The sequence below is a fragment of the Sciurus carolinensis genome, chromosome X, assembly GCF_902686445.1.
Source record: "Sciurus carolinensis chromosome X, mSciCar1.2, whole genome shotgun sequence".
Lineage (NCBI taxonomy): Eukaryota > Metazoa > Chordata > Mammalia > Rodentia > Sciuridae > Sciurus > Sciurus carolinensis.
Genome location: NC_062232.1, coordinates 33,562,471 through 33,684,366, shown reverse-complemented (window position 1 = coordinate 33,684,366; position 121,896 = coordinate 33,562,471). Strand labels below are relative to the sequence as shown.

General features: G+C 44.9%; 3 protein-coding genes and 2 non-coding genes across 6 annotated transcripts; 2 read left to right on the top strand and 3 right to left on the bottom strand.

Moving 5' to 3' along the window:
* The first annotated feature begins 236 nt into the window (after nucleotides 1–236).
* Nucleotides 237–17,947, top strand: CXHXorf38 (chromosome X CXorf38 homolog). 2 transcript variants are annotated; one of them, XM_047537139.1, is made up of 7 exons: nucleotides 237–463; nucleotides 623–757; nucleotides 5,248–5,367; nucleotides 7,202–7,351; nucleotides 7,990–8,169; nucleotides 14,731–14,887; nucleotides 15,333–17,947. In XM_047537139.1, the coding sequence occupies exons 1-6, from the start codon at nucleotides 248–250 to the stop codon at nucleotides 14,884–14,886; spliced, it is 957 nt and encodes a 318-aa protein (XP_047393095.1). In that variant the 5' UTR covers nucleotides 237–247; the 3' UTR covers nucleotide 14,887; nucleotides 15,333–17,947. The 2 variants fall into 2 exon arrangements, with proteins under 2 accessions (XP_047393095.1, XP_047393096.1); XM_047537140.1 differs by lacking the exon at nucleotides 7,202–7,351.
* A 3,677-nt stretch (nucleotides 17,948–21,624) lies between these two features.
* Mpc1l (mitochondrial pyruvate carrier 1 like) lies at nucleotides 21,625–22,020 on the bottom strand. Its single transcript, XM_047535211.1, has one exon. The coding sequence runs from the start codon at nucleotides 22,018–22,020 to the stop codon at nucleotides 21,625–21,627; it is 396 nt and encodes a 131-aa protein (XP_047391167.1).
* A 20,422-nt stretch (nucleotides 22,021–42,442) lies between these two features.
* Atp6ap2 (ATPase H+ transporting accessory protein 2) lies at nucleotides 42,443–68,414 on the bottom strand. The gene is made up of 9 exons (XM_047536932.1): nucleotides 68,245–68,414; nucleotides 61,368–61,498; nucleotides 59,685–59,816; nucleotides 52,797–52,892; nucleotides 52,498–52,635; nucleotides 50,591–50,644; nucleotides 49,112–49,261; nucleotides 47,395–47,514; nucleotides 42,443–43,501 (listed from the first exon to the last, which is right to left on the bottom strand). The coding sequence occupies exons 1-9, from the start codon at nucleotides 68,282–68,284 to the stop codon at nucleotides 43,310–43,312; spliced, it is 1,053 nt and encodes a 350-aa protein (XP_047392888.1). The 5' UTR covers nucleotides 68,285–68,414; the 3' UTR covers nucleotides 42,443–43,309.
* Trnaa-cgc (transfer RNA alanine (anticodon CGC)) lies at nucleotides 44,126–44,199 on the bottom strand. Its single transcript has one exon. It is a non-coding gene; the product is annotated as a tRNA-Ala (tRNA).
* Trnat-agu (transfer RNA threonine (anticodon AGU)) lies at nucleotides 61,823–61,894 on the top strand. The gene has a single exon. It is a non-coding gene; the product is annotated as a tRNA-Thr (tRNA).
* Nucleotides 68,415–121,896: the final 53,482 nt, after the last annotated feature.

Sequence of the window (121,896 nt, the reverse complement as noted above, 5' to 3'; positions counted from 1 at the left end):
CCGAGGACAGAGAAGAGGAACTAAAGGGTTTCAGGCAGAGGCTACATCAGCGAGCACCAAGCATTTAAACAGCGGTCACCTGACGTGTCCCGGAAGCAAAATCGCTCCGCCCCCCCGGGGTCGGTGACGCAGCGCTGCGCTCTACCACTCTGCGCATGCGGCGACTTCTGGGCGGGGCCGCGCCTGCGCCTGAGGCGCCTCCCAGGCGCCCGCGCCTGCGCACTGCGGTCCGCCCCGCCTGTGGGAAATGGTGCTCTCGGAACTGGCTGCGCGCCTCAATTGCGCGGAGTACAAGAACTGGGTGAAAGCAGGACACTGCCTGCTGCTGCTGCGCAGCTGCCTTCAGGGCTTCGTCGGCCGTGAGGTGCTCTCCTTCCACCGCGGCCTGCTCGCCGCGGCTCCGGGCCTGGGTCCCAGCGCCACCTGCCGCGGCGGTTCACGGTGCAGCCCGCGTGCCCGTCAGGTGAGCATGTGGCCCGGGGCCTTCACCAGAGCTCCCCACCCATTTCCATTCATACTCCTGTCCCGGTCCCGGAGCGCAGTGTTCCGTTCCCTGCGCGTGGCTCCAAGTCCCCGATGCCATCCCTCTCTCGCGGGCTCTCCTCAGCGCCGCCCCCTGTAGTTTCAGCCGCAGTGTCAGGTGTGCGCGGAGTGGAAACGGGAGATTTTGAGACATCACATCAACCGAAACGGAGACGTGCACTGGGGAAACTGCCGGCCGGGCCGCTGGCCCGTGGACGCTTGGGAGGTAGCCAAGGTAAGCGCCTTCGCCCCGGGCGTCTAGTGGGTCCGTGTTGAAGCCCAGGCCTCGGGAACAGAGGTGCAGTGAGATTGGTTATCTGGGTCTAGTGTCTAGGCAGTTTGGGACTATTAGGATGAACCCAAAGCAGCTTAGTGAAGTGGAAACTTTCTTCTGTCTGCTTTCTGGGAAGCCCATGAAGCCCGACTCAGCTGCTGGTGTGACCTTGGGCCAGCTTTTACTTCCTAACCTTTAGAAAGGAGGGAATTGGACTGTGCCCATGACCCCGAGACTTGGAGACCAGTAAACTTATCACACTTACACCCTCCTCCCCATTTTGTTCCTTGACACCATGGAGTTACCAACGTCTTTTACCTAGAAAAGAGAAAAAAACTTAAGGTAACAGTACTCTACCCTTGATGGTGACTGTGCCTCACTTGTTTAGTCTTTGTTGCCGTTTTCATAGTCTTGAATCCCCTTGAAGCCACTCTTTCATCCTCTTTGTTGCTGGTCACCTGCAGACCTAGTCCATGCCTGTGTTTATATTCCTTCTCCCACCCCATCCTCTTAGTTCCTGGGAGACCAGCGTGATGGCACACACCTGTAATTCCTGCTACTCAGGAGGCTGAGGCAGGAGGATCACAAGTTTCAGGCCAGCCTTAGCAACTCACCAAGACCCTGTCTCAAAAAGGGCTGGGGAGTGGGACTCAGTGGTAGAGCACCCCTGGGTTAAATCCCCAGTACCCCCAAACAAAAGACCTGTTAGTTCCTGGGCTCCCTATTCTGGCATCCTTGTTCCACTCAATTTCACCCTCCCTTTTACATCCTCACACCTGGACTCTGTTGGCACAGGAATGCTCAGTATGATAACGTCCTGCGTGCCTTTGGCACACTTTTTCAAACACTGCCACCCCCACCCCTTGTCCTCATACTACCACGCCTTTGAGGCTCCCATTACTTTCACAGTATCCAGCAACCTTGACCCTCCTGCCTACCTTTGTCTCTTCCCTTTCCATCATCCATCATTAGTCCCTTGCAGCCCAACTCTAGCCCTAATGACACCATTATCTGCTTCTACTTGGCGAGGGGGCTCACAAGAGAGCTGATCGGGTTTTTGATCAGGACCCCAGTGGTCTGGCTGCTCCTCTCCCTGGATACTACTCTTTCTACCTTTCCTCACTAAGTTTCCACTCTGGTTCCTCCACTCTCGCTCCCAGCCACTAACCCTGTTCACATGTCACGGAGTAGACAGATGTCCCCAAACACAGACTTCCTCATCTTCCCCAAGTCTACCAGGTATATCCCTTACTTCCTTTTATTACGTAGGAGGGTATCTCCTATCTCCTCCTACTACTTGTGTATTGGATCTTATCCCCTCCCACCTGCCCAGGCACTATGAGTCTGGCTTTGTCCACTCTTCCTTCCCCTTAACTTAGTCCCATCACCATACAAATAGTTTGAATATCACCTTGGTTTATTTAATTTTTTTCTTTTAAAAAGAAAGGATCAGAAAATTGCTGTATGACCTAGCAGTTCTACCCTTCAGTGCACACCCAAGAGTAATGAAAACGTACGTTCCCACAGAAACATGTACACAGGTGTTCATAACAGCACTGTTTGCAGTAGGTGAAAACAACGCAGATGCCCGCCAGATGATGAATGGGTGAGCAGAAGCCATACAATGGAATGTTGTCTTGCCCTAAAGAGTCATGAAGTACTGACACATGTCACAACATGGATGAATCCTGAAAACAATGCTAAGTGAAGTCATACTATAAGATTCCATTTATATGAAAAGCTGAGATTAGGCACATCTATAGAGGCAGAAGTACGTCCATTTTTGTCAGGGCCTGTGGGATATGGATATAATAGTTAATGGATATGGGGTTTCTCTTGTCATGAAAATATTCTAAAGTTTACTGTGGTGATAGATGCATAACTGAATATTATAGAAACCACTGAATTGTATACTTGGAGGCATTTTATCTCAATAAAGCTATTTTTAAAAATCACTTGAGTAAATACTTAGCAAATAAAATTTAGAAAAAATGAAAGTCTTCCCTTGATCTGTTCTTTCCAGCTATATCCCCATTCCTCTGCCTGCCAACCACAGGCATTCTCAAAAACAGTGTTGTCTGTTCTCTTTCCCTCAGCTCCCATGAACTCAGCTCACTCCACCCTGACTTCTCTGCCTGCTACTCCAGAGCATCTGTGACCTTCAGCTTGTCTTTCTTACCTCTCAGGCATGCAATGCTACTGGACTACTGGCCGCTCTTTTTTTTTGGTACTGGGGATTGAACTCAGAGCATTTAACCACTGAGCCACACCCACAACCCTTCTTTTTATTTTTTATTTTGAGACAGGGTCTCGCTGAGTTGCTTAGGGCCTCCTTAAATTGCTCAGGCTGGTTTCAAACTCATGATCCTCCTGCCTCAATCTCCCAAGCTGTTGGGATTACAAGCGTGTGCCACCACACCCAGCCTAGCCACTCTTCTTGAAACACTCCAGGCTTTATGACGTCTTTCTTTCCTGCCTTTCTTCCTGCCTCCCTGGCGCCTCTTCTGCCTCCTTCTCTGATGATATCACCAGGCCTGTGGAGTTGAAGGTCGCCTTCATGCTGAAGGCTCCCAGGTTTTTGTCTGTAGCTTTTCTGTCTCAGAATTCTGAGTTGCAGGGGCACAGATCCAGCTGTTCACCTGCCTCCTCCACTTCAATGCCTTCTCATCACCATATTTAGTTCTAAAGACCCCACCCCCATCCCATTCACCAGCAACTTCCTGGAATCGCTTAGTTTGTCTCTTTCCCTCTCAATGTCCTTGTTTGTACTGCAAAATACTTTTGGATCCCTCTTCCTCTCCATCTCCACATCACAGCTCATACCTGTCTCTTACCTGAACTCTGACTGAGGCCTCCCACCCAGGCTTCTCTGCTTCTCTTGGCACCTCTGGGTGGGCCATCTTCAAATGGAATTCGATCGTCCCATGCCCTGGCCTAAAACCCTTGGTTGACTGACAGTCCTAAAACACACCCCACACTTCTACCCAGACCCAGTGAGCCCCAGCATAATCTGGCCCTGCCGATTTCTCCTTCTCAGCAAAGTGACTGCAGAGCAGGGAGAGAGGCTTCTAGTTTGATAATTACTAAATAAAATGGTAATGTGGAAGAGACTGGTTTGTATCAGTGAGAGAGTGCCAGACAGGACCTACCTTACAATGGAAAAGAAAAGGTAGGCCTGGTTTGGAGGCAGCTAAAGCCCCACTACCTTCACGTTTTCCTTTCAGCAAAGCGGAATTAAGCAAAGTTTCTTCTCTCCCATCTCGTTGTTTTAGTTTGCTGACCTTTGTAGCATCTGTGTAGGCTTCTTTGAGTTGTTGGCATGTTGGTGGCCATGGAGACAAAGAAATATAATGATGGTACTGGCAACTGTGCCTTTTGTAGGGGGCATTCAGTGTACACAAAAATTCTGAATTAAAATTTTCAGCGCCCCTTCCAGCAGGAGCATAGCCCTGACTCTCCTCGACATTTTCGGAGTACAATTACAAGCCACACTAGAAGGCATCCTAGTTACTTGCTTATTGAAATGTGTTTGCCTTCAATGGAGATCTCTTTTATTTAGAGCTCTTGTTGAGAGTAGTTTTTTCATGTATCATCTGTTCTAGTCCCTTGGCAGGAATGTACCCTTGAGAGTCCTCGCCTGGGAAAGTTGTTGCATCCAGATGTAAGCTTGGCAACATTTCAGTAAAGTTTGCCCAAGTTTTGTGGTCCATGCCACAAAATCCTACTGAAGGCAAGGTTGTGCTAAAACAAGGCCTGCTGGTGTGTGCAGTGCCTCAAATCCTAGGGTTTCCTCTGCAACTCCCCTGCAGGTCCTGCTGAACCTCACACCATCGACGTAATAATTGCCAGTACTTGGCCGGGCCAGCACTGCACGCATCCTCTGCTTGTGCTCTCTCGGTTCTCATCATCTTTCACGGTGGATGAGGACAGGTATCCTCCATTTGCTGATGAGGAATTTGAGGATAAGTAGTTTATCCAAGGTCACACAGCCAGCGAGTGACAGCTGGCATTTAAACCAGCTTCATCACTCTCCAAAGCCCATACTCAATGCAACTGTACTGAACTTTTTCAAGTCACTTAAAAAGCGTCCACTTTGGAGTAACTATCATTTTCAAACCCTTTTTGACAACTTGGGCACTGAAATTCAGTAAGGAAAAGAAAAAAGGCACCGTCTACCATCCTTTTCTGCTCATGCACCATTTAGACAGGTCAGAACCCAGTCATGTCAGGTGGATCTAATACAGAGGGACAGTGCAGCCCTTCAGTTATTGCCCTTGGCCAAGGCTTAGCTGTGACAGCTTTCTCACTTGTTGAATTCATGTGTCTCTAACTTGAAACTTCGAGTGTAGGAGAATTTCAGTCATTGCTTGGGAAATAGGCAGGTGACTTTGCCTCTCCAGCTCCTAGGGTTGGAGGAGACTCAGAGGCCACTTGCCCTCCCCCTACTACAGGCCTTCATGCCCCGAGGACTAACAGACAAACGAGGACCCGAGGAATGTGATGCAGTTGCTCTTTTAAGTCTCATCAACTCCTGCGATCACTTTGTGGTTGATCGAAAGAAAGTCACAGAGGTAAGAGCTGTTATATTCAAAACCATACCCTGAGTCAGTTGGGTGGGGACTGCCAAGGCCAGCTGTGAGGCACACCCTGTGACTCTAAGGCACCCATATGGGCACAGCACAGTAGTTCCCCAGAGCAAGTGGTGTGCAAAGAAAGTTAAACTTCGGTCCAAAGTTGGCATCACTAGGCTGGTTCGTGGACTCATTTGATGTGTGATGTCCAAGAACCTTCCTGCAAATGCAATCAAGAACTGACCCTTTAGTTCTCACCTGGCAACTTGTTACTGTGATGTTTGCTTTTCAAACGGACACAGCTCAGATTTCTCCACCCTGTTTTGCCATAAACAGAAGCAAAGTAATTCTCTCTTTTGGGAAAAAGTTAAAATCTAAGGGTGTAGTTCAGTGGTAGAACAGTTGCCTAGTACGCACAAGGCCCTGGTTTCCATCCCCAGCACTGTATTTAAAAAAACGCAGGGAGGGGCTGGGAATATAGCTCAGTTGGTAGAGTGCTTGGATAAACAGTGTCAGATCACTCTGCTTGTCAGATATCCTCTGGAAGATTTAGCTTTTTCACGAGTTCACCAAGCAGATAACAACGCTTGAACATTTTTTATTCTGAGGGGTCACTGAAAAGAGCAGATAGCTTTGCTGGATTATTTATGATATGTAGAGAAAATGCTGAATGTTTTGTCAGTGCGGCAGCAACTGAAAGGATTAAGAATTCTTTACGACCTTTCGAAGACCTATCACAATGGTTAGGCCCCTTTGTTATCTTTTAACCAAGACTGCGGAAGACTTTCTGTGAATTATATGTTAACATGTATGATAGCACCGGTTTTCTTAAAATACAGGCAAAAGTTGATTTTCTTTTCATCATGGTTTGCATATCAGAACACTCCCTTGACCCAACTCCCTGGCACTCCAGCAGTATTAAAAGATTTTTGCATTGTCTGCTTCGGCCTGTGGTTATACCCAGAACCGATAAGCTTGCCCTCTGGCAGGTCGTTTTTAGTTAAGAGATTTGGAGAAATGTGAAATACCCAGCCAGACACAAGATCGCAAAGGCTGAGGATATTTGTAGGCTCTTTCTGTTCCTTTCTCTGGTTAGTTTATTATTCGCGTGGCAGGGGGTTGAACATCCCCTCAAGACTTGACAGGACATCCAGGCACCTACAGTGCAGATCAAGAACTTTGGGATTGCTTGGGGATCTGCTCCAGAGCCTTGGGGAGAAGACGCAACCACTGCAGTCCTGCGGTCACCTCTTTATTCCTGGAGTCCTGCGGCCGAACCCTGGTTTGCAGTCAGGTTTTATTTGTCCTGCCTCATTGTTATTTATTTTTTTTAGATTATAATTAATCGTCATAAAAATATTAATTTCCAGCTTCTCTTGAAAAAATCAGAAGGCCTGGTGACACCAGCCTCATAGCTCCCATAGCAAAAAGCCATGAGTTGAGTAGAGGCTTCTCTTAAGGTGGGATATCCACGCTCCAATTTGTCTTTGGTCCCTTCCGGTCTCCCTACTATTATATGTGGCCAGCTTTATTCAGGTTATCTGAATGAATACCTTGATGGCATTTCAACTTGTGAAGTGACTTCTTGATGTGTGCTCTCTGGGCAAGAAGTAATTAAATATAGATCTGACTTGGGGACTAGAGTTCTGCATACCCACTATGCTGATAAGACATTATGCATATGGTTCCAAGAAAGCTCTGCCCACCCCCCACCCCCCACCAACTGAGACCACACTCGTTGATTTTGTAATTAATAAAGCCTTTCTGCGGTTTTTCTTTGGAGCCATGGGATCTCAGATTTTTGAAGCTATTTATTTTTTTTATCTTTTTGTAGGTGATTAAGTGTCGCAATGAGATCATGCACTCTTCAGAGATGAAAGTATCATCTACGTGGCTCCGAGACTTTCAGATAAAGATCCAAAATTTTCTGAATGAATTCAAGAATATCCCAGAGATAGTGGCAGTATACTCCAGAATAGAGCAGGTAAAAATCAGTTCTGAGCTAGGTGTGGTGGTGCACGCCTATTCCAGTGGCTCCAGAGGTTGAGGCAGGAGGATTTCGAGTTCAAAGCTAAATTTTATCTTTTTGTAGATCTGGGGATCAAACTCAGGGCCTTATGCGTGCTAGGTAAGTGCTCTCAGCTACATTCCCAGCCCCAAACTAAATTTTAGAATTGATAGAGGAAATAGTACCAAAGGAAATCTGAAATTAAACAGTGTATTGTTAAAATAGATCCAGTTAATGGTGTTCAATTACACATTCTTTGAGTAATCCAATGGAATATCTTTTCCATCAAATCCCTTCACTGAGGGTGTAGGGTGTAGGTCAGTGACAGAGCACTTGCCTAGCATGCACGAGACCCTGCGTTCCGTTCCTGTCACTGCAAAAAAGCAACAACAACAACAACAAAAACAATGAATTTTAAGAATAAATAAATAGGGGCTGGGGTTGTGACTCAGTGCTAGAGCGCTTTCCTAGCATGCGTGAGGCACCGGGTTCCATCCTCAGCACCACATATGAATAAATGAATAAAAAAATAAAGGTCTATCATCATCTAAAAAAATATTTAAAAAAAAACGAATAAATAAACCAGTTCATATATTTGTGCTGTTGTCCCACAGTTGTTGACATCTGACTGGGCTGTTCACGTCCCTGAGGAAGACCAGCGAGATGGGTATGAATGTGATACAGGAAGTTACCTGAGTGCAAGCCAAGTAAATGAAATCGAAGTGGAATTACTGAAAGAAAAACTTCAAGAGATGTATCTTCAAGCAGAAGAACAAGAGGTGTTGCCCGAAGAGGTAAAGGAAAGACTTATGTGCTCTGTGTGAGTAAAGAAAGAAGGGTGCCCGGGAGGAGGAGCAGATAGTTTTGATAGAGTAATTATGAGACAAGTAATTCCCAGAAGTGAATATTCTTTTGGCACAGGTCAATATTACATTTTAAAAATATTTTTATTAGTTGTGGATGAATCTTTATTTGTGTGCGGTGCTGAGAATCAAACCCTGTGCCTCACACATGCTAGGCAAGTGCTCTACCGCTGAGCCACAATTCCAGCCAATATTGCATTTTAACAAATATTTTCACTTGAATCTGATTTCGTGCGTGGGGCCTAATGTGCGTAGGGGCTGCAACAAAATTCTGAACAAGATGCTGGGGGTGTGGTTCTCTGTTAGGCAAGGGAAAACGTCTTCACCGAGAAGGTGCGGTTGAGCTGGAAGTCACAGATTGAACAAGATTTCTGCAAATCAGCAAAGAAAAAAGTATGTTCTTAGTGGAAGGAAAAGCACCTGGAAAGGCACAAGAGACTGCGCTGGGCCTGGGTGATGCCCAGGTAGCACAGGAAGTGTGGTCAGCTAGGAGCATGGGACAACGGGCCACGGCCTTGTTTTGGAAGGTTTTCTGTGCCACACCAAGGGGCTTGTGCCTTACTCCCGAAAAGCCATGGGGAGCTGGCGTGTTTGTAAGCAACAAAGAGCAGCAATGATAGAATCAGATGTGACTTTTCGAAAATGAACTCTGGGGCTGGGGTTGTGGCTCAGCGGCAGATTGCTCGCCTAGCACGTGTGAGGCACTGGGTTCCATCCTCAGCACCACATAAATAAGATAAAGGTTAAAAAAAAAAAAGTGAACTTGGATGAGTTGCCAGAGACTGTCCTGTCATGTGAGGGTTTGAGAACAAGGACACAAGCTAGAGACTGGAGGAGGAGCCCAATTCTGGAGGCTTTGCTCAGCGAGCTGGTCTTAGTGCCCAGGTACATTACTTGGGAGAAGGCATGAGGCTAGACAAGTAGGAGAGAAGGGGTAAAGGATCATGGAGGTTTCTAGCTCATGACCTGCATGCAGGTTAGCCATGGTCTGGATGGTCTCCAGCCCTACTGGGGAGCCCAGGAGGCAGGAATCTCCTTTGTTATGTACAAGGTCTAAAAGAAAGCAACAGCCACAGGACTGTATTCAGGTAAGGTTCAGAAATATTCCAGTCCTGGTTGGATTCAAATTCTAGATCACCAAGAGATCTGGGACACACCCTTTCACCAAACTGCATTCCTCCTTGGCCAAGGAAAGTGGTTTTGCTGGGTTGCCTTATTAAACACAGGGTGAGTATTTACTTAATGCAGGCGGTGTTCCTTCCCAGTAAATGTGCCAGTATTCACCATTTGGGCTTTGATCCAGATGTGTAGTCAGTGTGGGGAGCTCTGTTAACCCAAAGACCAGTACCACTGGTGTGTGGGTGTGCCTGCCAGGGGTTGTTAAATGATAACTTAGAACACTGAGTCTTCTCTTCTAAATCCTGTTGCATCTGACTTTATTTTAAAATGTCATTAGAACCAGCCCTGCTTTTCTTCCTGCTGCTGCTTTTGGAAGCAGAATAGGGCAAGAGAAAACAACCAGGAGTCCAGACTCCCTGCTGAGTCCCCAGTGCTTCTCTCCTCTCTTGGGGGAGCTGCAGTTCTTTTCCTGCTGGTGTAGCAAAGAGCAAAGTGTATGTGTGGCAATACGCTAGAGCCAGGAGTCTGTCACCGAGAGCTGGAAGGGAACCTGGCAGTTGTCTGGCCATCTCCCCTGCCACACAGATGGCAAGGGCTCCAAGAAGCTGGCGCTGGGGCGCGAGGGCTGCCCAGAGCGCCTGTGGCTTTCCACACGCTGTGCTGAGAGCTGGCGGCCCTGATGCTCTGGCAACTGAATTTCAAACCTTCCTTCTCTCTCTTAAGAGGAAATAAGGGTTAATTGGCCTGTCCTCTGGGTTACAAGGTCTCTCTGTAGGGTTGATAAATTCTCCTTTTTTTCTGATTTCTGCTCTGCTGACCATGGTATTTGCCCTCACATTTCAGTTATCAGAATGGAAATTGGGATTGATTGGCACGTTATCTCAAAGAAGTTGAAGGTCGGCTTTCGGCGTGTGCGAAACTTGACCTTTTCTGAAAGTTCAGTACTGCATAGGTGATCCATGTTCTTTAGGGTTAAGTCTCCAAAGTCAAGATCCAATAAGACCATATTTCCGTCAGTCTACAATGCCAACAATTGTAAGACACACCATTATTTCAGTCACTTCGAAGAAAGAAAAAAATGCTGCCAGTTGACTGTAAGACTCTATCACTGGTGAGATGATAAGGTGGCAGGAAAAAACATGTCCAGGAGTCGAGAAATAGTGATAATGTTATGACCACAGAACTTTTTTTGTGATTGTTGATCGAGGCCTTTTTCTGGGTTTGGTTAAAACAGTAGCAGTAGGTTTGGAAAGCCCATGGAGAGAAATGGTTGGTAGTAGCTCCTTAGCGTGCTGGTGCTTGCCGGCCACCACGCCGTGGAGAGCTCAGCCTCTCCACTCTTTTCTGTTAGTTTGATGAGCCCTAATGCTATGTAATATTAAAAGGGGGACCTCACATTTAAATGCACTGTACATACGGAGTTGTAGTCATAAGATGCTTCCTGCTTTGGAGCCAAATGGGAGCAGCAACTGCTCAGGCCCCAGAATTCCACTGCTGCCAAGTTTCCCCCATGTAGTCCTGCCAACCCTCAGTGAGAGGACATTGGTCACAATGAATGGCTGAAAAATGTGAGGAATTTGCACATACTTGGACATCATTTTAGGTTACTTAAACCCTAACGAGGGAACCACCTTCACAGAGATCCATGGGGAAGCCTAGGGAGAATGGATGGCGACCCTGTATACTCAAGGACAGGATAGAAAATGGCGCCTCGTTTATTTTATTCCAGAGTACTTACTGAGCACCTACTACATGCCAGGCACAGCCCTAGAAATTTGGTCCGCATCAGTGAACCAAACAAAGATCCCCTAGAACGAGATGGACAGTAAAGAGGAAGCATAACAGGTAAATGACGTGGGGCAGAATGCGTAGAGCAGAGCCTGGCGAGGTCAGGAGTGGCCCTGTGGGGACAAGTGTCAGGGTGGTCAGAATGGCCTCATCGAGGCCAGATTTAGCACTGCCTCAAAGGAGGCGAGGATTAGTCATGCACACACCTGGAGGAAAAACACAGGCAGAGGAAGTGAAGTTGAGCCACGTGGCCGAGTTGAGGGAGGAGAAATATAACCAGGAGATGAGAAGTGAAGGCAGACGAGGCAGGTCATGGGCCTCGAAGGAGCCAGGCTCTTGACCTTGTGGTAATGATGACGAAAGGAGCCAGCTCTTGTTGAGGCTGCCCTGTGGTGGCAGAGGAGAGGGGCAGAGGTCGCAGCAGGGAGACCTAGAAGGAAGCGACTGCCGATGTCCCAGTAAGAGGACGGTGATGGGGGTGGGCAGAGGGGGCGAGGTGGGCAGGCGTGCCCTGTGAGAGGCTCAAAGATGACGCAAGTTCAGCTCAGGTGACTGAAGAAACGAGTTGCCAGCCTCCTTTATCAGAACAGTAGACCGGCGCGTGGGACTTTGTCTCTCAATAAGTCAAACATTTGTTTGATGAGGTGGGAAGGAAGGGCTGTGGCAGACCGAACGCTGGCAGGTGCTCTTAGTAGAGCCCTTCTGATTCCCAGCAAGAATCCTAAGTGCTGTTGGGTTATTGTCTTCATTTTGCATACATAGAAGTTAGCTTGGAGAGGTCAAATGTCTTAAATATCTTGCCCGAAGTCACACAGCTAGCTAATTAAGTGACAAAGCTGGCCTTCAGTGTCCAAGCCTGTATGACCACACTAATGATTTTTCTAGTACTTGCAGTTTCCCGTCTCTGCTTCCCCCCACCTCTGTACGTATAAAAGTATGCAAGCCTCGCTCACTCTTTCTTTTTTTTTTTTTTTGCGGTGCTGGGGATCGAACCCAGGGCCTTGTGCATGCAAGGCAAGCACTCTACCAACTGAGCTATCTCCCCAGCCCCTTAACTCCTTAAATTTCTAAAAAAGAATTTTGCAGTCCTGGGGATTGAGCCAGGGGTGCTCTCCCACTGAACCTTTTTATTTTGAGACGGGATCTTGCTTCGTTGCCCAGGCCAGCTTCCTGAGTCACTGGGATTACAGGTGTACATCACTGCACACAGTGCCTCACTCATTCTTAATAATTTTTAATATTTTTATTTTGTGGGCCTGGAGATGGAACCCAGGGCCTCATGCATGTTAGGCAAGTGCCCTGCCACTGAGCTACATCCCCAGCCCCAGTAACTTTTTTTTAAGCCTTCTTTTGACTGCCTCATTCCTAAGCTAAAATAATCACCCTGGCCATGAACATTTCTTAAACACGTTTATTGCATTCATTGCTTTACATAAAGGGAAAAACTGAAATTCCAAGAAATGTCAATTCTGAGGCACTCGTGTTGGAAAGCATGTGAAAGAAAGGCAACTTGGAATGGAAAAGAAAACTAAAGCAGATGGTGGAGGAAGCACAGAGGTTTCTTCATACAGCCCTTGAGCAAAGAAAAAGAAACTGAGAATAGAGCCATCCAGTTCTGAGGGCCGACAGAGAGGGTCAGGAGGCGACAGCACAAGCATCTCAGCTCCACAGTTACCAAGGTCTCAGAGAGCGGAGGACGCAGTGAGGATCAGAAGTCCTTCTGGAAACGTTCTTGTGGCACAGAGCTGCCATGCGCAGTCCTGGGCGCTGGATGACATCAGGCGTGGTCCATAAGAGCTAGCAGTTCAACGCATGCCATGAATAATGTCATTGGCGTGGTCTTCCTTTCGCTTTTTCAGTGTGTGTGCATGTAGTAGTGCTGGGGATGGAAGCCCGGGCCTCGTGGATGCTAGGCAAGCGCTACCACTGAGCTATCCCCCAGCCCTTTTTATTTTGAGGCAAGACTGAGTTGCTGAGGCTGGCCTCACACTTGGGATCCTCCTGCCTCAGCCTCCTGAATAACTGTCCGTTCACATTTTGATGGTTTCCAGGTTTGTTATTGAGAGTGCAGGCATCTTGCCGAAGCTCTGGACTGGCTGCCAGTCCTGTAATTAACAGCTCCACCTGAAGGGCACAGCCCCAGTCTGCTTCCCAACCAATCTGAAAACTGTCAGTTTCAGCTGCTCGCTGATCATCCTGGCCACAGCCTTAGCCATTCTTCCCCCTGACTTTTGGTTGCTTGTGTCACAGTAATCAGAGTGTGTGCTGGGGTCCCGCCCTAGACTTACTCTATCAAGGTCACTTATATCCACTCTAAAGTGCAAGAGCTACCGCTCCACTAGGGTAGGTACTGCACTCCCCCCACCAATTAGATTTTAGGTAGCCTTGACTTAGCTTAGAATTGGGGTCCCCCATCTAAAAACATTTCAGCACACCTCAAAATATGAATAACTCACCTTTGTCATCAGCACAGTGACCAGTGAGAGACAAGCCCGGCAAAAATGCCGCATAGAACTGCTCTCATGACTCATATTAGCTCCAACGTTGAGAAGCATGTCGCTGGGAGCAGTTTCAAATTGGCATAACCTTTATACGTGGCAGTGTTGGCAAAATCTATTAAAGTAGGAGACTCAAACTGCATCCCATTTCTAAAAACAGATCCCACAAGCAGATGTGCCACTTGTGCAAAATAACACATGTACCAGGTTAATTGCTGCAGCATTATTTGAACAGAAGGTCTGAAATGTGTTCAAATATGAAGCAGCCATAATTGGAATACTATTCACCCATTAAAAAATAACGAAGGTGCTCTTGGTAATCTGGAAGAGGCCAGTTGAAGGACAGTGGCTAGTACCCTGCCCGTTGTGTTTTCAAAAGTGCCCACAGACACGCTTCCACGGAAATGCATGGAATGTCTCAGGAAGAAACGAAACAGATGGTTCATTATGGCCACTTCTAGAGAGAGGAGCTGGGTAACTAGGGACAGGGTTTGGAAGAGGGCTGGGCTGGCTTTTTACCTTTTACCTTGTAGATTTTGAATTTTATACCTGTATATTTATATAAATTATGTTTGTTTATTTAACAGCAATAAAGTAGGTACAAAATTCCAAACAAAAGGGCTTCATTTTATGTATGCGTATATCCATCTATATAGATGAATACACACATACACATGTGTGATGAAGCTCTCATATAAATGTAGGAAGTTTTAAAGCAAAAATAAAAATGCTTTTTTAGTAGATAAACAAACACCCCCCTTGCATGGTGTGAAAACCAGCTATCCTGGGTTGTGTTTTGTGTGAGTGGAGGGTACCTTGTTTTAAAGGGTTTGTTTCGTTTTTGTTTTTCAAACTGTAACCCATTTATGGACAGATACCTGTAGGCAAGATTTCCGTTTCTTCGAGGCCACTTGAGCAGGAGCCAGTCTTTCGGTCAGGGCTGGCGGGATGTTGGGGATGGAACCTAAGGCCTTGAACTTGGACGTGCCCTTGGAGCCTGGCTTGTAGCTAGGAGGTTTTTCATTTGAATTGTAAGTCTGCCAGAAGAATTACCCTAAGCTATGCTTTTTATGGTTTCTTCTTGCAGATCGCAGATCGACTGGAAGTGGTGAAGGAATTTCTGAGAAACAATGAAGATCTTAGAAATGGTCTTAGAGAAGACATGCAGAGGCTAGACAGCCTCCATCCACAAAAAAGAGATTCAAAGGAACCAGGGAGACAGGCACCGGAAAGGAAGGACTGAGGTGAGTGGACCTAGGATGTGAAATACGGAGAGGGTCGTCTCGCTTCTTTGATGTCTGTTCTCTGGTGTGAGTCGACGACGAGCACAGCAACCTCCCGGGCTTCACTATGTCCTTATTATTTCAAAGGAAGGATGCTGAGCTTTGCGCTCTTTTTCTAATGAATGGCTCTCACGTCTGGGAGGAAGTTCAACATCATCTGCCTGGCAGCTTTGTTTAGCCATATACACCTGAAGTCACTGATCTGGTCTTTGGTGAATCAACGTCATAGCATAATCCAAGACTATTTCTGCCCCCCAGGGAGACACCCAGCTCTTACTATGGCACTAATAGCAAGTGACTAGTTTTCTTTCTATAAGGAAAACTGGTTAACATTACTTACCATCTTTGGCATTTAACTTTTTTCTCCTCAAACAAAGTAAATGAAAAACATTCTCTTTCATCCTAGGTTGGCCTTTGACAAAAATCACGCATGTCCTGTGAAAGTCAGCATGGCTTCCAGCTCAGGCATCCTTTTCTGTACAAAAGGAAGGAGTTTCCAGAGTACTGTACCCTCGACAAAAAGGAGGTTTTGTTGTCCTGTACTTTCCTCTGACTCTTTGGAAGTGTGTGTGTGTGTGTGTGTGTGTGTTTTTCCATATTCACAAATTTGGGGTTGATGTGTGTGTGTGTGTTTTTCCATATCCACAAATTTGGGGTTGATTAATGTATACCAATCCAAACAGATACTCTGCCATAGCTGTTAACAGCCAGGGACTTTTTGTGGGGAGCCGGGGTACTGGGGATGGAACCCAGGGGCACTCAACCACTAAGCCACATCCCCAGCCCTGGTTTGTATTTTATTTAGTGACAGGATCTCACTGAGTTGCTTAGCACCTCCCTTTTGCTGAGGTTGACTTTGAACTGGTGATCCTCCTGCCTCAGCCTCCCGAGCTGCTGGGATTACAGGCTGGTGCCACCGCGCTTGGCTAGCCAGGGACTTTTTCCTGTTTCAGAGGTGAGATTCTTTTCTGGTTCTGGCCTGTAGCTGCTTATCATGGTAAAGGCCAGGCCTGTGTCAAGGGCTCACACAGAGGAGGATAGGATGTGTCCTGTCCCCCTGCCTGCTCCCTGACAGTGTCACTCATGCAAATAGTCAGGGGTGGGTTGGAACATAAATGTTGCAATGGAACCCTTCCATTTTGGAAGAAGACAAGAGGAAAACCTGCCTGGAAGGCTGTTCTCTAGCCAACTTAATACAGACCTGTTACTAACAGGTTTGAATAGACTGTAGCTGTCGGCCAGGGGACAGCATGGTGGTCGGTGCAGGCCTGGAGAACAGTGAGTGACCTGGCTGACCAATGCAGGGGACGGGCCCAGGCCCACATCCTATCAGGGACATCAAGGGGAAAGCTCAGTTGGCAGCTTGTTTACAATGTACTTATGGGAAGTAAACTCTGTGGCAACCGTGGCTGTTTCTGCCGGGGGCAGGGCCTGGTCCTCTGGCCCAGTGAGTATTCATCCAGCTGCATGTTCATCTGCGGGCCTTTGAGTAGTTGGAGGTATAAATGTCAACTGCTAACTAAGCCTGGTCCTTCATTGTGAAATTTCAACATTCTGGTAAAACTAAGACAGCATTTCCTTTCAACAGATTGACAAATTCATTCCTACTTCCTCTATTCCTTTTACCCCCCAAAATCTTGCACTCGTGACCTCGGCCCGCTTGTTCCTGAATCGCACAGGCACTGTGCCATCATAGGCAGTGGTCTGTGGGGCCGGCCTCACTTTCACCTTAGCCTCCATCTGATCATGTGCAAGGCCAGTGCTACTAAACTGGGTCAGGCCACCTCTGAACCTTCAGGGGCAGAATTGCCACGTTCCCAGAGCTTTGCCCGGAAGAAGTGCACCATGCCAAGCCTGAGCGAAGGTGACCTGCTCCTTTGCCTACTCAGCTTCCCGTCAGGGTTGTTATTTGTAGAGAGTGGGCGGAGGGAGGAGGCATATTCGGCATACACATTTACCCTAAAATGCATTTAATAGAATCTGTAAGCCCTGGGCCTACAACTTTGCGCTTCAGTCTTGCCAGTCTCTGTGCGGTGTTTGGTCTTATGTTTTCTTTCCCTCTTCATTTCATGGAGCTCTTTGAGAAGACTTCAGTGGTGAACGAATTTTCATCCATCTTGCAACTTTCCCAAACTAAGAAACTTTAATGAAATGTTCCCTAGCTTCTAGCTCTGAGATACAAAATGTGGAATCAGAGGGAATCTCATTGAGTCACTAAGCAGTTTAAGACCTGGTTCCTAACTCTAGGAACTCTGGGATGTGAACTGTTCCATTTTATACCTGTGTCTGGTTAACTTTTCCCTATGTATCCAAAAAGCACTTATTGAATGTCCACCACATTAGAGACACTGAAAGAGACGTGCGTATAAGGATTTATAAAGTATGAATAATGATGAGGGACAAGCTGTCATCTCATTGGATGTGTGTGCTCTGAAAAATCAAAGGTATTGTTCAAAAACTTCATATCAATAACTTTTAAACAGAAAGGAAGCCATGCCCAGAGAGGCTCTAAAGCAAATGTAGCATGGACACGGACATCAACCTGTGGACGCTCTTCAGCAGGGAGGGGCCCGGGGTGTGCACACAAGAGTCGCGTTGGTAAGCCACCGTCAACAGAGGACCAGTTAAAGGAAGTCTGGCGCGTCCGTCCTGCAGGCACTGCAGGATGATCTGAGACGTGGGGTAGAAAGCGGGGCTCTCACCCGGCCCGTGAGGCCCTGGGTTCCCTCCCCAGCACCACCGGCAAAAGTAGATAAATAGAAACTCAAAATGTTTAACAGCACGTATTGCGCCATATGACTATTTTATGTTATAATAACATGTCTGGAAAGTTGCGTGTTTTTCCCAACCTTTTTTGCTGTGCTATGTCTATAAAGGAATTGGGGCCACAGGGTACTTACAGGTTATTTGTTTTTTCTGTTTTGTATATTCCTGTATGAAATTTTTACAACAAACATGTATTTTGAATTTTCTTAATTTTTTAAATTTCAAAATAATAAAGAGTATAAATTCAAATTGCAAGACATCTGTGTCACATATCCCAGAATTTGTTGTAGCCTCAATTTCATGACTCCACCTCCAGGGGCCACGGCAGGACGGCCAGGAAGTGTATTCCTTTCTGCCTGGAGCTGTCTTGGTTCACTGTAGGGTGCCTCGTCCTGGCCTCCATCCCCAGTACCAGAAAAAGGAGAAACTTTTTTTTTGCAAACTTTTAAACTTATATTGCAAAGATAAGGCAGTTCTTGGCTTTAGCTTGTTCTTCACCAGGGATCTCCAAGAACTCGGGGAGGAAGATGTGACATTAAACTCAATAAAAACACCTGAATTCTGGGAAATGATTCATGTGCTGGTGACCAAAACTTCTGGAAAACTAGCTCTGCCAACTCAGAAAATGTTATTACTGACTTCATAAAATAGTGGTAGAGATCTGTAGACAGTTTTAAATTGCCAAGGTCACAGTGTTTGAGAGTTTGAGGGGGTTATGAAATTGTTACCCTAATGATCCGAAGAGGTTCATTTTTTATTAAAGTGTTAATGACTTCTGTTGCTTTAAACACTAATAGCCTAGGCAACAAAGGCACGTCTTAGTTGGGTGGTCGTGTTCCAAATTAGATGTGGTAAGTGTGCACCGTGGCATTAGCGTAGAGGTGCTATAGTCTTGGGGACTCTGGGCATTTTGACCTCTAAATCATAAATGTAGAGTGATAGGAAATTATCAGCAGAGATTACCTCCTTTTTCCTTACAGGTTAATTAGTAAACCTACCTGCACTGAAATGTGTTTGGTAGACAATGACCATTTATTGGAATATATTCAAATGAGAAAATGTTTTTTGTTTTGTTTTGTTTTTTGGTACCAGGAATTGAACCCAAGGGCGCGCAAACACTGAGCCACATCCCCAGCCCTTTTTAAAATATTTTATTTAGAGACAGGGTCTCACTGAGCTGCTTCGAGCCTCGCTAAGTTGCTGAGGCTGGCTTTGAACTCAAATCCTCCTGCCTCAGCCTCCCAAGCTGCTGGGATTACAGGTATGCACCACCGTACTGGGCTACACAATATGTTTTGTAAGACATACCTAAAAATATAATTTCTACTCTGAAAAAACCTTTTATGTTTTAATAAAAATCTTGATATATTATGATTCATAACTCAAAGAACTGGGTTTTATGGCTACATTGTAGTCTGGATTATTTAAAATATTAAGAGCTGCTCTTCCAAAAACTTCTCAAATCCATGCTCTGATATGTATGCACAGTAGTAATTGATCACACAACTGTAAACTAAGCTTCTTGTGACATCTCTTTGGAAAGATGGGCAATGACCTAACATACTTTATACTGAGTATGGGAAACATGACAATTTTTATTAGAACCACGTGGTAGCCAGCTTCTACAATGACCCCCGATGAGCCTCAGCTCCTGGTAACCTACCCTCACATCGTCCTCCCAGTGTCTACGGTTGGTCTGTGTGAACGTAGCACAAGTGATCGTGTGTCACTGCAATTAAGGTTTAAGACTAGGATTCCATCTTGGGCTCTCTTGGAACACCACTAGAGGAAGCTGTGTCACCTCACTAGCAGCCCTAGTGACATGACATGGAACTGAAACTCCGAAGTGCATCTTCCAGCTCAGTGAAGATACTCAGAGCCTGCAGCCCAGATTTCTGACCCTTAGAAATTCTGTGATAGGATTCGTTTTTTAAGCTGTTATATTGTGGGGTGATTGGTTACACAGCAATAGATAATACAGTATACTGTCCCATACTCTGTGCCCCACCCCTTCTGCCATATGCAGAATGTGAAAGACTGTCCCCAAAGAGGTCTAACGCTTAGATGCTGGAAGGTGAGGAATCTTCCAGAGTTCTACTAATGTAACTGAGCCAAAAGCTGTTGTCTTCAGAACCTTTCAGTTTCCTTTCCAATTTCTTTGCATTTGAAATCTTAAAAGTAGTTTAAACTGTGCACAATGAGGCATGCCTGTAATCCCAGTGACTTAGGAGGCTGAGGCAGGAGGATCACAAGTTGGAGGCCAGCGTCAATAATTTAGCAAAACCCCATCCCCAAATAAAAACAAAGGATTGAGGATGTAGCTCAGTGGTAGAGCACCCCTGGGTTCAATCTCCAGTACCAAAACAAATAAAACCATAGTTTAAGCACTTTCAAATATACATTGAGTTCCCCAGTAACCAATCTGGATCCTCCTGCATCCTCCAGAGGCAAGGGCAGGGGGAAATTTAGGGTCGAATGCTCGAGGGCAGCCTCTGCCCTGGAGGTAATGGTCCCACAGCCCCCACCCTTCCCTTTTCCCTCTTCTGCTCCCTGGTTTAAGTCTATAGCACCCACAGGATCTCTAGGGGAATATTCTGGGTTATACTGCTTTGATCACTTACCCTCACATCCCAACCCTAGCTAGCATTCAACGTGGTTGATAGCCAGTTTTACAAACGGCCATCTCCATTTTTTAAGGATAAGGAGGAAAGAATTATGGCCTTGTTTTGACTTTGTATTGACCTAGAACCCACAGCGACCGTCCTCAATAGCAACCGTCCTCAGTGTTGTTATCCCGTCTCCATGGCAGATTCTATAATTGATTCTATATTCTCTAGGCCTTAAACGTTTATACTGGATTTCACATTCATGTTTAAACCCACTTTGAAACATTTCATTCAATAGAATAGCTCCCCAAACTATTTTGGTATAGACTTGTGACTGTATTTGACCCAGCTATCCCACTCCTGGGTTTATACCCACAGGACTTAAAATCAGCACACTGCAGTGACACAGCCACATCAATGTTTATAGCAGCTCAGTTCACAATAGCTAGATTGTGGAACCAACCTAGATGCCCTTCAACAGATGAATGGATAAAGAAACTGTGATATATATATATATATATATATATATATATATATATATATATAATGGAATATTAGCCATAAAGAATAAAATTATGGCATTTGCAGGTAAATGGATGGAGTTGGAGAATATCATGCTAAGTGAAATAAGCCAAACCCCAAAAAAACCAAAGGCTGAATGTTTTCTGATATGTGGATACTAATTCACAGTAGGGGGACACTAGGGAAGAATAGAGGTACTTTAGGTAGAGGGGAGGGGATATGGGGATAGGACGGATAATAGAATGAAACAGACATTATTACCTTATGTACACATTTGCACGACTGATGTGATTCAACATGTACAACCAGAAAATGGAGAAACTACCCTTTATGTGTATCAAAGTGAATAAATGTATTCTACTGACATATAGAACTAATCAGAACCAATTTTTAATATTTTTTAAAAAGTCAGGTGTGATACTAAGCACCCTGACTTGCCCTGGGCACCCAAAACAAGTATCGAGAACATGTTCCCCAGAGAGCTAAACCACAAGGTGCAGAAAACAAAAAACTATGAGCTAGTGGGAGATGTTAAACGTTTTCCAAAGCCTTCCTGCCCCCTCTAGCCCCCAGTGTGCAGATCCTGGAAGCCAAACTACCCTCCACTAAAAAACGACTTCCAGTTCACAAAACAGGCAACGATCAACGGCTTCAATTTGATGCTGTTTATTAACCAAACTGCAGTTTTCAATCAGCTTCTCACTGTTGAGAGTCAAAACCAATTTTGATGGGTCTTCAGAAGGAAATGTGGTTCATCGCCTGCACGCTGCAAAGATCTGATGGAGTCCGCAGACAGCAAGAAGCTTATTTTGGGGGCTGGACACCGGAGCTGGCTGCTGGAGGGCCGCAGGTCTTGTGGGGGGTGGCCCGCTGGGCGCCACCACGATAGTGGTAGTTTATGTAGCGGCCTGCCTGCACACTCTGTGCCACCACGTTGGTGAAATGGCACGCCATCAACAGCCTGTTTCGAGGCTGTACACGGTAGGCGAAGCGCATGAAGGTCATCGAGTACAAGATGAGCGCTGTGGTCATGCGGCCACTGATTATGTCCGGCGACGCCTTCATGTCCTTAAAGGCGGCCAGTGGGAGGCCCCAGTTGGCCACAGGACCCCAGAAGTGGGTGGAGGTTACGTAATCCCGGAACTCCTTCGTCTTCACGTAGTCCTTCGTCTGCTTCAACCACGCTGCCACGACTCCCATGGTCGCCTGGCAGTGGGGCCGCCAACGGCTGAACTGGCAGCCCTCAATGACGTGGAGCGCACGCAGTTGCCCCCGACGTGGCGTCCTCCAGCGGCCTCGCGCCTCCGCGCGATTGCCGTAAAGTGTGTCTGACCGCACGTGCCGCTATCGTGTGGGGGCGTGGCTTCGCCTTCGCGCCTTTGCGTGTCTGCCGTAAAGTGCGTCAGGGCGCACGTCCCACCGTTGTGTGCCGGCTATTGGGGTGGGCACGCGTGGCTTCGCCCTCGTGTACAGTGAGCCGAACGTCGCCTGAGTGTGCCAGTGTTTAGGTCCCTGTGACAGAGGTGAAACCGTGGCTTCGCTCTCCCTTCCCCACTCTGCTGTGGACACACTCAGGACTCCACGTGCAACCCAGGGAGCTGAGGGTCCACCTCTCTGCATCCGGTAACAGGAAACTGCTTGTTTTGTCCATGCTGCCGATGGCGTGCACCTTCGCCAGCCTGGTGGCGCAGAGTATGCAGGCTGTCTGCTGCCTTGTGCCACCACTGTGACCTGAAATCCTCCAACTACCAGCTTCTGCAAGGAGGCTGTCGATGCAAAAGTCCTCAACCGGGTGTAGAATTCTAGTCCTTACACAGTTGACCCGAGTGTTACTTGGAGGCATAGAATTTTTTTCTTTTTTCCTTTTTTTTTTTTTGTACCGGGGATTGAACCCAGGTGTGTTTAGCCACTGAGCCACATCCCCAGCCCTTTTTGGTATTTAATTTAGAGACAGGGTCTCACTAAGTCGCTTAGGGTCTTAAGTTGCTGAGGCTGGCTTTGAACTCAGGATTTTCCTGCCTCAGCTTCCCAATCTGCTGGGATCATAGGCGTGAGCCACCGCATCCAGCTCATAGCAACATTTCACCCGTAAATATTTTAGCATCTGTCTCTTAAGAATGAGGAGTTTCGCCTACTTAACCACAACACAATAATCCACTCAGATAATTAACATTTAGTACAGCACTGTTATCTAATATGCAGTGCATATTTAAATCTTACAGCTTTATGTTTTGTTTTGTTTTTTTTCTTGTCGGAGGTGGGGAAGATTCAAGATCTAATCAAAGTTCACATTTCCTTAACTCTTTGGGCTAAATCTCCTTTCATTTTAAGAGAGCTCCCAACTTGTTTTGCCTTTTGCACCATTGACATTTTTGAAGAGTCCAAGTCAGTGGTGTTTAGGAATGTCCCTAGGCTACCTCTCATATTTCTCTCTCTCTTTCTCTCTTTGTATTTCTTTCTCTCTTTTTATTTCTTTCTCTTTCTCTCCATTCCTCTCTCTCTCTCCCTTTGCTTTTGCTTTGCTGGGTTTTTTTTGCACACCCCCCTTCAGTGGGGGTGCAGGGTGGGACTATGTTGATATGACCTTGTCCTTCTCCTTCCTTCCTTCCTTTCTCTCTCTCTTTCTTCTTCCTGTTGTCTAAAGCTCAGTCCTTGTCCCCAGTGCCAATCCAATAAAAAGGACACAGTTTTGAGAAAAAGGAAAAAGGTTTATTGCTTTGCTACCAAAGGAGAGACACAGGGAACTCCTGCCCAAAAGGTGTGATTCTGTTCATCAGCAGGAACAAGGGGCTTTTAAAGAGGTGACTCAAAGGCTACATTCCACATGTTCTCTGTCTGGATCACTTGTTAATTTGGAAGACAGTCATTTCTGAGATCTTCTGGCACCATCCCCAAAGTCTGGACTATTTCATTCCTCTGGTGGGTGAGTGCTCAGGGACAGAGAACTCTGCCTAGGTTGGGGAAGAAAGGTAATCCTGTCTCCCCTGAGATTAGGAATGGGGAGAGATTAAGGAGGAGCAGAGAGAGGAAGAGAAAGAAACGTCCATTTCAAAACTCAATTGCAGTGGCGAGCAGCAAGTGCCACGTTCAAAGCTTAAAGTGGACCACTGTTACATTCTTTTTTTCCTTTCTATTTTTTTTCTTTTGTACTGGGGATTGAGTCCAAGGGTGCCTGACCACTGAGTTGCATCCCAGCCCTCTTATTTATTTATTTATTGGTATTGGGGATTGAACTCAGAGGGACTTACCCACTGAGCACCTCCCCAGCCCTTTTTATATTTTAGAGACAGGGTTTTGACAAGTTGCTGAGGCTGGCTTTGAACTTGTGATCCTCCTGCCTCAGCCTCCAATAGTTGCTGGCATTACAGGCGTGCGCCACCACATCCGGCTTTTTATTTATTTTGACGCAAAGTGTTTCTGAATTGCTGATGCTGGCATCGAACTTGTGATCCTCCTGTCTCGGCCTGGGATTACAGGACGTTCAGCTCTTCTTTCTTCTTCAAACAGTGGTGGCATGACATGATATGTGACCAGGTTGGAGAATTGGAACCTTTTTCTCCTGGACGGCTGTCCATCTGTCTGTCCCACAGTGGAGGCTCTCTAAAGAATCTTCAAGGAAAAGACAGAATAGAAGGAGTGAGTCCCACAGACTCTTCCCATGGGATCAAACCTCTCTTTATACCACTCTTTTCTTCTGGGAAATGAAAAACTAAAGTTTAAATAAATAATAACAAACAATAGAAACAAATTTGGAAAAAAAAACAAACAAACAAACAAAAAAAGAATGTCCCCAGGCTGAGCACCATGGCTCACCCCTGTAATCCCAGGGACTCAGGAGGATCACAAGTTCAAGGCCAGCCTCAGCAAATTAGCAGTGAGGCCCTAAGTGACTCAGCGAGACCCTGTCTCTAAATAAAATTTAAAAAGGTCTGGCGATGTGGCTCAGTGGATGAGTGCCCCTGGATTCAATTCCTGATACCAAAAGAAAAAAAAAAGTCCTTAATTTGGATTTGTTTATTTTGTCACACATTGAGGCTAAGCATTTTTTTGGCAAAATAACTACACAGGGAATGTGTCTTTGGTGCACCACAGTGGGAGGCGCCTGGTACCATGTTGTTTCATCATCGATGGCAAATCTGATACGTGGTTGAATTGTCCGACTTTTTTCTCCATGGTAAAGGAAACTTATCCCCTCAGTAATCAACAGATGATGCAAGGAGGGGGCTGCTTTGAGAGAGTACGGATATTATATTCTCCAAATCTTTTACCTGGTAGTTTTAATATCTGTTGATGAAAATTCTTTAATGAAAAAATTAGAGATCATTTTCCCAGTGTTTTCTTTTTCCCATAAAAATAGCAACTGTTGCAAAGTAATTGAATATGCACTGAAATATTAATACTTTAGTGATTACAAACAAGTCTTTTGTATCTTTCAAAATTACTATTCATTTTGTGTTCATTTACATTCCAAATATTTTACAAATGCTGCTTAAAATATATAATATAGCCATTGCTCAAAAGAAAAGTGGCATAATTTTTAGATAACCCTTTTAAAATGTTAGGCTTCCAGATATGGATGACATATTCTGGCCTAAATCAGTTCAGTATAAGTTTAAGTTAATAAATCAGTAAGCCTAAGCCAGGTGAAGTGGCACACACCTGTACCAGCAACTCAGGAGGCCGAGGCAGGAGGATTGCAAGTTTGAGGCCAGCCTCAGCAACTTAGCAAGATCCCGTCTCAAAATAAAAAATAAAAAGGGCTGGAGATATTGCTCAGTGGTTAACCACCCTTGGGCTCAATCCCAAATACCCCCCCCAAAATAAAAAATCCAATCTGTATTGAATGATTTTTTTTTGATACTGGGGATTGAACCCAGGGGTGCCACTGAGCTACACTCCAGTTCTTTTTATTTTGAGACAGGGTCTTGCTAAGTTGCTGAGGCTGGCCTTGAACTTGCGATCCTCCTGCCTCAGCCTCTGGAGTTGCTGGGTTTACAGGCATGCACCATTGTGCCCAACTTTGAATGACATTTTAGGCCTATACTAAATCATCATGTCAGATGATTCAATATCCTAAAAAAGTATAAGCTATTATTCCTTGTACAAGCAGCTTCTGGTACTTGTAGGTCATGTCACATAGGTTGTTACTTGATTTTGATTGTCTACGGTTAAGGAAACAAATCCCCCCAAAACTTAGTGGATGAGAACCACAAGAATCCTTTATTTGGCAATAAATTTGCAATTTGAGCAGGACTTAATGGGGACAGCTCATCTACTCCATGCACCACTAGCAGCATGGTTCATCTTGGGGACTAGAGGATCCACTTTCAAAATGGCTCACTCAGCTGGTGTGGCAGTGCATGCCTGTAATCCCAGTGGCTGGGGAGGCTGAGGCAGGAGGATTGCAAATTCAAAGCCAGCCTCAGCAACTTAGCGAGGCCCTAAGCAACTTAGCAAGATGCTATCTCAAAGTAAAATACAAAAAATGGCTGGGGCTGTTACTCAGTGGTTAAGCACCCCTGGGTTTAATCCTCAGTACCAGAAAAAGAAAAAAAGGCTCACTCACACGGCTGGCAAGTTGATGCTGGTTGTTGGCTGGGAGCTCAGCTGGGGCTGCTACAGGTTCCACATGGGCTACTCCACAGACTGCTTGGACTTCCTTACAGCATGGTGGTTGACCTTTAAGAGCAAACATAAAAGAATCAAGTATAGCTGGGAATGTAGCTCAGTGGTATAGTGAGGCCATGCACAAGACCTTGGGCTCAATTCCCAGTACTGCAAAAAAGAAAAATAAGAATGAACAGAAGTTATGTGGTAGGCAGGATTCTAAGATGACCCCAGTGATCCTCATTCTTGTATAATCTCCCCTTGCGTGTGAATGGAACCTATGCTTATCATTAACTGTTACTCCATGATTATATTTTGTAGATGTAGCTGAGATTTCACCTTGGTTGACCTTAACACAGGGAGATTGTCCAAGGGGGACCTGACCTGCTCGCCTGAGCTGTTTAAATCAGGGTTGTTTTAGTCAGCTTCTTCACTGCTGGGACTAAAAGACCTGACGAGAGCAATTTTAAAGGAGGAAAAGTTTATTTGGGGGCTCACAGTTTTAGAGGTCTCAGTCCATAGACAGCCAGCTCCATTCCTTGGGGCTCGAGGTGAGACTGAACAATATGGCGGAAGAGTGTGGTGGAGGGAAGCAACTCGTGATGATCAGAAAGCAGAGAGACTCCACTTGCCCCAAAGGCACTCCCCCAATAACCCACCTCCTCCAGCCACATTCTATTCACCTTCAGTCACCACTGAATTAATCCCATCAGGGGATTAACTCACTGATTGGGTTAAGGCTCTCGTAACCCAATCATTTCTCCTTTAAAACTTGTCTTACACCTGAGCTTTTGGGGGACACCTAATATCTAAACTATAACAAGGGTCTAGAGATCAGAGACAGGAAGTCAGAGATTCGAAGCATGGAGGATTTGATGTGAGAGAGGTTCTTCCGTAGCTGACATTGGAGGTGGAGGTAGCCCCCGGCTGACAGCCAGCAGAGAGCTCAGTCCTAGGACCATAACAAACTGAATTCTGCTAACCGCGCAAATGAACTTGGAAGCAGATTTTCCCCTGACCCGCCAAGAACTCAGTCTAGCCAATACCTTCATTTCAGCCTTTTGAGACCCTGAGCAGAGAACCCAGCTCTGCTTTGTCCATTATTCTGACCCACGGAACCATGAGCTAATAAGTGGGGGTTGTTTGAAGCCACTAGGTTTGTAGTAATTGGTTGTGCAGCAACAGAAAACTGATATAAGCCACATGAGTTTTTATGGCCCTAGCCTGAGAAGTCACGCAGTCTCGCTTTCTCTGTAGTCACAAATGCAGCCAAATTCAACAGGAGGGGACAGAGACTCACCTCTCAAAGGCAGCAGGAGTAGCCAAGTCACAGTCAAAGAAGAGTGTATGAGGTGGGAAATATTGTGGTAGCCACTTTTGGAAAAATACAGTCTACCTCCACATTACTTGAAATCACATAATTATAGAACTGGAGTCGAAAGTATCTCACAGGTTATCTGTAAAGGGAGCGTGACGTGGCCCCCACCTCGGTGGTGTTGTGATGTTTCAGCGTGTTAATCCACGGTGATGGCTTGGTGTAGGCTGGGCATGTACTAAGTGCTCAGTGAATTTGCCCTGTTACTATTTTTTAAAGAATTTAACCTTGATTTTCTCTTTACTTTTTTTTTTAATGTGGTACTAAGGATTGAACCCAGTGCCTCACGCGTGCTAGGCAAGCGCTCTACCACTGAGCCACGACCCCAACCCTTGACTTGTTATTATTATCATCCAATCCACTCTCTCATTTTACGAAGAAGGCCTGAGGCCTTAAGAGATCATGTCATTTGCCATGGCGACACAGCAAATGTATGAGAAAACAGGATTAAGCTTTCCTATTTCTTGTATCTTCTGCACAGATCACTGTAACTTCTGATGAGTTTTTGTCATTCTAACTATGTCATAAGTTCCTTTAGGCCGGGGAAAGAATCACCAAATGAATTATTTCTTAAGGGTTGGGTACCGAGGCATACACCCTGCAATCCCAGCTAATCGAGAGATGAAAGCAAGTGAAGGGCAGCCTGGGCAACTTAGCACGATCCTGTATCAAAATGAAATACAAGGGCTAGGGACGCAGCTTAGTAGTAGAGTACCCCTGGTTCAATCCCCAGTACTTAAAAAAAATACACACACACACACACACACACACATCTGTGTCCCCATCCTCTCCTTCCAGTTGAAGTCACTGTCTTCTGTTAGCTTAAGGGGAGAGCTGAGAGGATTCTGAGTATAACTCAGTGGTAGGGTGTGTACTTGGCATGTGTGAGGCCCTCACTTTAATCCTTGGTACCCGACCCCCTGCCAAAAAAATGAAATATTTCTTCTCCGCTCAAGCCTTTCTAATGCGTTGACTAAATGTGGCCCTTGTTGACCATAACAAGGTTCGCCTTTTTTTTTTCTTTTGGGGTGCTGGGGATTAGAACCCAGGGCCTTGTGCTTGCAAGGCAAGCACTCGACCAGCTGAGCTCCAGCCCCAGCCCCTGAGGGCTGCCCATTCCAAAGGGCAATTTGGAGCTGGAGAAATGGAAGCGTAGCCTCAAAGGAGCTTTGCTGGTGGATGCCGGTCATGTGTGGCTGGCCCCATAGCCAGGGGCTTTGTGTCCATGCATTCAACCAACCAAGGGTTGAAGACAGTTGCAGAAAAATGTCATCCGTACAGAACACAAGAATTTTTCTTGTGATTATTCCCTAAACAAATAACATAGAACGACTATTTGTATACCATTTGCATTTTATTAAGTATTTTTCATTCTTTTTCTTGGTTTGTTTTGGTTATATATAACAGTAGAATCCATTTTGACATTGTTTTAGTCAGCATTTTTGCCACTGTGACTAAAAGGCCTGACTAGCACAATTTTAGGGGAGGAAGAGTTTATCTGCTGGCTCGCAGTTTCAGAGGTGTCAGTCCATAGACAGCAGACTCCATTCCTCAGGGCTTACGTTGAGGCAGGACATCATGATGGGGGAGTGTGGCAGAGGGAAGCCGCTCACAAGGTGATCAGGAAACAGAGAGAGACTCCACCCTCCAGATGCAAATATACACCCCATGGCCACGCCCCCAATGTCCACCTTCCCCAGACACGCCCACCTGCCTCCAGTTACCACTCAGCCAATCCCATCAGGGATTCATTCACTGATTGGGTCAAGACTCTTACAACCCAATCATTTCTCCTCTGAACCCTCTTGCATTGTCTCACACGTGAGCTTTTGGGGGACACCTCACATCCAAGCCATTACAGACATAATTATACAAGCATGGGATATATCTTATTCTAATTCAGACCCCAGCACCTCTCCTTCCCCTTCCCTTACCCCTCCCCCTGCTGTCTTCCTGCTATTGATCTTTTTACCATTTACCTATAGTTATTATTTTTAAAATTAATTTCTTATGGCCAGGTGCAGTGGCGCACGCCTGTAATCCCAGTAGCTAGGGAGGCTGAGGCAGAAGGATCACAAGTTCAAAGCCAGCCTCAGCAAAAGTGAGGTGCTAAGCAACTTGGTGAGACCCTGTCTCTAAATACAGTGCAAAATAGGGCTGGGGATGTGGCTCAGTGGTCGAGTGCCCCTGAGTTCAATCCCTGGAAACGCCCCCCACCAAATTAATTTCTTATGGATGTACGTGATGGCGAGATTCACTGTGGTGTGTTCATATATGTACATAGGAAAGTTAGGTCAGATTCATTCCACTGTCTTTCCTTTTCCCATCCCCCTCCCTTCTCTTCATTCCCCTTTGTCTATTCCTATTCTTCCCCTCCCCCTGCCTTATTGTGTGTTAGCATCCACATATCAGAGAAAACATTTGACCTTTGGTTGAGAGTGGTTTATTTCACTTAGCATGATATTCTCCAGATTCATCCATTTACTGGCAAATGTCATAATTTTATTCTTCTTTATGGCTGAGTAATACTCCATTGTGTATATATACCACATTTTTTTTTAATCCATTCCTCTGGTGAAGGGCACCTAGGTTGGCTTCATAGCTTAGCTATTGTGAATTGTGCTGCTGTAAACATTGAGGTGGCTGTGTCACTGTGGTGTATGAGGTATTATGTCATCTAGAAATGATTTACAGTATAGGGAATGAGCCAGGCCCAGTGGCACACACCTGTAATCTCAGCAACTTGGGAGACCGGGGCAAGAGGATCACAAATTTGAGGCTAGCCTCAGCAACTTAGAGAGCCCCTGTCCCAATTTTTTTTTTTTTAATTTAAAAAGTATAGGGATGATATGTGTGTAGGTTCTATGCAAACACTATGCCATTTTATATAAGGGCCTTGCGCATACACAGGGTTTGATATCCATGGGAGGTTCTGGAACCAAGCCTACAGATACCAGGGTGCAACTGTAATGCCTTTGTGTGAAGTTGGTGCCTTGCGATGTTTTTTACCGGTTACAGTTATAATGAATGGCCAGACTTCCTCTAGGAATGGAAGGTAAAACATAATGGAACTTGGCTAGCAGTCGAAGGAAGCAGAAGCAATAGTTTCCAAGGTAGATTGAAAAAGGTACAAAGGTAGGAATGAACGGAACTATAGAAAACTTCCCTGTCTGAAGTAAAGGTAGTGAGTGACAAATTGGTTGAGACTTAGAGGACAGTGGTAACGCCATCCTGACGATCCTGCCCCACAGATGGAGTAGTCTGCTGCGTTATTTTCCAGTGCTTTAGTAGATGAGACTGAACAGCTACCGATTTATCATTATTTTCTTTTTCTGTCTTTCTGTTTTTTGTCTGGGCCAGGGATTGAACTCAGGGGCACTCCACCCCTGAGCCACATTCCCAACCCTGTTTTGTATTTTATTTAGAGACAGGGTCTCACTGAGTTGTTTAGCTCCTCACTTTTGCTGAGGCTGACTTTGAACTCACAATCCTCCTGCCTCAGCCTCCCAAGCTGCTGGGATTGCAGGCATGTGCCACCACGCCCAGCCTCATTATTTTCAATAATATTCCTTTACCATTAATATTATCGGAAATGGCATTTTTCCTCTTTGTGCTGCCTTTTAAACGTGAAGCCCACTGTGGGACTCAACTAAGAGACACTAACATGAACATCGCTGTCAAGTTCATTATCATCCTTCAAAGGAAAAAGATGGGAGAAGACAAGCAAATACAAAGATGAATTCAGACCTCTTCCCAGTCTTGAAAATGTATCGTCACATATTTTCTTCCTGCTTGTCATGAATAACCCTGGGCCTACATGATTCTCCCGTGAGTTCCAGTGCAGTGCACCCAAGAGGGTACATTTTTGTTTGTTGGTTTGTTTTGTTGTGGTACTGGGGATTGAACCCACGGGCCTTGCATATGCTAGGCAAGCTCTCTACCATTAAACTACACCCCCAGTTCCAAGAGATTGCATTTTGATTTTTCTTTTAAACTTTTTTATTGTGAAATAATGTCAGACTGGGGGAGCAGTTGGAATAGCCTGAAACAAAGCAAGAAATGACCTCCAAAACCCCGTATATACCCTTCACCTGGGTTCACCAGCCATTCACATTCATACATTCTCTTTGGTTCTCCTCCACCTCTAAGGATATTTCTTTAAAAATTCAGCATGTACTTCCTAAGAACATAGACATTCACAGATTTCCTTTTATATTACCACAATACGCCCATCAGAATTAAGATATTTAATGTTGATGTAATAGTATAATCTTCAATGCACAAATGTTGCCAATTGACCCAATACTGTCCACCACGCCCAGCCTCATTCTTTTCAATAATAATGAGCCTAATTATTTTCAGTATTTACAACAATATTGGTTTTCTACTTCAGGATCCAGACCAGGATCACACATGACCTTGTAATGTCTCTTCAGTCTCCTTTAATCTAGAAGAGTTCCTCTTCCTTTCTTTGATCTGTGACCTTGGCATATTAAAAAAGTTCAAGCCTGCAGTTTGCTAGAATGTCCCTCAACTTGAGATCATTTGGTGTTTCCTCAGGCCTACTTTATCATCTCAGTGTGTCTGTGTCCCCCCCAAAACTTCATATTTGGGAACCTACTCCCCAAGGTGACAGTATTAAGTCATAGGCCCTTGGGAAAGTGACTCAGTCATGAGTGACTCAGCCTTGTGAATGTGATTAGGGCCATTATGGGAGAGGTTGAGGGAGCGCTCTAGCCCCCTTTCCGGCCTCTGCCATGTGACCACACAGCTGGAGGGCGCCATCTTGGAAGCAGAGACCCCTCACCAGACACCAGATTTGACAGTGCCTGGATCTTGGACTTCTCAGCCTCCAGAACTACGAGAAATACATTTCTGTGGCTTATAAATTGCTAAGTTTAAGTATTTTATTGTAGCATCCCAAGCTGACTAAGACAGCTACCTTTGGGGTGTTCACTTTTGGCAGCCACACCATGGAAGTGAGGTGTCTCCCCAGGGCGGCACATTAGGGAGCACGTGATGTCTGTTTGCTTATTAGAGATGTTAAAGTAGCGTTTGCCAGGTTTGTCCACGGTAAAGTCAGTGTTTTCCCCTTTGCAGTTAATCAGCACTTTGTGGGGAGAAAACTCTGAGACTATTTAAATGTCTATTTTCTCATCAAATATTTGACCCACTGGTTGTAAACTCTATTGATGATTCTTGTCTGAATCAAGTTCTTACTCTAATGATCGCAGCTTTTCACTTTTTCTTGAAATGATTTTCGGTCTTGTAGTTTAAGACAATAAAAAGCAGAAATGTATTTCCGTGGTTTTCTCGGGCATGCTGGCCGACCCTTACGAAAACGTGAGCCTGAATTACGGCTGTGAAAACAGAACGCGAAGGAATTGAGTATTTTATGAAACTTTCATTTTTTGCCACATCCCGTGCTGATTTCCTTGATTGCTCTTCAGTTCGACCAAAGCGGATGAAATAGCATGGTGCCTCCGACAAGCTGGATGAATAAAACAATAGGCGGATATATTGGCTTTGCTATTTTCAGACACTGCCGAAAGGAATTTCAGAGCCATCTGTGGCCCTGATTCGACTCCTTTGTGTTCTTGGCTGTTGTGCGCCTGCGAGTCGTGGCTGAAGGCCGGGTGCTGCTCCAGCATCTTCCAGAAACCATCAGGACGAAGCCGTGCGTTCCGGGCCTTGGACCTCAGTGTCTCTAACTATAAAATGCCCCTTTGTCTTGTCCTCTTCCGGTCCGGGTTCCTCTGTGCAATGAAGAGGCAGAAGGGAGTCGGTTGCTTCCAGCCCCCAGGGAGCTGCTGCTGCTGCTTCCTGTCCATCTTTTGATCTTTCCCTTTCTCTCTCTGCCCCATTCAAGTGTCCACAGTCGCCTGACCCCGCAGGTCAAGGGCAAAATGAGCGGAGAAGGTTGCCATCTCCTTCTGCTCACTCTCCTGCCAGGCTCTCCTTTGGAGGATCCTGTTGTAGGGAAGGCAGAACTTTACCTCTCCCCTCTTAGGGTCCCGGCTGGGCCCGAGACTTCAGTTGACACAAGCTAGATTAACCAGGAAAGCATACAAATTCAGTAGAAGGTTTACTTGACATCGGCGCCCTCGCAAGGCAACGAAGACCCCAAAGAACAGGCAAGACCCGCGTGCTTTGGGACTAGGTTGAACAGAAAGAGACAATTGGAGAAAAGTAAATTTAAGTGTGGAGGCTAAAGGAAGATAAGAATTATTTTAACAAGGTCTGCTTGGACAGAAGTTGCTATGACTTCAAAAAGTGTCTCCTGGTACAGGCGGGGTGTCTTTCACATGGGGTTTTAAACTTATTTATTTATCAATTATTTTGTACCAGGGATTGAACCCAGAGGGGCTTAACCTCTGAGCCGCATCCCCACCCCTTTTTATTTTTTATTTAGAGACAGGGTCTCACTGAGTTGCTTAGAACCTCGCTAAGTTGCTGAGGCTGGCCTCAAACTTGGGATCCTCCTGCCTCAGCCTCCCAAGCTCCAGGGATTACAGGCCTGTGCCCCACCCTGCCTGGCTCACATTTGGGTTTTTAATCTCCTGCTCTGGGGGGACAAAGGGGGAAGATTACAAGGCCCTTTTTGCACCTGCTATTCATCAGGTGCTTTTAGCTTAAAGTAATCCCTATGTTGAAGTGACACATTTTGAAGTGGCATATTCTGCCACCCTGTCATAGGAAATAGGTTAGCGCTTACTTCTTATACCTAGTCTTTGTACCAGAAGTAAGAACTTTTTTACCTTTTAGTGAGAAGCTCATCCAATATTTTAAATCTCAGAAAGATATATAAAAACATAGGATTTTGCCTTTGAAAGACTTTGGGGGGGGGTTGCTAGGAATTTTGGAACCCAGGGTCTCATGTATTGCTCGGCAAGTGCCCTACACCCCCAGTTCTGAAACTTTTATCTTGTAAGGATAATACAGAGGACTCCCACAGACCCTTTCTGGGATACCTGCGTCACCAGGAAGGTAGAGCGCTGAGTTCCAGGTGTGGCGGGAAATGAGGGTCAGGACACTGAGATTTGGAAGTAGCACTTTGTTAGTGGTGCCACAGCCCAGCGGATAATTCCCGAAGTCTGAGCCCCGAGCACATAAGCAAGTTTGGGGTACATCGAGGCAAGGGAGTTGGTGCAATTCTATTGGAGGGTGCATTCTATATTCCTTAGGTGGGTGCGAGTTCGTCAACCACCTGGGGACTTCCAGCTCATACAGCTTAGGGACTTTTATTGCGCTAAGCCTAAAGGGGGTTTGTTCTGTCCCATGACATTGTTTCCTGCTTCTGCTACTGCGGTTACCTTTTCCAGGTACCCATCAGCCACTGTGAACCTTTATGGTGAAATGTCAGCAAGCACAGCTGCTGTGTGTCAGCGGGCACGACCACAGCCTGTCAGATCCTAAACTGCTGAAGTTCCTTGTTGCTCTGCTGCACAGGGACTGGGACAGTGTGGAGGAAGGAGCTGGGAGGTGATGTGTCTGAAAGGTGATGTGTCCCCCCCACTACCCCTTCTCCTTCCTCTACTAGACTTCCCTTTCACTCCTGTAACCATTTACATTTGATGGGTTCTTTATGATATCCTATTCTTCCCTCCCCCTTTCCTTTATTTTACTCTAGCTTCCACATATGGGAAAAAACAAAAAACATTCGACCTTTGAGTTTCTGAGTTTGGGTTAATTTCACTTAGCATAATAGTCTCCAGTTCCAACCATTTACCGGAAAATGCCATAATTCCATTCTTTTTCATGGCTGAGTAGAACTCCATTGTGTAGATATACCACAGTTTCTTAATCCATTCACCGACTGATGGGCATCTGGGTTGATTCCAAAATTTAGCTATTGTGAATTGTGTTGCTGTAAACATTGATGTGGCTGTATAGCTGGAGTGTGCTGATTTTAGGGCTTTTGGGAAAATATCAAGGAATGGGATAGCTGGGTCCCAGGTGGCTCCTCCCTAGTTTCTTGAGGAATCTCCACACTGCTTTCCGGAGTGGCTGTTCTAGTCAGTGTGCAGAACTCGCCGGCATTTATTGTTGTTTGTGTTCTTGATAATTGCCATTCTGACTGGAGTGAGTTGTAGTTTTGATTTGCATGTCCCTGATTGCTAGAGATTTTGAACATCTTTTCATATATTCGATGACCATTTGTATTGAGAAATTTCTGTTTTGTTCTTTTGCCCATTTAATGATTGGGCTATTTGGTGTTTTTGGTATTAATTTTTTTGAGTTCTTTGTATATTCTGGATATTAATCCCTTACTGGAGGAGTAGTTGGCCAAGACTTTCTCCCATTCTGTGGGCTCTCCTCATGCCCTTAATCGTTTCCTTTGCAGTTTAGAAACTTTTTCGTTTGAGAGCCACTTCTTACTTGGAACCATACAGATAGAGGATTCTGGGAAACATGGCTCCCACTCAACTAAGCTGACACAGAACAAACCATGACAACTACATATAAACATTGTCATGTTTGATTCTCTTTATCGATGTGTGTGTGTGTGTGTGTGTGTGTGTGTGTTCCAAACACTTTACTATTTATCTGAACCTGAAAGTAGGTTGCAAACATCTTTCTGCTTTACTCCTTAATACTTCAGCATGCATTTCCTAAGAACAAAGATCTCCTCTGATGTGACCACAATAGTTATCCAGTTCAGGAAGTGTAACACTAATATAAAACTTTAATTGTAGTCCATATTCCAGTTTTGTCAATTGTCCCAATAATGTCCTTTATGGCATTTTTTTTCTTCAGTACAAGATCCATTGGGGCGTTTAGTAGTCCCCTTTAATCTGGAACGGTCCCTCAGCCTTTCTTAGTTTTTCACGACATTGATACTTTTGAAGAGTACAGGCCAGTTTTTTTATAGACTATTTCTCAGTTGGGGTTTGCCTGATGTTTCCTCACCATTACATTCAGGTTATAGGATCTCAGCCAAAATATTGTTAGTCTTTAAAAAATTCAATTTTTTCAAATTTTTCATTGTTTAGGCAAACATGACAGTAGAGTGTATTTTGACATATCACACCCACGTGGAGTGCGACTTCCCCTTCTTGCGGTTGTACGCCATGTGGAGTTCCTCTGTGGTGTACTCACGTGTGAACACAGGAAAGCTACTCATTGCGCCGTCTCCACCCCTTCCCCTCCCTTCCCTTCATTCCCCTTGGTCTGGCCACGGTACTTATCTGTCTCCCCGCTCTCCAGTTGTGAGTTAGCATCCACACGCCAGAGAGAACATTCGGCCTTAGTTTTGGGGGACTGGCTTATTTCACTTATCATGATAGCTTCCAGTTCCATTCTTTTACCAGCAAGTGCCATAATTTCACTCGTCTGTATGTCAGCCAAAATACTGTAAAAGAGATCTGCAGCCTCCTCAGAAGCACACGACCCCGACTCATCTGGAATGTGCGTTTTGCCCAGCCGAGGCAACGTCCGGTTTCTGCACTGCTGCAGAAACAACCCTTGGCACCTAATAAGCCATTGGCACGTGGCTCCTTGAAGTCTTTAAACAGTCTGCTGCTTGTCGGGCTTCCTCTGCCATCGAGTTAGCACTCGTCACTGATTCTAAATCGATATTGTTACAGCTTGGACGTGAGGGGTCCCTCAGAAGCCCCTGTGTTAATGCAGGAATGTTTGGAGGGGAAGCGATCACCTCGTGAGAGCTGGAAGCTAATGGGTCCATCGGAGTTGAAGGAACTGAGCGGGCGGTTCCGGTGGGCAGGTGGGCGTGGCTGGAGGGGCGGGTCACTGGGGGCCTGCCCTGGAAGGGTGCATCTGCTCTGCGCCCTTTTGCTTGGCGCTCTCTCCCTCCGCTTCCCAGCTACCAAGTCCTGAGAAGCTCCCCTCTGCCACGTCCTTCCTCCATGATGTTCTGCCTCACCTTGGGCCCAGAGCAATGGACTCTGCCCACCGTGGCCTGAATCTCTGAAACCATGAAGCAAAATAGAGCCTCCCTCCTCTGAGTGTGCTGGTCGGGTATTCTGGTCGCAGCAACACAAAGCTGACAGATTTACTGTGATGGATTGGAAGTTACGGCTTTCCGTCTCCACCAGCTCTTTCACCACCGTGAACGAGGCCCTCCCTTCTTGCCCTTTCAGTCCCTACCCATTTATCAATCTGGTTCCACGGGTTCCTAGCTTATTCACGGGGTGACAATCGTTGCCTCTCCCTTTCACTTTGATGCTCAACTTTGGACACTGTGAGCCTCCCGAGGCTGTTTTCTCTGACCTTTAGCATTAAACGGCACAGAACAGTTCACTCGGCACACTCCCTCCCTTATTTATTCCATCCCATCTCCCCTCCTACCTTAGAGGAACTAACTTCATTTTGTCTGGTTTTTACTTCCTGCATTTTTAAAAAAATATTTTTAGTTGTAGATGGATACCTTCTATTTACAGGCGGGGCTGAGGCTGGAACCCAGGCCTCACACGTGCTAGTAAGCGCTCTGCCGCTGAGCCACGACCCAGCCCACTTGCTGCATTTTTTTCTCACACAGAATAAGGCTATATGTGCGAGTTTCCTTATTTCCCCTTCCTTACGCAGAGGTTAACAATATACTTTTTTCACTTAATGTATCCTTTTTCTTTTCTCCTTTCTTCCTCCCTCCCTCCTTCCTTCCTTTTGGTGCAGCTACACAGTATTTGGTGGGTGGATGTACTCTAGCTTATTTAACCCGTATCCTCTTAGCATTCTACAAGCATGTGGAACGCTTAACATCCTTATACATAGGTATTTTCTTGTTGTTATAGGCATGTTTTAAAAATAAAATCCTAAAAGTGATATTCTGGGGTCAAAGAATAAGTATATTTGGTTTTGTTAGATACTGGCAAATTTGCTATTTTTAGTGCCACAAACAGTGTACAAGAGTGTTACCTCACAGCTTCTCAACAGAATATATTGTCAGGCTGTAAAATGGTTGCTAATTAGATGGATGAGAAATGGTATCTTACTGGTTTATCTATTTTTTTTTTTTTTTTTTGGTATATAAACACAATGGAGTTTTTTTCTTTTTTAATATTTTTTTAGATGTTGATAGACCTTTATTTTACTCATTTATTTATATGTGGTGCTGAGAATCGAACCCAGTGCCTCACACATGCTAAGCATGTGCTCTAACACTGAGCCACAGCCTCAGCCCAACACAATGGAGTTTTGTTCAGCTATAAAGAATAACAACGTTATGTCATCTGCCAGAAAATAGATGGAACTTGAGAGCATTATTTTAAGCAAAATAAGCCAAACAGAAAGTCAAGAGTCATATGTTTTTCTTATATGTGGAAGCTAGAAGGAAAATGGAAAAGAAAGTTGGGGGTAATCTCATGTGGCTTGTCTATTAATGCAACAGCACCACAATTTATTTTTTTTTATTTTTTTATTTTTTATTTTGCCATGCTGGGGATTGAACCCAGGCACAATTTTTTATTTATTTATTTATTTTTATTGTAAACAAATGGGATTCATGTTGTTCACAATTTTTTAAAAAATTTTTTTTAGTTGTAGATGACACAATACCTTTATATTATTTATTTGTTTTTATGTGGTGCTGAGGATGGAACCCAGTGCCTCACACATGCTAGGCAAGCGCTCTGCCACTGAGCCACAACCCCAGCCCCAGCACTGACTTAACCCATTAAATCCCAAGTTTATAATTCTGCAAATATTTCAATGCAGCCGACAGATGCATTAAAATAGATTGGAAATCTCATAATCTAGAGTTTATATATCCTTTTGTATTTTCATTTATCTGTGAAATATATGTATATATATTTTCAAATGCCCTAGTCATTCACCTATTTTCTCATAAGAATTGACCTCTAAGACATAATTATTTCAAAGTTATCAAGTTGCTTTTTTTTTTCTTAATAGTGCTCCACATCCGGGTAAAGGGGACAGAACGGGTTAATCATGGAGTTTTTCCAGCATGCTTGCTAGCGTCTTACCTGATAGAGCTAGTTTACCCTTGTAACTTTTCCTTTCCAGTGTTTACTGTTTTTCATACAAACTTTAGGATCAACTTGTCTGGTCCCATAAAACTGTTTTTGTTATTTCCATTGGAATTAACCTTGTTTGTCAATAACTTGGGGAGAACTGATACATTTATGGCCTATTTGCGGGAAAAAAATAGTAAAGTTGTACTCCCCACCTCCACATAACCTTATTGGAGAATCGGGTGTCACATAATTAGTGAAGATGAGGTCGCACTGCAGCGCAGCGGGCCCTGGGCCCTTCCTCCGAGGACTGGTGTCTTAAATTATTTTTCAGTGCTGGGGATGGAACCCACGGTCTTCCCCGGGCGAGGCAAGTGCTCTACCACTGAGCTACCCCACCCATGGTGGGACGGTTATATTTTTAAGGAATTCGCCTCAAGACTGTCACAGAAATGCTGCCTGGGACTCCAGCTTCTTGACCTGCCTTATCACGTGTACTAATTCCTTCAAACAAATGTGTGTGTGTGCACGTGTGCCGATGCATTCTCTGGAGACTCCTTTACAGATATTGTATTCTCCCATCCCCAAAGATAGGGCGTGATCTCTTTTCATTTGTCGTCTAATTTTGTGTCTTTCAAGAGTATTTTCGAGTTGAAAGTTTTCTGTATGTGTGCACGACTGTTTCTTTTTTTGCAGTGCAGTGCAGGGGATGGAACCCTGGGCCTCACACGACAGGAATCACTGTTACTGAGCCGCATCCCAGCCCTATAACATGATTCTCATTTATTTTTGGTCCTGGGGGGGATTGAACCCAGGGGCGCTTAACCACTGAACCACATCCCCAACCCTGTTTTGTATTTTATTTAGAGACTGGGTCTCGCTGAGTTGCTTAGGGCCTCACTAAGTTACTGAGGCTGGCCTTCAGCTCACGATCCTCCCGCCTCAGCCTCCCGAGCCACTGGGATTACAGGTGTGCGCCCAGTTCATACTTTCTTAAGATCAATTGTATATTATTCCTAGTAGAATCAGGCCCTAAGCAATTTCTACCCCATGCAGAATCTCAAATGTCTTAGAAAGCTAGAATATTACACCAGTATGATGGGAAAGATTAGGTTTTCTCTTTTCAATGTCACTAGAACAATCTGCCATGAGTCTGCCTTTCCTGCCTCTCACACGAGTCTTGACACTGTGATTTATGTTCCTGAACAAATTAGACTTAATTTAAGAGCAAATCATCAGCAACAGGTATAATAATCTTGGCAGAACATTTATTTTAATTAATTGCTTTCTGCCTAACATAGATAGAAGGATGCTGATACCATTTACCCTATAAGGATTAGTGCTGTCATGCAATTAATTTTTTTTCTTCCCCTAGAACTTAAAGTCTCATCAGTTTTAAATTACAAAGGCATTGGTTTACTTCATATTTAATCATAACAATCCAACTTCTATGGCAATGTTTACATAAGATACTTGTGAAAGAAAAATGGATTCTAACTACCCTGCAGCATGACTCATTCCTGTTTCCGAACACAGTCCCTGTTGGGTTCCAGAAAAGCACTCATCCCCATCAACCCAGGAGAGGGTAGGGTAAGAACGCTTGATTGATTTTTAGAACAATGTAGACCTTTCTATCATTTGTACTTCAATGAGAGGCAAAAGGAAAAAGTTCCCTCCACTGTAGAGTTTTAGCAAGTCATTCTCAAAAGCATCTCCCAATCAATGGTAGGAAACAACTAAATAGGCCCATCTTGTCAAACCTGCCAAACTCAATGTTATTTAGGAATGATCTAGTATTTCCAAAGAAGAGACAGAAACAGCCAATACTTAACACAAGGAGAGTTCACAGGGGAAGGGCTGCAGCATTCGCAAAATATAATAATTTTGCTCCATAAACGTGAATTTAGCTGGGCGCGATGGTGCACGCCGGTAATCCCAGCAGCTCAGGAGGCTGAGGCAGGAGGATTGTGAGTTCAAAGCCAGCCTCGGCAACTTAGGCCCTAAGCAACTCAGCAAGACTCTTACCTCGAAATAAAAAAGGGCTGGGAATGGGGCTCATTGGTTAAGTACCCTTGGGTTCACTCCCCATACCCAAAAATAAATAAATGTGAATTTAAAATTCTGTGCGTCTTTTAGGCAATAAAAGCATAATTGGAGGCATTTACCTTAGAGAGTCCTTCATATTCTAACCAATTCACTGCTTATTCATCTTAAAAAATTCTGCACGAAAGCCTATATGGTGGTGCACGCCTGTAATCCCAGTGACTCAGGAGGCTGAGGCAGGAGGATTGCAAGTTCCAGGCCAGCCTCAGCAACTCAGCAAGGTCCACGAGACCCTGTCTCAAAATAAAAAATAAAAAGGGCTGGGGATGAAGCTCAGTGGTTAAGTACCCTTAGGTTCAATCCCTGGTACCAAAACCACCAACAAAAACCCCAAAAATGCTATAGCCAGGTTTAAGCCTTTCCAACATAGTTCAAGTGTGAATTTTATCATGTATTCTACATAAGTTCAATAACAAGAATGATAATTAAATTAAAATGCCTTCCTTATATTGGTAGGGAGTCTCAGGAGGCAGTAAGAAAAAAATAAATGTTAAAAAAAAATAGCCTGAAACCATCTGTATAACAAACAGCCAACACTGACAGAAAAAAAAGAAGGCCTATTTAGTTAGGTTTTTACTATGTAGATTTCATATTGAAATGACACAAATTTGGAATCATTAACTTTATTTGTCACTCTTTATAGACATTGGTCCACTTCCACATGAAAGTAGAAATCATCCACTTCACTTAATATCCTGCAGAATGAAGTTGTACCACAAACCATAGTAGACTCACAGGGGGAGAGTTGCTGAAATAAAAATATGTTCTATTCATGCCTCAAGATGTCCCCCAAAGATCTGTTTTTGAGTATGTAATTCCAAGCATCTGTACTCCACGTGTCTCTTCTTGAAGCAATGTAGTATTTTTAATACCCCTACAAGACCATGCGGATCGCCAGACTTGCAGAACAGGTTAAACAAACAGCTACCCCGTCCATCAGTTCCAAAACTGAGCGATTGTATAAGCACATCCAATATTTTAGGGCTGCTTTAAGTTAAAAACCTTTGCTCTTGTTCAGAGATATTTACATCAAATGAAGACATTTACAAATGGTTCATAGTATATAAGAGCCCAAGTGTAATTTTCATCTATCCTACGCAAGGAAGTTAAGCATTCGTAAGTTGTTCTAATAAGATTCAGTGCATTTTTTCCAACATAAATAACACAAGCTATTCTAAGTGTTTTACATGTCTCTCAGTGCATATTTCCAAATTTATTAAATGGAATGAAATTAATTATTAAATGGTTATATCATAATATTCAAGCATATTATGGAATCTATTACATCATCTGATTCACATCAACACTATAAGTCACTCTAAAAGAACATCACAGGCACACACGAAATAGAACAAAGTTTGCTGTTTTTCCTTTTTAATAAAGTATACTATCTACTTTAAACCACACTAAAAGATATATTTTAATAAAATGACTAACTTCCAAACCCCTTGCCTAAGTCTGGAGAAAGGAAAGCTCAGTCCATTCGTATCTTCTGGTTTGTCATCCTATAAATGATGCTATCATATCCGGGATCCATGTTCCAAATGTTGTAAGAGGTGATAATCACAGCCAAGGCCAAGGCGATCATTATCCAAAGTACCATGTTGAAAACCACCGAATACTCAAAATTATATTTATATGCAAGGTTATAGGGAGTTGTTGATTTCTACAATGAAGAAAAGAAGGAAACAGAAAATCAAGAGTTTTAAGATAAAATGATCGTAATGCAGTGTCTGTGATTCACCGTCTGGCAAGCACTTATTCCCTGTGGTATAAGAGCTACTTATACTCAGAGGAAGCAGGAAGGGGAGCCGTCAAGAACGCTTGCACAGCTGCTGGAAGTAAAAACTGGCCCAACTGCTTGAGAAAATTTGGCGATAGCCAATGTAGTGTAAGGCACGCGTAGCCTGTGATCCGCTGAGTCCACGTGTGTACCAGGAATATCAACCACAGACTGGGTAACGGTGGCCATGTCTGTACAGTGGACTACACAGCAGAAAAGTGACTCGATTACAACTCCATTCATAAGTCTGTGACTTTAATGAGGCAAGATTCCACTTGTACAAAATTTAAATACAGGCAAAACCAAACACTGTTTTAAGGATAAAGACATATGCAGTCAAAGAAAAGCAAGGAAATGGTTAACGTTTTCAGGACTGCAATTACCCTGGGTGGGGGAGGGTGGAGGGATAAGATGGTAGACCTGCAGAGGAACAAGCATTTTTATTCTTCAAATAATATTGAATATGTTACATACTTATGTACATGAGCTCCTTAAATTTATTTTTTTTTGCAGTGCTGGGGATCGAACCCAGGGCCTTGTGCTTGCGAGGCAAGCACTCTACCGACTGAGCTACATCCCCAGTCCCCCTTAATTTTTTTAAAAGAGAGAAACACGTGATTTTCAACTACATCTTCAATCTGCCAGGCCTTGGGAGGTGGCGCGGGAAGGTGGGCTTGGTTCCGGGCCCAGGCGAAGGCGTGGTCTGGGAAACCTCACTCATTCTGGCTGAAGAATACCAAAAGGAGGCCAGGCTGGGGACGCGGCTCAGTGGTAGAGTGCTCTCCTGTCGGGCGCCAGCCCTGGGTCTCACCCCCAGCACTCGCAAATAAAATAAGTATAAAAAATAAAAAGTAGCACAACAGCAAGAGATGAAGCCGGAAGCAGGGAAGCTTACGGCACATCGGGACTTGCGCCTGTGGGCAGTGAGAAGCCACCGACAAGGCTCAGGCAGGAAGGACTCACATGACCAGGTTTTTCTTTAGAAAAGATGGCCTGGACGAGGCTGTGTAGAGGTGGATTTGGGAAGGGCCAGCCGAAAAGCAGGGAGACGAACTGCAGCCTGGCAGCACAGTGAGGGGACAGGAGGAGGGCAGGGCACCCGGCAGAGGATGGGGAAGGGGGTGTCACCGAGTTCTGCTTGTTCCTATGACCCCAGCCCCTGGCACATGTGGGCACTTGGTGAACAATCCCCTGAATGCTTAGCTGTCCCCTTCAGCTAGCAGAAGATGGGACTTCAGCTGGAGGGCGATGGGGCCACGAGCGTGTGTTTAGCTGCGGGAGCTCAGTCGAGGCAAAGGACCTCCCACCCGAGGCCTCTCTGATTTACACTGGATGGAACGGCTCCACGCCCATTCTGAGGGTCCACTGCAATGGTCAGGACACACAGCTGCAGTCTTGGCTGCAACCTACCGTCACACCAGCTCCGCCATCGCCCTAGCAAGCAAGCCCAGGTCAGGCCTCTCTCTGTGAAGTAGGCCAGATGCTGGCTGCAGGGGAGAGGAACAGGACGACAGGCAGGAGCCAGATGAAACGATACTCCCAGGGATGTCCCAGACCACTGCCCATGGCAAAGAGTTCCTTCGGGTCTCTTAGAGTTCAAACCCGAAGGCTTTAGCCTGCTTGCATAAAGTGCTAACTCAGCCTTGTAGGCAAAGCCAACCTGCCGTCACCTCATTCTTGCCCCTAATGACACAGACGGTAATTTGAGAGGCTACTTGCCCCCAAAACCCAAGTCACGCATTAAAGGAGCTGATTCATAAATGCAACCCAGCACGTCAGAGGAGACAAATGATTCAGCTCTTCACGAGTGACTGGTCCAACTCCAGAAACCAACTGGGGCCTACTTCAAGATGGCTTCTCTCTGCCATCACTTCGGGTAAAATCAGCAGGCCTAAGGTGGCAGTGCTGGAAGACTCTACTACTTGAGAGTTTTCCCATTCAATTCAAACCTGTGTTGAAATAAAGGCTGCGCTTTCCGGTTCAGCTCCCATTTCCGTTTGAACCTATCCTGTGGCTTATCCTCATGTGCTATTATCTGAAGTCCTTGGGGTCTGTTTGGCTACTTGCTCCTGTGCTCATGGTACATCAGCTCTGCCCATGGATTACGACTTTCTGAGTCCCCTGTGGGGTCGCTACCTGCGAAGGTTCCCCTCCACTGTGCCCTGCACAGGGTAGCTGCGTGTCCTGCCAGAGGTTTGCCGTTGACTTCAGCTGGGTGCGGTGGAGGCTTCACCAGCTGGGACCGGGTTTTCTGTTCGGTTCTCGGCCGGGGCTTCCCACAGCTGCAGCTAATACAAATTTGAGCCCCAGACTCGGAGGAGGGGGGCCCTGTTGTCCTGAGCATCCCTACTCCCAGCACACGCACTGACCCAGAGCTCAGGGGCCTTTGCAGGTAGGCAGCACGTCCACTAGTCTCCCCTCAGGAGGGCCCAGCTCTTTCAAGGTCCCCAGTCGCATGGGGAGGTCAGTGCTCAACCCCTCCCCAGGAGGGTCCCCACCTGGCAAAGTTCCTTAGTTCGGCCTGCTTCTTTGCTTACCTGTAAACATTTCCTTTACCTTTTGAGAGCTGAGCTACACACTTAAAAAAAGGCTTTTTATTTTTTATCCAGTGTGGGGGTGCCAGGCTAGCTCAGGTGCAGGTAAGGGCCGCAGAGTCAAGACCCAGACTCCGGGAGGTGGGTGGAAGCAGGCCTGTGGAGAGCAGCTGCAAACTCGTTTATTGCGGGAACAGCTATACATTTTCTAGGTTTCCTGCCCAATCACAATGTGCCACGGGGGTCAGACCACCGGGTTCCTATACAGGTTCCCTTGGTAACACTAGGTCAACTTGGGGCAGTTTACTTTCCTAGGTGGCCAGAGCAGAATGCTCCTCCCTGCAAGTTTGTACACTTGAGACATTAACTGCTGCCAGCCAAGAACTAGGATTTCTCCCAACAATCCAGTGCCTGTGGAGGCTTTAGAGTAGAAAGCGGTGGCGGCGGGTATCTGTCTAGCCTGCTGTGCTGTCTTAAACAGAGGGCTTTCCATCCCAATTCCATTTGGAAGGAGAACAATCTGAAGCCGGGCTCTCCGCGCTGTCTCTAGCAGGCATCAGCTTCAGCCTTCTTCCTCCAGGTCCCACGCTGCCATCGTCACAACTGAGTGAGTGGGTCTGAAGGGGAGTGTGTAGAAGTGACTGGGGATCTGACTGCAGTAAGTGGCGAGCCGACTGTAAACGATGTTCTTGGCTCCATGATGTTCTAGACTATCTACACCAACTCTTTCCCACCCCTGAATTTCCTGAACCTGTATATACGTCCAAGACAGATACACACACACGTTTCACCACAGCAACCTGGCCTCTGACTCTCTAAATGCTTAAAATCCAAGCTAGATCCATGCCAAATAACTGGCAGGAAATCAAAATTATAAAGACTTATACACAGAGGATTCCAGAAATAAGAGACCATACTGGGAAGACAGTGTTCTTCCTAAAAAAGCAGTTCATCAGCTGAGAGCGCCACACCATTTCCTCACGGTAACTCCTGATGTCTCCTTGTACATACCAACGTTCAAACTCTCCTACTGGCTTTGACAGATTTACTTTTATCCCCAACTCAAATCCTTACGTTATCTGATGGCAACCCCAAAGAACTGAGCTAACTGGCTAACTCACATACCTTTGTGAACAGTAAACCTATGTCGTAACTGAAATTATTTTTCACATTTACGGACTGCTCATTTATGTTACCTATCGGTGATAGAGGATTTAATTTTTTAAAAGAAAACGTGCTCACCTCTTCTTTTGCCTCAAGGATGGTTCTTGTCTTCCTCATAAGGGATGTGTCAAATGATTTGACAGTCACTAACTCGACTACTGCGTTCCCACCATAAAGATTGTACATATCGTCTGCAAACTGAAAGGAAGTTGTTAACGTTATTATGAATCTCAAATACTTTTGGTCTTCATTTTTATTTAAGTGACAAAAATTGTTGTCACTTAAATGACACAGTTGTCCCTTGGCATCCATGGGGGACTGGTTCCAGGATCCCCCTTGGATGCCCAGATCTGCAGCTCCTCAAGTCCCTTACATAAAATGGTGCAGTATTCGCATAGAACCTACGCACATCCTCCCGGTACTTTCTTTTTGTCCTGGGGATTGAATCCCGGGGCACTTAACCACTGAGCCACATCCAGCCCTTTTTATGTTTTGAGACAGGGCCTCGCTAAGTTGCTGAGGCTGGCTTTGAACCCGTGATCCGCCTGCCTCAGCCTCCCGAGCTGCTGGGATTAGAGACGTAAATCACTTTTAGGTTATTTACAATCCCTCACGCGGTGTCAGTGGTATGTCGATACTTATTAGAGTGTGTCATTCAGGAGTAATGACAAGGGAAAAGTCTGTACCATTCAGCACAGATGCACTTGTTCCCCCCTAAATAGTTCCGATCTTGGTTGAATCTCCAGATGTGGAGCCCATGGGTAGATACTGATCATGTGCCACAGTTGTTTTAAAATATATATCCAGCCACGTGTGGTGGTACATGCCTCTAATCCCAGCGACTCGGGAGGCTGAGGTAGGAGGACTGCAAGTTGGAGGCCAGCCTTAGCAACTGAGGGAGACCTTGTCTCAAAAAGGGTTTGGGATTTTTGTGACAAGTCAAATACATACTTATTTAAATGAACTGTAAAGCTTCTGTTCTTCCACATCATATTCTTACCTATTAGATCATGATATATGCTGTGTCTTAAAATAGGCAAGACTGAAGATTTTGATTATGTTGAAATATTCAGAGAAGTGTTGAGCTTTAATATATATTCAAATGCTCCAAATAAAATTACTTTAAGAGACTGAACTTGTTGGCATATCAACTGGGGGAAGGGAAGTAGGAAAGGGAAATGAAGAAATGTTCCTAAGTAGTCTATGATTAATCACAAACGTCTACAAAGATTTACATAGGAAGCCTCACCAAAGAGTTACAGGTGAGTAACTTGGAGGGCAGAAGAGAAGTGGCATTTATTATGCATTTACTACACGTCAGCTACTGTGCTAGGTGCTCTAGTTCATTATCTCATAGTGTTTAATGGTCACAAAGTTTCAGACGGCAAAGATGAAAAGGTTTTACGAGAGGTGGTCGTGGCTGCAGAACACGTGAATGTATCTAATGCTACTGAAGTGTACATACACTTGAACACAGTTACAATCGTTACATTTTAAGTTATATATATTTCAGCAGAATAAAAAATATGTATCATGCTGTAGGTATCAATCATTTCCTAATACTGCCCCTGTCACCATCTACCTTGGACACTACTTCGTTCTTGGCCACTATAGTTAGAAGGCCCTCCAAGTGGTCCAGGAAGACTTCCATCAACAGCATCTCACATGGATCCCTAGCATCACAAACCCCACAAACAGCGCCCCCCAAAAGTGCTCTCGCAAAGCAGACCTTTTCCATTAAGAGGCAAAGAGTGAAATGTCGCATTCCAACCTCTCATACCACACTGACGTTTACCTTCTGCAGAGCATCAACAAGGATTCTGGAAGCATCTCTGAACTGTTCGGAGTCTTCCCCATAGTGTTTCCCGATTTCATCCAAACCTGCCAGCTCCAGCGAATATAAGTCAGGAGAATGATCCTTGGCTAGATGCTTATGACGAGACAGCTTAGGAGACACACAAAAAGAGGTGACAGATAAAGTAAGGTGGAAACCAGCCAATTCAAGTTTCATGCCTAAACAGACTCGGCTACCACAGTACCACACGCGTGCCATAGCACACAATCTACAATGGTAGTAGTGGGGAACTGGTTTAAATGGGAGTTTCTGATAAATCCCACACAGGTCTCATTTTGGGGAACAGTTACTGAACTCCTTGAATATTTGATAAAAGCTCTTAACAAAACTGCTTAGTTTTCCACTGGGTGCAGTGGCACATGCCTATAACCCAGCTCCAGGAGAGGCTGAGGCAGGAGGATTGCGAGTTTGAGGTCAGCCTGGGAAACTTCATGAGACCTGGTCTCAAAGAAAAAATAGAAAAGGGTTGAGGATACAGCTCGGTGGCAGAGCACTTGCCTAGCACCCGTAAGACGCCGGGGTCAATCCCAGCACTGCGCACAAACTTCTTTTTTAAACATAACTGCTTAGTTTACAAAACTCAGTTATGGGGAAGCACATGACAGAACACCTTGTTGGACCAGTCTGACCCCAGGAATTCATAAGCCACCAGCGTCTGCTTCCTGCACACCCTCCCACACCACCTTCCCGGGTCCCTAGCACTGAACTTCCAGACTTCTCAACCCAGCGCTGGCTGACAAAAACGTTTAAGAAACAACTTCCGAAGCTACCAAACAGGCCAGAATTTCTACTTCAGTCACAAGGATGCGTTTTTAGAACTTGTTCCCCGAAAAAGCACCTTTCAGACAGATTTATTCCTTCTCAACTTGGTTGACAGTATTATTAGTCCAAATGGTTACTTCTTGTTTTCAACACAAAGCTACAGAAGTACGAATTATGTCTTAATGGCTGACAGGAAATCAATGCCCAAGTTAGACCGAAAGCCAGGGTGTTCTTACGCCTAGGCCTGTGTTCCTGGAAGATAAACTGTCTCCCCTAAAAGGAGAAATGCAAAATAATCTGATGCCAGCATGAGATGGGTTTAGAATTCCCAGCGCCATTACTATTTTCTCAATTTTCATGGGCTCTTGGATCCAGGACACACCTTTCCTTTACTTTGCAGTACTGGGGATTGAATCCAAAGCTGCACACCTGTTAGGCAAGCGTACCGGTACTGAGCTACACCACTGGTCCTTTTTAGTTTTTGAGACAGGATCTTACTAAGTTGCCCAGGCCGGCCTAGAACTTGAGATTCCCGGGGAGCTGGAGCTGCAGCTGTGCACCGCCATGCCTGCTTTAGGGCACAGGTAATCAAGCTTTTCAACGGATTTTATGGAAGCCAGAATACATGGAAGTGAAAACTTCAAGCAGCCTACTCACCAAACTGGAGATATCGTGTAGCACTTGCAGTTCAGAGAGAAACAGCAGGTCAACCTTCCGAGACCAAACAAAAACCCCACAATGAACATTATTTTAAATACACATTAGAGCTACATTTACCATTTATCAAGTAAAATACAGGCTAGGACAAATATCAATCACGTAAGTAAAAGGATATAAGCTCCCTCCCTTTGGTAGGCTCACTGCCGCTGAAAATGCGCCCAGGGCTGAGGTGTAGCTCCAGGCAGACGCTTACCCAGCATGCCTAAGGCCCCGCTCCACCAGAGTGCCAGGGGACACTGCGCGCAGAGCCTGCTTCCTAACACAAAGGCGGTGGCCGCCCCGTGACACAGCGAGCCACTCGACAGCTACGGTTCTGACAGAACCATGACGTGGCATCGAAATGCCACTGTGGACCTTCCCCAGGGCATCAGGATACCTGCCCCGACCAGTCTGCTCACTTCCCTTGAACACGCTCCACCCTGGAGAAGGAAAGACGGTGGTTCTGGTCATCCAAAGTACATAAATGGAGAGGCTGTCCCAAAGGTGGCCCGCTACAGGGTGACAAGGGCATGTGAGCAGGTGGTGAAGCTGTGGGACAGGAGCCAAAGGCAGGGGTGCTCCCGCCACCGTAGTGTCCAGAATGAATGAGAAAAATGTGGCAGCACGTCAGCAGTAGCCACGAACGACGGCTCCCACGTCACCAGGTCTATGCAGCTCCACTTGCCACAGGAGCTACTGTGATTTCTGGCTTGTCTGGATTAACAGGGGAAAACCCTGGTACTAGAATATAACACTTACTACAGCTCAACTCACAGAAAGTGTGACGGGATGACAGATCTGGCTCCATGAGAATGTTACAGGCCAGACTCTAAGGGAAATGACTAAACAGACTCCATTTTGCTCTGAGACTCCATGTTATGTAGGAAATAAGCTTCTCCCATGGGAACACCCTACCTCTGTACCCATCAACAATTGCTTAGCTTCTCCCATGGGAACACCCCGCCTCTGTGCCCATCATCAGTTACTTAGCTTCTCCCATGGGAACACCCCGTCTCTGTGCCCATCATCAGTTATTTGGTGTGACAAGTTTAATAATATACAATGGCAACTCCTATGTAGTAAAGAATTGCTCTCTTTTGATTCCTATTGCTCCTAAACAATGTACCATGTGAACGGTGATTATGTGGATGTTAGCAACCATTCTTTAGTTTGTACCTAGGTAAGGGTCAGTTTGACCCACTTCCCCCTCTGTCGATGATCTCATGATGTTACTGTGTAATTTGAATCATAGAAACAGACACTTATGATTGATGGGATTTTTGGTATAAGAACCCCTACAACCCTGTGGTCAGGGCTGTTCTCCCAATAGCCATTTTGTGGGGGCATTGTGTGCGACAGTCAGCCGGCCGGCTTAATAAACACTCTCAAATTTGGACTTCTCAGTGGTGATCAGTCTGTTCTTAAGTTGCGCCCCATAACAAAAGGATCGGTTTACTCATGAGATTATTAAGAGAGTTACGCCAACGAGCCAGCTGTGGAGGTGCATGCCTGTAATCTTGGCAACTTGGGAGGCTGAGGCAAGAGGATTGCCAGTACGAGGCCAGCCTCAGCAACTTAGCGCGGCCCTAAACAACTCAGTGAGACACTGTCTCTAGATAAAATACAAAAAAGGGTTGGGGATGTGGCTCAGTGGTAAGCACCTCTGGGTTCACGCCCCAGGATCCCACCCCGCCCCCGCTAAAAAAAAAAAAAAAAGAATATTACACCAATAGAAAAAAAAAGTTTACTCCAGCAGTAAAGCTGCACAATTTTTTGTTTTCTAAAATTTCTAACATTTCAGATAATGTAAGGAACGGGAAGTTAATAGTGACTTTATTTCTTCGTTCAGCAAGTGCACTACTTACTTCATTGTTCCTACTCAGAGAATTGAGGGGAAGTGAACTGAGAACGGAATTTTCTTGAAACAGGCGATTTCGGAGCTGCCGCAACGTGACCGAGAGGTCTTCAAACACCGAGTTTGCCTTCCCCACCATGTACACTCTCTGCAAGAAGAATCCCAGACTGGAAGTCACTCACGGCCTACCAGTGCATCCCAACATAGGGAGGTCTGACGGTATTTTTCATAACATTATTTTTAAATTTTCATTAAGTTATAGAAAGCTTTTTTTTTTTAAGCATCTTAAATAAAAACTTCAGCACTTACTTCCTCACTAGGAGCCAACTGCAAAACTACAGGAGTTTCTTCAGAAAATAAGGAGTGAATGGAATTAGCAACGCTGTCAAGATTGAAAGGAACTGCCTGCAATTTAAGAATAAGACCACAGTTATTTTCTGAACGAAAGTGGGAAGAAAAGTCATTCAGATGGTATTAAGAAAGAAGCCTTAAGGGGCGGGGACACACCGTTTTGTTTTTGTTTTGGTACCAGGGATTAAAACCAGGAGCACTGTACCACTGAGCTATATCCCCAGTCCTTTTTAATTTTTCTTTTGCAGCAGGGTCTCGCTAAGTTGCTGAGTTTGGTCTCTAACTTGTGATCCTCCTGCCTCGGCCTCCTGAATTGCTGGGATTAGACATGTGCCACCAAGCCTGGGTGGCACCAGTATTTTTTATGGAAATTTGAAAGACAAACACAAAGCGTCCTTTTGAGGCTGTAGATGATTAAACTGCCCCCTAGGGAGTTGTTTATTTCCCAATGTGACTAGATGAGATACAGCTCAAACATAAAGGACAGGACACTGTGTAGCACAAACCATTTTCTGGTGGTCTTTCACATATTCTAAGCAGCAAGACATTTGGTTTCATATGGATTAAACATGCTATAATGAATGTGCATTCCACTATAAAGTATTCACTTGCATGTAAGAAGTTTGAGGAATCAGAGGTACTGAATTTAGTTGAAAGAATTAGACCTCATTTTTCATTTAGAAATTTGAAAAATGGTTAATAAGATTTAGGGTTCAGGGGCTGGGGTTGTGGCTCAGTGGTAGCATGCTTGCCTAGCACATGTGGGGTCCTGAGTTCCACCCTCAGCACCACATAAAAATCAAATAAAGGTATTGTGTCCACCTATAACTAAAAATATGTATATATTTAAAAAAAAAGAACCAGAGTTCATCTTCAGATAGACTGAAGATTCTCAGATGAAGTATAAAGTATACTCTAAGAATTTTAAGGCTTTTATCTTAGGAATATATGATGATTTTAGTAGATGGAAACAACCAGTTCTGGTAAGACCTACTTGTTTACTGAAATTTTTATTAAAATATAACATGCAATCTACCCTCCTTGTTGCTTTTATTAGGAAAGTCTGAGTTAATGTTGGAGACATTTCATCCTGATCCACAGAATTTTAGTGATTATTTTTTGTTGCTTTCTTCACTCTGTAATCTGGTATAAAAATATAGATAACAATATGTTGTCACTTTTAATATTAGTAAGACTATGTTAATAATCATGAAGGTGATTTTAAGTGTAAATATTTTTAATTTTTATATTTGCTAACGTTAATAATAAAAACTATGTGCACGTTACATTTTCAAAAAATATATATTTGTAACATGCAAACGATATAGTGCACAAATCCTGGGGTAGCAGCTCAATAATGGTTTATACAAATGTCTGCCTTTATGTGACCCACACAGATCAGGATGTGGAACATCATCTGTGCCCTGGAAGCACCCACCTCCACCCTCAGAGGTAACCAAACTCCTATCTCCCTAAGTTTGTTTTGTTCTACATTGTTTTAAAAAATAAATTGCAGTAATTTCCCCCTCAAAAAATTATGTTATTCCCGATATTTATTACAATAAGCAGTACAGCAGTGTTTTTGTTTTAAGGGAGGTTTTTTAGTGATTTTTTTTTTCCTCCAGTAGTTCCCTTTATGACTTACAAGTTCATGTTTATAAGGATCAAATTAATGCTAATGTGGTACAGGCAGGCAGAAATCAATGTGATTATATAAATCTCACTGATGAAATCCCAGCATCAAAATTAAGCTTATCAATTTTATGCTTCTGTGAAATGAAATCAATTTTTCTCTTACTCAAGATGCATACTAACTCGTCCCCAAATTCTCTTAAGATGAGTCCATGAGTAACTGCAGCGGGGGAAGAGCGTTCACACTTGCAAAAGCACACTGTGACCAGCCCGGAGTCACCACAAATGCTGTCCTTCTGGGATGACACAGTTACCTCCGCAGGTTTTGCAGGGAATATGGAAGCAAGGGACCAACTTCCCAGCCTCATTTCCCTTAGTGAAATGGCACTCGGGTCAGGGAAATTGAAGGTTAACGCTAACATGTCCCTAGCAATCACACGGAAGAAGCGAATGCATCAGATGACTGCCAGACTGTGACGGAAAAGAAATAATTATGTAGACAACTAAGCTCACCAAGCGGAAAGCCCAGCTACTGAAAATAGGCTGTTTCCTGCCACTGCATTCTAAGGAAAGGTGCGTTTGTCCAGGAATTTCTGGATCCGTAGGACTCGCAATTCTAATGACAACAGCTAGCTCATCGAGTGGAAGCTTCATTAAGTGGAGTTCTAAGACATTCTACTTTTAAGATTTTGTGGGGTTTGCCATCTGAGCCTTCTGTTTCTTTCGCTCCCCATCTTCTGCCGGGAAAAGTATTACGAGCAGCGAATCAGGGTCAAGCACGAAAATGAGCTCTTTTTCACAGCTTCTCACGTAAAGTGAGACTAGTCTCTTTTAAAATGTTTAGTTTTGGATTATATGCTAATAAAAATCTTGCAATGGCATTTTGATTTTTCATATATTTATTTTAAAGGAACTCTATGATGACTTTCACAGAAATCACATAATAAACTTCACTAAGACTCCTGGTAAAAATGTTCTGCCTTTTGATCTTTATTGTTTGCTTCCTTCCACTTTACTTGCGTTTACTATGAAACTTTTTGGTTTCTTTAGCTTATTCATTCCCAATCTTAGATAACTTAAATTGTGTAGTATGTGCATCTTAGGCTATAAATTTCCCTTTTATTGCTGGGCATGATGGTGTACACCTGTAATCCCAGAGGCTTGGGAGGCTGAGGCAGGAGGATCGCAAGTTTGAAGCCAGCTTCAGCAACTTAGCAAGGCCCTCAGCAACTTAGCAAGACCCTGTCTCAAAATAAAAAATTAAAAAAGGGCTGGGGATGTAGCTCAGTGGTAAAGCACCCCTGGTTCAATCTGAAGTACAAAAAAAATAAAAATTCCTTACCACTTCAGCTATTCAGCTGAAGCCCACAATTTTTAAATATAAGGAACATTATTATTCAGTTCTAAATAATTTGGAAACTTCTACAGTGATTTCCTCTTTAACCCATGAATTATTTGGGAGTGCATCTATTCCAGCTGTCTTTCTTGTTGACTTTTTGAAGTAAATTAATTTTCAAGAGTTAAATATGCGTGGGGTTGAAAGAGACAAATAGTTCTACAAGATTTTATGAAAAATAAGTCTGCCTCAGCCCTCATTTCCCATTCCTCTGAGGCACTCGCTCGCTTTCAAATCCTTTTGTTTAAACCACCTTCTTGAAATAAGATGCTCATACAACGACATCTTGATTTTTCAAGTGCAGACATTATCTGTTTACTGTCCATGCTAGAAAACAAGGATGTAGCTCTCCCACGTCACCAAACGGAACCTTGTCCTCCTTCCATCTTTCAGCGGTGGCAACAGAATTTTCCCTGGCTCCGTGGGGTTTCGTTCCTGTGACACTCTCCCTAATATTCTCGGCCCAGCCCCGTGCTAAGAAAGCACTGTTTCTCCTCTCTTGCTCTTCCGGCCCACAGGGGCAATGGTGAGAAAGCTGCTCTCATTCTACTCTCGCTCCTTGGTAATGACAATGTCTTTTCTCTCTGGTAGCTTGTAAGACTTCCCACTTCCTTGACGATTCTTCGGTTTCACTACACCTAGGTGCTGTTTTGGCTTTGGCCTCTGGATGTTCTGTGTGCTTTAAGTCTGCGGTGTCCCATCTTTCGCTTGTTTTTATCGTTTCCAAATACTTATTTTATTCTTCATTGATAAATAATAATTGTATATAATTATGGGGAATAAGGTGATATTTTGAAGTATGTTTACAAGGTGGAATGGTTTACTTAGGCTACTTAACACGCCCATCACCTCATACATTTTTTGTGTGTATGTGTGTGTGGTGAAAACATTTAAGACCTACTCTTTTAGCAATTTGAAAATACACAATGCAGCCAGGCGCGGTGGCACACGCCTGTAATTTCAGCTGCTTGGGAGGCTGAGGCAGGAAGATTGTAAGTTTGAGGTCAGCCTGGACAACTGAGTAAGAGCCCCTCTCAAAATAAACAAGAAAAGGGACTGGGGATGTAGCTCAGTGGCAGAACATCTCTGGGTTCAATCCGTAGTGCCTCTCCCCCCACAAAAACCCACAATGCATTATTATTTATTACAGTCTCTACTCTGTGCATCCGACCACTGAAGCATGAGCCAGCAATTCTATTTCTGGCCGTATATCCCAGGAAGTCGAAATCAGCATGCCGAAGAGATTCCTACACTCCACGTTCATTGTAGTATTAGTCTCCATAGCTATGATATGAAAGCAGCCTGGGTACCCAGAGTCAGAAAACGGAAAAAGAAATTGGGGTAGGGCTGGGGTGTCGCTCAATGGTAGACCACTTGCCTAGTATGCAAGGGACCTTGCGTTTGATCCCCAGCACTGGAAAAAAAAACGTGGCCTATACATACAGAGCAATACTATTCAACCTTCAAAAGCAGGAGCATCCTGTTATTTGTGACGTGGAAGAACCTTGAGCACACTATGTTAAATGAAATAAGCCTGGCACAGAAGAAAACATACGGCATGATCTCACTTATATGTGAAATCGAAATAAAGGTGAACTCAGAGAAGTAGAAAGTAGAAGGGTAGTTACTACCAAAGGTTGGGGAGGAGAGATGGTAGATGGAATAGGGGCAAGTTGATCCAAGTACATTTTTAAGGTATTCTTTTCAAATTTAACTGCATTGTGGTCAGAGAGGGTGGTCAATATGATCCTGAGTCTTTGCTGTTTGCTCAGATTTGCCTTGTGGTCTGGTACGTGCTTTTTTTTTGTAAGCAAGTCACACGTGCTTGGAAAGAGGCCACGGAAAAGTCCGAAATACAAATTCCCAGAAAATCAGCATCGCACAGACCACTGTCTTACAGTGTGGTGGCATTTTTAAAATTAGATATTATTAAAAAAGAACGCACACATTTGGAAATGAAGAACATTTCTAAATAACTCATCCCAATGGAATATTTAGAATATCAACAAACATACCACAGATCAAAAATGTCTGATGGGCTGGGGCTGTAGCTCAGTTGGTAGAGTGCTTGCCTTGCAAGCGCAAGGCTCTGGGTTCAATCCCCAGCACCACAAAAGAAAAAAAAATGTCTTACAACTGCCTCGTATGTCTTACAGTTTCTATTCCTTCCTTCAACTCTTGCACAATTTTAACAGACACATTTGCAAATGTCGTGCAGGCTGATCTAGGAAGATGAGCTGCTGTTCCCCTGCTGCCTTTCTCCTGGCATTTGTCTTTTCCTTCCGGTACCTTGTGACTTACCTTCAACTGTTTATCCTCCCCATGCTGGGGAGGGAACGCAAGGCCTCGCACACGCTACGTCCACCCCACGTTCACACCTTCCATTTTTTACCAAAGGAGCCCGGGCTGTGGAGGTGTCCCTACAGGGCAGGTCATGTGAATTCCGAAGGAACCTCTCTACCCCTGTCATCCTGATTTCTCTCAGGGGAATCCTTGGGTCCCATAGCCCAGGGCAGTAAGCTAGCTCTTCTGCAGCACCCCAGGGCAGCTGGGGTTTTCTTAGTCTCCTTTTCTCAGAACGAGTGGCCAGCTTTTTTTTTTTTTTGGGGTGCTGGGGATCGAACCCAGGGCCTTGTGCTTACAAGGCAAGCACTCTACCGACTGAGCTATCTCCCCAGCCCCAGTGGCCAGCATTTTAAGGTTCCTCGCCTCCTGCAGGAAACACCCTTTCGGCGTCGGCTCCTGCTCATCCCTGGGGCCTCAGAGTTTCTACTCCTGTCCGGCCCTGTGTGCGCCCCTTTCTTTTCTTTTTTTTTTTTTTGTGGTGCTGGGGATCGAACCCAGGGCCTTGTGCTTGCAAGACAAGCACTCTACCGACTGAGCTATCTCCCCAGCCCCCTTTCTTGCTTTCCAGGGAAGTTATGCTCGTGAAGAGGTTCTGTGACATTTTACCCAGCACCTCTGTGTGCCTGCAGTGGAAGGAGGGCCTTTCTCATCAGCTCGGCTCACCAACATGGCCTGAAAGGCCAGTGAAGGAATAAGTGAGCCAGCAACAGGCTTGGTCTCACCCCGAGGGAAAGTTCTGAAGGCAAGGTGACAAGACAATGCCCAAGAGGATGCCGGAATGACACACCCTCAAGTGGCTCTCTTTTAGTGGCACTTCTTTTCAAGCCTCTGGCCATCCTGAGCAGGGCAACTTCTCGATCTCGTATTCTCATCCACGGAGAATGGCCAAGTTTCAATAAATTTACAACTACCATGTATCTTTTTAAAGAAACTGTGCTCTCAAAAGAATTCCAAAAGAGATTGTGTTTTAATGAAATTGTACATCAAAGAAAGATGAAAAAAGTGTGTTCAGAATTTAATTCATAACCGTAATCTATAGGCGTTGCAGGGTGCGCTCACTTCTTGGGACTCTAGAACATTACCCATGGCCACCTTCTCCCTCCTGGGAGAAGCCTGTTTTAATACTTTTAAATAAAACCTGCTTAATATGAAAAAAAAAAAAAAAAAAAGAAAGAAAGAAAGAAAGAAAAGAAAAGAATTTAATTCATAATGTTCGCAAGCAAGGGAAAATTAAAAGTGTATTCTGGGCTGGGGAGATAGCTCAGGTGGTAGAGCGCTTGCCTTGCAAGCACAAGGCCCTGGGTCCGATCCCCAGCACCAAAAAAAAAAGTGTATTCCTTTGGGTTGGGGAGTAGCTTGGCCACAGAGCACTTGTCTAGCATGCATGAGGTCCTGGGTTCCATCCCCAGCACTGCCCCCACCACGCCCCACAAAAAAGTGCGCCTCTTCATTGTAGGATAAGAAGCACTCACATTCTCCAGAGGGTAGGAAATGACGCTGGCTGGAGGCAGGGCCAGCGTGTCCACTCCCTTCACCATCACCATAATGGTAGCCCTGGGCCGATGGAACAGGTTACCCACGGCAAGTCCCGGCCAAGAGAGATCCTAAACGGCGAAAAGCATACAACAGCGCTTAATCAGCAACTCGTGACACCATCTCCCACGATATCGACTAAGCAGAGCGAAGGGGTTCTGATGACCCTGGCCAGGAAAATTCACGGGGACAGTAACCATCTTATTTAAGGCAGCAGTTGCAATCTCCGAATCAAGGATGCTGCTCTCTACCTTCTTCATTTTGTTCAAAGTCTAGATTTGAAACAAAGACTGGTAGTAAATCATCTCACACGTGCTATGGAAAAAAAGCTGGCAAGTAAACGCAACACAGGTACTTTTTAAATTCCAGACTGTGCAATCTTCTCCTCTTCACTAGCCACGACAGCGTCGTCCCTACAGCATTCTGGGCTCTTGCGTACTGTGTCGCTTTTCTCTCTCAGTCATACAGCGAGACTGTCATTACAAAATGCTCTTCAGACTACATACAAACAAAACTCCTTCTGAAAGTAACTCGTGTTAGTTTACTAACAATTATTTCTAAAGGTAGTTTTAACAGCCATTTGGAGTCACCTTAAGGTTGCAGGGTTGGCTCAGCATGTGTGAAGCCGTCCCCAGCATCACAAGAAAACAATGAATCGAGGTTGTAAAGAACTTAGGTACCAATCTCATCCTTCGACACACAATTGTGTTCACTCTGGTTGCCCAGAGACTACGAAGAGCTGGCAGCTCCACGCTTCCCATGCAGAGCTCCTGGTTTCAAGTACACTCAGGATCTAGAAGGTGACTGAAGTTATCTGGGGACCACGTCAAAATCACCAAATGCATAAAGGGGGAGGAGACAATAAGAGAGCAAAACACGTCTCTTTCCTTCTAAGCCCCGAGCTTCAGATTTCCCGAACTTACTGGATACAGACCCTCTGCTATATCATGTAAGTAGCCAGTTACTACAACAGACAACACTTTCAGACCAAGAGACCATGGTCCCAGGCTGCTGTAGGACTTCATGATCACCACATTATTTTCCTAGCCTCAGACAACATGCATATCTATTTTATCACTCATAGCAAATCGATCACCTACACACAAAAAAATGATATGACCTGTTAATAGTAGAATACCTACATTTATTTACTATGTGTCAATCAAAAATAAAGACGTATTGGGGTTGGGGTGGTGGCTCAGTGCTGCAGCACTTGCCTAGCATGCGTGAGGCACTGGGTTTGATTCTCAGCTCCACATAAAACCAAATAAATAAAATAAAGGTATTGTGTCTACTTAAAACTAAAAAAAAAAAAATAAAAATAAAGATGTATTTAAAAAAACTTTTAAAGCTAAAAAAACAGGACAAATGTATTCTCTCGTATACAAAGAATTTTTAAATGATGGCTAAATAATTACATGGTTAATGATTTATGATTTGGTTTTAGAAATTAAGCTTGAAGCACTTATTGAAAATCTCCCCAACTACGAATGAGTTTTTAAAAACTTTAGTAATCTGTAGCAAATGTATTTGTGTTTGTTTGTTACCTTATTGGTCTCCTAAAAGAAATCAAGAAATATGTTTTTAGAAGCAATTCCAAGCATTTAAAAATATATACATACTTCTTTCACAGAGAAGCCCATGGACAAGGCAGCCACATCTGGGATTCTTTCTCCTGGTATAGGCCAATTTCCATTTCGGAAGACAACAGACCCTGGTGATCTTAATATACTGAACTCGTTCCCCAAAACCCCTGGGGAAAAAAAAAAAAGATTAAATGAATCATCAGCACTGTAAATCTTTTGTACCCTCCTTGAAAATTGTTAAATATAATACATGTTTCTCCACTGTCCACCAACTTGGAATACTAAATTACAAATTAAAAAATGCTGAATCTTAAACATCAACAAATTCTTTTTCAAAGTGTCCCTTTAAGAATATAAGTTCCGCTACATGCATATGCCTGTAAATCTCAGCAAGTAGGGAGACCAGGGCAGGAGGATTGCAAGTTTAAGGCCAGCCTGGGTAACTTAGTGAGATCCTGTCTCAAAACACAAAAAAGAAAGGAGGGGTGGCTGGGGATACAGCTCAGGGGTAGAGCGTTTGCCTAGTGTGCACAAGGCCCTGGGTTCAATCCCCAGTACCCCCCACCACACACACACACACACACCCACAAGAATTTAAGTTCACATACTCTGCTGGAACAAAAGTACAACCATAAAGCAGGATTTTCCTGATGATCTAGACGCTTCCCTACAGACAGCCCCTAACAGGCACATGGGGCTATTTGGCAAAGATTAGCAGTCAGTGGCATTCATTTCTCCAGAATTTAACAACAACAACAACAACAACAACAAGAAGCAAATCCCTGGCACAGACTGTAAAGGAAGAAACTTGAAATCTCTAAATTATTTCTACCATCAACCCTCTCTACAAAGCGCAAATGCCTCAAGTTTCTAGTGTGGCACTGTAAGACTTTAACAGGTTCCTATCTCTTAGATCACGTGCCCTAAGGCAACCCTAGTGGAATGACACTGTCGATCAGAGGGTGCCTGTGACCAGTCACAAAATAAAACAACCCAGACTTCAGAAACAGAGTCCAGGAAATGGAATTTTCAGCCTACATATCTGGAGGATGCGAAAAGGTATTCTGTAATGATCATGTCAACTAGTCCCAGGGTATGGTGTCTGGGATTTAAAGACAAAGGCTAAGAATAAGGGGATCATTGTTTATAAGCCCTCCAAGGCCCGGGATAAGGTTTTTGGCTTCTTCACCCATTATGTATCAGCCCAGCGATGTCTAGTTTATACAGGGACAGGTGGTTAGTGGAAACTTTTAGGTTCTTATGAAAAGATTAGCTCCAAGTCCAAAACAAATCTTGGCCTCATGTAGGAAAATGAGAGTTTACTAAAGCATTGGTGTTCTTCCCTGGACTTAAGGAAAGTACCATTTACAGGGCAGAGGAATAAAGCTGGAAGCAACAGTAAATGTTTAGGGGTTGCGGTATTGACAGTAAATAAAGGGCCTCAGGATGGTGCTGATACAACACCAAGATTTAAATTTCAGTTCAGCACAGCAGCCAGGGCAGGGATTTCCAAATCGTTCTAGCCAGAGGCGGCTCAAAAACTAGCAGAATGGAATGGTCACCTGTAACCAACAGACACCTTGGTTTGCTAAACTCTAAGGAAAATGGGGCAGCCAAAACCTACACTTTCCAAGTACCATTCGCTTTTAAGGAACCGTATTTTGACCTGGAGTACCTGTGTTTGCAGATGTGGCCCTACTCACCCAACTCCAGAGAAGCCCTACTACTGAACTCTGCGTCACCTTTGTAGCTAGAGTAACGTCCGTGGAAACCTCAGACACAGGCTCCTATACAGAGAAAGGCCACCTTGTCCAAACAGCTGCTCAGTGCAGGTGTCACATCTCTGGGACGTCTGGCAGAAAGCCACCTGCACTCTACCTGAACATCGCCAGTGCTGAGGACCCCACCTCAATTTACAGACACTGTGTTTGCCAGAAGTCACGTGCACTGTCCCAACATTCCGGTCCTTTGAAAAGTTCCTCCTTGGACTGAACTGAAACGCGTTTCCTAACTTTCAATTTCTTGGGCTATCACGCAGCCTCACCAGGTACCCTTGTCCCCAGTCTCACAGAAAGGCTGGGGGAATCCCTCTCCTCACCACCAATTTATCTGCTCGAGCCCCGACCTGTACGTCCTCTCCCTCCAGACCCGAGGGCAGGGATGGCCCTCAGTCTGACACAGGCCGTGTTCGGCCTTCTTAAGGACGTTCACTCCTTCGCCTACACAATTATTCACTCCCTATTTATTGAGCCACTACTCTGAGACAGACCACATACCAGGAGATAGGCGACTACATGGTGGTAGGCATAAAAAGATGTCCCTGAAGAAAATAAGGTCCCTGAAGGAGGGACTTGTGTCTTGTTCACATGGTATCCCCAGGGCTGAGACAAACTGGTCCTCAATAAATACTTGCTGAGTTAATTAATGACTGAATGAAGTCACACCTCAAATTACCAAGGTTCCCCTCTCGAAAACATGCCCAGGGTGCTCCCATTCGAAAATAAAATGACAAACGACAACAACTCCAAAACCTTCCTTTGGGCCTACCAGTCTACCAGCCTCTGCCTCCCTTCAAAGGAAGAATCCTAGAACTACAGTCGTCCATGACCTGCTTTCTACTTCATCTCGTGTACACTCCCACCCAGCCACCGCTTCTGAGCCCACCAACCACTGAAGCAGTTCGCCGAATCCCAAAGACAATGTTCAGCCCTTAACTTATTGAACTTTCTGAAGCATCTGAAATTAGCAACACCCTCCTTGAAAATCCCCTTCCTTGAACTTCATGAAGACAGGGGCCCTGGTTTTCCATATCCACCTCTCTTGGTTGCTTCTCCTATTTCTCTTCTCATCCTTTCAAGCAGCGATGGCCAAACTTTTTAGCACAAAGATGGAAAGAAGGGCTGGGGATATAGCTCAGCTGGTTGAGTGCTTGCCTCGCAAGCACAAGGCCCTGGGTTCAATCCCCAGCACCACAAAAAAAAAAAAAAAAAAAAAAAGAACTGCATATATGTGGATGCATGTGGATACTGTACACTATACCCAAATAACAGGTTACAGGGCTGGGGACAGAGCTCAGTGGTAGAGCACTTGCCTAGAATGCTTGAGGCCATTGGGTTTAATCCTCAGAACCGTAATAATAATAATAATAATAATAATAATAATAGGTTTTATCTTTGCAGTACATTACAAAGCACACAGAAATGAAAAAATGTTAACGAGATTGAGATACCTGTATTCTTCCCAATCTAATCATGAGAAAACATCAGACAGACTCAAATTGAGGGACACTCTATAACGGTGACCATTACTGTTTACAAAAAGATGAGTCTTTTTTTTTTTTAAGTTCTAGTACATTCTCCTAACATCTAAATGGGTCCCCAAGCATATTCCACTTTGGAGATTTGAGGGCTCCATTCTTTTTTTTTTTTTTTTTTTTTTTGCGTTGCTGGGGATCGAACCCAGGGCCTTGTGCTTGCAAGGCAAGCGCTCTACCAACTGAGCTATCTCCCCAGCCTGAGGGCTCCATTCTTGACCCTCTGCCTTCCTATTCTCCGTAGCTCTCCCTGCTGAGCCCAACTACTCCTAAGGCTGCAAACACCAAAAATGCATTGACGGCTCCCATTATTTCCAGCCTAGATCTCCCTTCGGTTTAAGACCTACATATTCAGCAGTCTGTTGACATTTCCGACTAAGTCCCACCTGCCCTTCAAACTCAACAGGTTCAAAACTGAATCTACCATCTTTCCACGTGCTTCTCCTGCATCCTTTAGCTCCAAGAAGGATGCCACCTTCCGCTCAGTTGCTTGAATCGGTTGTTTTTAAATCCCTTATTTTTTAAATTAGAAAAAAATTTGGTATCAGGGATCAAACCCAGGTGTGCTTAACCACTGAACCTCATCCCCCCAGCCCTTTTTGTTTTTTCACTAAGTTGCTTAGGGTCTCCCTAAGCTGCTGAAGCTGGCCTCGAACTTGTGATCCTCTTGCCTCAGCCTCCTGAGTCGCTGGGACAACAGGCATGAGCCACCACGGCTGGAACCTTTAAATGCTTCTGCAGCACCATGACTAATTTAACCACCAAGTTCTATCGCCTGCTTTTGCTGATCATCTCCCAAATCCTTTTCGCTCAGTGTCCCTCACCAGGCCTGCTAGAACTGGTTGCCTCTAAGCCCTTGAGGCGCCACTCTCTGACCCAATTTTCTCATCACTTTTAAAAATACAAATCTGTTTGTTCAACCCTCTGCTTAACTGCGCAGAGCCTCTGAGGCAAATCCAAAACATACTACCCCAGGGGCGTCTCCAACCTTACTTCTGGGATCTCCCCAATTTAACCCCATTCTGGTCTCAGCAAACTATTTGCTCTTTTCCTTTCACAAATCCATGCTAAAATGCCTAATCTGTCTGAAATGTCTTTTCTTTACTTTCTGTGTATGTGTGTTGCTGGGGATGGAACCCAGGGCCTTATGCATGCTAGACAAGTGCTCACCACTGAGCTGTAATCCCAGCCCTTAAAATGTCCTTTCTTTTCACCCCAACTTTTCCTATATTTGCCCTGTGAGGCACTTCCCCTGCAGAAGTTTCCCTCGGCCTCCCCAATCTGGGTGAGAGGTTCCGTGTCCTTCCCTTAAGAACCCCACCATACCCTGCTATGATTGCCTATGAATGGATGGAATCCATGGACAACAAAAAAGGGTCTTTCTTTTTGTCCTCCTGGTTATCAGCGACCACATCAACTCCATCTTCACTCTTGGTCTTTCCTCTCAAGATTAAATATCTGAATTTTTTTTCAAATACTCCTCAGGACATATTTATAACCCTAGTTCCTTAGTTGTCTCTCTAGTTCTGTAACAGTGTTTTAAAGGATTTCTATTTTTTTCTCAAATAGAGAAGTTGGAGCTCTTGAAGATGTTTTCCATTAAATTACACTTAGTCATTGTGGAAAATAATAATTCAACCTCATCTGACAAGACCCAGCAATGCAGAAGTTCAGAATCTTGGTTTGTATAAACTAGATCATTCTAGTAAGGGAAGCATGTTCAAACCATGTACAGAAACAATTATTTTATCTCAGACTCATAACCAAACCAGAAAATCTACACCTCACTGAATCAAAACAATGTCATTAAAACAGGGAATTTCAATAGATGTTTTGTTTAAAGCACAGTATTAAAGGAAAGATTTTTTTTTTTAATTTCAAAAACTGAATTAAAATTAAAAATTCACCCAAAGTATCTTCTTTGTGCATGTGTGTGTGTGGGGGGGTGTACTGGGGATTGAACCTAGAGGCACTCTATCTCTGAGCTATATCCCCAGCCCTGTTTATTTATTTTTTATTTTCAGACAGGGTTTCACTCGTCACTAAGACTAGCCTTGAGTTTGGCAATCCTCCTCCTCAGCCTCCAGAGTTCCTGGGATTAGAGGCCTGAGCCACCATGTATCTTAATGGACAGATCAAAAGGACCTTTCCAAAGCCAGCAACAGAAAAGAAACAAAGAGTTGGGTGTGGTGGCACACACCTGTAGTCCCAGACTCAGGAGGCTGAAGCACGAGGACCACCAAGTTCAAGGCCAGCCTCAGCAATTTAGCAAGACTGTCTCAAAATAAAAAGTAAAAAGGGCTAGGGGCACAGCTCAGTGGTACAACGCTCCTGTGTTCAATTCCTGGTATCACAAAAAAATTCAAAAGGGAAACGAAGACTCCTAAAACTTTGAAGGCATGAAAATAAATGTAACTATTATCAACACACATCCCTGAGCATCTCTGGAAATGGAGGAGAGCTATAGATTTCAAGAACATCACTGGTCTAGACATCCCACAGAATTAAATGCACTCCAAAAGCAGGACCTCCCAGCACCTCCCACAGCACAGGCACAGAACCCCCACTGGTTTTAAAGGGACACAGTGGGGCCCAGAGCACCAGTTCCTCCAAGTTGTTCTCAACTTGGACTCTTGTTGCCTGCTATCTGCATGCCCAGCTCTGCCCCCATCACGCCCACATTCTCACCTGTGCCACAACACATTAGGGAAAAGGCCCGTGCTTTGGAGCCAGCTGATCTGGGTTCAAATCCAGCTTTGCTACTTACTTCCTGTGTGGTGCTAAATAATTTAGATTTGATCACTCTGCAAAATGAGGACGATAGATACCCTTTTCTAAGGATTGCCGTCAAATGAAATGCATCACCACATGATACACAAGTGAGAGGCCAAATATTGGCTGACTTCCACTCCTCTTGCTCAATCCTAGGGAACCCAGGTTCCACTCGGAAAGCTACCATTTATTTGACATGTGACCCTAAGAACGTGACTCCCATCCCAGTTTCCAAATCCTTAAAACTGGCAACGGTGACAAACTGAAGAACAACGACACAACCTCAATTTTTGCATCCTGAAATATATCTGAGGAAGAGCTTTCACCATTATTGGTGACAAGCACTACAACGAAGGCACTATACGAATGCAAACAACAACAACAACAATAATAATAATAAAGGCAGCAGCCGATGGCAGCTAAGCAATCGGCCTTTCCTTCTTCGCAGAGGGCTGCGGTTCAACAGTTCATTGAGAAATGCACCCGTTCTCCGAAGGGCCTCCCGAGTCGGAAGAGGAGGCCGGGCTGATTGGAGGTCGGCGGCACCGCGGGAGGACGCGCCTTCCTCAAAAAAGGCGGAGGGTGGAGGCCGGCTCAGGGTCCCCCACGGAGCCCGGCCCTGGTCCTGGCGACCCATAAGGCCGCACCGCCACGAACGGATCGCGGGGAAGAGCCCAGAGAGAGAGGCGGCTGAGGCGAGGCTGCTCCTGGCTGCCCGCACTGCGGCAGCCGCCGGGCAGCCGCCCACCCGCGGCCGCCCGGGACCCCCGAGTCCCGCGGCGCAGGGCTTCCCGGAGCTCGTCCGGCCCGCCCGCCCCGACTCCTCACCCGCCACCAACAAGGACAGGAGCACGGCAAGCACAGCCATGGTGCCGCGGCGGCTGCAGCAGCGCAAGGCGACACTGAAAGAGCCGGCGGGACACGAGCGACCACCGCAGCTCGAGGGGGTGACGCGCTCGATCTCGTTCCGACTCCCCGAACCCGCCCCTTCGTTGCGCCGGGACGGCTGCCGCCTTCTCAACCAATTGGCAGCTACGCCGCGAGCTACGGGAGAGACGTAGCCGGGGAAACGCCAGCCTTTTGGGCGGGGCATAAAGTGATGGATGGAAAGCTCTGCCAATGGTAGCCAACGATTGAAGAGCTGGGCAGTCCCGACCTCCGGCCCGTGATGACTGGTCATAAGATGAAGGGTAAGGCAGGTGGTCCCGAGGGGCTACGGAGCCGGTCGGTGGGTCTCGAGAGCCCATCGGGTGAGGCCGCCTCTTGACTGCGGACTCTTCGTCCAGTCTCCGGTGACGATCTCCAACCGGAGTGTCTGTCTTTCCGGGTCGTGCGCCTCCACCCTGCGACGAATGCCAACTGTGGAAGCTACAAGGCAGGTTCGGGTTTCGCTCCAACAAGTACCCAGATGTCCAGCACCTGCAGGAAGAAAGCTAGGCGCCTCTGGGAACCCCTGTCCCCAAGTAGGGGTGTTAGATAAAATACAGGACTCCCAGATTTGAATGTCAGATAAACAACAAATGCGGGCTGGGGAGATAACGCCGTTGGTAGAGTGTTTGCCTCGCAAGCACAAGGCCCTGGGTTCGATCCCCAGTACCGCAAAAAAAAAAAAAAAAAAAAAAGCTTCTTAGTCTGTCTCGAATATTTTATGGGACATACTTATACTAAAGTTAAGTATTCATTTTTTATCTGAAAATCAAATATAACTGAGCATCCTTATTTTGATTAGCTAAATCTGGCAACCCTGCCTCCGAACACTTTACGAGAGTGGTGGGACAGAACATTAATCAATTACTTCATCCATTCCTCAGTTTCCAGACTGGGCAAGGTGTTCTGTGAGGATGTAGGAGGGCTAGACACAGCCATTGGACCAGGATCTTCCCTTTCCAGAGCTGATGGCAGGAAGTGACACTGTGGAGCATCTGTGATTAGAAAATGATCCTCCTGCTGATGACCTTGAAAGATGGATATGATTTCAATATGCAAGGGGAGGAGGTAGGGAGTTCTTCCAGGTAGGGAAAACTCTAAAGTATGGCAGGGAGAAAGGCTCCTCTGGTTGACCATTAACTGTTTAGCTTGACAGAAGAAGAGATTGTGTGGAGGAGGGGCACACAAAGCTAAAACTTTAAGTTAGGGACATATTTATTAAGGATCTTGAACTGTACACGACAAAGAACTACACTTCGTAGGAAATGGGGAGCCACTAAAGGTGGCTGAGCACTGTTCAGTGCACAAATATATGACAGACTTGTTAGGGGCAGAAGGCCTCTGTTTTCCTAGTTCCCAGTCTGTTTTCTTCTTAGATTTAACTGAAGGAGAAAAAAAAGGAGAGTGGTTTGAAAACAGTGACCCCAGGAGTTTCCCAGGCAGCAGAACCACCCAAGGAAAAACTTGCCCAACTGAAAATTAGAATCAGAACATTCCTCAAATACTCAGTTTGAGTTTTCTAGAACCCACTATGCTTACCAAAGCCACTCCCAATTTAGAAAATGGAGTCTGAATTTCACCCTCAACCTCAGGAAACTCAACTCCCAAATTCGTATTTTTCCAGCAGAGAATTTTCACAAATGTGACTTCAATCTGAAAGGGACAGAGATATTTTTGTCCATTAGAAATGTGAAATTATGAGAACCAAAAATGTCTAAAGCAGCTCATTTCCAAAACATCAACTGTACCATGACTAGCTTGAAAGAAAAAAATAATCATTTTTTAAAATCATTTTTAGGCATGATGAATTCAATTCTGTGCACACCAATGAAAAATTCATTCTTGCTGCATATTCTAGAACAGTTTTGAACCAGAGACCTTTCTAGAACTTATCTAAATTAACCTTATTTAGAGGGATAATCAGCTAAAAGTGGACCAGACCTTCTGCAGTTTCATCTAGCCTAAAGACACAGGGAAAGGAGTTCCCTTTCCCTTGAAAAGAGAACTTGAAAGAGTTCTAGGAACCAGGTGCAGTGCGCACGCCTGTAATCCCAGTAGCTCGGGAGGCTGAGGCAGGAGGATCGTGAGTTCAAAGCCAGCCTCAGTAACTTAGTAAGGCCCTAAGCAACTCAGTGAGACCCTGTCTCTAAATAAAATTTAAAAAATAAGGCTGGGGATGTGGCTCAGTGGTCGAGTGCCCCTGCGTTCAATCCCCGGTAACCGCCCTCCCAAAAAAAAAGTGTTCTAGGACATTCTTATTTCTTTTAATTTGAGGAATAGCAAAAATATTGTAAATAGACTGGAATATAAAACATCCCCCCCCCCAAGAAAACCTCATAATCTCACCATCTTTCATACTCCAGGTCTTGAGAAATAACAGTGTTTTGGGCTAAGGGCTAATAGCTTATCCTTACATCTAAGGTCCCCTTCCAGCTTTCTCAAAGGACATAGCTGCTTCTTGGAGCCGCGGAATTTAGCAAGATGAACACTGCAGGAAGCCGCCTCCTCGGTGCACAGATTGAGAGACTGAAACCTAGGGACGTGCATATGTTGTCGAGATCACACTGTGAGTGGTCAGCAATTCTGCTTTGTGAGTCAATCTTTTATTTATTTATTCTGGTATCAGGGATTAAACCAGGAGGCACTTAACCACTGAGCCACCTCCCCAGCCCTTTCTTATATTTGATTTAGAGACAGGGTCTCCCCGAGTTGCTTAGGGCCTCACTGAGTTGCTGAGGCTGGCTTTGAACTCGCGATCCTCCTGCCTGGGCTTCCCAGGCTGCTGGGACTACAACTGTGTGCCACCATGCCCAGCTCTGGGGAACTACATTGACCAAATTATACTGTGTGAGTGTACAAATATGTAACAACAAATCCCACCATTATGTATAATTATAATGCACCAAGAAAAATATGGTAAAAGGATTTCTGTTCTTCAAAAGACCTCAGATGCAGTACAGAAAGGTGGGGAAGGGAGAGGAGAGTAGCTTTACGATACAGAAACCTGATAAGCACGACCTGAGCACAGGTGGTCAAGGTCAACATCAGCAGTGTCACCAAAGATAAGGAAAGTCTGAGAAACTGTCACAGCCAAGAGGAGCCTCAGGAGAAATGACAAGATGTTAATGAGGTGTCCTGCATGGGGTACTGTAACAGAAAAAAGGAAATCTGAATCAAATATGAGTTTTAGTTAATAATAATAATGCAGGCTGGGGAGATAGCTCAGCTGATAGAGTGCTTGCCTTGCAAGCTCAAGGCCCTGGGTTCGATCCCCAGCACTGCAAAAAAAAAAAAAAAAAAAAAAAAGAAAGTAATAATAATACATCAGTGTTGGTTCATTAATCGTGACAAATGGACCATACTAATGCTAATAATAGGGAAAACTGGGTGTGAGGTATGTGGGAAATATCTGCACTGTCTTCTCAATTTTTCGGTAAATGTCAAACTGTTCTAAAAAAACACCATAAAGTAAGTGAAAATATGAGCCAGAAAATGGGAAGAGAGAAGTTGTATCCAGAATATATGAATCACCCCATGACTCAATGGGAAAAAGACAACCTGATAGAAAAGCAGGCCAGAAACTTGCACGTGGACTTTACCAAAGAGGAAATCAAAGGCCAGTAAACAGAAAAAAAGAAAAAAGATGCTCAACTTTATTATTAGTTGGGGAAATGCAAATCCGAAACCACAAGATAGCACAACACACCACCAGATTGGCAAAAGCTAGATGCCTGGTCGTGCCAAGCGTAGGCAAGGATTGTGAATCAACTGAAACTCGTATCGTGCTAGTAGGAGTATAAATTGGTGCAATGATATCCAAGAATATTGCCTAATCTATTAAAGTTGAAGTTATTCATAGCCTATGACTCAGCTGTTCAGTTGGAATAAATACTACACTAAAATGCATTTACATATCACAGAATACATGTATAAGAATGTCCCTAACAGCACTGTTCATAATAGCCCCAAACTAGAAGCGGTTTAAATGTCCATTAACAATAGAATGGCTGGTTGTGGTGGTGCACACCTGTAATCCCAGTGACTTGGGAGGCTGAGGCAGGAGGATCACAAGTGGGAGGCCAGCCTCTGCAACTTGGTGAGACCCCGTCTCAAAATAAATAAGGACTAGGGAGGTGGCTGAGTGTCAAACACCCCTGGGTGTGATCCCCACTACTACAAATAAACAACGATAGAATGGATAATTAAATGTGGTATATTTCACATAATGGTCGCTATACTACAATGAAAGTAAATAAACAAATATTATACATAAAACAATATTAACAAGGAACAAAAAGTACAATTCCATTTATATAGAGTTCAAAAACAGAAAATGTAACCGTATGAAGGATGCACAAATGTGGCAGAAGTCCGAGGAAAAGCAAACAAGGGCTGGGCTGTGGCTCAGTGGCAGAGCGCTTCCCTAGCATGTGCAAGACTTGGGTTCCATCCCCAGCCTGGCAAAACTTTTTTAAAAAAAGCGAGGAAATAAGTTGAGTGTGGTGGTGCAACACCTGTAATCCCAACGGCTGGGGAGGCTGAGGCAGGAGGATTGAGAGTTCGAGGCCAGCCTCAGCAACTCAGCAAGGCCCTAAGCAACTCAGCGAGACCCCGTCTCTACATGAAATACAAAATAGGGCTGGGGATGTGTCTCAGTGGTTAAGTGTCCCTGAGTTCAATCCCCGGTAAAGACCCTGTTCTCCGATTTGTTGGGTATATACTCAAAAGTGGGGTTGCCGGATCTTAAAATTCTATTTTAATTTTTGAGAAACTACCATAGTGTTTTCCACAGAGGACGTAGCATCGTGCAGTTCCACCAACAGTGCACAAGGGCTCCAGCATCTTCACATCCCTGGCGACACTTGTTATTTTGTTTTTGTTTTCTTTTCTTATTTTGATAGCACTCATCCTAATGGATTTAAGACCAATCTCTTTTGCATCAGCTGAATTGATTGGGTGTCTGGGGCTTGTGACCAACAACCCTGACTAAAATGAACATGTTTTAGGGCTGGGGTGTGACTCAGTGGTGTCCCTGGGTTCCATCCCCAACACATGCACACAAAAGTGTGTTCTTCCCTGTACACTGTACCCCTATTTCTTTTGGGCTCCTTATAACAGGCTTCTGATAAATTTCCCACTGATTCCTCCTTTTTTTGAGGTCTACTTATACTTTTTAATTTATTTGCTTTCATTTGTTCTTTGTAGATAGACATGACAGTAGAGTATATTTTGACAAATCATACATACACGGAGTATAAGTTCCCATTCTTTTTTTTTAAGTATTCTTTTAGTTGTTGATGGACCTTTATTTATTTATCTGTGGTGCTGAGAATCGAACCCAGTGCCTCTCACATGCTAGGCGAGTGCTCTACCACTGAGCCACCACCCCAGCCCTAAATTCCCAATCTTGTGGTTGAACTTGATGTGGAGTTTCACGGGTCCTGTATTCAGATATGAGCGTAGCAAAGTTCTGTCCCATTCATTCCACTGTCTTTCCCATTCCCATCCCCCTCCCTTCCCTAATTTTTTTTTTTTTTTTTTTTGCAATGCTGGGGATTGAACTTGTGCTTGCAAGGCGAGCACTCTACCAACTGAGCTCCCCAGCCCCCTAATATTTTTAACCACAGCAAAATCAGGATGGCTCAGAAACCAGTGTCCTAGAGGGGAGTGTAGCTACCTTCTCTAAGACCTGTCATGTACCTAGATGAACGCTTAGAAGGTATGTGCCTGAAACTCGGTATCCATCTTCACCCCCCACTGTATTACCCAGACTCTCTTGCACTAGAATTTTCCAGACATGATTTGGATTTCACTGACGAGACGCACTTGTGCCTTAGTTTTGGAAAGCGGAAGTAAGACGGAAGCCATTTTTCTTCTGCTGGGAACTGGTAACCAGGATCAGAACCATCTGACTTTATGTCTCAGGTGTGTCTCGGGTTGGCAATTCCAGTAGCAAAATGGCAGCTTCTTCATCGGGTTGCAGCTAAAGTCATGTGATTTTTGAAACCAATAGCCCAAGGACAGTCCCTCCACTTCTGCTCTTCAAGCCCTTCCAAGGATTTTGTAAGCCCATTAAATTCTCAGTATAGAATCTTTCTGTTTGAAATTTTCTTTTTTCCTGATTAAACCCTGGCTGAGTCAGAGGGCAATCTTATTTCCAAGTTTTAATGGGAACTTCACCTAATTAAGTCACTGGATACTTACTTTGGTGACTTGGGGATAGTTGTTCCCCACCCCCCTGAAAAAACCTAATTAAAAACATTGTGTCCTTTGACTCTATGATGATAGAAGTCAAAATATTTCTTATCTTTATGGGTGAGAAAGGCAGACTGGGAAGGAGCACAGGTGAACTTTGTGGGGTACTAGAAACGCTTTGTATCTTGATCTGGGTGGTAGTTACATGGAAGATAAACACAGGTGAAAATAAAACAACCCAGCATTTGTAGGAGACATCGTAAGAATGCATAACATTTGATGAATAAATAAATGAATTATTTAATAAATGATGAATTTATTATTTATATATATGGAGTATGAAATGGAGGAAATCTAATGGTGAAGTATTTTGGTTTCTGTTGCTATAACAAAATACATGAGACCTAGTATGTATGAAGAAAAGAGGTTTATTTAGCTCACAGTTTTGGAGGCTGGAAGTGCAAGACTGAGTAGCCCATCAGTTTAGCTTCTGGCAAGGGCTTCATGGAAAATGGCATCACAAGGGCAGGAGATCATATAGAGGAAGTCACATGGCAAAATAGGAAACCAAAGAGATTCAGAGGCCAGGCTTGCCTCCCCTCCCTCTCGTAGAACCCAGAGCCTCACGCATGCCAGGCAAGTGCTCTACCCCAGCCCGAGGATTATCTCTTCAAGGTTCCACACATCGACACCACCACACTAGGGGTCAAGCTTCTGGCACATGAACCTTTGGAGGACAAATCATGTCCAAACCATAGCACGAAGGTACCAGTAAGTTCAATTTCCAGATAATCACAAAGGCAAGGACAGCAAGTCTCCCCAGCAAGTCTTTGCATGGCAGTCTCTGGTCCTGTTTCCCCCGGCCATTCCCCTTCTCTTCCGCCTTCCGCATTCTGCATTAAACCCAGGGACTCCCTCTCCCTCCTTCTCCCTCCCCCCCTTTGGCACCAGGGATTGAACCCAGGGGCACTTGACCACTGAGCCACACCCCCAGCCCTTTTGTATTTTTTATTTAGAGACAGGGTCTCACTAAGTTGACCTTGAGCCCAGGATTGTGGGGCCTAGGAGAGGCGACCTCAGGAACACCACAAGGGAATGGGAATTGAGACAGGGAGGGGCGTGGCTGACAGAGAATGCAATACTGAGCAGGTGACTTGCCAATGGGACCAACAGGACCTCATTCCTGCTGGTGACCTTCTGGAATCCAGTGCAGCACACCCTCAGGACTGTCCCAGTGCGGGATGAGGTAGTGGGACTGTTTATCTACCAGGGCCATCCAGGGGTATTCTGGGAAACCAGCCTTTTTTTTTTTTTTTTTTTTTTTTGGTACCAGGGTTGAACCCAGGGCTTTCAACCACTGAGCCACATCCCCAGCCCTTTTTATATTTTATTTAGAGACAAGGTCTCGCTGAGTTGCTTAGGGCCTCACTGAGTTGCTGAGGCTGACCTTGAACTCATGATCCTCTTGCCTCAGCCTCCTGAGCCGCTGGGATTACAGGCGTGCACCACAGCGCCAAGCTCACCGTTTCTCTTAACCACAGTCTTCCCTTTGCTCTCGGGTCTTCTGTCGGCCTGTGGCCGCCTGCCTTCCCTTCCTATACCAGGCCGCTGCCACCCGCTGTAGCAGTCCCCCTGCCCCTGGGATTGGCTCTCAGCAGCGCGCTGCCTAGCCACCCTTTCTCCTGCCCTGCTTACTTCTTCCTACCTCCCACCCCCGTTCTGCAGCACAATGGAATATCATTCAGCCATAAAAAAGGATGACTTTTGCAGGTAAATGGATGGATCTGGAGACTCTCATGCTAAGTGAAATAAGTCCATCCTCCAAAATCAAAGACCAAATGTTCTCTCTGATATGTGGATGCTAACTCACAATAAGGGTGTGTGTGTCTACACTGCAGGTCAGGTCGTGTGAGGATTCAATTGAGGTGACATGGGTAGAGTATTTAAAATAGTGCTTGGCCAGTGAGCACTGCATCATCCTTAGCTCCAGTGATGAGGAGGAGGATGATAAGGGTATCTCAAGAAGAAGAAAGGGGCAGAAATGCATGGAGAACAGGACCGAAGCCCGGCGCGGTGGTGCACGCCGGTAATCCCAGCAGCTCAGGAGGCTGAGGCAGGAGGATCGCAAGTTCAAAGCCAGCCTCAGCAACTTAGTGAGGCCCTCAGCAACTCAGCGAGACGCTCTCAAATAAAAATACAAAAAAGGGCTGGGGAGTTGGTTCAGTGGTTAAGCACCCCTGGGTTCAATCCCTGGTACCAGAAAAAGAAAAGAAAACCTGTTTCTGTCTCCCATTTCTGGAGGCTGATAAGCCCAAGAGCATGGTACCAGCAACTGGCAAGAGCCTTGTGCTGCGTCGTAACGTAGCAGAAGGTTAAGCGCACGTGTGTGAGACAGAGTCAGACCAAACGCATCCTTTCATCAGAAGTCCTCTCCTGCAGTAAGGGACCCGCTCGCTCCATGCAGCCTTAATCTGTTCCCAAGCATGGCACCCTCATGACCTCTTCACGTCTTTCTTTCTTTTTTTCTTTCTTTTTTTTTTTTTTTTTTTTTTTTTTTTTTTTGGTACCAGGGATTGAACCCAGGGGCACTTAACCACTGAGCCACATCCCCAGTCCTTTTTAAGAATTTTGTGACAGGGTCTCGCTAGGTTGCTTAGGGCCTCGCTAAGTTGCTGAGGCTGGCTTTGAACTCACGATCCTCCTGCCTCAGCCTCCCAAGCTGCTGGGATTTCAGGCGTGCTCCATGGCCCCTGGCCTCCTAAATACTCTTATAGTGGCAATTACATTTCAATTTGAGTTCTGGAAGAAATGTTCAAACCATAGCAGGAGGAAACATAGATCCCCCCATCTCTTAATGGAGGCCTGTTAAAGCCAAAGTCACATCGTAAGAAGAGCCTGTAGGTTGGGTTATATGTCAGAAGAGCTGTCTGGAAAATATAAGCTGCCACAGGACATTTGCATATAGATGAGAAATTAATGGTTGTCATAGATAATATATTACTATTTAATTGTAAAACTATTTTGCCTATATTTGTAAACATCTCACCACGTTCTTTTATAACATCATTTAACTCTTGTTCTATTTTGCAGTGCTGGGCCTGCAACCCAGGGCCTTTGCACATACCAGGTAAGTGCTCTACCACTAAGCTACACCCCGAGTCCTCAAAAGGTCAAGTTTTAAAATTCATGTGACCAAAGTAATACATACTTGTAAAAAAAAATTCAAAATACAGACATGCATAAAGAAAAAGTGGTCCTGTCTCTTCCTTTCGTTACAGGTAACAACGGTTCTGTATCTGTCTAGACTTTCTTCTATACGTATTCAAACATATATGATTTTATCGTTAGTAAAATAAAGTCATGTTATATATTCCTGCTTTTTTTTTTTTTTAACTTAAAAAATCTCACCCACTACCAGGACCCTCCTCAGTTCTGTGCACTTGCTAACATTTCAGCTAATGTGGGAATTTAAACATCTTCAACACTCATCAGGGACTGGACACTACTACTGCTACATCGTGGAACACAGGCTGAGCAGGACATAAAAAAAAAATCTCAGTTACTTTTCCAAGGCAGGAAGTAGAGCTGTATCATATTTTTTTCCAGTGTAGTGTTCAGCTTCAACACATGGCATCTGTTTGCCATTTAATAACATCATTACCAAGTTGATTGTATCTTATTCTTCTTTATGGCTGCATAGTATTCCAGGTTCTGGTTTCTGTAGGCTATTTGTTGCAGGTTAACCAATTTATTTATTTATTTATCTTTTTGGACCCCTGAAGTGCAGTTTATTGTCTTCCTGGGGCAGTTGAAGAAGAGAAAGAGGTGGGCAGGGAGGAGGGGCTTAGGAGCTGGGGCACTTGACCACTGAGACCCAAATCCATCTGCCCAAAAGGAGCAGGGTGGGGACAGAGGACTGGAGATGCAGAGATCCTGTGTCCCTGCACAGGGCCATCCCACCACATGACTGCCATGGCTGGGAGGGGAGCAGTGCCACCCTACCTGTTTAAAGGACAAGAAGGAATGACCTCTCAGGTGTGGAGATGAGGTTGAACTTGGTACGTCACTGATCCGTTGGATTTCAATTCTGAAGTTCTCCAGCATACAGACGAGGAGAGTGATCTCCGGCTCTGCCATCCACCAGCCCACACAATGCCGGACACTCCAGCCAAAGCCCAGGGACCGGAAGTGGGTTTTCTTCTCATCTTTGCTTAGCCATTGGGTAGGATGGAAATCACCAGGGTTGGAGGAGAAGCTGGATTCTTGGCCCATGGTATGGTTGGCCACCTGCATCAATGTCCTGGCAGAAATCATGTAACCACAAAGCATCGAGTCATTCCCAAGACATCTCTGCATAGCGGGGTGGAGTCTGTGGGAAGAGGGCACTCAGAAGCTGACGGGCCACAAAGCCTGGACACAGGCCCCGCCCCCCACCCCGCCCCCCACACCGACATAGCGTCCCAGGCCCTGCTGCGCTCCCCAGGGCGTCTGAGGTAAACGAATTTTAATAGAACCAAGGATTAGATAATAAAACTTTATACGCATTCACTGAAACACCTTGCAACCTTTCTGGGAATTGTAAAAAGCAAGCAGTAGAGAACACAACCTTGCGGAACTAATTGGAACTAGAAGATAGGGTTTTGGTTTTTTGTTTATTTGTTTGTTTTTTGGTGCCAGGGATTCAACTCAGGGGCACTCATCCACTGAGCTGCATCCCCAACCCTTTTTATATTTTATTTAGAGACAGGGTCTCATTGAGTTGCTTAGGGCCTTGCTAAGTTGCTGAGGCTGGCCTCCAACTTGAGATCCTCCTGCCTCAGCCTCCTGAGCTGCTGAAATTACAGGTGTGTGCCACTGCATCCAGCTACAGTGTTTTGGTCTTTCCACTTCAGTATTATCAGCGTCCATCTTCCTCTTCTCTGTGATGGAATTAATCTTGCATTGACCATCAAGCCCTGCCTTGTCACTGTTTTCCTTGAAGTGCCCAGTTTTCTGCTCTCCAGACATTTTGTTTGTTTTTGGTACCAGGGATTGACCCACTGAGCCACATCCCCAGCCCTTTCTTATACTTTATTTAAAGACAGGGTCTCACCAAGTTGCTGAGGGCCTTGCTAATTTGCTGAGGCTGGCCTCCTACCTCAGCCTCCCCAGCTGCTGGAATTACAGGTGTGCACCCCACGCTTGGCTCTCCAGACATCATGACAGTATACTGGGGTACAGCTTTGGACAAAACCTCTTTGTTGTTTATGTGCTCGTTTTATTCTTCCAGGATATTAAAGCCCCACAGACCGAGCAAGTTTTCATGAATGACTCTGATGAGCTCCTGGGTGGACCCAGGTCCTCTGTCCACACCCATCATCCCCCTTCAGCTTCGCAAAGCTGTGCCCTGGCTGTGCCTTTTCTTTTCCTCCCCTCTCGTGGTCTCCGACTCGCTCCCATTCTTGCTCCTGGTCTCTCTGCCTATCAAGTTCCCATTCCCAGTATCCCTGTGGCTTGGTCACGGAAGGCACATAATCTCCAATGTTCAGTTGGTTTCTGGAAGTTTCTTCTCTCCCAGCTTCCCTTCATCCAAATTCTTCGTGAGCTTGCTGTGGGTACCCTGCCTCAGGTACAAGTGGATTGCTTGAGCTTGCTGATGACAATGTCATTTGCGGCCAGTGTAGTCTGGTCCCCCTGGTGGGTCACTCTCCCTCGTTGAGGGTAGGATGGCAGGCACGTCCGTTAGCATCCGTGGTTCAGGGTGCTCCCAGAGGCCGTGCTACCTGGCAGGAGCAGCTCATTGCGCGAGCGTGCTCTGTTCTGGAACAGTATTTGGTAACCGTCGCTGGTCAGAAGTGTTTGGCATTTCCTCTGCTTTCCAGGATCTGCCTGATTCTCGGTTTCCTCGCAAGCCTTTTCCGTCAGTTCCCTGTCTCTCTTTGCTGCCAATCAAGCCCCGACTTCTTGAAGCAGAGCAACATCCAAGGCTGGGTGTGTTCCATGTCACCACCCAAGAATCTGGACTCCCAAATTGTGAGGGCCGGTCAAGGCGGCTGGATGGGGCAGGGCACCGAGCAGCCTGCCCAGGGGCAGAGGAACAGCATAGCCTGCGCATGCCCGAAGGAGCAACCAATCAGGCGCTGACAGAAGACCCCAGCCAATCCCAGGAGGGCAGGGAGTCCTCCAGCTTCCCCTCCCCCACCCTGGGTTGTAAAAATGCCGCCCCATTGGGCCACGTGCGACTTCTCCGCCCAGCATTCTGTGTGACTTGGGAACCTGAGGAGAGCCATCCCAATAAAGGTTTTCTTTTGGATTCACATCTGGCCTGTCTGTTCTGCATCTCTGATCAGGTGACCCCAGCCCGATCTTACGCGCACGAAGTGCGTTCTTGTCTGCCGCTGATTCCTGGGCTCTGTGGCGGGGCCCACGCAGTGAGCTGTGCTGCTGGCAGCTGGGTTTCTTCATTTGCTCACACCATCTCGCTTCCTTGGCCTCGCCCACTACTTCTCAGCTCACCGTCTCTCTCTCTCTCCATTTCTTGTTGGCATAGCTTGGCATCATGATTTGTCCTTTTCACCCTCTGTACAGCTGGGTCTTCATCCTCATTGCCTTGCCTTGGCATCTCATGGCGACATGACTTACAGGGTGGTATAGAGGTGGGTACCGCTCTTGGGATCAAGAGAAGTTTCCTGAAAACTTCATTGGCGAGTTTTGATTGGTGGAGGGAGTGAGGAGCACCTACATTGAGGTCATCTGGGGCCAAAGGGTTGGAAAACATTTTTCAGTCTTGCTTTGAAGGATGTGGAGAGCTGTGACTGAGAATTGGGGTCTCTGATGCCTCATGGCTGTGGCACCTGCCTGGTGCCTCGGAATGTTTCCATGCAAGGGCACAGGCTGCCTAGCTGCTGTGGTAAAGCCCTGCATGAGGAGGCTCTGGGCAAGAGTCCTAGCAGCTCTGACCTTGATCTCAGGCACGCAGCTCCTGGGAATGGAGGAATTCTGCTCACAACCACAATGTTTCACCAGCTCCCCTTCCCAGGTTCCTGCCTGCTTAACAGTAACTTTAAACAATGGACCTTCTTGAGAGCTACACAAAGCTCCAATCGCACTTTGCAACTGTGGAAAAGCTACAGAGATGTTTCTAAGTTTCTGTAAATTTCTGAGCACAAAGAATAACGCCTGCATAGTCTTTAACCTGATAATGAGACATATGTAAATAAAGATTGCTGGTGTAATTCTTCTCCATCAGAGAGCAGCACTCCACCTGATCCCAGCTATGTATCTTCAAAATCTGCTTATGTGAGTCTGTATTTTCTAATCCCTATCACCCCTCCCCAGAACCGTGAGTTTGGCTGTGCTAGTTGCAGCACCCCAGGTCTTTCATTGTCAGCAAGGACCAAGCAGCTAATAATACCACAACTACAAGTTTTTTTCCAACAACACAACACACCTCACAAACAACCCACAGCCAGGTTCAGGTGTCACACGCCTGTAATCCCAGCGGGAGGCTGAGGCAGGAGGATCAAAAGTTTGAGGTCAGCCTCAGCAACTCAGCGAGGCCCTAAGCAACTCAGTGAGACCCTGTATCTAAATAAAATACAAAATAGAGCTGGGGATGTGGCTCAGTGGTTGAGGGTCCCTGAGTTCAATCCCCATACCCAAAAAATAAAATTAAATTAAAAATAAATAAATAAGGGTAGGGGATGTGGCTCAGTGATTAAGCACCCCTGGGTTGAATCCCTGGCACAAAAAAAAAAAAAAAAAAAAAAAAAAAAAGAAAGAAAGAAAAAAGAAACAGCCCACAGTGCTTTGTGCTTGCAACCTTTCTGCGTGCACCTCATGTCAATCATACTACAGAGTGCGCAGAGAACCAGAAGTGTAATTTGCTTTAAATATAGACAGCGTGCTGTAAAGCTGTGCACTCTGTACTTAAGCAACCCTCCTGGTGCAGTTCATTGCTCTTTACAGGAAGGTACACCCCAGGAGTGGTCAGCTAGTCGGAATCAGAAGAGTCAACCTCTATGTGTTTCATCTACAGCACTTTGTCTCCCGTCCACCCCAAACGTTTTGCTAATGAGAATAATTAGTGTTCAAGTAAGTCTGTACAATGGCTATTAGAAAAGGGCTCTGTGGGAAGCCGTCCTTATTTAGCAGAATCGGACTAGGTTGTGTTAGGGTGGTTCAAGGCGGCTGGATGGGGGCGGGGCATCAAGCAGCCTACGCATGCGCAGAGAAACAACGTAGCCAGCACCTGCCCAAAGAGCAACCAATCAGGCGCTGACAAACGACCCCCTAATGGTGCCCCCCAATCACCTGATGCTCCCAGCCAATCCCAGGAGGACGCGAGTCCTCAAGCTTCCTCTCCCCCACCCGGGTTATAAAAACCCTGCCCCAGCTGGGTCACCTGCCACTTCTCTGGCCTCCATTCTCTCGGACCAGCGAACCTCCCCAGGAGTGCGGGCCCAATAAAGTTTTTCTTTTTGACTTATATGTGGCCTGCCTGTTCTCCAGTGACCATAGTCTGATCAGGTGACCCCAGCCTGGTCTTACAGGTTGAGCCATGGGATACAGAGGCCTGGCTTCTAGGAACTGCCAGGAGGTATGTGGCGCTGTGTGGGAGTGGTTTCCTGTCTCCTTCTGGAATTTTCCCCCTAAGGGGATGGCTCCCCTAATTCCACCCTATCCTGTCTAGCACAGAAGCTCCTCCCAGCCCTGTATGTTATAAAAAAAGGAGAGTTGGGCGAGTTGTTGTAAGAGGCCAGAGCTGGCATGGCCCGACCATCATGCGCCCCCCCCCCCAATAAAAAGAGTATTGGCTCTTGTGTGTCATTGAGTAAAGTTTTTTGGGTAACAGGTAGAAAATCTTCCTCTGGCAGTTATCCCTTTCCTCCTCCACGTGGGACGTGACAGAGAGGACCCCCACAGGGCTCTTATTGAGTTGGGGGTGTAGCTCAGTGGTACAGCTCTTTCCTAGCATGTACAAGACCCGAGTTCCATCCCCAGCACCAAAAAACAAACCAACCCACGAAAACCCCCCAAACAGCAGCCACCAAAAACATAAAACAAAACAAAAACAACAAAAAGAAAAGAAAAGGCTCTTTTTGTTGAACTTGAGAACTATTTAAGGCATATGGTTTGGCTGAACTATTTGAGGTTATCACTCATCCTTGCACGAATGGGGGGTGCAAGACAGCCACGTGGCCTGTGCTCAGTGGCACTTAAGGCTAAATCTCTACTGGGTCCTTTGGGAAGCCATGAATTTGGACACTGGTTTCCTGATGCTGCCTGCAAAGCTAACACTATCCTGCTTCCAGAACACTGAGATACTTTGTCTCTAAAGAAATTTGCATGCAGGGACTGAGAACTGGAATTCCTCTGAGCTCATTGAAAGGGTTACCATTGTTGTTCTGTCTGCTTATTTATATATATGTGACTGATTTGGGTCACAGAGCTGCTTTTTTTTTTTTTTTGGCGGTGCTGGGGATCGAACCCAGGGCCTTGCGTTTGCAAGGCAAGCACTCTACCAACTGGGCTATCTCCCCAGTCCCAGAGCTGCTTTCTTTATAACTTGGGAGCAAGGTGAGGAATAATTAGGCGTCACCTACCTGGGATTAATGGTGGCTAAAAGGGAGCTTCATGTTTGCCTTACCAAATTGGCCTAGGTCAGTTCACGAAATGATGAATACATTATAATTTTTTTTCCTTTTTGCTGTATCAGGGATTGGATCCAGGGGTGCTCTCCCACTGAGCTACATCCTTAGCGCCTTTATGAAAATTTTATTTTGAAACAGGGTCTCACTAAGTTGCTGAGGTTGACCTCAAAATTACAATCCGCCTGCCTCAGCCTCCTGAGTTTCTGGAATTCCAGGCATGCACCACTCTGCCCAGCTTCACAATTTATTTTTCCAAACTTATTTCAACAGACATTTAAAATGCTTCCATTCATCTGTTGAAGGACACCTAGGTTGGTTCCATAGCTTAGTTATTGTGAATTGAGCTGCTGTAAACATTGATGTGGCTGCGTCACTGTGGTATGCTGATTTTAAGTCCTTTATAGTAGAATGAATCAAACTTGCCTATGTGCATATCTGGTTACACGACCAGTGTGACTCCACATCATATACAACCAGAAGAATGAGAAGTTATACTCCATATATGTATAATATGTCAAAATACACTCACTATCGTGTAACTAATAAGAACAAAAAAAAATTTTTTTAATTAAATGCTTCCAGTATTTTGCCTTTATGTGAAATGCTGCAGTACCACCCATATCACAAAATATCTATATAAATCTTTTTAGCCATTGCAGAATATTTTCATCTCTTAGATTTTTACAGAATCTAGATTTGAACCTAGGTTTGATGCCAAAGCCCAGTCCTTCCCAATATTTCTGGATAGAATTTTCTGGAAGGTTGAATTTGAGAGTGAAAGTTCCAGGAGCTAATAGTGGATGGTGCTATTTTCCCAGTTTGTTTTCGGGATTCTATCCCAGACCTCAACTGACCTTTAACCCCTCTGGGTTCACTTTACAATAACTCTCCATTTGTTGCTGGGAACAAATACGGGAGAATCCTGTCATTCTAAGTGAATTTTCAAACCTAGGAAGTTGCAAAGCTAAGATTGTCGGGATATGGAGTTAAATATAACCTCACACACTGAGCAATATATTTAACATCATAATTAATAATTTGGAGCATCAAGTGTGGTGTGGAAAGATGTCATGTCTGCACTCCCTATTCGTGGGAAGATTTGCTATCTTAACTGCATTATACTCACCTTCTATCCACCAACTGAAAAGCAAACCAGCAACATTTGCCAGGAAGTGGCAAACATATATTAATGACAAAGGGCAGAAACAGTATTATTCTAATTTACCTGTGGAGTGCCCCTAAATAGAAGGGAATTTTTTTTTTTTTTTTTTTTTTGGTACCAAAGATTGAACCTAGGGGCGCTTAACCACTGAGCCACATCCCCAGCCCTTTTTTATATTTTATTTAAAGACAGGGTCTCACTGAGTTGCTCAGGGCCTCACTAAGGTGCTGAGGCTGACCTTGAACTTGCAATCCTCCTGCCTCAGCCTCCTGAGCTGCTGGAATTACAGGCATGCGCCACTGTGCCAGGTTCTACTCGTTTTTACAACCAGCCTAGGGCTGGGGAGATAGCTCAGTTGGTAGAGTGCTTGCCTTGCAAGCACAAGTCCCTGGGTTCGATCCCCAGCACCCACAAAAAAAAAAAAAAAAAGAAACCAGCCTAAAGGGTTCCAAGTACCAGCCTATCTTCCATGTTGAGAACCACATCGGATACCATTATATCCATCAATCTCTTTCCAATTGACACAATATTGTTTCTAAAAGCCACACCTCCTCTGGGTAAACTGATAACCCCAAATTTGGGGCCTCCAGAGCTAACCTACTCCGGTGATTCCAAGTAAGGAACAGTTCCTGAGAGGTTAAACTTTTCTTTAGCTGCAACAGTTAGACCAAGACTAAAAAACTGTAGGCAGAAAGGATGTGATCCCTTTCCTCATAACTGTCATAAGGGTTATGGCTGACGCTCCTATCACAAACGACAGGCGGGTGAAAGAAAAGCACAGTACATTTATGTAATCAAGCTTACTTGACACGGGAACCCTCAGAAATGAAGACCCCAAGACCCAGGGAGATTGTCCGTATTTAAGCTTAGATGTAGTGGGGAATGAATGAGTCAGTGGAGAAGTGGAGCCCTGCACAGGGAGGCCAACAGACAGAAAGGGTGTGCGTGATGGAAACAGACGGAGAGAGGAAACCCGGTAAAACTTGTCGGTTTGGATCCTTCTGGATCCCTCGGTGTAACATTCTTTCCTCCCTGGTACAGGAAGGGACCCCTTTGAGGAAAGTTAGTGGAATAGTTCTAGGTTTTATGGGGGGCTTTGGGACAAAGGGTTCTAGTTTCTCTAACCTGCCTTGGAGGAACAAGGGGATCAGGAGAAAGAAGTGCAGGAAAAGGTTGGAGAAATCTTGCTTCTGAGATCCTTTCCTTCATTTCCAATACTCAGCAGGCCAAGGCACCAATCTTTTGGGTATCATTTTCTGAGCTCCCCACAAAAGCTTATGTTTATAAAAGGATTTTCACCACCAGGTGCGGTGGTGCATGCCTGTAATCCCAGCATCTTGGAAGGCTGAGACAGAAAGATCACAAGTTCAAAGCCAGCCTCAGCAACTTAGCGAGGCCCTATGCAACTCAGCGAGACCCTGTCTCTAATAAAATACAAAAGGAAAAAAGACTGGAGATGTGGCTCGCTCAGTGGCTAAGCACCCTTGGGTTCAATCCCTGGTACCAAAAAACAAACAAATGAAAAAGAATCAGCTGTTGTAGTTGTGTGGGTTTGTCTTTGTGTCTTCTATTCTATTCCACTAGTCTATGTATCTGTATTTATGCCAGTACCAGGCTGTTTTTGCTACTATGGCTTGTAGTATAATTTGAAATTGGGTATTGCGATGCCTCCCCCAGTAGTCTTTTTGATCAGTGTTAATTTGGCTATTCTGGGTCTTCTACTCTTCCATATGAATTTTAGGATTGCTTTTTCTAGATCTGAGAAGAATATGCATGATATTTTGATGGGGATCACATTGACTCTGTAGATCATTTTCTGTAGCATAGCCATTTTAACAATATTAATTCTGCCTATCCATGAACATGGGAGGTCTTTCCATCTTCTGGTATCTTCTTCAATTTCTTTCATCAGCGTTCCATGATTTTCCTAAAGTGGGATCTTAACTGAATTTTTTTTTTTAATGAACAAACCATAAGAGAAAGATATACCTCCATTTTATGTTTAAGGAACATCTAATCTTCCCAAAATAAATTAGCCAAAAGTAAAAAGAAAAATCCATATTTCTCATTAGGGAATTCTCGAAGTTTGAAAGTACTGAATGCCAAAAAGTAAGCACTTAATAATAAGTTTTTAAAATCAGTTCTTTTGGACCACAATTATTATGGCAAATAAGACCCAAAATGAAATATAAGTTAAGTCATTTTTTAAAAGACAGCAAGTTTTAATTAGTTTCAGGGTCTTCTTTGAAAACTGAAGATGTGAAAAATATTGAATAGCTTTAAAAAATGAGTCAATATAAATATTATAAATTTTGTAATAATACTGTCTCTCACACACCTTTATGCATTCACGCATTCGTTCAATAAATACTCTTTGAATGCCTAATACTAACAATAATAAACATTTCTGAGCCTTTTATATGTGAAGCACTATGTTATAAGCTTTATAAATCATCCAATCCTTATAAGCATTTGAGATATATTGTTTTCTTTATTCCAGTTGCACAGGTGAGGAAACTGAGGCATAAAGGAGCTGAGAGAGCTGGGGTGTAGCTCAGTTGAGAGTACTTGCCTTGCATGCACAAGGCCCTGGGTTCAATCCCCAGCACGGCAAAAGAAAAAAGCAGCAGCAGCAGCAGCTGAGGAACTTTCCACTTACTGAGTGGCCACGCCCAGTTTTGAGCAGGTAGCACATGTCCAAGACTGTCACCCCTCCATTGCCTGCATCTGCCCAGCCACAAGAAGAAAGATGTTTGGGATACGTTCCCCACGTCAGGGAGTTGACCTAGAGTTGGAAATAGAACGGACATCAATCAACCCCAGGAACAGATAGCACAGAAGCATACTTGTTAGGCCAGGTTTTACCAGTTTGGGCTTACATAAGTTTATATGACTTTTGTTTTGTCAACATTAAAAAAAAAAATTTAAGTTTTCTTTTTTTGGGGGGTGCTGGGATCGAACCCAGGGCCTTGTGCTTACAAGGCAAGCACTCTACAACTGAGCTACCTCCCCAGCCCCAACATTTAAGATTTTTAAGTTTATAGGAAAGTAGAGGGAGGGAGGGAGGGAGAAAGAGAGACAGACAGACAGACAAATATGCCCATGTACCCATCACCCGGAGTAACTACCATCATACTATCAATTTATGCCCAATCTGGTGTCATCTATGTCTCCTCTGCTTCTTCTTTCCCCCACCTCCTCCCTTCTGGGTGTTTTGAAGCAAATCCCAAACATGATATTATTTCATCCATAAACTCTTCAGTATATATCACTTAAAGAGAAGGAATCCCTGTAGACATAGCCACAATACCAATATCACCCCCCAAATAACTATCAATACCTTAATATCATTCAGTTTACTATATTCAATTTGAGGACCCACATGCCCAGGTTAATAGAAAGCCCATTTTGTCTCTTGGGGCTCTTTCTCTGATGAATTGTCCAAGTTGTCAGTCTGCTTCCAACCCAATTCCTGGAGGAGAAAAACCAGAGAATCTGAGCAGTCCTCAAAAGGTACCTTCTTTTCTTGCTGCCACTGCTGTCCCTGAATTTTGCTGATGGAAGCCAGTAGGTCTTTTCCATTCTACCATCTTAATTCACAGCTGGGACCTCATGACCTGCCAAGGAACTTCAGCCCTCCCCCTGGGGAGCCCTGGGGTCAGCATGGAGAGCTGGGATCCCAAGTGTGTGGCTCTTTGCTTTTCTTTAAAATACTCAGCTCTGTTTCCACAACACAAGGCCTCGCCAGCCCGGAGCCACCACCCCACCACGACAAGAAGCTGCCTTTTCCATCAACAGTCTATAGCGCCATATTGACCTTAGTCCAGCTTCTTCCTTCTTGGTGAATTTCCCAAGAGTTCCCACGTCCCCTGCCTGGGTGCCGACCCCCACCTGGACCCTCCTCAAGCCACTAGAGAAGGGAGATTCTTTAAAAGTGGAGGGCTGAGGCCCAGATCCCTCTTTGACTTCCACACTGGCCCTGGGACAGGTTCTGCATACCGAGGGCCACTGGGAGGGGCAGGTCCTATCCAGCCACTAGGAAGGCCTTGTTATGCTCCTCCTGGAGAACAGCCACCCATAATATTTTTATAGGTAAGAAGGGTGGACCAAGTTCTGCTCCAAGGTGACCTGCTAACTATTCCTGGACACCCTGGATTGTTTTGTTTGCTATTTAATATCAATCTTGTTCTTTTTCTGAGTGGGTAATACATTCCCATGGTTCAAAATTCAAGAATATATATATAATCAGTTCTTCATATCCATGGGTTCTGCCTCTGTGGATTCAACCAACCATGGATGGAAGATATTCCCCCCAAAACGTGTCTGTATTGAGCATGCACAGACTTTTTTTCTTGTCATTATTCTCTAAACAGGGGATCCTGGGACCAATTCTGCACAGATATTGAAGGATGCTCTAGTTCTAGATATTCAACTGAAAGTCTTTTTTGTTTTGTTTTGTTACTACTGGGGATTCAACTCAAGGGCATTTAACCACTGAGCCACATCTCCAGTCCTTCTTTTTTTTTTTTTTTGTTTTGGATTTTATTTAGAGACAGGTTCTCACTGAGTTGCTTAGGGCCTCGCTAAGTTGCTGAGGCTGGCTTTGAACTCACGATCCTCCTGCCTCACCCCCACTCTACTCTGAGCCGCTGGGATTACAGGCCTGTACCACTGCAACCAACCCAACTAAATATCTTCTACTGGTGGACTTTTGGGTTGTTTGCAATCCAATTACTAATAATGCTGTACGGAATAAACTTACAAGACCTAGACAGCTTTTAATGAGCAACTTTTCTTCAAAGAAAGTGCACACCCAAGAACCACTGAAAGGCAGAAAGTGCCCATAAACCCTTCCAACTCCTGAGCCACCCAGCCCACACCCTTGGCCCGCGCCCTTGATCCATGCCCCTGTCTGCACAAGTGTAGGGAAAACTGGGGTGAAACTGGGTAGCTCCGCCCAGGCTCCACCTGCAATCCAGCCCCTAGCAACCATCCCGGGTCACCCCGCACCAAGGGTTCGTGCCTCTCCCTCTGGACAGCCGCATTCTTCCTTGAATGCAACTTCCTTGCTGAACCCCAAGGGTGCCTGTCTAGATGGCCCCCATCTCCCCTCCGTATGTCCCCACTGCCCTAAACCAACCTCTGTCTGTGCCTCTCACTGGTTCCTGTTCACATTGTTTTCCACCACGTCTGCCAGGAACCCCCGAGTGGCGTTTCTCCTTCTCTCCGAGGACTCCTTGGACCCTTCTTTGGCGACATCTTTTCTTCTCTGCCACGACACATTGAACAGACACACATAGACTGTTTGATATGGGGAGGTGGGTGGTTACTTCAATTCCAAAACACACATATACATAACTCAAAACACTCAACGCCAAAAAAACCTAATAACCCCCTCCACAAATGGGCAAAAGAGCTAAACAGACATTTCTCAAAAGAAGACATACAAATGGCTAATGAAAACATGAAGAAAATACATCCTTAGCAATTAGGGAAATGTAATCAAAACTCCACTGAGATTTCATCTCAGCCCAGTTAGAACAGCGATCATCAAGAACGTGAATAATGATAATGGCTAGTAAGGTGGTGGGGGAGCGCGCGCCTATGCTGTTGGTAGGACGGCAAATTAGTATGAGCACTTTGGAACGGAGAATGGAGATTCCTCCAGGTTAGGAATGGAAATACCATATGACCAGCTGTCCCACTCCTTGGTACTTATGCAAAGGAGCTAAAACAGGCTAGGGTGATACATGCGTCCGCTTACAGCACTACAAGTCACAATAGCCAAGTTATGGAACCAGCGGAGGTACCCATCAACAAATGGATGGATAAGGGAATCATGGTGTACATACACAATGGAGTTTTGCTCAGCCTTAAAGAAGGTTGAAATTATACCATTTTCTTGAAACGGGAGAACATCATGCTAAGTTCAATAAGCCAGACTCAGAAGTCAAGGGGCAAATGGTTTCTCTCTTATGCGGAAGTTAGAAAAAAGGAATAAAAAGGGGGGATAGCTCAGCTGGTAGAGTGCTTGCCTTGCAAGCACAAGGCCCTGAGTTCGATCCCCAGTACCGCAAAAAAAAAAAAAAAAAAAAAAGGGGGGGGGGGGTCTCATGAAAATAGAAAGGAGATCAGTAGAGGAGGGGCAGGTGACGAAAGGGGAGGGAGAAGGGAGGGAAAAGGGAAGAACTGGGGATTAAATTGGAGAAAACTATGTTCTGTGCATCTGTGAAAATGTCCAGAGTTTGACACTAGAAAATAGAATTACTCTATTATGTGTAACTGTCATGCACTAATAAAAACATTTTTTAAAAAATGTTCTCCAGAGCTGGGCGTGGTGGCGCATGCCTGTCATCCCAGCAGCTCGGGAGGCTGAGGCAGGAGGATCACGAGTTCAAAGCCAGCCTCAGCAACTTAGCGAGGCCCTAAGCAACTCAGTGAGACCCTGTCTCTAAATAAAATTTAAAAAATAAGGCTGGGGATGTGGCTCAGTGGTTAAGTACTCCTGGGTTCAATCCCCTGTACCAAAAAAAAAAAAAAAAAAAAAAAAAAAAAAAAAAAAAAAAAAAAAGAAAAAAAAAGAAAAGAAAAGAAAAGAAAAAGAAAGAAAAAAAGAAGTGATGCTGTGTGATTTTTGAGGCTACATCACAAAAGGCAGTATGATTTCTGCCTGGCACTATCCCTTTTGGAACATGAGTCTTCGAGCTCAGAGCCCATAGATGATATCCAGTTACCTGAAGCTACTGTGGGGAGAGACCCCATAGGGATAGGATGACACAGAGGCCCCCAGCCCAGGCACCAGACATATAGGGGACTGAACTTTTGAGATGATCCCAGCTGTGGTATTTCATAGAAATATATAAAACATTGTATCCAACAGAGAATACATATTCTATTCAAACAATTGTGGAAAATTCATAAAAATTAGCCAAGATTTAGCCTTCGAGAAAATCGGAACACATACCTTAAAAAAGGTATCATGTACGTCATATGATCTGACCATAAGACAATAAAATCGGAAAGTAACAAGAAAGATTAGCCAAGCCAGGTGCAGTGACACACGCCTGAAATCCCAGTGGCGGGGTGACTGAGGCAGGAGGCTCGTGAATTCAAAGTCAGCCTCAGCAACTTAGTGAGACCCTGACTCAAAATAAAAAGGGCTGGGGATGTGACTCAGTGGTTAAGCATCCTTGGGTTCAATCCCTGGTACCAAAACAAACAAACAAATAAATAAATAAATAAAAGGAAGATGAGCCAAAATAATTCTTGTTTTGGAGATTTGAAACTATCCTTACCCTGACATAAATCAACAAGAATAAGCAAATATTTTATCTAGGAAGGAGTGGATGCAAAATTAATTTTATAATACCCAAAGGGAAATCTTAAAATAGGGAAAAAGTACTAAGACATGGACTTTATGAAAATTAGGGAAAAAATGAAGCAAATATACTATTGAAAATACTCTATGATGATTGGTTACTTTAGAGGCTCAGTAATCCAGCTTCTTTCTGTAGTTCTACCATGCCATTCTGTGTTGTTAGCACCTGTCTCTTGCTCACAAGATGGCTGGGTCACTTCCAGCCATTACATCTTTATTAGTCAGGTTTTCCATTGCTACGAGAAAAATATCAAATGCTGGGTACTTTGTAAAGACAAGAGTTTAGCTCAGAGTGGGTTCTGTTGTTATTGTTGCTTTTGTTTAATTTTGTTACTGCCAATTGAACCCAGGGGTACTTACCACTGCGCCACATCCCCAGCCCTTTTTATGTTTTATATTGAGACAGGGTCTCGCTAAGTTGCGGAGGCTGGCTTTGAACTCTGGATCCTCCTGTCTCAGCCTCCCAGGCTGCTGGGATGATAGGTGTGTGTCACCATGCCTGGCTCTGCTTCTGCTTCTTCTTCTTAATCATTAGTAAAAACTGCATCAATAGCGGGGCACAATGGCACACCCTGGTAATCCCAAGATATTCAGGAGGCTGAGGCAGGAGGCTCACAGATTTCAGGCCAGGCTCAGCAATTTAGGAAGATCCTGTCTCAAAAAAAAAAATAATAATAATAATAAATAAATAGTAAATAAATAAATAAAATATAATAAAGATAAAATAAATAAAATAAAATATAAATAAATAAACAAAATAAAATAATAAAATAAAAATAAAAAAGGATAGGGATATAGCTCAGTGGTAGAGCATTCCTGGGTTCCATTCCCAGTACCAGAAACACACAAACACACACACACACACACACACACACACACACACACAAACCCAACAAACAACTCGCATAATACTCCTGAACCAGTCACTGGTGATGGTCAGAAAATCATGGTGGTAGCCTTTGAGTCTTCAAGATCATAAATAAATAAATAAGAATAAATAAATAATTGATTCTTCAAGATCCACTCTCAACTCCACTCCCACCCTGAAGGGGGGCCGAGCTTTTTCCTGAAGCACGAGGCCCCTCCCCCATAATTGAACAAAATCTGGACTTGTTTTGGGGCGAGGGCTGGCAGCCTGGCACGAAGAGAAGCCAATACCTTGGCACCTGGTTTTTGCAAAAATAAAAAGCTTTATCGCACAGCGACCAGCGCGAACGTCAGGAGCTCTAATAAGCCAACTGCCTCCGGGTAGGTTGGCAGTGGGAGAGGTTTGCAGGAAGGAAGGGGGAGGGGTTGCTTGATGACCAGAAGCCACACCTCTTGGCGGGGGCGGGGCACTGGTTCTGTTCTGTGCAGGGGATGTCAAGCTTGTGACATCGATGTCCAGCTGAGCGGGATGCTTTTTCCTATTCTTTTTTTGCTTTGGTTCTGGGGATTGAACCCAGGGCTGCTTAACCACTGAGCCACATCCCCAGCCCTTTTTTATATTTTATTTAGAGACAGGGTCCCACTGAGTTGCTGAGGGCCTCGCTAAGTTGCTGAGGCTGGCTTTGAACTTGCCATCCTCCTGCTTCAGCCTCCTGAGCCGCTGGGATGACAGGCATGCGCCACTGTGCCCCGGGTCAGGTTCATTCTTGAAAAGCCGGTTCTAAACGTAAGAATCATTAGTGAAAGGCTTGGAGGCTTTTCCTGGAAAACAATTTAAGGAATTTATTTCCGGGTGTGTCCAGGTCTTGGCTCACTTCGGGTTACAAGGAGGGGGAAGCAAGAGACCAGGAACATCGAGACATTCAGAGGCTCAGTTACTTGCATCAAAATTTAATATTTTTCTTTTCTTTGTAAAATACTTCACCTGTCTGAATGAACAAAACTGTCTCAAATATTAAATAACATTGATATAACAAATTAAACTTTTGAGTCCACTGAACTTAAAAGTTCTCTCGAGGGCTGGGGAAATAGCTCAGTTGGTAGAGTGCTTGCCTAGCAAGCACAAGGCCCTGGGTTCCATCCCTAGCACCGCAGGAAAAAAAAAAAAAAAAAAAAAGTTCTCCCGAATATTCCAATACTATACACAAATAGCACAAATTCAACTTAAAATCCTAAGTCGACATCATTTACATGTTTTAAATGTAGTTTCACATGGCTGTTACTTGAATAGGCTAAGTCCTCTCTCTAGAGATTAACCCCAGGGACGCTTAACCACTGAGTCACATCCTCAATCACCCACCTTTTTATAAAAGAGGGTCTTGTTAAATTGCTTAGTGCCTCATTAAATTGCTGAGGCTGGCCTTGAACTTTTGATCCTCCTTTCTCAGCCTCCTGAGTCACTGGGATTACAGGCGTGTACCAGTTTAGGCTAAATTCTCTTAAACATTACAAGTACATAAAATGTTGGATATTTTATAAGAAAATGTGGGCCACTCTTAAACATTCCTAAATTTGATTAGAAATCTTCCCTGGGCCGCTGGGCATGGTAGTGCATACCTGTAAATCCCAGCTATTGGAAAGGCTAAAGGGGCAGGATCACAAGTTTAAGGCCAGCTTGGCAATTTAGCGAGACTCTCAAAATAAAAAGGGCGGGGGGTATGGCTCGGTGGTAAAGCGCCCTTGGGTCCAACTCCCCAGCACACACAAAACTTCCGTGGGTCAAAAGCTGTAACCCACTAAGGAATGCTGTCATTGAGATAGAAATTTGGAAATAAAGGGAGAGATACTGAGTCTCAAAGGAAGAAACCGTTGAAGTGCAGGAAATAACCATGAACCACTGAAATGCAAAAAGCACCCTTGAACAATTATGCTCTTTACCCATGCCCTTGTAAAATGAGGGTACCGGGCGAGCCCAGGGAAACCTGACTTGGCTCCGCCCTGGCTCCACCTCTAGACCGGCCCCTAACCACCAACCCTCTATAAACGGGAACACCCCGCCCAATGGGGTTGCTGTCTGTCCCTCCTTGAATGTGTATTACTTGCTTAGCCCCAAAGGTCGGGCTCTCTCTCTCTCTCTCTCTTTTTCTGGTACTAGGAATTGAACCCAGGGGTGCTTAACCACGAAGCCACATCCCCAGCCCTTTTAATATTTCAGAGACAAGGTCTCACTGAGTTGCTTAGGGCCTCACTAAGTTGCTGAGGTTGGCTTCGAACCTGCCAGCCTCCTGCCTCAGCCTCCAGAGCCGCTGGGATTACAGGTGTGCACCACCACACCTGGCTCATAGGTCAAAGGTCTCTCACTTTCTCTTTCTTTCTCTCTCCTGCCCCCTTTCTCCCTTGAATATGTGTCTACTTCCCTGAATAAACCTCTATGTCTCTGACCGGTACAAGCTGAAATTCTTTTCCATCATGTTGGGAAGAACTCTGCCGGTCCTGCTGAGTGGAGTTCCCCTTCAGAACCTTCCAGAACTTTCTTTAGAGAATCTCTTCTCCCATGACAGTTATTATCCTAGTGAGATGAACTTCTTTTTTTCTTTTTCCTTTCCTTTTTCTTGAGGTGCTGGGAATGAAACCCAGGGCCTCGTGCATCCTAGGCAAGTGTTCGATCACTGAGCTATACCTCCAGCCCCCTTTTTTAAATTTAATTTTATTTTGAGACAGGGTCTCATGATGTTGTGCAAGCTGGCTTCAAACTTGCACCTCTCCTGCTTCAGCCTCTTCAGTAGCTGAGACGTAGTGTGTGTCCCTGCACCTGACATGAGCTGACTTTTGACCAGAAATTCTGTCTGCACATGAACTCTGAAGCTGCAGCGAACCCAGGCAATGTTTCTTGTGCCCACTAAGGATACATTCTACCACTTTCACCACACGCTCGAGGTTGCAGAACCCCTCCTGGTCTGACATTTTAAGTGACCAAGTCAATGATTCTAGAACTCCAAGGGGTGGTCAAAGACAGCACCACCTTTTCTCACTTAAATGTACAAGCTCCACCTAGGCTGAGCACTTCAACAGACTCTGCATTTCTTTCACTCTTAAAAATTATGCAGGGCTGGGGATGTAGCTCAGTTGGTAGGGGGCTTGCCTTGCATGCACAGGGCCTTGGGTTCACTCCCCAGCACCACCAAACAAAAAAATTATGCACATAAGTGATAAAAAACCAATCCTCCCAAAACAAAGGCCAAACACTCTCCCTGATACGTGGATGCTAACACACAATAAGGGGGCAAGGAGAAATAGAGGTTCACTGGATTAGACAAAGGGGAGTGGAGGGAAGGGAGTGGGATGGGAATGGGAAAGACAGTGGAATGAATGGGACATCACTTTCCTATGTTCATATATAAATGCACGGCTGTGAAACTCCACATCATGTACAACAAGAATGGGAAGTTAAGGGCTGGGGAGATAGCTCAGTTGGTAGAGTGCTTGCCTCACAAGCACAAAGCCCTGGGTTCGATCCCCAGCACCAAAAAAAAAAAAAAAAAGAATGGGAAGTTATACTCCATGTATGTAGAATATATCAAAATACACTCTACTGCCTTGTATATCTAAAAAGAACAAAGTAAAAGGAACAAAAATTATGCACAGATCTTTCTGCCTAGAGCTAAAGAACTTTATAGGAATCCTTCAAACTTTCATGGTGGTCTTGGGACCACTCAATACATACAGATATTAAAATGACAGCTAAACTGGATTCTGGAAGTCTCGCATGGATTTGTCTGATTTATGATCACAATACATAAGGTCCCTTCAACTGAAGTTCAACACCACTGGATTTTATGGAAAATATCTTGGAGAGTTGATTGAATCTTTTTAAAATCAATTACCATAGATTTAGTACTGTGTTAAAAATAACTAAGAAACAGGAAAGAAGTAAGAGAATGGGAAGGGCAGGAGGAAGGAAGGATGGGGGAGAGACAGGGACAGAGTTGGTCTGGTCACCCAGAAGGGGAAATGGGACATGATTCCTTCCTTCCTTCCTTCCTTCCTTCCTTCCTTCCTTCCTTCCTTCCTTCCTTCCTTCCTTCCTTCCTTCCTTCCTTCCTCTGTCTCTCTCTTTCTCTCTCTCTCTCTCTCTCTACCTCAGCTTAACCACTGAACCACATCCCCAGCCCTTCTTGTTTTTTATTTTGAAATGGGTCTCGCTGAGTTGCTTAGGGCCTCACTAAGTTGCCGAGGCTGGCCTTGAACTCTCCATCCTCCTGCCTCAGCCTCCCAAGCTGCTGGGATTACAAGCATGCACCACCGTGCCCGGGTTGGGACATGATTTCTAAGCATACTCGGAGGAAGGAGAGGTGCCTCGTTCTCCTGCCATCTCCTTACAAGTAACTGCTTAGCCCTTGTCGGGGATGCTTATTCAGGTGGCAGGCCACCCACCACCCACCTCTGATTGTGGGCTTTTGGTTGGTCGGGTCTCTTGCCTCCCAGGAGACCAGCCTCAGCAGGCCATCTTGTGATCCCTCTGCGCGCCAGCCAGGGGCGCTCCACTTTCCTCTTATCCCAGGAATTCGTGAAGCCAGGGAGTCTGCCCTTTGCCACAGGCGACATTGCTCTGGGGCTGACTGAGTAGCTAGTTTCAGGGTGCTGCAGCTGCTAAGGTGGCGGCTTACTTTTTTTTTTGGTACTGGGGATTGAACCCAGGGGCGCTAGACCACTGAGCCACATCCCCAGCCCCCTTTATTTATTTTGAGACAGCGTCGTGCTCCATTGCTAAGGCTGGCCTTGAACTTGATATCCTCTTGCCTCAGACCCCCCAAGTCACTGGGATTACAGCAGGCGCCACCATGCCCAGCTGTGAGTGGCTTTTTTTTTTTTTTTAGCTCAGTAGCCTAATGCTGCTGCTGAAATGTTCTTTCTTGCGTCTCAGATTTTCCCTCCTTTTCCCAGAAACTCGTCCCTCAAGGAGCACTTTAAGTGAGGATTAGTGGCTGGTAAAATCTCAGCTGACAATGAAAATTGTCACTGTTTTCACCCTTGTTCTTGAAATACAGTTTATCTCAGCATAAAATGCAATGCATGCTTATTTTATCTCAGCACCTTAAAGACAGCATTTGGTGCCAAGAAGATTCAATGGGGAAAGAACCGTCTTTTCAACAAATGGCGCTGGGCAAGGCATGGTGGCCGAATGAATGACTCTGGAGGCTGAGGCAGGAGGATTGCAATTTTAAGGCTAGCCTAGACAAATCAGGGAGACCCTGTCTCAGCATAAAAATTATAAAGGGCTGGGCATGCAGCTCAGCAATAGAGCACCCCCGGGGTCCGTTCCCAGTACCAGAAAAAAAAAAAAAAAAAAAAAAAAAAAAAGGTCTGTATTCTGGTTTCTCCTGCTGCCGTCGGGAATAAGGCTCACATTCCAAATACCATTCTTTTATAGATAATTATTCCCCAAGGTCGCTTTTACAATCTTCAATAGCTGTAACCAAATATGAAAAAACTGGGAAATTTATAAAGAAAAGAAATTTCGTTTTTACACTTCTGGTGGCTGGAAAGTTCAAGGTTGAGAAGCGACCTCTAGTGAGAACCTGGTTGCTGGTGGAAACTGCAGAATCCCAAGGTGATGCAGGTCATCGCATGGCGAGACAGCAGGTGCATGGCTCCGGTCTCTCTCCCTCTTCTTATAAAGTCACCAATGCCATCATAGGCCTAGTCTACCCCGATGACCTCCCAAAGGCCCGGCCTCCACTACCATTAGCATATGACTTTGGGGATTAAGTTTCCCATACACGAAATCTGGGGAACACGTGTGAAGCATAGTATTTTGTTTTCTCGCTTCTACAACATGACTGTGATGTTTTCCAGAATGGATTTCTTTTTATCCTATTTGAATTTGTTGGGCTCCCTGGATGTGAGGATTCACGTATTTCATTAATTTTGGAAAATTTGCTGCTTTTCCTTCCTTTATTTGGTTCTTTCTGAGACTCCAGTCAACACTTACTAGACTATTCTATCTTCCATATCTGTGAATCCCTCCTTTTTGTCTCTTTTTCTTTGCTGCATCTGGGTAACCTTTTGGAACTTTATATTAAGATGGTCAAGGCCAGGTGTGGTGGCCCATGCCTGTAATCCCAGTGGCTCAGGAGGCTGAAGCAGGAGGATCTGAGTTCAAAGCCAGCCTCAGCAACTTAGAGAGGCCCTGAGCAACTCAGTGAGACCCTGTCTCTAAATAAAATACAAAAAAGGGCTGGGGATGTGGCTCAGTGGTTAAGCACCCCTGGGTTCAATCCCTGGTACCAAAAAAGAAAAAAAAAAGATATTCAAAAGTACTTGTGCATCTAAAAAGATCTCACATAAAACACACCCAAGACTAGACTCCTTCCTCCCCCAGCTTTTCCTGTCTGAATCCATTTTTCCAGTTACTCAGGCCCTAACCCTGGTGTTATCCTCACCTTTGCTCTTTCCTTCACAACCTACATTTAATCTGTCAGCTCTACTCTTAAAATATACCATGCGCGCGCGTATGTGTGTGTGTGCGCTTGTGTGTGGCTCCGCTGAGCTACATCCCCATTCCTTTGAATGTATTTTGTTTTGAGATAGGGTCTCCTCAAGTTGTCCAGCTGGTCTTGAACCTGCCATCCTCCTGCCTCAGCCTCCAGAGTCTTTGAGATTACAAGCATGTGCCACTGTGCTCAGCTAAAATGTATTTAATATAGAGAGGAGATAAAAAGTGAAATTGAGATCTAGTTCTTTAGTGGAGCAGGAAGAAAAAGAAGAAGCCTGTGTTTTTTGTTTTTTTTTTTTTTGGTGGTTGTTGTTGTTCGTTTTTTGGTTTTTTGGTCAGGCATTGAACCCAGGGGCGCTTAACCACTTAGCCACATCCCCAGCCCTTTTTATTTTGAGACAGGGCCTTGCTAAGTTGCTTAGGGCCTTGCTAAATTGTTGAGGCTGGCCTCCAATTTACAATCCTCCTGCTTCAGCCTCCCAAGTCACTGGGATTACATGTGCCCCACTGTGCCCGGTTAAGTTTGTGTTTTTGATTAGGTGTTCTCTGTGTCCTGAATACAAACCTTTGATATGTATAGGACATTTTTCCTTGAGGGTAGATCTACTTAGTAGACCAAACTGTAGACCAGAAAGATCTTTAGGAAGGACAGAATTAGAACAAACAAATATTTCCATCAAGCTATAGAGGCTTAATAGACTAGGGATCTTCGCTTCAGGCCCCTGACCAAGGAACTCAGACCAATCATTCAGAATTAGCCGTCTTGGGCTGCTATCCAGACAAATGTAAGGAGAAATTCTGCTTGAATCTGGCCTCCTGACTCGGTCCTCACCCTTTGTGCCTCGTTGGAGGCACATCCCTTTCTAAGGGCATGTGGCCTTCTATCTGATCTGCCCTGATCTTTTCCCTCCACTTCTTTCACACACCCCCGCCCCCACAAGAGCCAGTCTCCTGGAAAGAATTCTCACTCTGTTTTTCCCCTGAAAAGCCTCTGCTTCCCCAGCCTCCTTTCCTTCAGCATCACATCAAAAGGCTTCATGAGGGGCTGGGGACAGAACTCAGTGGTAGAGTGCTTGCCTAGCGTGCACCAGGACCTGGGTTCCATCCCCCGCACCACAAGGACGCACAAAGCTTTAGCAGGACATTCACACTGTACACATCTTAGACTCCAGCCTCTCTCAACCGCTCTCTGCTCTCTCTGCAATATTTGATGTAGTTTCTTCTGCCTGAAAAGTTTTTCTGCTCCTTTTCAGTTTGGTAATCACTTACTTGCCTTTCCAGAACAAGCTTATACGTCACCTCTTCCAGGAAGCCCCCCTGGACTCCTCTAGACTGCTCCTCTCTTTGATGGGGACTAGTATATGATGTTACCATTATTCGTTTTCACTTACCTGCCTGCTGACACGTGGAGATCTTTGAGGGCGGTAATCCTGATTATTCGCCTTTTGGGTCCCAGAACTTTACCACAGTACTGAGCTTATGTAAGGTGCTCAAAAAAAAATTGATGAATGAGGCATTAATAAATGAATGAAGGAATGACCATTGTGGTAGACTGCCGTTTTTAAACTTCTTTATTTTTTAAATTTTTTATTTGTTCTGTTTGGGTGTATATGACAGTAGAGTGGATTTGGACATATTATACATACGTGGAGTATAATTTATTCTAATTAGCATCCCATTCTTGTGGTTGTACATGATGCGGCGTTTCACTGGTTGTGTATTTGTACGTGAATGTAGGAGAGTTCTGTCCAGTTCATTCTATGTCCTTTCTATTCCCACCCCCCCTCCCTTCCTTTCATTTCACTGTCTAATACAATGAGCTTCTATTCTTCCCTCTCCTCCTTATTGTGTGTTAGCATCCACATATCAGAGAGAATAGTCAGCCTTTGGTGTTTTGGGATTGCCTTATTTCACTTAGCATGATATTCTCCAACTGCATTCATTTACCTGCAAATGCCATAATTTCATTCTTCTTTAAGGCTGAGTAATATTCCATTGTGTATATATAGCACAATTTCTTTATCCATTCATCTGTTGAAGGGACATAGGTTGGTTCCATAGCTTAGCTATTGTGAATTGAGCTGCTATAAACATTGATTTGGTTGTGTCACTGTAGTCTGCTGATTTAAATCCTTTGGGTATAAGCCAAGGAGTGGGATAGCTGGGTAGACTGCCATTTGGTGGCCCCTAGTGAGCCTCACAACCCACCTGTATTCATGCTCTTGTGCTGCTCCTCACACCGACTCTAAGCTGGGAAGGAACCTTCAGCTCACAACCCAGCAGGCGGAACCAATCGCATGGCCTCTCCTAGGAGCAAGATGCACAAACATTGCTATGGAAGTTCCCTTCATGCAAAATATTCTCCCATATATGATCCTTAAAGGAATTGTTAAAAAGGTAAACTCAGGCATAATAAAACTTTAAAGGGTTTATTTGAGCAAACACACCCATGAATCGGGCTCCTCCAAACCAGAAGAGAGGTTTAAGAGTTCCCATGAGGGAACACAAGGTGGAGGACACTTTTAGTGGACGGACCAGGAAGTAAAGGACAGTGAATATATGATTGGTTACAGTTACACAGTTGCCTTATTTGGTAGACCCTGATGGAAAGTCCCTAGTTATGTAATTATGAGTTTGTTGACTGGGTCTGATTGGTTGAGCCTAGGTTTTGTTTTTCTTTAATATACACATTTACAAGAAATAGCTTGCTATGGTTTGAAGGTGTCCTTCAAAGTTTGTGTGTTGGAAACTTCATCCCCAATATACCTATGAGTCAAAAAACACTAAAGATGGTCAGAAAACTGCCAGAAGCTAGTGAAGGGTGGTACCATTAAGAGAGCCCCAGTGAATGGATTAATGCTGTTAGGACAATAGAAGATTCCCGACAACATTTGGCCAAATCTTCCCTTCTTTCTGTCTCTTTGCTTTGTCACCATGGGACAACGCAGCAGGAAGGCCCTCACCATATGGGTCCCTCAATCTTGGACTTCCCAGCTTCCAGAACCATGAGCCCAATAAATTTCTGTTCATTTTAAATTACTAAGTCTCAGGTATTCTGTTCCAGGAGGGAAAAATGGTCTCAGATCTAGCTCATGTTAAGTTTTGCCTGTGTTTGCAAATCAAGCAAGGTCGAGGTTACTTGTGTGGCCTAACTGGCTTTGTCTACTGGGAGATTCCTCAGGCCCGGTCTCCATTTTAATTCACTCTAATGGAATTTTCTGAGATAAATATCACTGTTGCCATCATATTTTACAGATGAGGAAGCTAAGACATAGAAAAGCAACGTGGGGGCTGGGGATGTAGCTCAGTTGGTAGAGTGCCTGCCTTGCAAGCACAAGGCCCTGGGTTCAATCCCCAGCACCGCAAAAAAAAAAAAAAAAAAAAAAAAAAAGCAAAGCAAAGCAATGTGTCAGTTAGGTAATGAGGAAGTTGCAGTTCAAGCTGCAAAACGGGACTGTTAGATTGGGTTGGTGGCGCACGCCTATAATCCCAGCAGCTCAGGAGGCTGAGGCAGGAGGATCGCAAGTTTGAGGCCAGCCTCAGCAACTTAGCAAGGCCCTAAGAACCTCAGTGAGATCCTGTCTCTAAATAAAATATAAAAAGGACTGGGGATGTGGCTCAGTGGTTAAGCACTCCTGACACCAGGCGAGCTACTGTAGAATGAGAAAATTATACTCCATAAGTGCTCTAAGTGTTCCTGTGTGCTCCGAATGTTCTTTGCTTTCCATTGGACTGAAGAGGAAATGGCCACGTCTGGGGCAAAGTGAGCCCACAGTCTTGGTAACTGGGACAGCTGGTCAGGGAGCTTCTGATTCCAAAAAGGGCTCATTCTTTTCTAGAAGGTCTGAAAGAGAGGACCCAGTCTAGGTGGTGGACAGAGCTACAGTGGAAATTATTGCTCAGAAGAAGCAGTTTAGGCCAGCGGCAGAGCAGAAATCACAGATATTACCTTGCTTGCTGTCAAGGGTGGCTCGTCACCCATCAGCTGGGGTTTTGGTGTGGCGGGTGCAGCGATTCCCCTTCAAGGAAGAATGTGTTGCCCTGCGGGTGAGTGGCCAGGCGGTTGGCAGGTCTCTCAGCTCCCAGCGCTTCAGGGTCTGTCTCGGCTCCCGGGAGCACCTCACCAAGGTCAGGCCTCGCGGGCTGATCCCCATCCACTGACTGATAGCTGCTGGAACCTAGAAGTCCATCTCAGGGCAACTCTGAAGGGCCCTCTCTCTCCTGTGGAGCTCACTGAGGCTGTCCCTGGGCCTCTGTCACTTTGTCATCTGCCCTGCTTCTCCTGCTTCTTTAAGGGTATTTAACAAACATCCTGCACTGCTAGGCTTTGAACTTGACCCCCCCAAAGTTCTTGTGTTGGAAACTTGATCCTCAAATTCATATGTTAATGGTATTTGGGGGTGGGGGTTTGGGCAGTAATTAGGATGAGATAAGGTCATGATGACATTAGTGGTTGAGACATGAGCTAATATGCTTTCTCTGTCTCACCATGCGGTGCCTCTGCCACGTAGTGAGGAAACAGGATGTCCTCGCCAGCTGCTCAGCAGAGGCTGGCACTAGACTCTTGAACTTCCCAGCCTCCAGAACCGTGAGTGAAATAAACCTCAATTCTTTTTTTAAAAAAATATTTTTGCAGTAGATGGACTCAGTATCTTTATTTTATTTATTCTTTTATGTGGTGCCGAGAATCGAACCCAGTGCCTCGCACATGCTAGGTGAGTGCTCTACCACTGAGCCACAACCCCAGCCCTAAACCTCTATTCTTTATAAATCATCCCATCTCAGGTATTTTGTTATAGTAACAGGAAACAGAAGAAGACATGCACACTCAACTCTGCCTCAAGGCCTCCTTCCCAGGAACTCAACCTGTAACACTTAGGCAAGTTAATTTGTGTCCCACGGCCTGGCTTCCTTCATCTGTGAAGTAGGAGTGATCGCACCTTCCTAGAGCTTGTCGCGTGGATTAAATGAGATACTGAACTCATAGTCCCGTTCCCAGGTGAACCGCCAGTACATAGGAGTGATGCCCATTAGCATGTTAGATGCTGGCGCTCACTTGCTGAAAATGACAGCCAGCTGCTGCAAGGGACCCAGCGTGAGTGTTCTGAGACTGTGCGTGTCCTCTGCAGGCTGTCCAGTGGTTGCCACAGTCCCGCCTGCTAGCCAAGGCTGGTAGTTCAGCTACCCCAGCTCCTTGCATGGCACCGCAGTCTACAGGGAGGAGACAAAAGCCCTGTCAAAATCCTGAAGGGAATGGAGTAGTTTAGTTGAGTCCCCGGATGAGGAGCCATCTCCACAGGAGACATTTCTAATTTTTTTGAGCCCCAGGAGGTAGTGGCAGTAAGTAGGGCAGGGGTGCTGCTGTCCTCAGGGGGCCTCAGCAGGACCAGTGTCCGTCTTTATTGCCTCCCAGATTCTATTGGATGTGATGGAAATAGAGTGTACCTGGGCTTGAAGTAGAACACACCGTTTCCTGTTTTTAGGAGGCCCCGGGGGGTGCCTGAGGGAGCTCTGGAAGCTTCCGGCTCGGTCACCTCATGGTGGGTGAGTATGGGCTTACAAAATTCTTTTCATGTTACAGAAGTAATGCAAAATCCACATTCGGGCTGTCCATTGGGGGAAAAATACACAGAACTGTGTATTTATGAACAGAAAAAGACAAAAGAAAAAATAAATTTGTATTTAAATTATTCGTATAAAAATAATAAAATTATAAATAAAATAATATATTTTTATAAAATTTTATAAAACTATAAAAACAAGACATATTTTTTATAAAACATAATAAATTATTTGTATAAAATTTGTGCAAACGCATGAAGTTTTGGACCACATACTCGCACGCTGTTTTCTTTCTATGCACATGTCAAGTTGTAGCAGGGTCACATCACGTACCTCATTAAAATATGTCAATCAAACTGCATACACTTGGCAGAGTGAGGAGAAAAAAGTTTAAATAACAAGGGCCACTTTGTGAGGAGTTTGCTCGAAGGATGAGAGTGAGATAGAGCCACAGAGCTATTTCTGCACTTGCTTTCAATTCCGATTGTGTCTCCCCAATCTTGTCAAGTGATGCTAGTGTCTAGGGTTCATATTTTCCACACAGTATGGTCCCTCCATAGAAGCAGACTGCTCCATTAGGGGCTCACCCTGAGAAACGGGGACCTGACTGTGTAGGATTTAGGCCGAGCCTCTAATGTTTCTGTTCGTTGCTTTTCTTTTGTCCTGGGGACAGGACTCAAGACCTTGTAGCATGCTAAGCGCATGCTCTTCCGCCGAGCCTCACTCCAGCTCCAAAATTTCAAGGGTAGTTTGGACTACCGGTGGTTTCCTCTTATCGACTGTCTTTAGAAGCCACCCCCTCCAGAGGGTGCAGTTTGACTGCGCATCTGTTTGTGATTTGATGGTTTCACTGTTTGGTAAGAACCATGTGCAATACACCTGTCCATAACATCTCAGCTCTCTTGTTTAGTCATTTCTTTGGGATACACTTCTAGAAGTAGAGTAGTCCCTAATACAGGGAACTCGACATCCGCTCCTGTGGACAAGCGTAGGGGCGGGCCTGCTTTCCTTCTTTTTGACAACACTGAGTACTGTCACTCAAAAAAGATCAGGGTGTGTGTTTTTTAAAATACACAATGCAGCCGGGTGCAGTGGCGCACCCCTGTAATCCCAGAGGCTCAGGAGGCTGAGGCAGGAGGATGGAAAGTTCGAGGCCAGCCTCAGCAACTTAGCAAGGCCCTAAGCAACTTAGAGAGACCCTGTCTCAAAATAAAAAATAAGAAAGGGCTGGGAATGCAGCTCAATGGTAAAACACCCCCGGGTTCCATCTCCAGAACCAAAATAAAGAAATAAAATATGCGATTCATACACTTGGTACATAATCCAAGCAACACAGAGCATTTATGTTTACTTATCATCTCTGTCCCTCACTTCTTTGGTTTTCTTCCTGAGAGGCAACCCTTTTAACTGTTTAAGTCCTCTTCCAGAAAAACTAGAGGCCTGAGTTTTCCAATTTGGAGCCACTAGCCACATGTGACTGTTGAGCACTTGAAGATCATCTACTCCAAATTGAGATATGAAGTGTGTTAGTATAAAATGCACACTGGGCTGGGTGTGGTGGCATGTGCCTGCAATCCCAGTGGCTCGGGAGGCTGAGGCAGGAGGATCGCGAGTTCGAGGCCAGCCTCAGCAACTTAGCAAGACCCTAAGCAATTTAGTGAGACCCTGTCTCTAAATAAAATATAAAAGGGCTGGGGATGTGGCTCAGTGGTTAAGGCCCCTGGGTTCAACCCCCAGTACTAAAAAAAAAAAAAAAAAAAAATTGCACACTGGATTTTGGAGACTTAGCACAAAAAACAGATGTAGAACATCTCATTAATACTGATTCATAGAGATTACATGTTGAAATGATAATATTTTGGATATATTGGGTCAATAAACTATGCTGTTAAAATTAATTTTGCCCATTTCTTTTTAAAAAATGTAACTACTAGAAAATTTTGATTCCTGTCTGTGGCCTGGATTATAGTCGTATTGGTAGAGCTATTCCATCACATTGAAATATTTACTTATATGTTTTCATCCTCCCGTCATTGACTCAAACTCTGGCATCTCAGGCACATAGCAGAAGGACTGTGTGGGTCAGCTTCTTGTCTCTGTGTCCAAAATATCCAACAAGAACAATTTAGAGGAGGAAACATTAGTTTTGGCTCTCAGCTTCAGAGGTCCAGCCCAAGGTCGGCCGACTCCATTGCTCTTGCCTGGAGGTGAGACAGAACATCATGGTGGAAGGGTGTGGAGGAGGAAAATTACTCTGCTCATGGCAGTCAGAAAGGAGAGAGAGAGAGAGAGAGAGAGAGAGAGAGAGAGAGAGAGAGAGAGAGAGAGAGAGAGAGAGAGAGAGGGAGTTCTCCGGGGGGGACAAGATATAATCTCCAAGGGCCAAGGGCAGTGGGTCACCCCAGTGACCCAACTCCTCCAGCTCCAACCACACCCCACCTGCCTAGAGTTACCATCTATAATAGTCGTGCTTTCAAATTATTCATCCAAATGGGTTAAGCTGCTGAGTATGCTACAGCTCTCATAATCTAACCCATTCACCTCTGAACATTCCTGTGTTAACCCAGGAGCTCTTGCGGGGAACTCCTCATATCCAAACCATAACAAGTGCCCACCCCAAATTGTCATTTGTACATTTGCTGTTGGGCAACCGTGCGGGCCAAAGCTAACCCTCTGTGTGGCTGGGTTATAATCAGATCCGAGCAGGGCCTAGCACCGGATTAGGTGCTCTGCTACTCTTTGGGCCAGTGTCGTGGAGCACAACTTAAGAACAGACAGGTCACCACTGAGAAGTCCAAATCTGAGAGTCTGTATTAGCCGGCTGGCTGACTGTGTCCCCCAATGCCCAAAATGGCTTTTGAGAGGACAGCCCCGAGCGTAGGGTTGCAGGGGTTTTTATACCATAAGTAAAGCATGTCGGTATATCAATCAAAGTGGCTGTTGCTATGATTCAAAAGTACAAAGTAGCATCATGAGATCTAAAATCATAAGCAGAAGGGGAAGTGGGTCAAAACGACCTTAATCAGGTACAAGTTAAAGAATGGTTACTAACATCTAGACAATCGTTCTCTGACAGCGTACATTGTCCAAGAAAAATAGGAACCAAAAAGAGGACAATTTGACATTATATAAGAATTGCCATTTTGTGTTGCCAAACAGGTCATGCTAAGCAACTGTTGATGGGTACAGAGGTGGGGTGTATCCTGGGGAGAAGCATTTCCTACATGACATGGAGTCTCAGGGTAAAATGGAGTCTGTTTGGTCATTGCCCATACAGTCTGGCCCATAACAGGCAGGTCACCAGGGCCACCTGTCTCCCCACACACTGAAGCCTCAGGGGAGGTATATAATCTTGCCTTTGACAATCCGTAACATTTAGCTGCCCTAAGTCATGGCTTTTCTTTAAAACCAAAATAACTTTTGAACCCATATTGTCTTCTGGGCCACAACTTGTCCACCAGAGACTGAAGATATGGAAGGTGTGGGCCTTCACCTTTTCTGTTTTATCCTGAGAGGTTTTGTTAGGCCAATTCTCCTGCATCCAGGGAGGCCAAAATGAGTTTGGCTTGTGAACGTGAGGCAAGCTAGATGTCAAGATCCCTGAAATGGAAAAACAGATGAGTTTTAAAAATAATAATGGGTGAGTCAGGAGTGGTGGCACATTCCTGTACTAGTGGCACATCCTTGTCATCCCAGCAACTCAGGAGGCTGAGGCAGGAGGATCCCAAGTTTGAGGCCAGCCTCAGCAACTTAGCAAGGCCCTAAGAAATGTAGTGAGACCCTATCTCAAAAGAAAAAAAGGCTGGGAATGTGGCTTAATGGTTAAGCACCCCTGGATTCAATCTCTGGTACTTAATAATAATAATAATAATAATAATAACAATTGTGGGTGTTTTGCTATGAAGTTACATTTTGCCCTTGAAAACAAGGGTATTCAATTTTCCCCCTCTCTAAATATGAACCAATTTATAATACTATTATTGCAGAAAAGTTTAGAAAAAAGAAAAAGAAGGAAGAAAAGCAATTTGGCTACCCAAGAAAGGATATAGGAAACAAGAACATGTGAGAATTCCATTAAGTTCCCGGATGAAGCTGGGCCGGTTTGGAGAGTGAGTGCAGGAAAGACTGGCGACCACCCAAACCTGGTCAAGGTGTGAGCAGAGGCCTGTGACTCCTGTCTTTCTGCTTTCTGAGGCTGAATTCTGCAGGGTGCGTAGGGCCCTAAGTGAAGGTGGCTATAAGGAGACAACATACCTCGTGTTGTTTGGAAAGAGTATACTTGAAAAGCATTCCTGCCTCAGATTTTGTTGAAATCAGACAAATTAGAACTGAGCCCCAAATTTCCTGATAGTTCATACTAATGTATGATTGTCACCTTTATCCACTGGGGATAGGGTCCACGGCTCCCGAGTAGATGCCTGAAACTCCAGACAGTAATAAACTGTCTTCTTCCTAGTCACACATATCTATAATGAGTTTAATTTTTTTTTGGGGGGGTACAGGGGATTGAACTCAGGGACACTCAACCACTGAGTCACATCCCCAGCCCTTTTTTATATTTTATTGAGAGACAGGGTCTCACTGAGTTGCTTAGGGTCCCGCTAAGTTGCTGAGGCTGGCTTTGAACTCGCAATCCTCCTGCCTCAGCCTCCCGAGCTGCTGGGATTACAGGGCTGCACAACCACGCCCGGGTCTTTTTATTTTTTGTTTTGAGATGGGAGTTCCTTAAGTTACCCAGGCTGGCCTTGAACTTGTGATGTTCCTGCTCCAAATTGCTGGGGTTACAGGTGTGTCCATTGCTCCCAGCTGACATTTGTGTTTGCTGTTCCTTTTCTTTTTAAGAAAATTACCCTAATCCATTCTCACCTGTGGTAGCTCGAATGGATGATCGCGAGTGTCGCCCTTCCTTCCACCCGTGCCCTTTGCCATGTGACTCTGTAGTGCCTTCCACATCAGGTGGGTCCATCTACCCGGGCTCTGGATGCTGGCTCAGCCAGCATCAGCCAATGGACTGTTAGCAGATGTGACACAGAAGTTGGAAGTGACTTGTGCAGAGGAGCTTACTGTGTCTTTGGGTCTCTGTCATCTCCATGATAGCGTGTCCTCGCTAGCCTGATGGATGATGAGGGACAGAGCTGAGCTGAGGCTAGCCTAGATTGGCCAGCAACCAGCTGACCCCCAAATGGGCAGGTGAGTCCAGCCGAGATGAACAGGGCCAACTACCCGGATGCACAATCCCTTGTCGTATGCCTGTCAGCTTCGAGGTGTTCCTTAGACAGGGCTATTGCAGCAGAATCTAGCTGATCCATCCAGAGGGTTAGAGAGCCTGGATTTGCCTTTGCTACACACAGGAAAGGGAAATTGACTTTTTCACGTATTTCTGCCAGCGCTGCCCCACTGGTAATATTTATAGAGGAATTCGTGCAAATTTGTCTCTGATTGCAGCAGCCCCAACAGCAGAATCCTTGGAGAATTTCAGTGACCCAGAGCAGTCACAAATTATGCTGTATTGGAACTATGTATGATTTTATAATACGATCAACCATAAAACCTTAAGAGCCCCTTTAGAAAAATCTTCCAAGATCATGTGTGGGCCAAAAACTCTCTATGTGTAACCAGAGCTGGCTGGTGTTTGTTTTAGAAACTTCCTTATTTCTGGACTTGCAAAAGTCCTGTCTTGCAGACTCAGCAGGGTAATAACATCGGTATAGGCATTAACGTCCTCTGCCCATAACTCGAATCTCTTGCGTCCACACAGAAGTGATTTCGGGAGTCCTCACAGCAGGGGTCATAATTCTTAAATACTTAAAATATTATGTATGTTGTCTCTCCTGATGAATAGAACATTTTTTCATAGCGCTGTTAACAAACTTAGATTCTCTCAAGTGATTGAAAAGCACTTTGCAAGCCTACAGTTCTATAAAAACTCTAAGTAATAGCAACAATAAAACCTTATTAGCCATTTCGGGCTCTGAATCAAGATTTTTCAATCCTTGGCATCTAATTAAATGTTTTACATTCTAAAGGAGCACGTAGCACTATACCTCCCTCCCAAATTTCTTTTCCTGATTAGGATTAGGAAATTGGTCACGACAAATGTAATTCGGAATCAAGATGTCTTTGGTATTGTTTTCGGACATTACTAGCCTTGGTCCTGGCTTATGTTGTGAACTGCTGGGGGCGTTGGGATTAGGAAAGCTAGTAAGAAAGACACTGTTTTGGGGTGACTCACAGCATGCCAGTTGCTTTACGGGTGTTATCTTGTTAAAGCTTTATACCCACCTGTATTTTTTTGGAGGGAGGGACCTGGGATTGAACTCAGGGGCACTCGACCACTGAGCCACATCCCCAGCCCTATTTTGTATTTCATTTAGAGACAGGGTCTCACTGAGTTGCTTAGGGCCTGGCTAAATTGCTGAGGCTGGCCTTCAGCTTGCCATCCTCCTGCCTCAGACTCCTGAGCCACTGGGATTACAGCTGTGCACCACCGCACTCGGCTTTCCGGTCTGTATTTTGAGGCACTTTCAGCGTGATCCCTAATTTATGGGAAAATGGGGTGTGTGGGTCAGGGAAAACCTATGAGTTCAGGCTTAAAATTCATTTGCCTTATGAAAAGAAGAGCTCAGCTTCAAAATCCAAGACCCCCATCCTCCCTATTCTGAAACCCTGTTCACTTATAATCTGTACCTGCGCTGTCTGAACACAATGGCTACTGAATGCTTGCACACCGAGCTGGCCAAATGCACAGACTTCCAAGATTTAGTGTGAACAAAAAGAATTTAAAGTATCTTCTTTTCTTTCTTTCTTTTTCTTTCCTTTTTTCCATTCTTTTTCTTTTTTGGTTTTGGTACCAAGGATTGAACCCGACCACTGAGCCACATCCCCAGCCTTTTTTATATTTTATTTAGAGACAGGGTCTCACTGAATTGCTGAGGGCCTCGCTAAGTTGCTGAGGCTGGCTTTGAACTCGAGATCCTCCTGCCTCAGCCTCCTGAGTTGCTGGGATTGCAGGCGTGCGCCATGGTGCCCGGCTCAGTAGTGCTCTTTGAATCAGAGATGAAGCTCCAGCATCTCAACAGTGTCCTGTAGTCCACCATGTGCCCAGCAGCCACTTCCGGTGTGAATATACCTTTGTGACTGGGTTCTTGGGCTTCTGAAACTTCCGTTTTTTCGGTGCGTTTTTTTCACAAAGAGTTGGTGGAATCTGGAGTAACAGGGGTAACATAGCATAGCACTGTAGCTCTTGGACAACCATTTAACTCTGCCAAGGTTGTTGTTACACAACAGCTTCCCCAGGGAGGAGGACTCCGAGATGAGTTCAGCGTGCGGGGGGATTATTAAGGAGAGCCCATGGGATCCGCAGCAGAGGAGGGGAGGGGAGAGAGCAAGGGAAGGCAGAAAGAAATGCTGAGGCGCCAGACACTCTTTAGAGAAGCCTCAGCCCACTCTAGGGGACGTTTGAAAGGTAGAATGACCTTTGCGGCCATTCCAAGGTGGAGTAAGAGGGTGGAGCCTCTTGCTGTCAGTCATTGGATGTGGGTTGTCCTGGGAAAAGATATATATCTAGGTCCCCATCATCTATCCAGCACTGATTCTTCCCTTCTGCCACACAGAGGGCTCCAGCTGCTGTCCAGAGCAGGACAGTTCTACATGGCGGAACAGCGTAATCAGGATTTGAAACCAGAAAGGCACTTTGCACAAGAAACAGACCATGATGTTTCTGATTCTGTTCCTCTTGGAGAAAGTACCCATTGTCCCAAGAGATGTGTCAATCATGGAGCAGTCCCGATCTGCAATGACTGGGCCAGTGAGCTTCGCCGTGTCCTCTTCCACGGATGTGATCTCCGGGTTCAGCCAGCAGCGACATTAGTATGAGAAAACAACTCCCGACTCATCAAAAACCAAACAGGGAGCCAGGTGCCCTGGTGCAGGCCTGTTAATCCCAACTACTCAGGTGGCTGAGGCAGCAGGGTCGCAAGTTCAAGGGCAGCCTCAACAACATACTGAGACCCTGTCTCAAAATTTAAAACAAATTTAAAAGGGCTGGGGATATGACTCAGTGATAGAGCAGGAAGCCTGGGTTTGATCCCCAGTGTGGTGGCGGGTGGTGGGTGGAGATAGGTCTCCTTTGTCCTCTCACGGTTACACAGTTCTCCTGCAAGAGTCCCCACCCATATGCCACGCACATGTCTAGGTCAGGAGCTCTCAGAAATGGCAAAGCTTCCAAAAGAAGTCAAGAGGTGATCAGTCCTGGTGGCCGCCCCAGGCTTTCCGTGCCATGTGTTCTCAGGGAATCGCTGGCCTAAAAGATGCCCAGATCTTGGCACTGGAACGGGAGGAGAGCAGAGGCAGGGTAATGCCAGCTTGGCGAATAAAGGATTGGATGCAGGAAGGCGATTCTTCTGTTTCTGTCATTGTCTTTCCTAGGCAAGTGGCTCCTTTTCTTTCTTTCTTCTTTTTTCTTTAAATGGCTAACGTAGGGGTATTTCCACCTTCGCAGCGCCCCAGCAAAACTAGATGGAACCATATCTCTCCAAGACAGGCGAGGATCGCGGCTGGTTTTTCCGATAAGACTGTAAAGAGCCCCGAGTGCGGGCCACGGAGAAATACACACGAAATAGAAGCCGGGTAATGAAAGTTCCAAGCAGAGCAGCAAATAATCAAGCAATTATTGAGCTAAGACTATAGCTTTAAGTCCTGAAACTTCTGAGTCAGAAAATTCTTCTAATAATAGTTAATAAGAACATAATCCTTAACTCTAAGACGCAGGGAAAGTTGTCTAGAAGACGAACTGCGGGTTACAGCCGAGTTAACAAACAAAAACGCAGATTTGTGACGACTTTAACCAAAAAGAATGGAACAATAGTAAGTGCAGTGAAGCTTGGCAAAGGGGAAAAGGCTCGGGCAGGGAACATGAAAAACCTGCTTTGCTTTGATTAGCTCTTAATGACTTTTTGACTGAATGGACAGACCACTCTCCTACCGCCATCTTGTGGTCAGACACAGAACTGCAGCCTACTTGGACGGGTCTTTCTCTCCTTCTCTCTGTTTTGTTTGTCAAAGGTTCAGGTGCCTCCGTCCCCAAAGTGGGAGGTGACTGAATTTGCCCCACGGTTTCACCTCTGTGGCTTCCAAGTCTCGGCTGTATTGCATGGGAAAGCCATAGCCCTTTTTACTCAGTCCTTTCTTCCTAAGCATGACCCAGTGTGGAAATGTGTGTGGTGTGTGGGACTGGGAACTTCCACAATCTTGGGATCCCTAAGTAAAAGAATGTAAGATCTCAGGTGCAAATATAAGTATAACAAGAAATCACAAGAAATTCTGAACTTCAAAGAGTTGACAAATTCCCTAAACCTCACAAAATCAGGACAGTGTAGCATAGTATTTGTGTGTGTGTGTGTGTGTGTGTGTGTGTGTGTTGTATTGGGGATTGAATGCAGAAGCTGAACTCTATACCACTGACCCACACCCCCAGTCCTTTTTTTTCTTTTTTGGTACTGGGGATTGAACCCAGGGGCGCTTAACCACTGAGCCACATCCCCAACTCTTTTTGTATTTTATTTAGAGACAGGGTCTCACTGAGTTGCTTAGGACCTCGCTAAGTTGCTGAGGCTGGCTTTGAACTCAAGATCCTCCTGCCTCAACCTCCTGAGCTGCTGGGATTACACCACACCCAGCCCCCAGTCCTTTTTATTTTTTATTTTGAGACAGGGTCTCCCCAAGTTGCCAAGACTGGCCTCAAACTTGGAATCCTCTTCCTCAGCCTCCCCAGTAGCTGGTGTGTGCCACCATGCCCTGCTAATACATCTCCATAATACTTTTTTCTTTTTTTTTTTTTACATCTCCGTAATACTTTCTACCTAACCATTTTGGCCACATACTGGTTGATCAATATTTGGTTGGATCAATAATTCTGAAAAAAATAATAAAGTTGACTTGAGAGCATACACGAGCAATTCAAATACTTTCTTAAATTGTCACTATATTGTACTGGGCTTACATAATTATGTAATTGAATCACTCTTATGGGATAAAAATTGACTCATTGATAAATATGTTTCTTTAGGGTATTTTGCTGTGTCAGTGGCAATTTTCCCTGCTGTTTCATCTGGAACTGCCAGATTCCATCAGGATAAGAAGCATCAGATACTACAAGATATGGTCCAATTAACTGGGATGGATAAAACATGTGACTTCACATACAGATCTGCTCACTGTTTGTTGTACAGCTATAGTTTTGTGCTCTGAAAACCAGGAATTCTGGCCATTTTTTTTTTAACCTACATTCCATTCAAAAAGAAAAAGTCATGTATGGGGTATTCATAAATACCTACACTGTGTCCCAGAATGTATTTCCAACTAGAGAGAACTCTGCTTTGTTTAGGTATGGATAGAAACCAAATCCTCTGTTTATGATTTCTCATGTCTGATGAGTAGAAGAATTTTCCACAGAGTAATTTCAGACTTCATATCTTTCAAACGTTGCTTTTCCTTCACTACCCATATCCTTCTGGTTCTGGGTACGAAAGAACATGTTTACATTGAGATATAACCTCTGGGTTTGTGTCTTCATGTTCCATCCCTTGCAGAGGCAACCCAGTGGGTGATGAGAGAAACCTAGCATTGTATTGAAAGTACACACAAAATTTCCCACTAAACTCAAATTAAATATGTCCTCCATTCAACTTTCCCCTGGCTGAATATTTTTTAAAATCCCCTAAAAAGGAAAAACAGAAAAAGACCCCCCCCCAAAAAAAAAAAAGAGAAAGAAAAAAGAAAACAAGAAACAAACATAAATGAAACCAGAAAATATTTCCCCTAGCTATTTCAGTGCTACCTCATCTCAAGGCAAGTATGGCTTCCCGGAAGGAGCGGAAGAAGATACCAGAGATAGATAGATGGGTGATAAATAGATGAATCTTGAAGACCAGTAGGGTATTTAAAGATGGAAGCTACAGTCTAAAATGGGTAAAGATAACAACAAAAACAATAATAAGGAGCTAGCAGTCACTGAGTGCTTAATGCTGCCATCTGAATGTGTCTCCCCAAATTCATGTATTAAAAACTTAATTCCTAATGCAAAAGAGTCAGGAGATGGGACCTTCTGGGAGGTGTTTAGGTCAAGAGAATTCCTCACTTTTTTTTGGTGGTGGTGCTGGGGATCGAACCCATGGCCTTATGCTTGTGAGGCAAGTACTCTACCAACTGAGCTATATCCCCAGCTCCAAGTTGAGTGAATTCCATCCTCAAAATGGATGAATGCTGCTATAAAAAGGGCTTGTGAGAGTGGGTTCTCTTTCTTCTGCTCTTCGGTCATGTGAGGACGCAGAGTTTGTCCTTTTTTACCCTCTTGTCTTCTGTCATGTGAAGACACAACATTCCACCTCTCCAGAGGACCTGGTAACAAGGAGCCATCTTGGAATCAGAGATCAAACCTGACAGTACCTTGATCTTGAACTTCCCAGCCTCCAGAATTATAAGAAATACATTTCTGTTCTTTATAATTACTCAGTCTGTGGTATTTTGTTCTAGCAGCCCACAATGGACCAAGATGATTCTTCTAAGCATCTTACATGCCTATGCTATTTTTTAAATCTCAGCAACTCTATAGAGTAGGCACTATTATTAAGCCCATTTTACTAAGATGAGAAGAGATTCAATGAGTTATTCAAGGTCACAGGGCTACTGGAGAACAGAGCCCGAGAGTGGGGACACCAATTAGGGGTGGGGGTGGGTTTGTGCCAGAACGAGGAAGAGTTAAAGGGACCAGAGTGCAGGAAGGGCCGGGGGAGACTAGTAGGAGGTTAGGTGGACAATCAACAGCGATGGTGTTTGATGAGAGGGGGATTGTAAGAGGAGATTACAGAAAGCAGTACCGGAGGAGAAGCTGGCTTAGACAAAGGCAAGGAGTTCACTCGCCATGTCGATTTGAAGTGTCTGGGACATATAAGGAATCAGGCAGCATGGGTCATCTTTGTGTAGTGGCAGCTGACTCAGAAGAAACAGTAGTACAGGAAGAGGCGGAGTCTATGATCAAGAATACTAGTAACAATAAATGTTGGCGAGGATGTGGGGAAAAAGGTTCACTTGCACATTGCTGGTGGGACTGCAAATTGGTGCAGCCACTCTGGAGAGCAGTATGGAAATTCCTCAGAAAGCTTGGAATGGGACCACCATTTGACCCAGCTATCCCACTCCTCAGCAGATAACCAAAGGACTTCAAAACAGCATACTATAGCGACGCGGCCACATTAATATTTACAGCAGCTCAATTCACAATAACTAAGCTATGGAACCAACCTAGGTGCCCTTGAACAGATGAATGGATAAAGAAAATGTGGCATATAGATACAATGGAATATTACTTAGCTATAAAGAAGAATAAAATCATGGCATTTGCCAGTAAATGGATGGAACTGGAGATTATCATGCTAAGCGAAATAAGCCAATCCCAAAAACCAAAGGCCAAACGCTCTCTCTGATATGCCGATGCTAACTCACAGTAAGGGGGGCAAGGAGGAATAGAGGTTCACTGGATTAGACAAAGGGAAATGAAGGGAAGGGAGGGGGAGGGAAATAGGAAAGACAGTGGAATGAATGGGACATCACTTTCCTATGTTCATATATGAATACACCACAGTGAAACTCCATATCATGTTCAACCACAAGAATGGGAAGTTATACTCCATGTATGTGTAATGTGTCATGTATATCTAAAAAGAACAAATTGAAAAAGAGGTGGAGCCTGCGCGAGGTGAGTGGGTCCTGTCAGGTGGATGAGAGTAGTTTTACTGAAGTGCTACTGGCAGGAAGGAAGCCAGTCAAAAAGCTGCCTATGGTTTCAATTTCTAGGTTTTATCTTTGTTGTGTGACTGCTATAGTTTGGGTGTTGAGTGTCCCCCAAAGGTCTATGTATTAATGGTTTAGTTTCCAGCTTGACACTATTGAGAAGTAGTGGAACCACTAAGAGATGTCACATAATGGAAGGTTTTAGGCTATTGGAGACATGCCCTCAAGGGGCATTGTGAGACCCTGATCTCTTCCTCTTCCTCTCTTTGTGTCCTGGTCATTATGTGAGAAATTTGCTCCAGCACATGCTCCCTTACATGATGTGCTGCTTCACCACAGGCCCAAAACAACAGGACCAATTGGCCATGGACTGAAACCTCCAAAACTATGAGCAAACCAAAACTTTTCCCTTTAAAAGTTAATTATCTCAGGTATTTTGTTACAGTAACAGAAAGCTGACTAACAGAGTAACTTTGACTCCTATGTTCACAGGTGATTGACTCATGGGAAGATGCTTGACCCACACTGGGAAAATCAGAACCCTCCCATGGAATATTCAAGTTAAAACTATGGGAAACAAGGAAGATGAACTCTCCCTGGGGGTGGGATTACTGAACAGAAGGCTCTTGAGCAGCCTTCTACGCAGTCATGTAGAGGAGAGAATGCCGTCACTTCAAAGAGAGAAGCTGGTCCTAGCATCCTTTCCTTTTCCATTCTTTCCCTTCTTTTCTTTCTATAACCTAGAGAGATTCCCAGTCTTGTCCCAATGAAGTGCTGTTTGTGCTAAAGAGGACTGATCTGGGTTTCTGGTCTTAGAGAGGCGAGTTATCCAGCAGAGTTCAGGAATGAGAGGTATGGGGGGAGATACTGAGAGGCTGATAACTTCCAGTGAGCTGGCAAAGAAGAGCAGAGAGAGAGAAAAAGAGAGTAAGCAGAAACTAGACAAGAACATGGGGTCAAGGAAGGGTTATTTTATTTTATTTTTTTAGGATGTGGAAAACTTAAACATGTTTGTGTGCTGAGGGTAAAGAGCCAGTAAAAGCAACATAAATCATAACAACACAGTGTACTAAAACAAGGCAGAGATACAAAGCTATAAAGCCTTAAAGATAAGGAAAATATGCCCCCAATAAAAATAAAGAGGAAAAGCAGAAGGAAAACAACGCTTTGCAGCAGAAAGCAGGCACTGTCATGAACACTCGGGCAGCCACTTGCTCTGGAGGCCAAGGACAGTTCAAAATTCTTAACCTCTTGATCTTTTCATGTCCTGGAGGCTCATTCGGGACACTCAGAAGGAACCCTTTAGAAGCAGTTACTTGGTGATTAGGAGGCAACTTGTGATCCTCCTACCTCAATCTCGTGTGCCACTGTGTCTGGTTCAACATCCATTTTTTTTGGTAGTGCTGGGGATTGAACCCAGGACCTTGTGCATGCTAGGCAAGCACTCTACCAACTAAGCTATATCCCCAGTCCCCTCAACATCATTTTTAAAAGAATATTTTCAATTGGTATTTGGTTAAATCCATAAGGAAAGCCAACTGTGCTTATCCATCAACTCCTCACTGGTTGAGGCTCATTCCTTTTCCAAAAAGTCCCATGATCATTGATGTGAGTAATAGAACATTAGAAAAGAGACTACCCAGACCTTCCAAGGATTTTTGATAGGAGTAAACATTGATACTGTGGGGACCAAGTCAAAAATGGAGTCCTGGCCCACTCTGATAGATGGTATTTCCATTGGGTTCATGAACCTACCCAGTGGTCACTGCTCTGTTCTCCAAATGTCTAATTAGAATGGACATATGTAGTGGTTAGAAGAACCCCCTCCATATTGGTTTCTTGGCCTATGGAGAAAGGCTGACCAGTAGGGAAGGCAAAGAGCAAGTGTCTGAAAGGCCTCCTCACGCACCAAGCCAAGATAGTAAATCACCAACAGTAGCCCATCCTGAGGGGATGGCAGAGACTAGGGCATCCCTTAATGATGTAAAGAATGCAGAGTTCATGCCCCCCACGTGTTCCTATTTAATTAACTAAAAAACACTGGACAGATCATGGTGGATGAGAGAGGACCAGTTAACCAAGAAGTAGCCTCAATTGTAGCTGCTGTGTCCAGTGTAGACCTTCCTTCTAGTACATTCTATGTGACTGTGGATCCAGTAAATACATTGTTTTCTATCTCTAATGGTGTGCATTCATGTGGGACAGATGATGGCAGACATGGAAGATCTCATTCCAGGACTATTAACTTTCCCACCCTCTTCTAATATTAGCTGAAGCACTCTGGACCATCTAGACATTCAAATATATTACATGGATGCATCATATTGATGGCATTACATTAATTGGACCAGATATAGGGATCAGCTTGACCTGACTGCAGCCATCTTGAATTGTAGCAAACACAATTGCCCCTGGGTAACCTTGGTTTTCACTACATAGTTTCCCAGCATACTATAGATAAACAAAACCACTAGAATGATATGTTGAGCTATACAACCCAGATCTGGTTCTGTCAATGCCAGGAATGTGCCTGATATCCTTGATATTAGCTTGAGAAAACCCAGGTATGTTCCAGCTTGGATGAAGTCACTATCGTCTTGACCATTATATGAGCCCCCTCCTCCTGACCTAAATTGTGGGGAATATACTGTTTTTCTTGCTGTCTAGCGCCATACTTCTGTCAATGAGTCCCCAACAAATCCTGAATCTGCTGGCCTCATTCTTTGGTGTTACCACACCTCTTGGGACCAATTCTCATACACTGGGACTGGGTTTTTTCTGGAACGCCAGCTGAGCAAGAAGTAGCAAGTATGTTGAAGGTCTTGATAAGATACTTGCGCTCTAGAGAATGGGAGATTGATCTTTTGAAAATCAGAGACCTACCATGTCAGTGAAGATTTGAGGGATCCAGTGGGCTAGGGCATGCTGGGATATCCCCCCGATGTAATGGACAGCTTATTGCATGGCTGCACATCCCACCACCAAGAGGTGAGGTATTAAGGTGGCATGTTCTGCCCTTGGAAATACCTATTAAGTGTGGTGACAGAGAAGTTTGCCAGTTTTGAGTGGAGTCCAGAGCAAAAAACAAAACCAAAACCAAAAAGAGTCTGCAGCAAGTGCAGGCTGTGATGTTTGCCACAGCAAGACAGCAAGCAACCCTGTGACTTGGGCTACATGTCCTGGTACTTGAGAAAAGTGTAGTGGGAAAAGATGCTGGCTGGGGTTAATGTAAGACCTAATGTAGATGCCTAAGGTTCTGGATCGAGGCCATGCCTTGCATTCAGAAAAAAGCTGCCCGCATGTTACTGTGGTAGAAATAGAGCATCTAAATTTAGGATATTAAGTGACCATGTGACCAGAACTGTACATCATGAGCTGGGACTGTGATACCTACCAAATTATAAGTTTGAGCAGGCCCAGCAGTGATCCATTGTATGCTGAGAATGGAGTTTCTGGATCGGGTACAACTAAG

Coding starts and splice junctions, on each gene's coding strand:
- Mpc1l (XM_047535211.1), bottom strand. CDS start 22,020: ATGGGAGTCGTGGCAGCGTGGTTGAAGCAGACGAAGGACTACGTGAAG.
- CXHXorf38 (XM_047537139.1), top strand. CDS start 248: ATGGTGCTCTCGGAACTGGCTGCGCGCCTCAATTGCGCGGAGTACAAG. Junction 758..5,247: donor ACGCTTGGGAGGTAGCCAAG/GTAAGCGCCTTC, acceptor CCCCTACTACAG/GCCTTCATGCCCCGAGGACT. Junction 7,352..7,989: donor TATACTCCAGAATAGAGCAG/GTAAAAATCAGT, acceptor GTTGTCCCACAG/TTGTTGACATCTGACTGGGC.
- Atp6ap2 (XM_047536932.1), bottom strand. CDS start 68,284: ATGGCTGTGCTTGCCGTGCTCCTGTCCTTGTTGGTGGCGG. Junction 59,817..61,367: donor TGGGCTTCTCTGTGAAAGAA/GTATGTATATAT, acceptor TTCGCCGTTTAG/GATCTCTCTTGGCCGGGACT. Junction 49,262..50,590: donor TACACGATATCTCCAGTTTG/GTGAGTAGGCTG, acceptor GTGTCTCCTAAG/CTGTCTCGTCATAAGCATCT.